This window comes from Mobula birostris, chromosome 30 (genome assembly GCF_030028105.1).
Source record: "Mobula birostris isolate sMobBir1 chromosome 30, sMobBir1.hap1, whole genome shotgun sequence".
NCBI classification, from domain to species: Eukaryota; Metazoa; Chordata; class Chondrichthyes; order Myliobatiformes; family Myliobatidae; genus Mobula; species Mobula birostris.
In genome coordinates this window covers 9,339,217-9,457,511 of record NC_092399.1, presented here as the reverse complement: position 1 = coordinate 9,457,511, position 118,295 = coordinate 9,339,217, and the positions used below count along the sequence as shown (strand labels likewise).

General features: G+C 43.0%; 1 protein-coding gene across 1 annotated transcript; it reads right to left on the bottom strand.

The window, feature by feature from the left end:
- Positions 1-36,744: 36,744 nt before the first annotated feature.
- Positions 36,745-96,055, bottom strand: fndc5a (fibronectin type III domain containing 5a). The gene is made up of 7 exons (XM_072247081.1): positions 96,033-96,055; positions 86,161-86,240; positions 76,658-76,773; positions 69,878-70,070; positions 47,591-47,683; positions 41,139-41,272; positions 36,745-36,753 (listed from the first exon to the last, which is right to left on the bottom strand). The coding sequence occupies exons 1-7, from the start codon at positions 96,053-96,055 to the stop codon at positions 36,745-36,747; spliced, it is 648 nt and encodes a 215-aa protein (XP_072103182.1).
- Between the last annotated feature and the right edge of the window lie 22,240 nt (positions 96,056-118,295).

Genomic DNA, 118,295 nt, shown 5'->3' with positions numbered 1-118,295 from the left:
GGGCAAGATCTTTAACAGTGTTGTTGAGCAGAGAGATCTTGGGATTCAAGTTCATAGCTCCTTGAAAGTGGCTACGCAGGTTGATAAGGTGGTGAAGAAGACTTATGGAACGCTTGCTTTTATTACTCGAGGCGTTGAGTTCAAAAGTCAGGAGGTTATATTGCAACTTTATAAAGCTCTGGGTAGGCTACATCTGGAGTATTGTGTTTGGTTCTGGTCACCCCCCATATAGGAAGGATGTTGAGGCTTTGGAGAGGGTGCAGAAGAGGTTTAGCTGGATCAGACGGTATGTGCTATCATGGGAGGCTGGATACTCCTGGTTTGTTTTCTTTGGAGTGCCCGTGGTTGAGGGGCGGTCTGATGGAGGTTTGTGAGATTATGAGAGGTTTAGATAGAGTGGACGGGGGTATCTGTTGCCCAGGGTTGAAATTTCTAATACCAGAGGGCATGCATTGAAGTTGAGAGGGGCTAGTTTCAAGAGGTAAGATTTTTTACTCAGAGAGTTGTGGATGTCTGGAATGCTCTGTCTGATATGGTGGTAGAGGCAAATACATTAGAGGTTTTTAAGAGACATGAATGTGAATAAGATGGAGGGACATGGATATGCTGTAGGTAGGGGGGATTAGTGTTTGGGTGCTTTTGATTTGCTTTCTAGCAGTTTGGCACATTATGGGCTGAATGGCCTGCTCCTGTGCTGTACTGGTCTACGTCAACACACACTTGTATCTTGTAGTGGTCACAAACAAGAGAAGATCTGTATATGCTCGTAGCGGTTACTTCAGAACAGTAAATGCTTAATTATGTCACCCACAAACAATAAAAATATTTTTTAATTGATACTTTTTTTAATCACTGACCATGTATCAATTTTGTGTTTCTTTCATGCTCAGCCGCCTGCTTGGCGCACATTATTAATTTTTCTTTTGAAAATCATTATAGGTTCCTCTGTCCATTGTCTTCTCACATACGAGGACTTGTCAATTTGTTGGATGAATAAGTAGGTCTGAGTTTAAAATTTATTCATTTTGGTTGTTTAAATGTACATAAAGATATTGGAATGGATCTTGCTCTGAAATGCTGCCAACAGTAGGAGCTTGTAACTCCTCCAGAGTTGTCATACGTCTCTTGGTGGCCTCCCTCACTAGTCCCCTTCTTGCACGGTCACTCAGTTTTTGAGGATGGTCCAGGCAGATCTACAGCTGTGCCATTTTCTTTCCATTTCTTGAAGATTGACTTAACTATACTCTAAGGGATTTTCAGTGACTTGGAAATTTTCTTGTATCCATCTCCCATGTATTTTTACTTGTAAGGGAGTTTTGTCTTTTATGTTACTGTGTAGGCTAATTTAAAATGGCTTCTTTGTTATGTTATACTTGGGAATGCTTCTTTGTTATGTTAAATGCTGAGTAAGTTTTGCGCTAGCAGCTTGTTGTGGGTTAGGGGGTGATAAGAGGATGTTACGAACCAATTGGGATAGTTGTTAGGACTTTGGTGTATCTGGAAGATTTATATGCGTGGGGTTTTGAGGCAGAAGGCGGGAGAGAGAGAGACAGAGAATGGACCAGATGCTGTGAGTCCGCTACTGGGGTCGGACCCTGAGCAGTGAGGAGAGGAGATGGAGACGGACTCATGGGGAGCATCTGGTCAACCACCGTTGTTGGTCCCAGGCGGCTGGTCGAGGTGATCCGAGGGGTCACAGGGTGAAGAAGAAGGGTCCTGAGCTCCAACTGCTTGTGGACGAAGAGATTGAACTTGGATAAGTGTGGCACCTTTTATTTTCCTTTTATATTTTATTCTCTATTGATTATACAGTTCTATAAACTGTAAATCATTTAATCGTATCTGGTGTATTGTCTATTATTTGGGTGGGGTGTGGTACATCACACAGCATCCACACAAACTAATTACCCAGTTTGGCGTGGCCGAGGGCTGTTTCCCTGTTTCGACAGCGAGTCGAGTGACCCTGAGGCTGGCCAGGGGGGCTACATACTACAATCAATTGAAACCCTTTGACTGCACACAAGTGATCTCCATTTAACTAAATATGTGACTTCTAAAACTAACCAGCTGCACCAGTGACGATGTGATGTGTTATATTAAAGAGGGTGAATACTTAAGCAATCAATTATTTTGTGTTTTATATTTGTAATTAATTTAGATCATTTTGTAGAGGTCTGTTTCACTTTGACATGAAAGGGTCTTTTTCTGTTGATCAGTGTCAAAAAAAAGCCAAATTAAATCCACTGTGATTCAATGTTGTAAGATAATAAAACATGAAAACTTCCATGGAGGGAAGGGTGAATACTTTTTATAGGAGCTGTATGCCTTGTGCCTTTGACATCCAATCTATACTTTCTTCCAATTGCCTTAAATTTATGCCCCTTCTTATTAGCCATTTCCACCTCTGGGGAAAAAGCCACTGGCTGTCCATTCTACCTATGCCTCTGATCAACTCATACACCTTTATCAAGTCACCTTTCATCCTTCTTTGCACTAAAAAAAAAGCCCCAGCTTGCTCAACCTTTTTATCATCAGACATGCTCTTTAATCCAGGCAGCATCTAGGTTAATTTGTCTGCACCCTCTCTAAAGCTTCCATACACTTCCTATAATGAGACAACAAGCACTGAACACAAAACTCCCAAGTGTGGTCTAATCAGGGTTTTGATGAACTGTAGCATTATCTTGTGGTTCTTGAACTCAAGGGTTCATGTTTATAGTCTGTTGAAAATGGTTATTGTGTTACTTTCATAATTTTCCAAAAGCAATGCTTGGATCTCCCCCTCCCCCTCCCACTTTCAAACCTCTTACTAGCTCTACTAGCTCTTCTTTCAGTTAGTCCTGACGAAGGGTTCGGCCCGAAACGTCGACCCTACCTCTTCCTAGAGATGCTGTGTTCACCAGCAACTTTTAAGTGTGTTGCTATGTTTTTTTTTTGCCACGATGAGGCCACCCTCAGGGTGGAGGAGCAACACCTCTTACTCTCTCTAGGGTCACCTCCAACCTGATGGTACGAACATTAATTTTGTCTCCCCCTTCCCTCCCGTTCTATTCCCCACCCTGGCTTCCTATCTCTTCTCCTCACCTGCCTATCACCTCCCCCTGGGGCCACTCCTTCTTCCCTTCCTCCCATGGTCCAGTCTTTTCTCCTAGCGATTCCTTCCTCGCCAGCCCTTTACCTTTCCCGCCCACCTGGTTTTACCTATCACTTTCTAGCTAGTTCTCCGTCCTCTCCCCCCACCTTTTTATTTTCTCATCTTCTGCCTTACTTTCTAGCACTGAAGAAGGGTCTTGGCCTGAAACATTGACTGCTTATTCATTTCCATAGATGCTGCCTGACCTGCTGAGTTCCTCTAGTATTTTGTGTATGTTGCTGGCACAACTGTTGCATTGATGTATTATTAAAGTACCATGGGACCTGAATACAGTAACGTGGCCTGCAAATAAAATGACATACAGCACACTGTAGATCAGAAGTACAACGGGCAGTTCCACATTGCACAGATTGATCAGCGAGGCTCGTAGCTGTGGACTTGTGGATTTGAGGTTCATGTTGCATGTGTTTCTGGATTCTGGTTCCTCTTTTTTTGCTGTTTTTGAGCAGTTTAACTGGGCTGCTTTGGTGAAGATGAGCTCTGCGGCCTGCAGTCGGCTAGCAGCGCTGAACTGGACTAAACAATACCCCTAGAACAATGTTGATATTTTATGTGTCGTTTGCTCACTTTTTGCTGTTTTGCACAAATTGCTCTTTTTTTCTTAGGTTGGGTGTTTGGTGTTTTTCTTTGAATGGATTCCATGGTGTTTCTTTGTTTCATGGCTGCCTGCAGGGGGACAAACATCACAATTGTATTTTGTATACATATTTTGAACTTTAACTTTTGACTTTGATGAGGACATAAATAAAGCACAGTTTTCTAATTGTAAATTTCCGATCCTGTTGTTTGCTTAAACTCTCTCGATGTTCAGTTATACATCCATAACAGCACCAAACTATGGTGCCAATTAATTTCTTCAATGAATAACTGAATCAGAAATGCTTCTAATTTATTTCTCTGGTGTTTGTGAAGTGTCTGGGCAATTTGATTGCTGTGTTCATACATTACCACAGTGACTATATTCAAAATCCTTCAAAATTGTAAAATATTTTCACATTGACAAAACAGTTCTGTACATCACAATTAACTATTATAATAGTTAAAAAGGTTTAATTTGCAGACCTCCTATGGTCCAAAGATGTAACGCGTTCCCTGTAATTTTTTTTACAACTGCATGGACCAACCATTGCTTTGAGCAGGAAATTTTTACATGGTCTGAAAGTGGTATGGCACTTAATTTTTTTCTTTGTAATATGTTTTGACTAGATGACATTGGTGATCCACTGGCTGGAGGTTTATTAAAAATTAGCAACTGACTTCCATTCTGTGTTTATTGTTACACTTTGTAACAGTGTTGTAACTTGAAACACTGACAATGTAACTATGTTGAAACTCTAAAATGTTTCAAAGTAAATATATGTTTATTATTTAGAAAGTTTATGGATTATATTCATTAATAGATAATTACAGGGTATTTCACAAATATATTAGCATAGATTTCAAAATTATATTAACTTTATATAAAAGAAAGTTCCAACTGCATGGCTATGAAGGCTATGTCTGTGGGAGCATTTCAGCTACTGCGTGGCTGTGTACTTGCACAGCTTAGAGGGAACAGTGGTTAAGCAAGTGGGTTGCTGGGCAGTGCAGCTAGTTGGGCTAGAAGGGTCTGTTTGGCGCGTCGTCTCCTAATAAAAAATAAAATACTATACTAGCATTATGATACGCCGAAGATAAACTCATTTCATTCTGATTTCAGTTTTAATTCTGTTCAGTTATTCAATAGTAAGCAGATTGGCAATACTTGTGAAATATTGCACTGGCCACAGTTCCTCATTAATAAGCATATCTCAAAGGTTTGTTAATATGCAAGAGTTGAGAGGTAAGATTTCAGCATTTTTGAAAAGTTTTGTGGCCATGTACTTTCACTCCCACAGTATCGTCAGTTTCTGAAGCCTTAGATAAACCCAGGCATATTAAAGAAACTACAACATTTACATTTTAAGTAAACTTTTGTTAAAATGAGGTAATTGTTAAGTCCATAGAGCACCACAGCATATAAGCATGCCCTGTGGCCCATCTAGTCCACACCGAACTATCATACTGCCTAGTCCCATCGACCTGCACCTGGACCATAGCCCTCCATACCCCTTCCATCGATGTACCTATCCAAATTTCTCTTAAATGTCGATATCAAACGCACATCCACTGGTAGTTCATTCCACACTTTCACCACCCTCTGAGTGAAGATATTCCCCTCAAATATTTCATCTTTCACCCTTAACCCATGACCCCTAGTTCTAGTCTCACCCACCCTCAGTGGAAAAAGCCTGCTTGCATTTACCCTGTCTGTACCTCTTAAGATTTTGTATACCCCAATTCTCCCCTTATTCTCCTACGCTCCAGGGAATAAATTCCTAACCCATTCAAGCTTTCCCTACAACTCAGATCTTCAAGTCCCAGCAACAGCCTTGTAAACTTTCTCTGCACTCTTATCAACTTATTGATACCTTTCCTGTAGGTAGGTGACAAGAACTGCACACAATACTCCAAATTAGGCTTTACCAATATCCTATATAACTTCAACATAACATCCCATCTCCTGTACTCAATACATTAATTTAAGAAGGTCAATGTACCACTGTCTGGTATAGGAGGAGGTGCTACCTCACAGGATCAAAGTTAAGCTGCAGAGAGTTGTAAACTCAGTCAGCTCCATCATGAGCACTAACCTCTATAATATCCAGATAACCTTCAAGGAGCGATGCCTCAAAAAGGCGGTGTCCATCATTAAGGACCCCATTACCAAGGACATGCCCTGTTCTCGTTGCTACCATCAGGAAGGAGCCTGAAGGCACACACTCAACGATTCAGGAACAGCTTCTTCCTCCTCTGCCGTCTGATTTCTGAATGGACATTGAACCCATGAACACTACCTCAATACTTTTTTTATTTTTGCACCACTTATTTAATTTAACTATTTTTTATATATACATACACGCTTACTGTCATTCATTTTGTTTCCCTATTATCATGTATTGCACTGTTGCCACAAAGACAACAAATTTCATGACATATGCTGGTGATATTAAACCTGATTCTGATTCTATTAATCAATAGAATAATTAATAGATTGTCACCAAAAGACATTTGAAATTATCTTTAACATGTATATTGAGGAAAAATAGACAAAACACAAGTATATAGTACAGTTTTTATTTTGAAAATATGCCTCATACATTTTTTATCATCTTACAATTTGTAAAGTCATTGGTAAAAATGTAAAATCCTCTAATTTATATACAGCAGTAAGTAATCATGCTAGCCCTCTTAATAGTTAATAATATTTAACATATTTGCAAAATACAAAACTCTCAATATGCCTAATTTTTGTTTAGTCACCATGCCAATTATTTTCTCAACAAAAAATAATTCAGATATCCGAATGAAAGAAGTTCAACAAATGGCAGGTACATTAGAGTTTGAATAAATTGATTAACAATTACAGGAATGGAAAGCAAGTGTTGGGCATTTAAGTAGAGAAGGTCATTCTTGTTACTCAAGAGATTCAAAGTATCAACTTCAATCACATCCTCCTGCTTTGTTCCTTGTGCTATTCAGCTTCATGTAATGTTTCTGCTTAATAGTCAAGACATTAATTGTTTTCATCAATCATTTGTAGTGATGTAGTATTGTAATCAGCCATTAGATGATTTTTTAAAACCAGTTTCTCCCCCCTTATAATTAGTGCAATGTTAACCACACTTTAATGTTAACCACTGTTTAATGCGTTTGAACACTTCTATCTGCATCCCCGTTGGCAGTGTAGGGCTGCTGTGTGCTCCAGATACAAGGACCAATGTTCCTTAACACAATCCTGTAATATGATCATAATTACATTGTGCAATGCATCATATTTTGATTCATATGTAGTCTTAAGTTAACTTTGTTGATAATTAAAGATGGTATGGTTCATTGGCCCCTCTGGGAGAGAGATCGGGGCTGGCAAGAGTTCACCTTGAACAAGAATAAGTACAGAGATATTATTGTATTTTCTTGTAGATAGCTTTTTGTAAATATTGGCATTTTCACTATTTTCACTCATTTTGACACACCCTTGCATTAAAGTGCTAAGTGACTCCAGCCATTTTCCCTTTGGTAAAATTAAAGGTCATACCCATGTGTTTTTTTTTAACATGACCCATGTTTTTTCACTTTGAAGAATCAAGGGAAGATTTGACATCTTTGGACCTTTTCCTCCATCTGCCTGATCATCTCTCCCCCCATGACCCTGCTAGAGATAGTAAATCACAAACATGACAAAATCTGCAGATGCTTGAAATCCAAAGCAACACACACAAAATGCGGGCGGCCCAAAACGTCGCTTGTTCACTCTTTTCCATAGATGCTGCCTGGCCTCCTGAGTTCCTCCAGCACATTGTGTGTCCTGCTAGAGATAGGGTGGCTCTTTTGGAAGTCCACCATTGGACATGTGAAAGATGTGGCCTGCCCAACAGAGCCAACCTTGAATTAATGGACAACTGAGTCCCCAGTTGGAAAGTGAATTCCAGTGATCCACTACACTCTGTGTGAAGAAACTTCTTCTTGTCTCCATGGTGACAAAATTTTATTTGAGATTATGACACTTAATGCAGTGTGAAGGTCAGCTCTACATTTCCCTTGAGATTTTATGTCATCTCTGTCCTAAACCACCATTTGCTTTGGCTGCCATACTCTTTTTTCTGTACTAAAATGAAATTGGGTGTTTTGTAGTTAGCCAGCTAATCCCTTTATCATTTCGTTGTTTTTGGAGATGAGTAAAGCATTTGCCACTCTCAACAACTTTGACATGATCTGTGTTTTGAAAGCCTCTTAGAAAGTTATTCCAGGGATGTAAGCACTCTTTAGAACAAAATTATCAGACATGGTCGACCCTTCAATGTTACTGCTCGCGACATAATTTTCTGAAGATTCATTTCAAGTTCTAATTGTGAATAAAAGCTTACATGGTATCTTTTACCTATTGGCATCATTCCTTAGATATTTCATGCTTTGATTTATATGTAAAAGTTTTCCATTTTGAGTTTCATATAGAGTCTCTGTCTTCAGCCATATGTGTCTTAATTTCTCTGCCCTTTATATGGGTGTCTGTTTTTATTTGTAACCTTAATGTCATTCAATCTCATTTATACAGTACATACCTCTCTGGGCATTCGTACATCACCATTGTACCTGAAAATATCCTCACCTTTGCCAATTTCACTCTGCACCAGATTATTACCATGGACCTGCATTCTGGGGGGGGGGGGGGGGGCGGCGCGGGGAGGAGAGGGGAGATCTGAATGCATTCATTGAGAGGTTTAGCATTAGTAACTTGGTATCCAAACCACAGGCATAAGAACTTTTTTTTAAAAGGCAGAGTATATGGCATTTTGTTTTTTTTAAACTATGAGAGCAATGTAAAACTACAAAGAGCTAAAGCAGGGAATTGTGCCCCTTTGCAGTAATTGAAAACCTCCTCAGAATTGTTCTCTATCTGCTAGTGGATGTGCACTAGGACATGGGGTTAACTTTCAGGCAGCTCCGAAGAAATTCTTCCATGTTGCACACTGAAAGCTGGTGCTGTCAACCATCTGAAAGACAATAACGGATCACACTGACCCATTATCTGAACTGACCCATTTTGGTCCTTTCTGATGCTGTCAACTATCTGAAGGGCTTTGATGGATCATACACCAGAACCTGAACTGACCCAAGCCCAACTCCTCAGAGTGAGGGTATACTAAAAATTAGAATTTGATACCCAAATAGCTCCTGGGTACTCTAAGAAATGCTTCCACTCTGAATGTTTCAAGTATTTGGCCACAGAAGAGCTGGAAATAGGCAATCATGATAAATCCCTTTCAAGATAAATTGTACTATCAGCACCTTAAGTGAATGGTAAATTAAATGCAATGTTTCCAAGATAATGCAATTTTTTAACACAAGTATTTTTGCAATGCACTTGACTCTAAGTGCATGTTGTAATATTGATACCGCAGGGATCAGAACGAATTAGAATTAGCTGGTCCACCTCCACCCCCCTGCAAAAAAAATAGCTGACATTTTAATGCCATGGGTCATAAGAAATAGAAAGGAAGATCATGGTTGGAAACGGTTGGTCCTTCATGAGAAGGATTTCATGTATTCCTTTCACCCTGTCAGTCTAAGTAAAGTGTAGTCCACCCTTCTTCTGAACCAAGAGTTCCCAACCCTCTTTATGCCATGGGGTCCATGGACTCCATGTTGGGAACCTCTGATCTAGACTGAAAGATCTCCTTTTCAGTCCAAAACACTGACTGTCTCTTTCCCTCCACAGATGCTGCCTGACCAGCTGAGTTCCTCCAGATGTTCATTTTTCAATCGTTCAAAGTAAATTTATTATCAAAGTACATACATGTTGCCATCGACTACCTTGAGATTCATTTTCTTGCAGGCATTTACAGTGAGAATTTTACAAGGAACTATACATAAGCAAACAACCAACATGCAATAGAAAGCAAACTGTGTAAATAAAAATAATTCTGAGAACATGAGGTGTGAAGAGTCTTTGAAAGTGAGTCTATGGGTCATAGAATCGTGTAGCAGTGAGGGGTGAAGTTACTCATGCTGGTTCAAGAGCCTGATGGTTGTATGATAATACTGTACCTGGACCTGGCGGTGGGGTGGCACCTAAGGCTCCTGTATCCGATGGTTGGCGTGGGAGGAGGGCTGGGATATTTGAAGATGGATGCTGCTTTCTTGCGGCAGTGCTGCAAATAAATGCACTCAATGCCAATTACTTTCCATTCCTGACCACTTCCATTCCTGTGGATTGGTGTTTCCATACCAGGCCCTGATACACCAAGCTAGGATGCTCACCACTGTGTAGTTACAAAGTTCGCCAAAGTTTTTGATGACGGTATGGAAACGCCAATGCCCTTGAATGGAAGATCCCAGAAAAAGTAGTGGATACGGCTCAGTCCATCGCAGGTAAAGCCCTCCCACCACTGAGCATACCTACACGAAGCATTGACGCAGGAAAGCAGCATCTATTATCAGGGACCCTCACCACACAGGACACGCTCCCTTCTTGCCGCTGCCATCAGGACAAAGGTAGAGGAGCCTCAGGACTCACACCACCATGTTCAGGAACAGTTACGACCCCTCAACCATCAGGCTCTTAAACCAAAAGGGATAACTTCACTCGCCCCATCATTGAAATGTTCCCACAATCTATGGACTCACTTTCAAGCACTCATCATCATCTGTTCTTGATATTTATTGCATATTTATTTATCATTATTACTTCTTTCTTTTTGTATTTGCACTGTTTGTTGTCTCTTGTGCACTGGTTGAACGTCCAAGTTGGTGTGGTCTTTCATTGATTCTATTATGGTTATTATTCTATTATGGATTTACTGGATATGCCATGTATAAAAAGGAGTCTCAGGGTTGTATATGGTGACATATATGTACTTTGATAATAAATTTACTTTGAACTTTGATATGCTGAATACATGCAAACATCTAGCATCTGCAGTCTCTTGTGTCTCCATGTAGACTAAAGCAAATTTATAGTCTTAATATCTACTTTTGAAGACTGTGAAGATTTGTTTCTATACTCATTAAAGTTTATCTGTAATTATTTGATGATAGATTGTAGGATAGCAATGTGAAAATTGGTTTCCACATTTCCCCAACAGTGATTACGCTCCACAGGTACATTATGGTCTGTAAAAGGTTCTTTTTAAAAATTTCCACAGATGTACTGTGGAGAGCATTCTAATTGGCTTCATCGCAATCTGGTATGGGGTGTGGGATGGGGGCGACTGCACAGGATCGAAGTGAGCTGCAGAGAGTTGTAAACTTAGTCAGGCTCCATCATGGGCACTGGCCTCCCCAGCATCCAAGTTATGCCTCAGAAAGGCAGCGTCCATCAGTAAGGATGACCGTCACCCAGGTCAAGCCTTGTTCTCATTGTCACCATCAGGAAGGAGGTACAGAAGACCATAAGGCAAAGGAGCAGAAGCCAGCCATTTGGCCCATCGAGTCTGCTCCGCCATTTTATCATGAGCTGATCCATTCTCCCATTTAGTCTCACTCCCCCGCCTTCTCACCATAACCTTTGATGCCCTGGCTACTCAGATACCTATCAATCTCTGCCTTAAACACACCCAATGACTTGGCCTCCACTGCCACCCACCCCTGGCAACAAATTTACTTTGCCTGAAGGCACATGCTCAACAATTCAGGAACAGCTTCTTCTCTTCTGCCATCAGATTTCTGAATGGATATTGAATCCATGGGCACTACCTCACTACATTTTCATTTCTATTTTTGCACTACTTATTTAACGATTATATATATATATTTATTGTAATACGCAGCTTTTTCCCCTCTATTATTATGTATTACACTGCACTGTTGCCGCAAGGACAGCAAATTTCACAACGTACGCCGGTAATATCAAACCTGATTCTGATTCTGAAAACATTTTCCACGGATATTCCCTGAAAATAGTGATTAGAAAAAGGAATCTTGACAAGTATTGATAGTATACACCACAGAATGACTACAATATTAAAGAATTGTATTAATGTAGATGAAGCTGTCTTGTATAATAAATTATGAATCCAGCTAACATTGTTGAAACTAATAGCACTGGCAGAATTCATTCCCCATCATTTACATAGCCCAGAAGCAGTCTGTGATCAACAGTTTAACACACCACACTCAGATGAAATATGGTCATTTTGAAGACTTTTACAAGGTTCATGAAAAAAAAATGCAGAACTGTCCTCCAGTATATAGATTATGTCCTTCACTAGGTCTTTCCAAATGGTCAGTATATCACTATAGTAATATATTTTTTTGATAAACTTATCAGATTTCATATATATTTCAGGATATATTTATCTTATAAAGATGGCATGGAAGAGTAGATAGGTCTACAAACACCCAAACACTGGAGGAACTCAGCAGGTCAGGTCGCATCTATGGAAATGAATAAACATTTGATGTTTTGGGCTGAGACCCCTCATCAGGACTAGAATGGAAGATTGGTCTTTTTTCAATTTCACCGCTCTAATGAGTCTCCTAGTGATAAGATGCCACGTGCTGCATCTTCTGATTAGTCAAAGAACGGTTTCTGAAACTGAGTCAAGTATCTAGAGCGATGGCTATCCTCAGTATTAGCCCCTCCATGGATCTTTTTATTACTCATAGAACTCAACCAGATTTTACCATTGGAGCCAGGTTAAACCATGTGGTCCTTCTCTGGAAGGCAAACAATAGCTATAAACCCATAGTAAAAGTTGTGTCTTGTGCACTTACGGATTTTAAGATTTGATCCATCAACAATCTATCTGTGACAATACAGTACCACGCAACTTGAAACTTGAAGGGGAACATTGGTCACAATTTTCGATTCACTGATGTACACAAATGCGGAAAAAGCAATGGGGTGGCACGGTAGCCGTAGTGGTTGGCACAACGCCTTACAGTACCGGTGACACGGGTTCAATTTCCGTTGCTGCCAGTAAGGAGTGTGTACGTTCTCCCCGTGACCGCATGGGTTTCCTCCGGGTGCTCCAATTTCCTCCCACAGTCCAAAGATGTGCCAGTTGGTAGGTTAATTGGTCATTGTAAATTGTCCCGTAATTAGGCTACAGTTAAATAGCGGGGTTGCAGCTCAAAGGGTCAGAACAGTCTATTCCACACTGTATCTAAACAAACAAACAAACAAGTAAATAAATATTAAAACTCTTAAAGAAACAGAATTTATATCAAATGATTTTGTTCTGGTTTAATCTCTCGCAAACTAAAATCTATTGATTGAAGAAGGCTTGTGGAGCGAGTCATGGGTGAGCACTGACTGCTATGGTAGTTGTGGTGAATTGGTCATTCATACCCTCTATGAGTCACCATAAGGAAAACAATGTTGTTGCAAGGAACTTAGATTGAAGAGAAGTAACAGAAATGACGTTGTTACAGTCCTAATTTTTTTTTCATAGTGGCAAATTTTCTCATGATCTCAGTTACATGGTTCACGTTAAGTATTTTATAGAATAAAAGTGATCTGCAATTATATTTATGTAACATTGTAACAATATAAAGATAAACAGGAGATTCTGCAGATACTGGAAATCTTGAGAAACAGACACAAAATGCTGGAGGAACTCAGCAGGTCAGGCAGCGTCTATGGCGGGGAATAAACAGTCGGTGTTTCAGGCCAAGACCCTTCATCAGGACCCTGAGTTCCAGCACAACAAGTCGACTGTATATTCTCTTCCGTAGATGCTGCCTGATTTGCTGAGTTTCTCCAACAATGTAAACATCAGAAGTTTCTTTAACTCAATTTCGAAGTTATTAATGTTTGACTGATGCTATGAAACTTGAAGTAGTTCTGTTCCAAAGAGCTCACTCACGCAAAATATTTATTGAGATACAGCGTGGAACAGCTCTCCTGGCCCTTAGAGTTCCGCGATGCAGCAGTGCCCTGATTTAACCCTAGCCTAATCGCAGGGCCATTTACAATGACCAATTAACCTACCAGCCGGTATGCCTTTGGACTGTGGGAGGAAACCGGAGCACCCGGAGGAAACCCACACGGTCACGGGGAGAACGTACAAACTCCTTACAGGCAGCGGCGGGAATTGAACCCGGGTCACTGGTACTGTGAACGGCTCTGTTAACCACTATGCTACCCTGCCGCCCTATTTTATCCCGTACATGTTCAGCTTGCAATGAGATATTCAGTGCCTAACAGCAAGACTATAAGGAAAATGATCTGTGAATAAAGTAAGAATTTGGAGTGTAATACTATAAGAAGCTGGTATATATTGGTTAAGGTTGAAATCCAAGCTATCTCAAATCTGGAATTTTGATGATTATGATCAAGCTTTGAGCTATTCTCAATGAAAGAACATTGCTTTAGAGAAATTAGATTTGAAAAATGAACATATTTTATAAAAAGAAGTATATTTGGAAACATATAAATAATTTATGCACGATTTTCTAAAGGTCAGTTTAAATCAATCTCAAACAACAATATAGTTCTCCTTCAGGGAGAATTGTAGGGAGTAATATGACTTTCTAGGACAAATCAGTGAGTATGTGGAAAAAATAAGAAGTCAAACTTCATCCAAACTCTCGCTCTGGACTAGGGTATGGCGAGCCGTGTCTAATGGAGGCATGTGTGAGCAACCGTTGTGTAGGATCAGTAAGGGTAGGACTGTAAGACATCTTGGATACAGCCAGCTCACTTTTTATAAAAGTAATGCTCATTGTATATGGATGATGCAAATCATTGGCAGTTTACTCATACTCCTGGTCAGCTTCACCATTAAGGAAGAACTGAGATTTAAAAAAATGGGCTGACATCCCACTGTGATTTTGCTCAATCTAAAAAACATGGAACCCTTGTACTGGTTTAACACAGAGTGACAATTATGCACACAAAGCGTTATATAATCATTTTCCAGGAAATGTCTATCTATTTCAGGGGTTTCCCAACCTTTATTATGCCATGGACACCTACGTTTAACCATCAGGTTAGGAACCCCTGATCTATTTATAAAGGCACATCATTTATACAAGTTTATTTCTGCTTTAAACTTTTGTTTCACTGTAATCCACTGCAGAGATGCTGTGCATTCTCATTACCCCCACATCAAGATGATCTGAATTCCAATTCACAGTTCTACTGGAGTACAAATAGGGAAAGTGACTTGGGGGGGGGAGGGGGTGATTTCCTCACTGTTGTGTCTGGCAAGCTTCATGGACAACATGAGGAAAGAAAACATCCAAGTTCCTATCAGCAGTAAATATCCGAATCCCCCCTTGATTTCCCTGGTATTACTATGAAGGGTAGCATGGACTCAGATTGAGTAATGGGCTTAACTGGAATATTGAAAGGAAGAGGGGAAACCCAGCTTCCTAATTTTTTCCTTTCAGCCACCAACCACACTTTCCAAACCCAAACGTGGCTCGGCATCACTGTGCAGTAAAAATCTGTGATAATCTAGTATCCAGCCATATGGTTTGGGTAGCGGGGTAGAGCTATAAAGCGCTCCTTCCCTTCGCTAGCCTGCAGTTCACCCTTGGGGTCATAGCACCTGAAGTGGATGGTCATATGAGCAGCTGGTGTACATCACAAGTCCTGGCAACCACTGATGCCAGGCAGACAGTCTCTGAGGAGTATTGATAATGGCTGGGGTCACTCACCCATCTTGCAAAGACACTGCCCAGAAGAAAGCAACGGTAAACCACTTCTGTAGAAATATTTGCCAAGAACAATCATGGTCACGGATAGAGGAATACCATGATCATAAATGTCATGCAGCACAGCACATACAGTAATTATGATGGTAAAATAACTACTGGGTTGCCCCATGTGTATCTGTGTAGGTGTGTGGGTGGATGATGCTTGAACCACTTGTGGTAGGTAACCTTTGAAGATCAATTCAGATTTTAATTTTTTTGGCTAAAGTTCTTTGCACCATTCAAGGAGATCTTAACAAATTTGCCCAGCTTTGGCCACGTACCTCATTATTCCACTATCCTAAAGAAAGGCTTCGGCCAAAAATTCAGTCATAGACTTGAGGAAAACAAAGCACCGAAAAAATGTGAATTTGCTCTTTAAAATACTTCTAGTGATCAACTCTCCACAACCCTCTAGGGTATAGAATTTCAGATATTTTTCACCCTCTGCAAGGAAAAGTTACTACACACATTTGGTTTTAAGTGAATGGCTACTCCATTGTAACTATGACCACTCTTTTGAGACCCACAAATGGAAACATCTTAACATCCACCACATCTTGAGCACTTAAGATCTTGTATGATTTGAAAAAATTACCCTTCATTCTTCTAACTCAAAAGAGATGTTTTAAAAAAAAGTTTAGTATCAGGTTAAGTATTTTTGTACAAGTTGAGTACACCTTATCCAAAATTCCAAAATCCAAAAACCTCCGAAATCCAAAATTTTTTGAACGCTGAGATGACGTCAAAGTTTCACAAGGCACTGGGGAGGTTCTCATGAGATGTGCAGGTCTCTACACACCACAGAAATTCTGAGAAGTCACCTCACATATGCAATGAACAGAAGTTAATGAAAAATAGAAAAACACTACATAAAGTGAAAAATGAAGATTGCGACTGAAGGAGTGGATTTGTCAGTGTTGCAGTGAACGTATGTCACTTACTGGCATGCAGGTCATGAAACAAGCAAATATTTATCATGACAAACTGAAATTGAAGGTAATTGTGAACATTCAGCAGGCTGGTTGCAGAAATTTAAGAAAAGGCATCGCATTAAATTTTTAAAGCTTCTGCTGATCACATAGCAGCAGAGAAATTCATTGAGTTTGCCGAGATTGTTGCTCACGAAAATGTAACAATGTTGATTGTTTTTATACCTTACATAAAACCTAAAAAAAAGTAAAATCAAATACAGTGTACTGTAACCTTTTAATCGAAACAAGGCATCGTAGGTGGAGACTGAAAGCCTGTCGTTGTTTGTTGTTTAACAGCTGATTCAGGTATTCTCCTGATGCTACTGTGCTGTTTTTGTTACCCTGCACACAGTATATTTTCATTATGTTAATAGCATGTAGTAATTCTTACTGCTAAGTACGAATATGTGATGAGCAATTGTAAGACAAAGACTACTTACCGAAAGCACATAAATTCAGAGTTGGAAATGATGGCGATCCCAAGATAAATTCAAAATTCCGAAAAAAATCAGGAATCTGAAACTCTTCCAGTCCCAATCATTTCGGATAAGGAGTACTCAACCTGTGCCTACATTTATAATATGATAATCTAATCTACACTTCAGGTTTAGTATTTTCTGATTAAGGATTATTGCTCCACAACTACGTAAGTTTCAGACAGAATGGTGGGCATCACAAAATCATCACAATTCACTTATACTGGTAAATGCAGTAACATACTATGGACTGCACCACAAAAAAAAAGCCAACGTCAGGACAGGCCTGCAATAGTTTTAAAGCACAATTCTGTTGAAAGATTCCTCTAATTAATTAAATACCAAACTGCCTCTTAATTATTTATTGTGTTACATGTGTTGGGATTTCAGCCTGCCTGATCCCAGATGAGATATCCCATCTGTCCCAGTCGGCCCGCAATTTATTCTCTCCCACGTGCTCATCAATTCACCTGTTTAGAATTAAAGAAAAAGAAAAATCACTGGATCCTTTTTCAAAGAAAAATGTGTATGTATTTCGAGATCAATCTGTACATTAGAGACGTGGTGTAAAAGCAAATAGGTTCTATAGCCTTAGTCGTTTTAATCCCACTCTAAATTGTGACCACAATTTTTATCATAGATAGAGTTCAGAATGCTTTTATCAAGTCTTCACTGCTTCTAAGTTTGATACAGCTTCAGCTACGATGAAAAAGTTAAAAGAACATTCTCAATTTGCCTATTATTTTGTAATTAAGAGTTTGGTCATCTCTATTTTTAAAGGCGCCCTGCTGGATAAATTTTTGAAAAATAGTGAAAGTGTTTTGTGCTGTTTGGTGTTAACGGTTCATGGGCAAACAAATGGTTGGAAAGATAAGAAAGTGCTACTTCTTTGTAGATTAATTTCATATTACAGGCCATATGCTATAGGAAATATCCAGCTTGCAAGTCAAAAAAAAACATTCATGAGCAAAACGGAGATTTAATATAATTGATTATGGAAATAGAAATATAATAATCTTTGCAATAAAGGGACATCAAAAGTTGCTCTGCCATTCTCCTTGTAGAGAAGCTGCCCTTCATTATACTTAGATCATGAAGTGATATCACCTTAGTAATTATCGTCAAAATTACCTTCCTCGTTGTACCTTTAAAGATGCTAAATATCTCCTTTAAGGTCTGCATGTCATCGGTATGTCGCATTTCCACAACCGCTCTTGTCAATAGTTAATATTTCGTCCAATGAACTGTCAGTGAGTGAACTTCGAAGCTACACCGGTAATTCTAAATGTTTGTTTCCGTAGCAGAGTCTCCTTTCACGGGAAGGTAGAGGTGAAATGTTGGTTAAATTACCTTTAGTTGCAGAGTACAAAGTGATCAGGACCTTTGGGTCTTTTCCACAGTTGAGGAATTAAAGTGTGTCGTGTCCTTGTTGAAGATGATCTTCTTTTAGGAGATCTTGCTTAATGTGTGCTTTTAATTCTGTTTATGAAGCAGGGTGTTCGGAGCATTCCGACGCTGGCTACTTCCTCCCAAGGGAAAGTTAGAGTGGGTTATTTGGAGCATCCTCTTGGCCGCAGAGCATCAGGCTTCAATGATATTTACAGAAGGCTTGTTCTTCGGAAACTGAGCAAAAGGATGAAATTGTTATTTAAAACAGCATTTTATTAACACAAGTATCGTCATGACTCACTCTATAAACGCAAGTGATCTGTGCGATGCTTAGCCATTGGAGAATTCTTATAGATTTAACGCTCGAGTTAGTTTATGAAGAGTAAAGGAATGTTTTATTTGTTTGGAGATTCATTCAGTGATCATAACTTACACAGTGCTGCAGTGGGACGGCACAGTGGAGTAGTGATTAGCACAGCACTTTATAGTACCGGCGACCTGGGGTCAATTCGCACCTCTGTCTGTAAGGAGCTTCTACGTGGGTTTCCTCCGGGTGCTCCGGTTTCCTCCCACAGTCCAAAAACCTACGGGTTGGTAGATTAACTGACCATTGCAACTTATCCCATGATCAGGCTAGGTTTAAATCGGGGGGGGGGGTGCTGCTGGTGGCGCGGCTCGGAGGAATGAAAGGGCCGGTTCCGTGCTGAAGCTCAACCTAAAATAGAACAATCAGGAGGCATCCTGTCCACAGTATTTGTGCTGGACGGAACCAGAGTCTGGTTAGCCCCATTCCAGTCATTCCCTTTCACAATTTTAGCTGAACTGAAAATTATAAAAAGGTAATAGGAGAGGAAGGAAGCCATTCAGCCCTTCCAGCCTGCCCTACCATTCAATATGATTCAATCTGCATTCAATATGGTTGGTTGATTTGTCCAAATCTTCTTTGATGCCCTCAACTCCCTGAACTTGCAAAACAGAACTACATCCTTGAAATGCCCCCCAAAACCTAGCCTTTACAATCAAAGATTTCAGGCTTTCTAACTAAAAGCAATGCTTGTTAAAGTCCTAATTAACTCTCCCTTTGGGTCTGTATGGACAATGCACAATTTTTTTGGAAGGTTAGACAACTTAGAACTGTTCTAAGATTATCCGGGATGATAGTTACATCTGAATATCAGGATCTGGCAAAAAATCATTAAGGAATCTTCTTGCAGCTAGCTATGTATTTCGGGAAACAATTTGGCTGCACAAGTCGTGCATGCAAGCTCGATTTCAATGCTTAAGAGAAGTTTGGATAAATACAATGGATGGCAGGGGTATAGATGGCTATGGTCCTGATGGGAGAAGACAGTTTAAATGGTGTGGCATGGATTAGATGGGCTGAAGGGCCTGTTTCTGTGCTGTACTTTTCCGCGACTCTACGGCTATGATTTTCAGATCTAGGGCAGATCAATACAACCAGCTGGAAAGTGAAATCAAATTTCCTGAGTGTCAAATAGTAAGCAGAAGCCACAGTGCCTGAAAGAGCTATTTTTAATTATTCTTTTTACTATCAATTGTACCAGATGGCAGCTTTAGCCATTTTGTTTTGACGCTTAACTAAGCAGAGCACAACGCTCACCTAATTTTCAGACTGGCATAACAATTATGATTCATGTGCAACCAAGGCACACGCAATAAAAGCCTCCAGTGTTTACACACATTCTTCATCTGTTTGCTGACAAAGAGACTGAATCAGTGATAGCAAGACTACTATTATGGCCACCATTGGTATTGAGGTGTGAGAATCGAGAGCTCCAAGTTCCTAGGTGTGGACATCACCAATGTTCTGGTCCAATCACATTGATGTCATGGTCAAGAAAGATCAGCAATGCCTCTACTTCCTCAGGAGGCTAAAGAAATTTTCCATGTACCTGTCAACCATTAAAAAAGTACCTACTTTTATCGATGCGCCAAAGAAAGAATTCTGACTGGATGCATCTCGGCCTGGTATGTTAACTGCAGGAAACTGCAGGGAGTTGTGGGCACAGCTTAGCACGTCACAGAAACCTATCTCCCCGCCATGAACTATAGGAAGGACATTGAGGCTTTGGAGAGAGTGTAGAAGAGGTTTACCAGGATGCTGCCTGGTTTAGAGGGCATGTGAGTGGCTGGATAAACTTGGGTTGTTTTCTCTGGAGTGTCGGAGGCTGAGGGGAGATCTGATAGAGGCTTACAAGGTTATGAGAGGCACAGATAGAGCTTCCCAGGATTGAAATGTCTAATACCAGAGGGCATTGATGGTGAGAGGGGATAGATTCAAGGTGGACGTGAGGGGTAAAGTTTTTACCCAGAGAGTCTATACTCTAAGTCAGCCTACGTAATCATAGACCCCTACCCAACCCAGACACTACCACTTCTCCCCTCTCCCACTGGATAGAAGATACAAAAGTCTAAAAGCACGTTCCCACCAGGCTCAAGGACAGCTTCTATCCCACTGTTGTCAGACTCCGGAATGGACACCTTGTACAATAGGATGGTCTATTGGCCTCGCAATCTATCTCGTTATGATCTTACACTTTATCATTTACCTGCACTGCACTTTTTTGACAGCTTTTACTCTTTGTTCTGCATAGTTACCTATTTCTAACTCAATGCACTGTGGAGTTATTCAATCTGAACAAACAGTATACTAGATAAGCTTATCACCGTATCTCGGTACTTGTGACAACCAAAGCCAAAAACAAAAATTATTAACAATATTAACACAACAAGCATACTTTTTGTATGTATTGGGACTAAGCCCCTCTCTTCAAATTTGCAAATGGTTTTAACAAGTTATTTATGCTATGCTGTATAATTTAGTACAATCCATAGTCCACTCAGCTTATTATATAAGAAAAGCTGTCCTAAGCCTACATTTTATTGCATTTTGTCACGCACTATACCTTTAAGTTTCCCCAGAGGGTGGTGGGGACCAAGTTACTCAGTGTATTTAAGGCAGAAATTGATAGATTCTTGATTAGTAAAGGAGATTAGGATTGTGCAGAGAAGGTAGGACAAAGGGGTCAAAACAGTTCAGATAGACTTATTATCAATGAATGTATAAATTTACAACCTTGAGATTTGTCTGCTTACAGGCAGCCACAAACCAAGAAATCCGAAAGAACCCAATTTTAAAAAAAGACCAATGCCCACTGTGCAGAGAGTGGGGAAAAAAAATCAATCATGCAAACAATAATAATAGGGTTATCAGCATTCAGAACAAAATTGAGTCCGTAGGCCCGAAGCCTGGAACAGCCAGAGCTGGCCTATAGCCTCAGTCTCAGTTCATCGCACGGGAGGGAGAATTGCCGCGAAGCTCACAGGCACAAAGACTGGAGCAGCCAGAGTAAGCCACAGGCTCAGCCTCAGCGCCCAGGAGAGTGGAGTAAAACGTCACAGGACAAAACCGGCTTGACCCACGCCTCTGGCCCTGACACCCTGCCTTTTCAGGCCACCTAGGCCGATCCCCTGCACAAGGACCCGGGCCCTGCCGCGGCGATATGCTCTGGGCAGGCCCATACTCAACATTTCCAAGATGGCCGATGCTTAGATTGGTCCAACCTCACTCCCAGGTGGGCAGGCTCTGAAACGACTTCTTTCCTCTCCACTCTCTCCAACTCTGACTTCGTCTTGAACATGCCTCGACCACGCTCCAGCCACTTGAACACGCTTCGGCCATGCTCCGACTCCGTCTCACACCCGCATGCCACGACCCTTGGAACAGCCCTTGCTTTCGCTCACCTCTTCATTGCTTATGGTGATTGTTTACAACTATTTTCCACAGAAAAAGTCTCATTCAGCCATGATTAAGCAGCACATATTATTGTACTGACTTCAAAGTTGTGGGGAATTAATTCTAAAATTTTATTTGCTTATGTCAAGATTTTAATACTGTTTTTTAATACTTTAGACTTGAATCTTTCAATGTTTGAAAGCTTATTACTGTGGAAAAGAACAGTGACAGTCTGATGCTTGATCGAGAGCTTTTGTTACTTTAGTGAGAGGGAAGTCTAAGGTCTGCACAAGCCAACAAGCCATGTCTACGTAAATGGGCAAGCATGCCATTCCTTTTTGGATTCCTGCCATTCTGCAAGTGGTCATCAAGAAGTAATGTGTTGGTCAAAATATTGGGGGTGGAGGGAGAGGGGGAAGATGATCACCAATAAAGACCAGGAATTGGGAAGAGGTTACCAGTGGGACAGGATTTATCATCATCATTATGCACTGAGTTGTATGCCTTGGGCGATCATGGTCTCATAACCTTAATAGATTCTGGCAAATTTTCATATAGAAGTGGTTTGCCATTGCTTTCTGGGCAGTGTCTTTACAAGACGTGTGACCCCAGCCGTTATCAATACTCTTCAGAGTTTGCTTGGCATCAGTGATCACATAACCTGAACTTGTAATATGTGCCAGATGCTCATACGATCATCCACCATCAGTTCCTATGGCTTCACGTGACCCTGATCAGGGGTGGGGGGTGGAATTGGAGGCTAAGCAGGCGTTACACGTTGCTCAAAGGTGACTGGCAGGCTAGTGGAGGGAGGGAGTGTCTTACTGTAACAATGAGAACCCATCTTGTTTGCACGTTTACAGGATTTATTATAGGTCTGTCATTCTGGCCCCTGCATGTGGAGAGGGATCTAATGAAGTGGTGGAATACTCAGATCAGCTGCACCGCGGAGAAAGGACTAGACTTAACATTTACCTGAAGTTTTCAGGACTTGTCTAACTCCTTTGAGAATTTTCATCATTTTCTGGTTTCAAGTCAGATTTTTCATTCTCACTGAATTTTGCTTTTGAAGCAAGGAAATGGAGAAGTGTTTCACTGAATGCCCGAATTCAAAGTCTGTGAGCCAAGAAGAATCTATCTCTAATTAGAGATGGAGGTGGCTTTTAATTCATCTCGTTCACCAGAAGGAGGAAATTACTGCATCTGATTGTGTCCAATTCCTCATACGCGTTGTGCTATGTTACACAAGCCTACGTGCGGATTGGAATTGTAGCATAGGGTAGCTGCGCAGTGATACACAACACAAACACAGCATTAAATGATTCCAGTTTTATCTCCATATAGAAACAGGAGATACATTGCAAATACCTGCTACTCTTCTGCATAAGGTAATTGTCTAGGATTTGCTCCACCTCAGCTTGGGCCCAAGTCTCTGATCTCCTGCTATAAATTTATTCTGAAGCAATACATTGGCTTTCAAAGCATTTCTAAGAATATAAATCAATGATGCCAGTTTAATAATGTGTTAATGTTTTAATCAATTTTCTCAAAAATCATAAGCCAAGTCTGTCATCATTTTTCTCTCACTGTGCCTATTAACTAGGGTGTGCTATGCCAGGGAATGTGCACATTTCATTTTGTCTAAGTGGATGATTATATTGTAATTTGCACTGAAGTACATAGCCAGAGGACACTACTGATTTAGATTGCAAGCTCTCAGTTGTTACTTTAATAGTTACACATGTACACCTGATCGTTAAAGCAAATATCACTCAGCCAATCATGTGCCAGCAACTCAATGCATAAAAGCATGCAGACATGGTCAAGAGGCTCAGTTGTTCAGACCAAATATCAGAATGCGGAAGAAACATGATCTAAATGACTTTGACCGTGGAATGTCTATTGGTGCCAGACAGGGTGGTTTCAGTATCTCCTGGGACCTGGGATCCTGAGGGCTGATCTCCTGGGATTTTCACGCACAACATTCTCCAAAGAATGGTGTGAGAAATTAAAAAAAAAGTCCAGTGAGCGGCAGTTATGTGGGCGAAAATGCCTTGTTAATGAGCGAGGTTAGAGGAGAATGGCCAGACTGGTTCTCAAGCTGGCAGGAAGGCGACAGTAACTCAAATAACAACACATTGCAACGGTGGCATGCAGAAGAGCATCTCTGAACATACAACATGCTGAAACTTGAAGTGGAGGGGCTACAGCAGCAGAGGACCACGAACATACACCCAATGGGCACTTCATTAGCCTCAAGAGGTGACCAATAAAGTGGGCAGAGTGTGTAACTGTCCAGTGGAACTGAATGCTGTGATTCCCGTAGGGATCACTTTCCAAATGACCTCCAACGTCTTGTCCTGTTGAACAATGAATGGATTCACTCCACTGTACTGCATGTTTTCTCTGTAAACTCTGTAAGCTCGGATTTGTACTGTACTATTAGCAGAATAAAATCTCTATCGTTCTATGGCTCCATCAAGTGCCTTTAAAACGGGGATGAAGAGGCATCTCTTCAACTGAAAGGTGGTGAATCTGCACAATTCATTGCCACAGACAGCTGTGGAGGCCAAGTCACTGGTTATATTTAAAGTGAAAGTTGATAAGGTTCTTGATTAGTCAGGTGTCAAAGGTAACAGGGAGAAGGCCAGAGAATGGGGTTGAGAAAGAGAATGGAACTGGGGAGGCACAATAGTGTCATGGTTAGCACAATGCTTTACAGTACAGGTGACCCAGGTTCAATTCCCGCTGGAAATGAATAAACAGTTGACTTTTCGGGCCGAAACCCCTCATCAGGACTGGAAAGGAAAGGGGGGGAGGTGGGGAAGGTGCCAGAGTAAAAAGGTGGGGGGAGGGGAAGGAGGACTAGCTAGAAGGCGCTGTCGGTAAGGAGTTTGTACATTCTCCACATCACTGTGTGGGTTTCCTCCAGGTGCTTCACTTTCCTCTCACAGTCCAAAGATGTACCGCTTGGCAATTTAATTGTTGATTGTAAATTGTCCCGTGATAAGGCACAGATTAAACTGGGATTTGCTGGGCGATGAGGCTCAAGGGGCCAGACGGGCCTGTTCCATTCTGTACCTCAATAAAGGAAAATAAATTAGCCATGATTGAATAGTGGAGCAGACTCGATGGGTCGAATGGCCTAATTCTTCTCTGTCTTATGGTCTACATGGTAGAACCAAGACATGCTGGAGATCATTCAGGGAAGTGGAATTAAGGCAAAATTGGCTGTGATGTAAAGTACTTATTTCTGCCTTTAACTAGCTTTTGCAATTCACCAAAATGGCAAAATAACATCTTAAATGTGTGAATGAGGCTTTCGTGAGCTAAATCTTCTCTGTTTGCCATGGCTTGTAAATATTGCTTCCTTCTGGCGTGATCTAGCTCTCTTCCTTACTGGGATCAGTCCTCGCACGGGCTGTTGTGGCAGATACAAGCCTCACCAAGACAGCAGTTATTTGTCAGAATGTCACAACATTTCAAACTGAGTTAAGAGCTAGCTATATGTCTTTTCCACATTGCTGCCTGCTGTTGCTTCTATCAGGAGGGAGGTCCCTGCTGAGATTCTCGGCAATCTTTACTTAATTTATTTTTTAGTTTGAGATAAAGCACGGAAAAGGCCCTTCGGGCCCTTTAAGCCGTGTCGCCCAGCCATCCCCCTGACAACCCCGATTTAACCCTAACCTGGTCACAGGACTATTTACAATGACCAATTAACCTGCTAATTGGTATGTCTTTGGACTGTGGGAGGAAACCAGAGCACCCGGACGAAACCCACACATTCCACAGAGAGGACGTACAGAATGTCCTTATGTTGGGATTGAACTCTGAACTCTGATGCCCCGAGCTGTATTAGCGTTGCGTCAACCTATTACTCAGCATAAGGAGTGATAATAATGAAATCGTTCCTTATGCTGGGCATTTTAAGTATCACCCCCTAAACAGCGTCTTAAAATTTAACATTTGCCAAGGACCTTTCGTCTGCTGGAGTTTCATTAGATAGCCCCAGAAAAAAAGACACAGCGTTCGCAATGTGTAAATAAACCATGCTGAGTCAAACCGGTAAAAGCAATCTATAAATTTGTACTGTCTGCTTATCAGTGTGATTGTAATTGTACTGTTATGTTGGCTGGAGCCTCAGGAAGGGAGTCTAATTCAGAGAGCAGCAACATTGGTTTCTTCTTAATCTTATCATCCCTACTGGGGCATAAGCCACTGACAACAGCTTCCTTTGTCTCAGGCCGGAGGTTGTTCATGGCTTTCACTTGCACCACACAACTTCATGCATCTGCTAGGCGAGGATCCTTCCTCCCCCAGGGATCAGACCTTTGGAGCTTCTGTTGGTGTTGCTGTAGCTCAGGATAGCAGACATCCCACCTCTCCCGGAAGTTCCGGGAGTCTCCTGCATATTAATAGTGGCTCCCTGATGCCCGTAAATTATATACAATGTCCTGGAAATCAATTTTTTTGAGAGCGACAGCGCGAGACAGACCACGAGAGAGAGAGAGAGAGAGAGAGAGAGAGTGAGGGAGCGAGCGCGAGAGAGAGCGCACGCCATAGGAGAGTGTTCCAAAAAACGAAAATATAAAATGCACGTCACCCCAGACTACCCTAACGTATACCCCTGCCTAATAGGGGTCAAAAATAATGACAGTGTTGCTCGCTGCACTGTTTGCAACAGTGACTTTTCTATTGCCCATGGTGGGTTAAGACTGTAAAAGACATGTTGAGGTGAGTTTAACAGGTGTCATTCGTTCATTAGCATAGCTAATGTTATTTAAACTAGCTGGCCAGCTGCTAAGGAGCGACTCTATTGCAGACATCCCACCTCTCCCAGAAGTTCCGGGAGTGTCCCGCAAATTGATGGTGCTACCACCCTGAAATGAGTCTTTGCAGGGTGGGATGTCTGAGACAGGGTTTTTACTGGAGAGGGTTGCTAGCTCCATGCCCAACCCTCCTCCCTCCGCAACCAGGCTTGAGGCCATCCACGGCGGAGTTGAGTAGCAACGTTGGTTGAGATGGTTCCGTACTGGTGAAAAGCTGACTCCTTCGTATGAAGGCGAGAGGTGGTGTAGTTTCAGATACTGCTGAGTGGGAGGGCAGCCACACCTGGGCCATGGCAGGCCCTGCACTTGCCTGCAGCTGAAACTGAATGCTCAGTGAAGCAGATGACAAGGACTAGATGTGCAGGTTACCAATGGTGGAGAGGGGGTGGGGAATGGGGAGGGGCAAGGGGCTCAGGAATGAGAGGGGCAAGGGAATCAAGAATGGGGAGGGGCAAGGGACTCAGGAATGGGAGGGGCAAGGGAATCAAGAATGGGGAGGGGCAGGGGCTCAGGAATGGGAGGGGCAAGGGGTTCAGGAATGGGGAGGGGCAAGGGGTTCAGGAATGCGGAGGGGCAATGGGTTCAGGAATGGGAGGGGCAATGGGCTCAGGAATGGGAGGCGCAAGGGAATCAAGCTCCTCCAGGGGCACACAGTGAGCACAGTGGAAGATGGTAGCTCAGCATAAGACGCTCTGGAGTTGTGACGAAGACTTAGATGCAGTTTTATCAACATCTGGTTCAGACAGATGATTAAGGTCACTTTCAAATACCACTCCACCACTAGCTTCTGTGTTCAACCACTTGACCACCCTCACAATCAAGCAATGCCTGTTAATCAGGAATGATACTTAACACTATTACGGTATATATGAGAGCAAACACCCCAGAACACAATGGTCCACAAGATTCATTCTCACATTTCAGTATCCGTGCACACTGCAGTACACCCCATCAAGCAGCAGGCACTAGAACACTTCCCTCTCGTTGGGAAGACAGGGTAGGACAATCTCTGGCAGTGGCAGCTGGTGAAAGGGGGCAGACATGGCTGTATCACATAACCATTTTTATCCCATGAATACCACAAGGGTAAGGCTGTGGCACAGTTGGAGTGGCACGTTACAGGGGCTCCGACCGATGAGAATGCTGGAACTTACGGAGACAATGAGATCATTTTTCTAATCCTCCTCCTCACATCCAGCTTCCTCCATATGACATAGTACCTGCTGATTTATGAATAAAGGTAAAATCCTGATTAGACCACAATAGGGCTGTTGTGTTCATTTCTGGTCGCCTCATTATAGGAAGGTTGGAGAAGATTTAGAGAGAGTGCAGAGGAGATTTACCAGGATGCTGCCTGGATTGGAGAGCATTTCTTATAAGAATAGGTTGAGCAAGCTTGGGCTTTTCTCTTTGGACTGAAGGAGAATGAGAGGCGACTTGATAGAGGTGTACAAGATGTTTGTTTGTTTTGTGCCATGTTGTATGATATGGGCAATTATGGTCTTTCCATGACCGTGATTGTTCTTGGCAAATTTTTCTACAGAAATGGTTTGCCATTGCCTTCTTCTGGGCAGTATCCTTACAAGACGGGTGACCCCAGCCATTATCAATGCTCTTCAGAGATTGTCTGCCTGACTTCAATGGTCGCATAACCGGAACTTGTGATATTCACCAGCCGCTCATATGACCATCTATCACCTACTCCCATGGCTTCAGGTGCTAAGTAGGTGCTACACCTTGCCCAAGGGTGACCTGCAGGCTAGCAGAGGGAAGGAGCACCTTACACCTCCTTTGGCAGAGACGTATCTCCACCCCGCCACCCAGTACAAGATGATAACCAGCATAGATCAAGTGGATAGCCAAAGACTTTTTCCCAGGGTGTAAATGACTAATACCAGGGTGCATAATATTAAGGTGACTGGAAGAAAGTGTAGGGGGGATGCCAAAGGTAACGTCTTTACACAGACAGCATTGAGTGCATGAACGTCCTGCCAGATGTGGTGGTAGAGGCAGACAGAGGCAGAAAAGGGCATTTAAAAAATTCCTAGATAGGCACGTTTATTTTATTTTATTTATTTATTGAGACACAGCGTGGAGCAGGGTCTTCTGGTACTTTGAGCCGGGCTGCCCAGCAACCCTCTGATTTAACTCCAGCCTAATCACGATACAATTTACAATGACCAATTAACCTGGACTGCGGGAGGAAACCAGAGCACCCAGAGGAAACCCACGTAGTCACGGGGAGAGCGTACAACTCCTTACAGGCAGCGGCGGGTATTGACTCTGGGTCACTGGTAATGTAAAGTGTTGTGCTAACCACTCACACTACCATGCTGTCCTACCGTGGATGATAGAAAAATGGATGGCTATGTAGGAAGGAAGGATTCGATCAATCTTAGAGCAGGTTAAAACTTCAGGACCAAATTGTGGGCCAAAGAGCTTGTACTGTGCATAGTGATCTATGTTCTATGTTTCAGTGTAAGGATCTACCCATTTATCTGATCGTCCCATCTTACAGAGTAAAGGTCAGATATGATACTACTTGGCTTTAGAAATTTCAGTGTATCAGTCTTTCTTATTGACATTTTTATACAACGCAGTCTTTAGTTTTCCGGTCGGTCTGCAGCTAATACTTCCTTTAAAGGCTTCTACAAAACAATAAATCGTGTTGAGCGCACCTGAGCTGGTGCAATAAAAGCAGAAAGGGCATAAGAAATTCATCTGAAGATCTTCCCACTTGCTGCATCGGAGGAGGAGGTGCAAGAGAATAAGCCCATCCTAGGGCACTCTCAAACGTAATTTCAGTTGCTCTTCCTGTCTGTGGCCGTATTGGGACTGAGCAGCTCGGTGGGAGACAGCAAAGGCATTGTGGTAAGCATTCTGCTTCCCATCGATAAAGTATCAGCAGCTGATGAATGACAGGAACCAGGGCAAGTGAATACATAAAGGTTTTAGAAATCTACGTAAATACCATGGGCACCACGGTAACGTAGCGGTGAGCACGATGCTATTACAGCTTGGGGCATCAAAGTTCAGAGTTCAATCCCAGCATCCTTTGTAAGACGTTTGTACATCCTTCCTGTGGAATGCATGCGTTTTCTCCGGGTGCCCCAGTTGCCCCCCACAGTCCAAAGACATACTGGGTAGGGTTAATTGGTCATCGTAAATTGTCCTGTGATTAGGTTATGTTTAAATCGGGGTTGTTGGGGATTGCTGGGTGGTGCAGCCCAAAGGATCAGAAGGGACTACTCTACACTGTATCTCTATGTAAAGTAAATAAGTAAACAAACAAAATATATACTTATAAGTGTGGCACCGTGGAATAGCAGTTTTAGTAACGCTATTACAGCTGTAGGATCTGGGTTTGATTCCTACTGCTGTCTATAAGGCGTTTGTATGTTCCCTCTGTGACCCCATGCGTTTCTTCCAGTAGCTCCAGTTTCCTCCCACGTTCCAAGGACATAGTTAGGGTTTGTAAGACATGGGCATGTTAAGCTAGCGCAGCAAGCTTGGCAAACTTTGTGGGCTGCCCTTCGCAATCCTTGCTGATTTGATTTGACGCAAACAACACACTTCACTGTATGTTTCGGTGTACATGTGACAAATAAAGCTGATCTTTATATATAAACTGTCCAGGTAATTGGTAAAAGTATTCATAGCCATAGGGGGAAAAAATAGATTGCATGCCAAGTTTTCATAATCTGCTGAAAATGTGTAGGGAGATGACTTGTTGGTTCTCTCAAAAGGAACTTGCTTGAAAGGGAAGAGAATGCGGGATAATTTGGCAAGAGCAAGGGACTGGATAACTTCACCAGAACGGGTATGATAGGGTAAAGTCTCTTTCTGTGTCATGATGCAGTTATAGTCTTTTGTCAACTTAAATGGGGAAGATGTGAAGAGCACAAATTTCCCAGGTGAAACAAACCACGCTAAGGCAACAAGATCAGTTATACCTCAAGCAGCAGCACACTCATCTCTGATGCAGAAGGTTATTAGTCCAAGTCCTACCCTTGAGTGCAAATAAAACAGGCCGAGGCTTCACTGCGTTGCTGAAAGATTGCTGCATTGTGAACCGTACTGGATTTGGATGTCTTGTTTGAAACTTTCAAATCTACCAAATACAGAATCAAAGTTCAAAGTACATTTATTATCAAAATATGTACACTTTATACAACCTTGAGATACATCTCCTTACAGGCAGCCACGAAACAAAGAAACACAATAGAACCCATTTAAACAAAAGAAACCACCCCCTCCAAACACCCAATGTGCAGAGAGAAAAAAGACAAATTGTGCAAACAATAAAAGTAAGTAAATAGTAACCAGAACTGAAGTTCACGAAAGTGAGTCACTTGCAGGCCAAAGCTGCAGTTCAGTGCGGAGATGAGTAATATCTGCTGGATATTGTACTTCAATTCCAAAACATGGTTCCAAAAACTACAGGCTACACAGCATAGAGCAATTTTGATTTGCCTATTATATTGAGAGATATTTCAAGGGCCTAAGGAATTTGAGAGATCATATGGTACTATGTGAAGGACAGGAGAACCACCCTCAGTATCTCTCAACATCAAATAAAACAGATCAATTGATTTTAATTGCACTGATAGGGAAATTTTGTACACAGCCTACAGCATTTTGCGCATCGAGGGAGAGAGGAAGAGGAGAGCCATCCGCAGTACCACCGATGCGGCAGAGAGGGCCTCAAGATGGCTGTGGCTCAAAAGAGGGGAGCCATGGAGTCATAAGTAGCTAGCCATCTGGACACAAGCTGGGGTCTGATCAGCCCCGGCTGGGTCACCTGGAGGAGGTTGTATGATGTTGAAAGACCCGAAACACCCGACGATTCCAGGAACATCACTGAAGATGTGTCCAGAGGCATCAGTAGATGTGTGTACACAGCAAAGATTCAAAGATTCACAGTAGATTAATTATCAAAGTATGTTTGCACTAAACCACCCTGAGATTCGCCTTGCCCACAGACAGCCACAAAACAAAGAAAATCACGGAAACTGTTCAAAGGATAAACATCAACCCCACCTCTTGTGTGCAAAAAAAAACAAAACAAATTGCGTAAATGGCAACAGCAAAAGAAATTAGCAAGAAACACAGAATACAAAACACAGAATTGAAAGAGCCCAGGCATATTCAGTTCAGCTCAGTGTTCATTATCTTCAGGCTGGCCCGATTCAAAATCGCCCAAAATAGCGACAAAAAGTCGGGAGGAGAAGATGGCAGCGCGCCGCGCGTGCGCAGCCCTCTGGTGAAAAATGATATCGTATCTGTTAAATAGGGGCCATGGACAATTCTGATTTGATGGAGAATGGACGTGAAACCACAGAGGAACATCTGGGGAAATTTCTGAAATGCCCGTCCGCTGCTGTCGTTACTGTGTGGTCGGGAATCTTTCGGAGGGAAGCCCTCAAAATCCCCGGCCTTGCCTGCTTTTGGCGACCAAGAAAGAGGTTGAATCACTTGGACAGAAATGGCGCTCAGTACTCGGTGTCGGAGAGCTGCTCAGAGCTTGAAGTTTTCGGATGACTCAGAGTCGGATTGTGGTCGGCATGGCAGGCAGAGTTTTTCTTCCCTCTCCCGACTGCGTGAGATGTGGGACATTTGAGAAACTTTGAACTTCACTGTGCTCACGGACTTTCTTCATCAAGTTATGGTATTGTGCACTGTTGTAACTATATGTATAATTATGTGGTTTTGTCAGTTTTTTCAGTCTTGGTTTGTCCTGTGTTTTTGTGATATCACACCGGAGGAAATAATGTATCATTTCTTAATGCATGCATTACTAAATGACAATAAAAGGGGACTACGTGTCTTCATATCTAAAAAAAGGAGCAAAGTGCTTCCTACAAAGTTCCTTCTATGAATGACCTGTTTTGTAGTGTATATGTTTTTAAAAAAAAGTACTCAAAGAATATTTTAAAATTTCAGGTGTCATAACATGTTAAAATAAATATATTTTTGACCTTTACATAATTTCTACAACTTAAGAAATAGTTCCCTGGTTGATAACAGCACATCACCAAGCAAAACTGAGATTCCTTTTCTCAACGTGCTATAGATTTTTGACCTTTACATAATTTCTACAACTTAAGAAATAATTCCCTGGTTGATAACAGCACATCACCAAGCAAAACTGAGATTCCTTTTCTCAACATGCTGTAGAATGTCTACCCTTTCTTTTTAATGATGCCAGTGATTAGTGCATCCCAGAAACAGATATTGGAATTCAAAACCCCAGGGCTGTTACTGACATACTCTCAAGTTTGTTGCTGGTATTTCTTTTCACAAGAAAAAGAAACCTTTTCTGCAATGTGTGAAATGTTTTGTTGATTATTTATTGTTATGTTGAGATATATCGCAGAACAGACCCTTCTGGGCCATCGAGCCGTGCCGGCCATCAGCCCTCGATTTAACCCTGGCCTAATCACGGGACAATTACCAATTAACCTACCAACAGGTACGTCTTTGGACTGTGGGAGGAAATCGGAGCACCCGGAGGAAAGCCAAGCGGTATTGGGGAGAATGTATAAACTCCTTAGAGGTAGCAGCAGGAGATGAACTGAGGTCACCTGTACTGTAATGTGCTACGCTACCGTGTTTAAGAAATCAGAGTCAGGGTCTCAGGTGAAGGGTAAGGAGAGGCTTGACAATCTGTAAAGTGAAGCCATGAAAGTTTTAGGATTGATATTATTCTTCAGCAATAACACAGAATTCTCTCGTGGAGCAGTGTCATTTAAGTCCAACTGATACACCACTAAAGATTATTTTGATTACTATTATTGCTCCTGCCAGTAGGAAAAACTAGAAACGGTCTTTAACAGAGTTGTCAAGGCTACTAAAATAATTAAAACCAAGGCCATCTTATCCCCAGGCCAGTGTAAATTAGAGCTTCATCATTAGTCTGGGCTGGAGTTCTTAACCCATTCAGTAAAGTGCCCAATCTTCCTAACTTTTAATTTGTGGAACAACGATCATCATATTGTTATGTTTGGAATATTTATGGAAAAGGACAAGGCGAAAGCATAAAAATACTAAAGATCATAATGATCCACGGGGCTCATTTTTGTGAGTTGAAAACGAACCTTAGCCAAGTTATCAAGAACCTGAAACTGGTAGGAAGGATAGTAATTGGATAATTGAAGTACTCCAGAGATGAAATGTTTCATGTGCAGAGTAGACAGCAAGCTATCAGGGTGAAAGTAAGGCCACCTAAAGGATATCTATCGAGATGACAGTATTTAGTGGTGGGAGTTGTCTTTGATTACTTTTATTAATATCTCAAGATTAGCAGCTGACAGTTGTCCTTGCCTGCCGCACTTTAAGCCAAATCTGGGGTGAAGTCTCTGGATTTGCTTTCACTGTATTTGCCATCATTCCAGTGCCAAAGAAAGTGACAGTAACCTACCTAAGTGACTATTGTCTGGTGGCATTAACATTGCCCATTATGAAATACTTTGAGCGGCTGGTCGTGGAGCACATTAAAGCCCTTCTCCTGGCTACACTGGACCTTTTCCAGTTCACCTATCGCTCAATTTGATCCACTGATAATGCAATAGCCTCTGCCCTCCACTCTGTCCTGTCCCACTGGAAAATGGGGTCTTGTATGCCAGACTGGTGTTTATAGACTTCAGTTCAGCGTTCAACACCATCACACCCCAGAAACTGGTGGGGTAACTATCCTTGCTGGGTCTCAACACCTCCCTCTGCAACTGGTTACTGGACTTCTTAACAGTAAGGCCACAGTCAGTCTGTGTGGACAGCAACGTCTCTTGTCCCATTACGCTGAGCACGGGGTTCCCCAGAGCTGTGTGTTCATCCCACCGCTGACGCACGACTGTGTCGCAGGATCCAGCTCAAACCATGTCATCCAGTTTGCAGATGACACAACAGCGGTTGGCCTTATCAAGAACGATGACAAGACGGAGTATAGAGAGGAAGTGGAGCGGCTCGTGGATTGGTGTGAGAAGAACAACCTAAGCCCAAATGGGGAGAAGACAAAGGAAATCACTGTGGACTTCAGGAAGGTGCAAACAAACCATCCCCCTCTGTGAATACGTGGCTCCTCCATAGAGAGAGTTAGGTGCACCAAGTTCCTGGGAGCTCACATCACGGATGACCTTAATATCACCTCCCTGAACAAGAAGGTACAGCAGTGCCTCCACTTCCTGAGAAGATTGAAGCAAGCAAGGCTCCCACCTTCCGCCACCCCTCATCTTAACTACATTTTACTGGAGCACCATTGAGAGCATCCTGACAAGTGACATCTCCATCTAGAATGGGAGTAGCTGAGCATTAGACCGGAGGACCCTACTAAGGACTGTGAGAACAGCTGAGAGGATCATAGGGGTCTCCCTACCATCCACCGGGGACATTTATCAGGAGCGCTGCATACACAGGGCCCTTAGTATTATTAAGGACCCCACCCATCCATCCAGCATCCTCTTTGACTTTCTACCATCAGGCAGGAGACTCTGATGCATAAAGACAAGAACAGTCAGGATGAGAAACAGTTTCTTCCCCCAGGCCATTAGGTTTCACCTCCCGGCTGTATTGTGTTCGCAAGTGTCGCTGGTTATTCTGTTCTGTGTCTTACAATATTTAATATTAATGCACTTTAGTTTGTTGTTTATGCATGATTCATCTGTAGATTTCATTCCTTACCTTCATAAGTCATTGTGTGTTATGTGTACTACTGTGCTTTACGTGCTGGTTTAGAGAAACGTTGTCTTATTTCTATATACATTATACGAGGGGTGATTGATAAGTTTGTGGCCTAAGGTAGAAGGTGTCAATTTTAGAAAACCTAGCACATTTATTTTTCAACATAGTCCCCTCCTACATTTACACACTTATCAGGGGTGATTGATAAGTTCGTGGCCTAAGGTAGAAGGAGATGAGTTATTAACTTCAAACTTTCTGCATAATCACTCAAAGAGTTGAACTGCATGTGTTGTAACGAGAGCTGTATAACTCACCTCCTTCTACCTTAGGCCACGAACTTATCAATCACCCCTGCTGTGGGCACTTTCTGGAGGTCCATGACCGCTCTACAGTCGCTGGACTAAGTGTGTAAATGTAGGAGGGGACTATGTTGAAAAATAAATGTGCTAGGTTTTCCAGGATTGTCTCCTTCAACCCTAGGCCACAAACTTATCAATCACCCCTCATATATGTTATATACGTGTATGTAATTAAATGACAATAAACCTGACTTGAAAAGAGAATATTACCAGTGTAGATTATTGGACGGGACAGGGGGGAATATTGACATCAATAAAAATAACTAAACAGGAGGTATATAAAAGGCTAAAGAAACTAGTACCATTCATCCTTGAGCTGAAAGAAATGATGGCTGAAATTCTGCAGAGTCTGCACACAATCTTGCAAATCTGCTTGAAAGCACAGGAGGTCCCAAGTGCTTTCTGGATAATAATTACTACACCTGATTGAAAAAGAAGGGAGGATAAACCAATGACCCATTACCTCCTGAGGAGAAATTTCTCATTTCCCGTTGCCTCGCACTTACTCTCCACCTCCCTTTTGCTCTGAACTTCTTCCTGAAAATGCTGAACTGCTTCACTACAGATCATTTCCTCTAGTGATGCTCTTTGCAGACTTCCAATACTAGTCGTTAATTCAACATCTTATGTAAAATTATATTTTGTATTTTTACTGCATACATCTGTCACTTGTCAATGACAAGTTTATTGTCATTTAATTACATACATGTATATAACATATATGAGGGGTGATTGATAAGTTCGTGGCCTAAGGAGGGAGGAGAAGATGGCGGCGTGACGCAGTGTGCGCGGCCGTTCCGAATGATATCGATATGTGTTAACTAGGGGGCCGTGCACAATCCTGATTTGACGGAGACAGCCGTGAGAAGCACAGAGGAACACCTGGAGAAACTTCTGAAATGCCCGCTTCACTGCCGCTGCGAAGAGGAAAGGAACTTTAACAAAGATGAAGGTCTCGCTCTAAGTAAGAACAAGAATTAGATTGTAAACAAGGTGGGACAGGGTAAACCTGATTGGATGAGGACTAACCAATCAGGAGGGACGGACGGTGGGCGTATAAATACCACCAGATTAGGCATGCCCAGGCATTATCTCTGATGAAGATGACAGAGTTTGTCATCCAAACGTCAGTTATAATCGATACCTGAAAGCCCGAGAGGAGTTTATTCATAATGATATAACTGTCAAACAGACCAAGAAATGACAAACTTCAGTTATGCAGTACGACCAAGAAACTTAGAAAGATAAGCATTGTTCTAAATTGTAAACAGTTGTGTTAAGGGTAAATGAGGTAAATGTGTATTGAACTGTGCAGGGATTGGAGTAATTAGTGGATCCAGCGACACAATGAATTACAGACAGAAGAAAATCTGCAGATGCTAGAAATCCGAGCAACACACACAAAATGCTGGAGGGACTCAGCAGGTCAGGCAGTATGTATAGACACAATGAATTGATCTGATCTGCAGCATTCTCCCTGAAAACAGTTTCAATAGTTACCTTCTGAGGGGGATTCGAGAAATAATAAAAGGAAAGCATACATAACTTTGTGTTGGGACTTCTCTGTTTTAATACTTGGTCGCTCTTAATTCGATTGTCGCAGAAAAGCAGCATTCATCATCAGCGACCCCCACCATCCAGGACACGCACTCTTCTCATTGCTGCCATCAGGAAGAAGGTCCAAGAGCCTCAGAACTCACAGCACCAGGTTCAAGAGCAGCTACTATCCCTCAACCATCAGGCTCTTGAACCAAAAGGGATAACTTCACTCAACTTCACTTGCTCCATCATTGAAATGTGTCCCACAACCTCCCTTCGTCTCATATTCTCGATATTTATTGATTATCTATTTTTTTTTTGCACTCTGGTTGAACGGTCTTTGATTCTGTTATGATTATTATTCAATAGATTTACTGAGTATGCCCACAAGAAAATGAATTGCAGGGTTGTATAGAATGATATATATATATATATATATATATATATATATATATATATATATATATATATACACATATAGACACACTTTGATAATAAATTTACTTTGAACTTTGAACTATTTATTTATTGGTCACAGCAAGGAATTGGCTCTTCTGGCCATTTGAGTAGCAGTGTCCAGCAATCCCACAATTTACCTAGCCTGATCACAGGCCAATTTACAATGACCAGTTAACCTAATCTCCAACCAGTACGTCTTTGGACTGTGGGAGGAAACTGGAGCACCCAGAGGAAACCCACACGATCTCGGTGAGAACGTGCAAACTCCTTAGAGACAGCGGCGGGAATTGAACCCAGGTCGCTGGTACTGTAAAGTGTTGTGCTCACCACTACGCTACCATGCCACCCCAAATTAACTTGTCAATACTTAATGAGTGACCGTTAGATTGACAACTCATCTCAAATGGAGGTTAAAATTTCTGTGGGTTGGAACAGTATTTCTGGCAAATAGTTTTTACTCTTCACTGGATAACAACTAATTTTCAGTTCTTTTCTGCATAAAGTAAATTCCAAAAAATCATTTGAAATAGACACAGAAAACTGTGATTATTTTAATCACATGACAAGCTCCAGTGTTTTTGATGGATCTAAGAATTGGGATTACTAAGCAATACAAGTTGCTTGTCAATACTTCTTTATACATTTAATGACACTTTATTAGGTCCATCTGCTCAAATCGGCCAATCATGTGGCAGCAACTCAATGCATAAAAGCACACAGACGCAGTCAAGGCACAGTTGTTGGTCAGACGAGCTTTGGAATGGTGAAGAAATGTAACTTTGACTGTTGAATGATTTTTGGTGCCAGACACGGTGGTTTGAGTATCTCTGAACGGCTGGGATCTCCTGGGATTTTCATGCACTACAGTCTCTAGAGTTTACGGAGAATGGTGCGAAAAACCAAAAATAAAACCCACTGAGCAACTGTTCTGTGGGCGAAAATGCCTCGGTAATGAGAGAGGTCAGAGGAGAAAGGTCAGACTGGATCAAGCTGACAGAGAGGCAACAGTAACTCAGATAATCAGGCATTACAATAATGATGTGCAGGATAGCATTTCTAAACGCACAGCATGTTGAACCTCGAAATGGATGGGCTTTTCTCCATAGGATGAGCTCACTTCCGGTCACCTCACTACAGGAAGGATGCGAACACTATAGAAAGGGTGTAGAGAAGATTTACAAGGATGTTGCCTGGATTGGGGAGCATGCCTTATGAGAATAGGTTGAGTGAACTCGGCCTTTTCTCTTTGGAGTGGTGGAGGATGAGAGGTGACCTGATAGAGGTGTATAAGATGATGAGAGGCATTGATCGTGTGGATAGTCAGAGGCTGAAATGGCTAACACAAGAGGGCAGAATCTTAAGGTGCCTGGAAGTAGGTACAGAGGAGATGTCAAGGGTAAGTTTCTTTACGCAGAGAGTGGTGAGTGTGTGGCATGGGCTGCCGGTGACGGTGGTGGAGGTGGATACAATAGGGTCTTTAAAGAGGACATGAAGCTTAGAAAAATAGAGGGCTATGGGCAACCCGTGGTAATTTCTAAAGTAAGTACATGTTTGGCACAGCATTGTGGGCTGAAGGGCCAGTATTGTGTTGTAGGTTTTCTATGTTTCTATGCTTCTATTGCAGCAGCAGAAGACCATACCGTATTCCACTTCTGTACTTAACAGATTGGCCACTCAGTGTATATTATAACTACACATTAAAATGATAAATGTTACTAGCTATTGTGGTTACATGATTTGTTTCACAGCTGTACTATTGGTTTAAAAGTTATATTGCTACATACAGTGCAGGCACTTAAGGAGGGAAGTGATGGCAGCAAATACAAGAGATTCTCCAGTTGCTGGAAATCATGCACAAAATGCTGAGGGCACTCGGCAGGTCAGGCAGCCTCTGTGGAAGTGAATAAACTGTTGACCTTACGGACCAAGACCCCTCATCAGGACTGGAAAGGAAGGGGGAAGATGCCAGAATGAAAAGGTGTGGGGAGTGAGGGAGGACTACCTAGAAGGTGCTGTCTGTAAGGAGTTTGTATGTTCTCCCCGTGATTGTGCGGGTTTCTTCCGGGTGCTCCAGTTTCCTCCCACAGTCCAAAAGATTGGTAGGTTAATTGTTGGGTTAAGAACTTTATTGACATTTATTCCTTTAGCTTTTTTTCTCTGAATCCATTGAGTGTTTTGTGTCTTCGGTAGAAAAATAGTGCACCCTGCCATACTGCTTGTTGTGATCCTCGAGGCATTTTTATTGAGCATACAAGTGGGCTTGATGCCAAAGAGATTCGTGTTCTGGTTTTATACACGCCTATCCAAGAGTAGGAGCTGAATAGCATGTCTGCTTTTCCTGCAGCCTCCACTCTTGGCAACGAAACATCAGGTTTCTTTTAGAAAACATCATGTGGAGCCAAGAAGAGTTTGAATCCTCTCCTGACTCTGGTCACTGTATCGAGCGGTTGGCAAAGACAAACACATACTTTTGGTTTACAAAAATAAATTGACTAAAACTGGTACTTTAACAACAGAAGTGTCTTTCTAAAAGTTGAAGTTATGATGCAGTTAAATCCAAGATACTTCCAACTCAACAATTATAAGACTATAAGCCATAGGAGCAGAATTAGGCCATTCAGCCCATCAAGTCTGCTCTGCCGTTCGATTGTGGCTGAATTATTTTCCCCATTCTCCTGTCTTCGCTGTAAACTTTGATACCCTTACTAATCCAGGACCTCTCACCCTCCACTTTAAATGAACCCAATGCCTTATTCTCAAAGGCCTCGATAGAGAGGGTGTGGAGAGGCTGTTTCCCATGGTGGGAGAGTCAAGGTCCAGAGGGCATGGCCTCGGAATAGAGGGGCGTCCTTTTAGAACAGAGATGAGGAGGAATTTCTTTAGCCAGAGAGCGGTCAGTCTGTGGAATTTGTTGCCACAGGCAGCTGTGGTTTTATGTATATTTATGGCAGAGCTTGATAGATTCTTGTTTGGTCAGGACGTGAAGGGATACAGGGAGAACACAAGAGATTGGTGCTGATAGGAAAAATGAATCAGCAATGATGAAATGGGAGAGCAGATTTGATGGGACAAATAGCCTAATTCTGCTCCTATATCTTATGGTTTTATGGGTTTAAGTATACCCAAAAGCTTCTTGACTCATCAGTCAATGAGTGGCTACACGCGCAAATCGTTACAATTTTATCTTTTGGCTTCTTCCCTATACATTTATTTAATCCTATTATATACTAACATGGTTTGATTTGTTTCAATGTAAACCAGGATTTAAATATAAACACTTAAAATGGCAGCCACTTCCTCCTACCTTGCTGCGTAACAGCCCTCCCGTCGGGTGCTCTGGAGTGCTGTATTCTGAAGAACTCTTGGCTTTGTCCTTATTGTTGTTAGGTTCGTTGTCTTTGATGATATCATATTGCCTACAAAACAGAGCTATGACACCTGGCAAAATAGAAGAGAAGAGTCAATTGTCAATCTGAACTTAGGATATAGAAAGAAGGAAGAGCACACAAAGGAAACACTATCTCACAACAATTGCATTCCGTCAGCGGAATTCTTTAGCATCTACGAACACAGAGTCAGTCGTTCTGATCGCTCTTTGGTACCCAGAGGAGAGGGCGCTTATGGATTAATAGATTTTATTGATTCGAAGAATTCAGATTCAGATTTCTATATGGGCATTGAACCCATGAACACTACCTCTCTACTTTTTTGCACTCTGTTTGATCTTTCATTGATCCTCTTATGCTAACTATTCTATAGATTCGTTGAGTATGCCCAACAGAAAAAATAAATCTCAGGATTGTATGTGCTGACATATAAACACAGAACATAGAAAATAGAAATCTACAGCACGTTACAGGCCTTCGGCCCACAATGTTGAGCCAACCCTGTAACCTACTCTAGAAACTGTCTAGAATTTCCCTAGCACATAGCCCTCTATCTTTCTAAGCTCTTAAAAGACCCTATTGTACCTATGTACTTTCATAATAAAATTGACTTTGAACTTTGAACTTTATATATACACACTTCTTACTGTAATTCAGTTTTTATCACTGTGTACAACAACAAATTTCACGACATATGCCGGCGATATTAAACCTGATTCTGATATTAGTACCATATGAGAAAGAGCTGTCTGGCCTGTAGAGTGTGGAGACGTTATGATTCAGGAGTCAAGAATGAGGTGCAAGTGTTGTTATTGGATGTTCATCAACGTGGATATAGCAGCAACCAACTCAACCTACTGTAAAGAAGAAAGAAAGCGAAGGGAGAGAACAAAGAAAGAGCAAAGAACAAAGAAATTGTGGCCGTCTTATACTAGCTCGAGGTAGAGTCATTCTGTTGATAAGAAGCAAACTGTGAGGTGGCTGGATTCCATGGTGTGACCCAGGCTGCAGAGAAACTACAGGAAGCATGAAGAAAGCACAGCAGTGCCTCTACTTCCTTAGGAGTTGTCAAAGGTTCAGCATGACATCTAACAGACTTTGACAAACTTCTATAGATGTGTGATGGAGAGTATATGGACCGGCTGCATCACAGCCTGGTATGCAAACACCAATGCCCTTGAATGGGAAATCCTACAAAGTGTAGGGGATGTGGCCCAGTCCGTCATGGGTAAAGCCCTCCCCACCACTGAGGACGCTGTCACAGCAAGGCAGCATCCATCATCAGGGACCCCTACCACCTAGGATGTGCTCTCTTCTCGCTGCTGCCATTAGGAAGAAGGCACAGGAGCTTCAGAACTCATACCACCAGATTCAGGAACAGTTACTACCCCTCAACCATCAGGCTCTTGAACCAAAGGGGATAACTTCACTCAACCTCACTTGCCCCATCACTGAGATGTTCCCACAATCAATGGACTCACTTTTAAGGACTCTTCATCTCATGTCCTCGATACTAATTGCTTATTTATATATTATTATTATTTCTTTCATTTTGTATTTGCACTGTTTGTTGTCTTTTCACGCCAGTTGAACTCCCAAGTTGGGCAGTCTTTCACTGATTCTTTTATGGCTATTATTCTATAGATTTATTGAGTATGCCCACAAGAAAATGAATCACAGGGCTGTATATGGTGACACGTGTACTTTGATAATAAATTTACTTTGAACTTTGTAGAAATATGGAAACAGCTGAACTACTCTTACAGAAAATTTACTGAACAAGCACAGACAAACAGGTAATGATATAAACCTATAAGCAAGCATTAAAAAAACTAACAATTCAGGCTCTATCTGACAGGGGGGGCCCACAGTAGTGTAGCAGTTAGCGCGATGCTATTGTAGCTCAGGGCATCGGCATTCAGAGTTCAATTCTGGTGTCGTCTGTAAGGAGTTTGTATGTTCTCCCTGTGGAATATGTGGGCTTTCTCCGGGTGCTCCAGTTTCCTCCGACAGTCCAAAGACGTACAGGTCAGTAGGTTATTTGGTCATTGTAAATTGTCCTATGGTTCGGCTAAAGATAAGTAGGCGTGTTGCTGGACGGTGTGGCTCATTGGCCCAGAAGGGTCTGACCGCACAGTATCTATAAATAAAAGACTCCAAAATAAAGTCCAAGTCCTCTTCTTAGCTTATCCTTTTGCAGGTTTTGGCAGGGTTAGTGCTCATTCAAGTGCCTGCTAAATGCAGAAATCTTTCTGCGTCCAACCTCCCTTAAGCATCGATTTCAGACTTCCTCGCCTTTTGGATAAAAAAATACTCAACATCCCCTGCCATTACTTTCTTTAAATCTAAGCAGCCTTGATTTTGGCCTCACCATTAAGGCAAATAAAATTAATCCTATTCACTCTATTTTAACCCCTCATAATTTTATACACTTCAATTAAACCTTCCCTCAGCCTCCTCAGTTCTTAAAAACAATTGCCTTTTGCAATTTTCTTCTTGATAGCTGAAATTCTCCTGTCCAAGTAGCAATCTTAGTACCTTTCATTGCCCCTTTCCTCGACTAATCATCAGTGTTGCCTCTCATTTGGTTTTTGCAACTGCGCAGACCAACCCTTGCCCTGAGCAGGAAATTTTTGGGTTTTATGTGAAGGTTGAGGTGTGCTAATTGTTTGGCAGACTTCCCACTTTATAAAAATGTAACAGTAAGTAAGGTATTTAATTGGCCTTTTGGAGATCTTGAGATCATGAAAGTGGGTGACTAATGAACGCCCTGATCAAACGAAAAATTGCTTTGGCATGATCATATAAAAGATTCAGAAATGTTTCGTTCAGCTTTCATTCTGTTGTGATGTTAATCTTGTCTGGGTCGTACATTTTTATTATTTAAACAACAAATGTGACAACAAGGTTTTACTCCCAGATGAGCTCAAAAGTCCTTTATATTCATCTTGATCGTCAAAATGTGGAAGCACTTTCACAAAGTCCCACAGTCCCCGATGACCCTGTGATGTGAGTCTCTGAGGCCGACATGCGATCATCCTTTAGGAGGGTGAACTCATGCGAAGCATCCAGCCCAGAGAGGGTACCTACCGAGTATTAAAGACCACGCTCTTCAACTGGCTTGTGCTTCACTGATATCTATAACCTAGTGAATGTTGAAAGGCCTCGATAGAGTGGATGCAGAGAGGATGTTTCCTATGGTGGGGGAATCTAAGACAAAAAGACACAGCCTCAGATTAGAGGGGTCTCCTTTTAGAACGGAGATGAGGAGGAATTTCTTTAGCCAGAGAGTGGTGAATCTGCGGCATTCATTGCCACAGGTGGCTGTGGAGGCCAAGTCATTGAGTAGATTTAAGACAGTTGATAGAGTTTTGATTAGTGAAGGCATGAAGGGATACAGGGAGAAGGCAGGAGTTTGGGGGTGAGGGGGAAAATGGATCAGCCATGATGAAATGGCAGAGCAGACTTGATGGGCCAAATGGCCTAATTCTGCTCCTATATCTTATGGGCTTATGGTCTAACTCCATGGCTCTCTCTGTGACTGTGACATGACACAGTTGGTCACCTGAGTCAGGTCTTTCAGAAATGGGACAATAACTCATTCTGATAGGGGCAGATAGTCGGACAGTGTATACATATCTTGCAAACCCTTCAGTAGTTGCACAGACACCTGAAGAGCAGACTATCTGTTGGATGGAACTGACCAACAACTCTGATAGAGGCAGATGTCGAGTTTTTAAGCTCACCAGTGGGAGGTGGTGCTTTAGCACTGCTGGCCCACCACCTCGAGGGAGTCTTGATCATAACCGGGCCGAAACTCTTGAAGACAGGTGGCAGATCAACTGATGATCCCACTGGTGATAGCACAGGACAGTTAACATCTTAGTCCACGTGTATTTTTTAACTGTAAATCCATTCAAACCCGTTAAATCATTGGCAGAAAAGCATCTGGCCTGAGATAATTACTTAGTAAATTCAGCAGCTGTGACACCAACTCCTGCCCAAGGGTGTTGTGCTATACTGCAACGAAAAGCATTACTGTACTATACTTATTGAACAAAACACTGAAGTACTGGATCGATACTGGGATGGTGTTTGTGCAGAGCAATTTACTGCTGGGCATCTAGCAGATCAACTTTATTGAGAGGCAATAAGTTAAAATCTACACCTGAGCCATTAACTTCTGGAAAGGAACTGAAGAATTGGCTGAAACTCTCTAGTCTGACATCCTGTTGTTTTGATCTGTATTAAGTACTGATTCTAACCAAGATCTAAAATCGACTAGGATTAGTGGAGCTACAGTGGTATAGCGGTTAGCAGGATGCTAATACAGCTCAGAGCGTCAGAGTTTAGCGTTCAAATCTGGCACCATCTGCAAGAGTTTTATGCGTCCTTCCCGTGGGTGTGTGGGTTTCCTCCAGATGCTCCGGTTTCCTCCCACATTCCAAAGATGTACTGGTTCCTAAGTTCAAATCACAAACAGGAGAAAATCTGCAGATGCTGGAAATCCAGAGCAACACACACAAAACACTGGAGGGACTCAACAGGCCAGGCATCATCTACGGAAAAAAGTACAGTCAACGTTTTGACCTGAAACATCGACTACTTTTTTCCATAAATGATGCCTGAGTTCCTCCAGCATTTTGTGTCTGTTGCTCTGTTTTGTAGGTTAATTGGTCATTGTAAATTGTCCTGTGATTAGGCTAGGATTAAATAGGGTTGCTGGGCAGTGCGACTTGTTGAGACAGGAGGGCCTGTTCCACACTGTACCTCTTAATAAAATAAAATTTAAAAATCTGTACTAGTTTGTAGCTAATTATCTTTCCACTGTAATTTTTGCAATTTCAGCCCACAACGACCTCAGCCACATGTGTTTCTGACGTGGAATCTTCAGGTTGTGGATAGTTCTCGTAACCCTTATGTAACTTGGTAGCCAGTTCTCTGGCTCGGAGGAAGCTAATGGGGGGCAATTTCCATGGTCCAGATTTTCCATGGTATAGCACCGGACAGGTCCCAAGGGTGCTGGACTAGAGGGAGTCAACCTGTATTCAGATTGTCAAAATCGACAGGGCAACTGAAACATCTCATTATGACCCAGTGCAATTAAAGATGTGGATTGGGCAGTTGCCGAATTAGTAGAGGCACTATTAGGCTTAGCCTAGGTACTGTAAAAGCTTCTGAAACTGGGGAGACTAGTAGGAACAGGGACGAGTTTAATGAGAAAGATACAGAAAGCAAAGAGCTGAACATCTTAGCATTCTCTTTTTGTTTGGATTTTGGAGAGGAGAATTCACTGGCTACAACCTTGTTGTGGTTTGGAGGCTTGTGTGCCTCAATGACATGGAGAGCTATGCTGGCTGGAGTCAGGGCTTTCTGCTTTGTCTCTTGGTAGGGTCACCCATGCCAAACAGGTCAAAGGGTAGAGGCCAGACTAAGAGTGGTCCACCGGTTCTCCAGGTTCGGGGGTTCAGCTCAGACCTAACAACCCTGACTGGTCAAACAAAACTGTTACAGAACCAGCAATGAAGAATCCGTCTGCATGTGTGTGTGACGGTATTCCTGAGTCTCCACCAGGGACTTGCATGACTGGCAGTAAACCGAGAGGAGGCTACTGACACAGTGAAGGAAGCCGTGGACACCGCCAAAGATGGAGGATCTTCATTGCTGCCCTAAATGGCAGCTGCACAAAATCACTGCGGGTGGCGGAGGTCTGAGAGATGCTGGACTGATTCCAGTGTAAAATAACAATTTTAATCTGGATTGCTTGAGGAGCCTGAAGGATGAAGTCTGGGTTGGTGCGGAAAATAAGAAGAGGAAGTTGATTACGACATGGGAGCTTGGTAATGACAACTTATAAAAAGTAAAATGTAGAAGTGATTAATTAATAAATCAGTTTTGGCAAAAGGAAGGCGGCAGGAATGAGAGAGAGAGAGGGATGGAGGGCATGTGGAACTGTGTACATTAATAAAAGAAATGTACTGGGTAGGATTACAAGTGAGATCTAAGTGGTGTAATTGACTTCATATAAACGATTAGCAAACTGATAAATCTGTGAGGTTCATTCACAGCTGGCAACAGGTTGGAAGCCCATGATCCAGACACACTCATATCCAATAATATTTTGGAACGGGGTAATAAATATATTAAACGTTGAATAAATTGGCTGTAAAATTGATTGCTGTATTCTTTAAGTACAAATAAAACGTTTCTGCATTTGAGATGTAAAGTGCCAACACTCTCACAGTGCCAGACTGAACAGCAGGCAATGCAAGTACAACGCAGTACCTGGCAGTACAACGCAGTAGCTTGTGGTACAACACACGTACTTCCCTGAGAGCCAAGAGCACAGCAAGTGTGTAACATCACTCACCTGCCCACATGACCAGAACCACCACAATGATGATCATCTCGCCGGTCCGTAATTGTGTATATCGTCTCTGTAGCATCTTCGTTGTCACTTCATCTGCAAGACAGAGGTCAAACAACAAAACTGAGAGAGGCACAAGGTTACTTGTGTGAATCGACCACATGCCATAGAATGACTAGAGATTTTGTTCATACCACTGCAAATCTCCATGAAAAAGTATTGCATAATAATAGCAGTATTCTTCTCAAAATCTGAATATACAGAGTGTATTCTCTGAGTATACAGAGATCTAAGATAGATTGAAGATTGTGACAGACAATTATAGACTGTTTCAGCTATAGAAAGAACTTTTAAATACTGCATTTGCTATAAAATATACAATAAACTTCATGGTTTTGATGAATTTAGCAAATTCAGTATGTTTCCCCTTTCGCTAATATAATATTTGATTCATTTCCTAATTTCTTCTGCCCCTGCCTTTTTCCCCTTTGTCCCTCACCATCTGTTTCTGTGCCTTTGGCAACATCCGTTTCCAGGTTTGGCTGCACCCCACCCACAGAGAGGACTGAGGAGATGCTAGGGGGACTAAGTTGGCCAAATTTAGAAATGTTGATTTGAATTTCAGAGAGAGTGTGAGAGAGTGTGTGTGAGTGTGTGTGTGTGTGTGTGTGTGTGTGTGTGTGTGTGTGTGTGTGTGTGTGTGTGTGTGTGTGTGTATGTGAGAGAGAGAGAGAGAGGGAGGTAGAGAGAGAGGGAGAGGGATAGAGTGTGACAGGGAGAGGGAGAGAGAGAGAAGGGAAGAGACAGCGAGAGAGAGAATGAGAGAGAGGGACAATGAAAGAGAGGGAGGGAGAAGGAGGGAGGGAGAGTAGGAAAATGCTGAGAATTTCAAAAAGGTATAATGGAGTTCGAACTTAAAGCTATATCTTTTACTGCCTGATATTTTAATTTGAATGTACGTGCATGAGATCAGGGATGAAGTACATGCCAGAAGGTTATTGTCCTTTTAATATTGCTCTGAGAATTGTTTTATTCCAAAAGAACCTGTAAAATTAATAAGACAAGGAAATAAACAGATGTTATTAAGAGGCAATCAGGAGAGAACTAGTTTAAAAGGGAATCGTTCCTGTCATCAGGGCTTAGTTGCTTCTTGTTTACTCCAGTGCAGTGCCAGGAGGAGCAGATGTCACACTGATGGCTGCTATCACAACTGCCCTTCTCCACCTACAGCCTGAGGCATAGCCCAACATCACTGCCAGCAGCTTAGAAACATAGAAAACATAGAAAAAACCTACAGCACAATACAGGCCCTGTGGCCCACAAAGCCGGGCCGAACATGTACTTACTTTAGAAATTACCTAGGGTTACGCATAACCCTCTATTTTTCTAAGCTCCATGTACCTATCCAGGAGCCTCTTAAAAGACCCTATCGTATCTGTCTCCACCACTGTTGCCGGCAGCCCATTCCACGCACTCACCACCCTCTGCGTAAAAAACATGCCCCTGACATCTCCTCTGTACCTACTTCCAAGCACCTTAAAACTGTGCCCTCCCCTGTTAGCCATTCCAGTCCTGGGAAAAAGCCTCTGACTATCCACATGATCAATTCCTCTCATCATCGTATACACCTCTATCAGGTCACCTCTCATCCTCCGTCGCTCCAAGGAGAAAAGGCCGAGTTCACTCACTCTACTCTCATGAGGCATGCTCCCCAATCCAGGCAACATCCTTGTAAATCTCCTCTGCACCTTTTCTATAGTTTTCACATCCTTCCTATAGTGAGGTGTATGGGGTGTCAGGGAGTGGTAGCACCTCTGGTGGGGGAACATGTTGCATCCTTTTCAAGGCGGTTTGTCCACCTTTGGTCCCCACCTGGCACTCAGCTCTCACCTGTGGCTCCCCGTAGCTGTTTGCATGCGACAGCGGCCACACCCCGGGCAATGGCTTCGACAAGCCGGCTAAACCAGGTGGGGGTAGCCGACGGGTCTCAAACCCTTGGTGAGATAGGGAGTTGTCTATCCCAGCATGTGAAGACAGACTCCGGCGGATTAAGCAGATGAGACCAGTGGAAGGTCCAATGGTCAAGAAGGCGGTCTCTGCAAGCGTCGTGGAACATGTCGAGCAGGACAAGACACAGAAGATGTCCTGGTCATCCACTGCGCCTAGTCCCATCTCCAGCCGTCTTGACTCTGTCTTGCCACTGGATACAGATGGGAATTGGGAAGAGAGAGTGAGGCTGACGCTGCGCAACTCTCCCTCACTTAAATCCAAGTCACGCGTTAGTCTTGACACCATCATTATGGTGTCAAGGTCCTCATCGACGTTGATGATGGACGAACACATAGTGAGGTGACCAGAACTGAGCACTCAGTACTCCGAGTGGGGTCTGAGCAATGTCCTATAAAGCTGTAACATTACCTCTCAGCTCTTAAACTCAATCCCACAATTGATGAAGGCCAATGTACCATATTCCTTCTTAACCACACTGTTAACTTGCACAACAGCTTTGAGTGTCCTATGGACTCGGACCCCAAGATCCCTCTGATTCTTCACACTGCCAAGAGTCTTATCATTAATACTATATTCTGTCATCATATTTGACCTACCAAAATGAACCACTTCACACTTATCTGGGTTGAACTCCATCTGCCACTTCTCAGCCCAGCTTTGCATCCTATCGATGTCCTGCTGTAACCTCTGACAGTCCACCACAGTATCCACAACACCCCCAACCTTTGTGTCATTGGCAAATTTACTAACCCATCCCTCCACTTCCTCATCCAGATCATTTTAAAAATGAAAAGAGAAGGGGTCCCAGAACAGACCCCTGAGGCGTACCACTGGTCACCGACCTCCATGTAGAATATGACCCATCTACAACCACACTTTGCCTTCTGTGGGCAAGCCTATTCTGGATATGCAAAGCAAGGTCCCCTTGGATCCCATGCCTCCTTACTTTCTCAATAAGCCTTGCATGGGTACCTTATCAAATGCCTTGCTGAAATCCATATACACTACATCTACTGCTCTACCTTCATCAACATGTTTAGTCAAAAAATTCAGGCTCGTAAGGCACGACCTGCCTTTGACAAAGCCATGCTGACTATCTCTACTCATATTATGCCTCTCCAAATGTTCATAAATCCTGCCTCTCAGAATCTTCTCCATCAACTTACCAACCACTGAAGTAAGGCTCACAGGTCCATATTTTTCTGGGCTATCTCTACTCCCTTTCTTGAAAGGGAACAACATCCGCAACCCTCCAATCCTCCGGAACCTCTCCTGTCCCCATTGATGATGCAAAGATCATCGCCAGAGACTCAGCAATCCGCTCCCTCGCCTCGCACAGTAGCCTGGGGTACATCTCGTCCGGTCCCGGTGACTTATCCAACTTGATGCTTTCCAAAAGCTCCAGCACATCCTCTTTCTTAATATCTACATGCCCAAGCTTTTCAGTCTGCTGTAACTCATCCCTACAATCACCAAGGTCCTTTTCCATAGTGAATACTGAAGCAAAGTATTCATTAAGTACCTCCGCTATCTCCTCCAGTTCCATACACACTTTTCCACTGTCACATTTGATTGGTCCTATTCTCTCACGTCTTATCCTCCTGCTCTTCACATAATTGTAGAATGCCTTGGGGTTTTCCTTTATCCTGCTTGCCAAGACCTTCACATGGCCCCTTCTGGCTCTCCTAATTTCATTCTTAAGCTCCTTCCTGCTAGCCTTATAACTTTATAGATCTGTATCATTACCTAGTTTTTTGAACCTTTCGTAAGCTTTTCTTTTCTTCTTGACTAAATTTTTAACAGCCTTTGTACACCACGATTCCTGTACCCTACCATCCTTTCCCTGTTTCATTGGAAGAACGTCATGCAAAATATCCCCTGAACATTTGCGATATTTCTGCTGTACGTTTCCCTGAGAACATCTGTTCCCAACTTATACTTCCAAGTTCCTGCCTGATAGCTTCATATTTCCTCTTACTCCAATTAGACGCTTTCCTAACTTGTCTGTTCCTATCCCTCTCCAATGCTATGGTAAAGGAGATAGAATTATGATCACTATCTCCAAAATGCTCTCCCACTGAGAGACCTGACTCCTGACTAGGTTCATTTCCCAATACCAAATGAAGTACAGCCTCTCCTCTTGTAGGCTTACCCACATATTGTGTCAGGAAACCTTCCTGAGCACACCCAACAAACTCCACCCCATCTAAACTGTTTGCTCTAGGGAGATGCCAATCAATATTTGGGAAATTAAAATCTCGCACCATGACAACCTTGCTATTATTATACCTTTCCAGAATCTGTCTCCCTATCTGCTCCTTGATGTCCCTGTTACTATTAGAAGTCTATAAAAAAACACCTTGAAGAGTTATTGACCCACTCTTGTTCCTAACTTCCACCCACAGAGACTTAGTAGACAACCCCTCCATGACTTCCTCCTTTTCTGCAGCCGTGACACTGTCTCTGATCAACAGTGCCATGCCCCCACCTCTTATGCCTCCCTCCCTGTCCTTTCTGAAACATCTCAAGCCTGGCACTCTAAGTCACCATTCCTGCCCCTGAGCCATCCAAGACTCTGTAATGACCACAACATCACAGGTCCAGGTACTGATCCAGGCTCTAAGCTCATCCATTTTGTTCATGACGCTTCTGAGGCCTCAACGAATCCACCCACCATGACTTCAGATGAGGATCAGGTTATAAGGTATGGTGGATTCATCTTTGGCCTCTTGTTCAGGCTGTGTTGACTATCTGCTCCAGAACCTGGTGTACAGCCAGCCACACTTCCTTGGCTTTCACAATGCTGCAAAGCCAGGGAGAATGGTTAGGATATTAAAGAAAGCTTACAGCTATAAATTTGTGTTCGCTAGAGTTTTAGGTGTTCCTTTAACTATGGCATATTTGTAAGTAAATAAGACACCAGTTCTTGAATCAAGCCTCACAACCCTAATCCCACCTCAGCAATGGAACATTACAGACCACCTCTTACTCCACCATGGACTTGTGTCTTTTTTGTGTCAATTATTTTCCCCAAGCAGTAAGGGTGATCAACCCCTCCACCCACTAACCCACCCCTCCAATCACCATTACTTTATCATTTCCCGTCAGTCACCTTATCTACAGACACTCCTGTGCCTAGCGTCACTTTATGGACATACAGTTAATCTATGTATGTAACCTATCTTACGTATTTATATTTATTGTGTTTTTAATTATTACTGTGTTCTTTATCTTATTGTGTTGTTTTTGTGTTGCATCAGATCCAGAGTAACAATTATTTAATTCTTCTTTACACTTGTGTATTGGAATTTACATTAAACAACCTTGAATCCAAATCAGAATCAGGTTTAGTATCACCGGCATAGGTAGTGAAACTTTTTGACTTTGCGGCAGCAGTACAACACAATACATAATAATAGAGAAAAAACCGAATTACAGTAAGTATATATATACATAAAATAGTTACAATAAGTAAGTAGTGAAAAATGGAAATAAAAAATAGTGAGGCAGTATTTATGGGTTCAAAATCCATTCAGAAATTGAATGGCAGAGAGGAAGAAGCTGTTCCTGATCTTCAGTGTGTTCCTTGAATCTTGAAACTTTTTTTTTGCAGTAATGGCTTGCTTCTGCATCGTCTTTTTTCCCTTTCTTTTCACAATCTCGTATAATATATCGGTGTAATTTATATTCTGTGTTATCTGTGCTAGTGTGCTTGTGAAGAGGCATGCAAGCCTCTCGTCAAGCAACAAAGACCCTGCTGGAGGAATTCAGTAGTTCAAGCAGCCTCTGTGGGAGGAAAAGAAGTGCTGACATTTTGGGTCAAAACCTTGCAGCGTATTTCCCTCTCACAGATGCCGCTCAATCCAGTCGTTCATCTGGCAGAATACTTGTTGCTCCAGCTCTCCCTTGTATCTTATTGTACCTGTATTTCACTGCTCTTATCTACATTCAGTAGCCACTTTTTTAGTACACTTGCTCATTAATGCAAATATCTAATGAGCCAATCACATGGCTACAACTCGATAAATAAAACCATGCAGTCATGGTCAAGAGTTTCAGCTGCTGTTTAGACCAAACATCAAAATGGGGAAGAAATGAGATCGAAGTGACTTTGACCGTGGAATGATTGTTGGTGCCAGATGGGGTGGCCTGAGTATCTCAGAAACTGCTGATCACCTGGGATTTTCACACACGACCAACTCTAGAGCTCATAGAGAATGGTGCAAAGGACAAAAAGGCATCTATTGGGCAGCAGTTCTGTGGGAGAAAATGCTTTGTTGGTGAGAGAGGTCAGAGGAGAATGGCCAGTCAAGCTGACAGGAAGGTGACAGTAACTCAAATTACCACACATTACAACAGTGGTGTGCAGAATAGCATCTGTGAACGCACAACACATTGAACAAGAGGTACCTAATAACATGGCCACTGATTGAATATGACAAAATCCCAATATGCATGCTGGTATCAGAATGATTTCACATGTAAGAATATAAAAAAACAAGGTTTGATGATGATAGGATTTGAAAAGGATGTAATTCTGAGTCTTTATAAGGTACCGGTGAGGCCTCATTTGGAGTACTGTGAGCAGTTTTGGGCCCCCTTATCTAAGAAAGAATGTGCTGACATTGGAGAAGGTTCAAAGAAGGTTCACAAAAATGATTCAAAAGAAAGGTTTATCATATGAGGAGTGTCTGATAGCTCTGAGCTTGTACTTGCTGGAATTTAGAAGAATGAGGAGTAATTTCATTGAAACCTATCAAATGTTGAAAGGTCTAGATAAAATGACTGCGTAGAGGATGTCTCCTACAGCGGGGGAGTCTAAGACCAGAGGGCACAACCTCAGAATAGATAGACGTCCATTTAGAACTTTAGCCAGTGGATGGCGAACCTGTGGATTTCGTTGCCACAGGCAGCTGTGGAGAGCAGGTCATTGGGTATATTTAAGGCAGAGGTTGATAGATTCTTGATTAGTCAGGGCATGAAGGGATACAGGGAGAAGGTAGGAGTATGGGCTTGGGAGGGAAATGGATGAGCCATAATGAAATAGTGGAGCAGACTCAATGGGCTGAATGGCCTAATTCTGCTCCTATGTTTTATGGTCTTGGGTATCTACTCATTAGCTTTCATCAGCCTATTATAAAGAGCACATCCTTCTTCCAAAACCTCCTGGTACCTAGAGATGCTTATAATTAGAATTGACAAGCACAAGACTGGCACACAGACCACCTGCTAATACACAATTGGTATCAAGGACTGTCAACACATATCTGCTCAGAAAGAAAAGATATTTTTGCTGCAACTGCTGATGGTTGGCTGTGTCCACAGGCCTTTAGGATTCTGTTTCCAACATTTTCCTGGGTGCAAAAGGGAGTAAATAAATTTACGTGGACAGTTGCAATTAAACACAAAAAAAAATCAAAGACCAGGGTCATGTGTAACCTAAACGTATGAAATATACTCATTACAGCACAAAATTTTCACTGTATCTTGGGACATGTGCCAATACTAAACTAATTTCATATCCAATTCCCCTCCAAGAGGACTACAACCTTGTGGTTAGGCTTGGAGGCTTGCGTTCCTCAATGATGCAGAGAGCTATGTTGGCTGGGGTCAGGGTTTTATATCTTGGCTCTTGGTAGGGTCACCCATGCCAAACAGGTCAAGGGTAGAGGCCAGACTAAGAGTGGTCCACCAGTCCTCCAGGTTCGGGGTTAAACTCGGGGCTAACAACCCTGACTGGTCAAACAAAACTGTTACAGAAACAGCAATGAAGAATCCTTCTAGATCTGAGTGTGACGATATTCCTGAGTCTCCACCCGGGACTTGTATGACTTGTAGTAAAAACTGAGAGGACGCTACCAATATAATGAAGGAAGCCTTGAACTCTACCAGAGATGGAGGACTTTAATTGCTGCCCTAAATGCTGGTGGCGTTACTGGTAGTAAAAAAAATCCAATCCCAATAAACAAACAATAAGGGCAATAGTGTTTTTGTTCAGGCAGCAAGGATCTTTCTAGATAGGTGAAGATATCCGATTGATTATGAAACACCCTCACCTTATGTGGAAGGGTTGGAATAGTTCTTTATGAGGGACAATAATCTTGAAGCTCAGAAGAAGCAATGCAACAGACTTTTAACATCGTAAATCAGCGAGTTGTTTGTTATGTCTCCCCTCTTGCTGTGAAACAGAGATACCACTTTCTCCCTTATTAGGGAGAGAGAGAGCCTGTGGTATGTCGAATTACTGGGTGAATAAGTAGTCTTTGGGTTACTGCAAGTCTGTGTCTTTATTGATGCTTTGCTGCACGCTTGAGTTCTCAGAGGGGGGCGCTGATGCTTTTTTTGCTGGTGGGGGGGTCATTGCTTTGCTACTCCTTATGCGTTGGGGGGGAGCTGGGGGGTACTTTGGGGTTCTAACATTTAACTGTCATTCATTCTTTGGGGCACTCCTCTGTTTTCATGGATGTTTGCGAAGAAAAAGAATTTCAGGATGTATATTGTATACATTTCTCTGACATTAAACGTACCTTTGAAACCTTTGAAGTACAGGATAGTATTGAGAACCTGTAGGCATGGAATACTGCAATAAGAGGCCATAAAATGTAGATTATTTGGCTCTGAGACCTTTCACAAGCTTAAAAAAATGGAAGCTTTATAGAGAACTAAAACTCTTCTCTTCAGACAGATTGGAAGAATATTTTAATTCAGAGCAATTATAGATAGCAGAGAGCTATAACTTAGGCACAAGGAATTAAAGAACTGAAGAGACAGTTTGTGCCTATGTCACCATAAATTATTATGCGCTGGGTTGTATGACTTGGCAACTTGCCACCTATATGTATTTGTGCTGAACAGGTTCTTGGGTTATTGAAACTTTGGAAATTTTTAAAAAGCAGGTTCGCAATGGACCCCTATCATTAACCAAGGAATCCATGGATCTCGGGTTGGGAACCCCTGCACTAAAGGATAGATTTGCAGTTTAAATGATGAACGGAATCAGTTAAAAACGATCTAGTGCTTTCCTGGCATATTTGATAAATAAAATCTTCTCGGGCTTCCAGCTGGGTACAGGTATCAATATAACCAACATTTCAATAACAAACTCTGCCATCTTCATCAGGAATGATGCCCGGGCACGTCTAGTTATACCCCCATCGTCCATCCCTCCTGATTGGTTAGTCCTCATCCAATCGGGTTTCCGCTGTCCAACCTTGTTTATAATTCCAGTTCTTACTTAAAGTGAGACCTTCATCTTTGTTTACATTTTTTCCCTCTAGTTTTATCACAATGGCTTCCTTTACCAGGTAGCCTCAAAAGCCATTGGCGCAGCACAGTAGTTTTGTGCCATCAAAGTCAATCCTATGGCCGTTGCAAACACAATATTCTGCTACCGCTGATTTCTCCAGGTAAACCAAAGAGATACACTTCCTGTGCTCTTTGATGCGGGTTTTCATCACGTGTTTTGCCTGGCTGATATACGCTGCCCCGCATTCGCTCAGGCCAACCTGAGTCCAAGCTCAATGTTTGACTCACATAAGCTGTGATTTGAGCTTCCTTATGGGTTTATGGATGGTGTTAATCTGGTATTTCTGCAGGATCCTGGTGATCCTTCCATGAATAGTGGAAATATAGGGAAGACAGGTGGCAGCAACAGGTTCCTCCTCATGGTGTTTCTTGGTTTTCTCGTCGGCCATTTTAAGGGCCCAAATGATTTCCTTCACCTTGTAGCCATTCTGTAAGAACATCGTGCGTAATGGTCTTACTTCCTCGGGGAGACTCTCCGGGTCCGAAGTAGTTTTCACACTGTTAATCAAACCCTGTGAAAACTGGGATTCAGGTCGGCTTGCATTTATGGGATTCCCTGTGAATGCGGAGAAGTGTATATCAGCCAGACGGGATGCACGGTGGAAACTCGCATCAAGGAGCACAGGAGGTGTATCCATTTGGGTTACCCGGAGAAATCGGCAGTGCAGAACACTGCATTCGCAATGGCCATAAGATTGACTTCGATGGCATAAAACTACTGTGCTATGCTAGTGGCTTTTGGGACCACTTAGGAAAAGAAGCCTTTGTAATAAAACTAGAGGAAAAGAATTTTAACAAAGACAAAGGTCTCGCTCTAAGTAAGAACTGGAATTCAATTGTAAACAAGGTGGGTGAGTGGGAACCAAATTGGATGAGGACTAACCAATCAGGAGGGATGGGCGATGGGGGTATAAATACCACCAGACTAGAAATGCCCAGGCATAATCCCTGATGAAGATGGCAGAGTTTGTCATCGAAACACCTGTTATAATTGATACCCGTACCTGGCTGGAAGCCAGAGAAGAGTTTATTCAGATCCAGATAAATTTGTAAAACTGTAAGAGTCTCATGTTTGATGTGGCTTGAAAAGCTGTAACCTTGAACAAACAGCAACGAAAGATGCCAAGGAATATCGTCATCACGAGGCACAAGTGTGTCACAGTGAACCTGATATTTGGACGATGATTTAGGAGCCGGGCCAGGTTGAAAAGGTCAGGAGGTCGGCGCCGATTCAAGTGACAGGCAGGCTCAGCCTGCTGCTGTGCTCTGCGCTGAACTATGGGTTTGGGGATGGACTTTACTCGTGGACTTCAGTCCAGGACGATATTTGCTTGCATTTATTGTTTGCATGATTTGTTTTTTTTTCTGCACGTTGTGTGCTTGACCATCTTCTTCTTTTTAATGTGTTCTTTTGGGTTTCTTTGTTTCATGGCGTCCTGTAAGGAGACAAATCCTAAGGTTGTATAATGTATACATACTTCAATAATAAATGTACTTTGAACCTTGAAATGTGAACTCTTATCGTCAGCAGGCAGTAGTGAAAGCCCCCACCCTAAAAGTGGTATAATGGACGTCAGTGCCATGTTCTCAGTAAGGTGGTACCATATGATATGATCTGCAGTCAGGCCACAATGACATTCTCCCCACATACTACACATTGATTAATGGCCCTTCTACAAGTATTATGATCTTTAGCCCAAGAAACTTCAGTAAAACAGCAAAAACTTGCTCATGTTTATACTATTTGTTGAAACACAACACCATGATACTGGACTGTTACCAATAAAACTCAGAATGGCAATAAATATCGATTATGCCGGCAAAGCTCCGATTCTGTGAAAACAGAACAAAGAAAGTTCTTCTTGTGTGAAGCCAGACAGTGATTACAACATCAATCTGAATCTTACCAGGAGTTTGCATGTCATGATTTTCAATGGTGTTCTTCTGACAATGATCAGGAGTAGACACAGTGACAAGTTATTCACTCTCTATGGCCTGGGAGCATTGATGTCGATGCGCTGGGACACATCATCCGTGATGTGACCTGGGTCACTGGGTCTTTCAACATCTGGTCTCCCAGTCAGGATAGTGCTAGTGAACAACACTACTTGGGGTGATGTTTTCCAGACAGCCCACAAAACTTTCTCTTTCGCTTCTTTTTCTTTAAAAGTGTGTTTCTGGCACCATTGGAGTCTGTGATCTACAGTTTAAAGGCGAATTTTCGGGCTGATTGAGTGATCCGGCGCTTTGCTGTCTCTGAGAAGATTCCAGGAGCTGAGCGACATCGAGGCCAAGAAACTTGGAGACATCAAGCGAAGTGGTGAGCAAGCCCATGATCAACTCCATTTCTCACCAATCTCGCAGATTAAAGCATTGAGGAAGATTGAAAGCATCGAGGCGAGTGAGTGTTCAGTGCTGTCTAACAGCTTCTCGTTCGCTGCTGCTGAAGAAAGGTGTCTGTGTGTGACAGTCACGTTCTCCCTTTTGCTCACTGCTCCCGAGAGAAGGCCCCTACGTTCCAGTGGTCTTTCTCTCTCCCCTCCAGTGCCACTGGAGGGTGGTGCCAAAGTTCTGGGTCTGCAGCTTATGGGTTGCATTGGAGTTTGTTTGTATTTCAGTTCGACTCTTCTGATTTTTATGTTTCTATGCACTATGTTTTTGCACGTCGTTTCTTGCTGCCACTTGCACGATTTGTCTGCTTTTTGCACGTGGGGGGAGTTGATGTTTTTGTCATTTGCACGATTTGTCTGCTTTTTGCGCGTGGGGGGAGTTGATGTTTTTGTCATATGCACGATTTGTTTGCTTTTTGCACGTGGGGGAGTTGATGTTTTTGTCATTTGCATGATTTGTTTGCTTTTTGCACGTGGGGGGTTGATGTTTTTGTCATTTGCACGATTTGTTTGCTTTTTGCACGTGGGGGAGTTGATGTTTTTTGTCACTTGCACGATTTGTTTGCTTTTTGCACGTGGGGGGTTTGATGTTTTTGTCATTTGCACGATTTGTTTGCTTTTTGCACGTGGGGGGAGTTGATGTTTTTGTCATTTGCACGATTTGTTTGCTTTTTGCACGTGGGGGGAGTTGATGTTTTTGTCATTTGCACGATTTGTTTGCTTTTTGCACGTGGGGGGGAGTTGATGTTTTTGTCATTTGCACGATCTGTTTGCTTTTTGCACGTGGGGAGGTTGATGTTCTTATCATTTGCACAATTTGTCTGCTTTTTGCATGTGGGGGGGGAGTTAATGTTCTTGTTGCAGTTTGTGCAATTTGTTTTTTGCACCGGGCGGGGGTGGGGTTTGATGTTTTCCTTTGAACAACCTCCATGGCTTTCTTTGTTTTGTGGTTGTCTGGAGCAGACGAATGTGAGAGTTGTATACCGCATACGTACTTTGAAAGTAAATGTACCTTGAACCTTAAACATCAGACACCCTTTTCTGGGTGACCCAGCCAGGGTTGATGAAGCTCTGGCTTGCGTCCCAGTGGCATTGGTCCACAGGTCACACCTCTTCATCTATAGTCACCTGGTGGCTCATTCAGCAGCCTCTGGGACAGTCCTGATGGCTTCTCTCTTTGCAGCCCCTGTAATGCCAAGGAGAGCGTTCTGCACAGCAAGCAGGCAGCAAAACCTCTACAACCCACCTCTAAAGGTTCACATCGTGCTCTCCACCTCTGTTTTTGGCACTGCTCTACCAGCTCCTGGTATTTGGCTTTTTTATACTCAAACGCCTCCTCAATCCGGTTCTCCCAAGGAACTGTCAGTCCTAGCATGACCAGCTGCTTCGAGATTTCTGACAGAATGACCATGTCAGGCCTCAGGGGTGATGATGCGATGAAGTCAGGGAATTTTAATTGCTTGTTAAGATCAATTTTCAATTGGCAGTCAGACGCCATGGTGAGCAAACCTGCTAGTGATCTGGGCTGAGGCTGTGGTTGGTCCCCAGCTTTGACAATGATGTGATCAAGTCAAGGAACTTTAATTACTTGCCATGATCGACTTGCAGTGGGCAGTCAGATGGCGTGGTGAGCAAACCTGCTGGTGATCTGGACCGAGGCTGTGGTTGGTCCCCAGCTTTGACAATTAATTATAGTGTCCTCAGATTTTTTCTCCTGCGTTCACCCCAGTATCAGAACTGAATCAAGTAATGATGCAGAGCATGAAGCTAGCTGTTACCACTTAGTGCAAGAACAACTAAGTAAGAGCATTAACCCTGAATCAGTAACACATTTACATGCTGACAACACTCTTGTACGAGTCAGAATGCTGGAGAGTGGCAGAGAACGGCGTTGCCAAGCTGTCGTCATTCCATACCATGAACCGCCGGACGATCCTCCCTATCTCGTGGCCAAGAAAGATCTCCGACCACATCCTACTCCCTCAGTGTCTCCAAGAGGGCATGGCCACAATCATCACGAGGAAACATTGAAGATGGATTGTACATGTGATGGGAAGAGAGGCCATCTCCATTATCAAGGCAGCACTCCATTGGTCTTCTGAAGAGAAGAGGAAATGTGGGAGGCCAAGGACAACTTGGCGCCGAACTGCAGAGGCAGAAATGAGGACACTGAACCACATCTGGGGCACCATAGAGAAGACAGCCTCGACAGAGATGGAGGACTTCCAATGGCTTTCCTAAGGACCGACAGAGTAATGGGCAGTAAGTAAATAAATAAAATTTGTATTTACCTCGGGGGAGGGAGGGAACATCGACTCAGACCATGAGAGGCCTGCGTCGGGCATTTTCATGCCTTACAAGGCGCAGATTGGAAGTCTGTGTGGGGCGCCACTCCTCGCATAGACACTAGAGCAATGTGTGGTTAAGTGACTTGCCCAAGGACACAAACACGCTGCCACAGCTGAGGCTCGAACTAACGACCTTCAGATCACTAGACGAACGCCATAACCACTTGGCCACGTGCCCAACACATTTACCTCAGATAGTGTAGAATTATACTGACTCTCAATCAATTTGCAAATCTCAAGAATATAAGCTCATGGGGTGGTTTAAGAATTGGTGCCTCTTAGGTTGTCTGCAGTGCTGACCTACAGTACCAGAGGAATGACTGAGGAGTGAGACTGTGTTTATTTGTTCTACAGACATCCCACCCTGCAAAAACTCATTTCAGGGAGGTAGCACCATCAATTTGCAGGAGACTTCCGGGAGAGGTGGGATGTCTGCAATAGAGTAGCTCCTTATCAGCCAGCCAGCTAGTTTAAATAACGTTTGCTATGCTGATGAATGAATGACACCTGTTAAACTCACCTCAACATGTCTTTTACAGTCTTAACCCACCATGGGCAATAGAAAAGTCACTGTTGCAAACAGTGCAGCGAGCAACACTGCCATTATTTTGACCCCTATTAGGCAGGGGTACACTTTAGTATAGTCTGGGGTGACGTACGTTTTATATTTTCTTTTTTTGGAACACTCTTGCTCTTGCTCTCTCTCTCATGCTCTCTCTCTCTCTCGTGGTCGCTCTCCAGTGCTCTCTCTCTCTCTCGCTCTCTCTCTTGCTTTCTCTCTCTCGCTCTCAAAAAATTGATTTCCGTGACATTGTATATAATTTGCGGGCATCAGGGAGCCACTATTTATATGCAGGAGACTCCCGGAACTTCCGGGAGAGGTGGGATGTCCTATGTACTGTATATTCCATTGTTATAAAGTGCGGGATGCTAATGTATGAGCAACAAGTGTAGATGTCTGAAATTCTTTCATTTATTATATTAGGTTGTTTAAAATTACTAGAAAGCTGAATGTCACAAGAGGACTCAATGAGTTGTAGAGGCAATCAAAGCAACGTGCAGACAAAATGCTGGAGGAGCCCAGCAGGTCAAGCAGGGTCCACGGAAATGAATAAAAAATTGACATTTCAGGCCAAGACCCTCCTTCAGGACTGAGAAGGAAGGAAGAAGACATCAGAATAAAAAGGTGGCGGAAGAGGATGAAGGCCAGCCGGAGGTAATAGGTGAAGACAAGTGGGTTGGAAAGATAAAGGGCTGGAGAAGGAATCTGTGAGGTGAGGAGAATGGGACATAGGAGAAAAGGAAGGAGGAATGGACCCAGGGGGAGGTAATAGGCAGGTGAGAAGAGATAAGAGGTCAGAGTAGGGAATAGAAGAAGAGGGGAGTGGGAGGGAATTTTTTAAAAATTGATATTCATCCCTTCAGGTTGGAGGCAATGTTCCCTCTAATTTGTAACGATCAGTGTGCGCAAAAATCTTGTGCTGTGCAATCTTTTTTGTCCAGTGACAATAATATGTGCGCATTGAATAATTTCTTCAATAAAAACAGTATAAATAGGCCTGTTCTAAAATCTGCAGAGAAACCATTGCAAACTCCTCATTGTCAACACCATGCGCATCAGAAACTGGAAAAGGGAGTGTGCTTGTGTACGATGGTGAGATATACTTAACGTGCCGACGAGGCAGAGGGTGACAACCTTTTGTGCACAGTTCTAACTCCTTTGTGCGCTAGTGACAAAAGATGTGTGTGCGCGTACAGACGCATGCACCTTAAAGGGAACGATGGTTGGAGGCTACCCAGATGGAGGGGCTCCTCCACCCTGAGGGTGGCCTCATCATGGCACAAGAGGAGGCCATGGATTGGCATTTTGGAACAGGTATGGGAATCGGAATTTGTACAATAACGTGCCACAAACAATTTCAAGACTTATTTCTTCATGCGGGTTACTTATATTGAAAGTTAAAGATTCCCTCTACCTCAGTAGTTTTACTAATTGATAAATATACAAAATCTCAGTGCATTAAGAGATTGCTCTTCAATGAAGTAGTCCAGAGCATTACCTGGGACAATACATCAATGATAGATCAGGAAGCTAGGTAGACATTGTTACGTACCCCGTAACTGGGTTGCCAAACCAGCAGAAATGGATCACTCAGTTGGAGTCTGGATTACTAGAACTAAGAAAGTTTTATTAAAGAAACAAGCAACACAGTAATCGAAAGGATAATAAATGCAACAGTTCAGCAATGATAAACACACATGTGTACAGAATTAAGATAACAGCATCAATCAAGCTCTATCGTTGTCTAGGGGTAAATGACCAATTTCAAAGTGACACAAAGTTCAGTCCAATTTAGCTCAGTTCGCAGTAATCGTTGCCATGGCGATGGACAACGTGGGGGGGGGAGGGAGAGAGAGAACAAGAACGACTGATCATTCAGAACAGCTTCCACTCACAGACCGGCGATATTGCTCACAAGCAGCTTTCGGGCGAGTCCTTTGTGATGTCACCTGAGGTCACCGACTGTGACCCCTCCTCCAGATGCGGTCGATCCTCTGCAGTGAACCCGGCACCCAAGCGAGGGTGGACACACACCGGGTCCCCGCTGATCGTACCTTTCCACCCTGTGCGTTTATGGCCCGGTACTTCCCACCGACTTGTGAGAGGCGCACCGTTTCCAGGGTCTCGTTACCTCGGGTGTCGTGTGTGTTCTGCCTTAGCGAACCTGTCCCTTTTTATCCCCCTGCTGGGGTATCGCCTGTCCATCACTTCAAACAGTTCAGGGTTCAAAGGGGGAGCTGCTCTAGACAGCTCTCTCTCCCATCCCTTCATTACACATCTCCAGATCGCCTGTCCATCACTTCAAACAGTTCAGGGTTCAAAGGGGGAGCCGATCTTGACAATACCCAGACTGATGGCTCCTTCATTAACACCTCCAAGTGCTGCTTCATTGTGTTCCTTATCTCTCCCTCCCCTGAGGACAGGTGGCAGACCAACTGCTGATGCCACTGATGCTAGCCCAGGCCAGCAAACATCTTAATTTATGTGTATTCTTGTCACAACATACACTCCCATTATTACAATTTGCACATTAAATATTCTAATTGGTGATTAATTACATTTACTCAAAGAAACAAACAATTATGCATGATAAGTAAACTGAAATTAATTCTACACATGAAAGATACTATTGGTAAGTCATTGTAAGTTTCATTTCATCTATGCATTTTGTCGGTCCAATTGATTGTTGTACAATTTCAGCTGAAGCCCAACATTTGCACTACATTTTTTCATTGCCTCGATGCCAGCTCTTCGATTTATTACAGGCAGCAGACAGACTGCGGATGCTGGAAATCCAAGACGACTCGCGCAAAACACTGGAGGAACTCAGCAGGACAGGCAGCATCTATAGAAATGAATAAACAGTTGACGTTTTTGGGCCGAGACCCTTCATCAGGACTCAGACTGTTTATTCATTAGCATAGATGCTGCCTGATCTGCTGAGTTCCTCTGGCTTTTTGTGTGTGTGTGTGTGTTGCTTTGATTTATTATTCAGAAGTAATAGAAAATGCTCACAAGATTTCTAAAATAGATTTGTAACAGGATTCAGTGATTCAGGAACAGCTTCTTCCCCTCTGACATCTGGTTTCTGAATGGACATTGAACCCATGAACACAACCTCACTACTTTTTTCCCCTCTTTTTGCACTAATTATTTAACTTTTCAAAAATATATGTATATTTCTTAGTGTAATTTACAGTTTTTATTATCATGTATTGTAATGTACTTCTGCCACATAACAATACATTTAATGACATACCATACACCAGTGATAACAAACCTGATTCTGATTCTGAACAGAAGTAATTCAATTTAACAGCTTTTTTTCTTTTGGTCTGCTTGTCAGAGGATTTATATTATTACAACGATTACCTCTTGAGTAATGGTTTCCTCCTTTATAAGATTTCCAAGGTCATGCATATATTTTAGGTACAATTGCACTGCAGGGCATATTATAATGTGAAACATGCACTATAAAGAACTTGGATGGCAAGGAAATGAAAACATACATCACTGGATATAATATTGGATACTATCTAAGAAAGGATGTGCTGACATTGGAGCCTCGCTTGGAGTATTGTGAGCAGATGGGTCCCCTTACCTAAGAAAGGGTGTGCTGATGTTGGGGAGGGTTCAAAGGAGGTTCATGAAAATGATTCCAGGATTGAAAGGCCTGTCATATGATGTGAGTTTGCTGGTCTGGACTTGTATTCACTAGTGTTCAGAAAAATGAAGGGGGATCTCATTGAAACCTATCGAATGTGATGGCCTCAATAGAATGGACATGGAGAGGATGTTTCCAATGGTGGGAGAGTCTAAGACCAGAGGACACAGTTTCAAAATTGAGTGTTGTCCATTTAGAATGGAGGTAAGGAGGAATTTATTTAGCCAGAGAGTGATGAATCTGTGCCACAGATGGCTGTGGAGGCCAAGGCATATTTAAGGCAGACGATAAGAGGTTCTTGATTTGTCAGGGTATGAAGGGATATGGGGAAGAGGCAGGAGAATGGGGCTGAGAGGAAAATGGATCAGCCATGATGAAATGGCAGAGCAGACCCAATGGTCCAAATAGCCTAATTCTGCTCCTATATCTTATATTAAAAACAAGGCAGAAAAAATTAATGATCACAGCTTAAATGTTCTACAAGCAATTTTCCTTTGTTAAACTAACTGCTTTCAAATTATTATTATTATTATTATTATTACTTTTGTATATTGCTTGCACATTATTGCAGCAGGATCTAGAGGAACATTGTAACCTAGTGTAGACTAAACACAATCACAGAAGTATTGGAAGCTACTGTTTTTTTTAAAATAATGCTTTTTATAAGATCTGTACTTTTTAACAAACTCATGAATTTTTCACAGTCACTTGCAGAAAGCGGTACGGCAGCTAAACTAACGGTTTATCACCTTTCCCATTTTTCATTGGTTAAGAATTAGCACATTGCCCACGTGATGTAATTGTTTTAGTTATGTAGCCTATTAACTAGTTTAATCCTATCTAAGGAATTTCCATTATCTTATCCATAAAAGTGGTAGATTTTTCAGAAGTGCCATTTTTATTTCTTTCTCTGACATCCCTAAGCATTAATACCCATCTTAGCATCATTTCTCAGCTCTTTATTAACTTTGCTTAGTATTTGTATGTTTGTTTGTACTCTAAAATAAACTGAAATCTCAGAAATATGACTGGTCACCATTTTTGACTCCTGGAAGAACCCTAAGGATCAGAAATTAAACATTGATCCAACAGAAGCAAAACTTACTCGACAACAAGCTGTCTCTCCATGATGGGATGTGGCATAAAGGATGTCAATAGACTGCCTGAGCCAAAGTCAACATTTAACTTAAGTACTACTTACTAACTGACCCGGCTGGTGCTGTAGTGGCATCAGTGCCGGACAGTGCATGCTTTCCCTCCGTGCTGGGTTACGAGCTGGTGATCTCTTTGGAAACTCACCCGGCAGAAGGCAATGGCCAACCACTGCTGTAACTTGCCTCGTACACGGTTCCGCAAAATCGTCCGCTAACCAGAGAAACTCTGGATGCGACGTACCTTTCCTGTACTACTTACTAAAGGTTATAATCATTTTGCTTAAACTGTCAATTTACATGAATTTACAGTAAAAACATTTGAAACCTTATTTTCATCCAATGAAATAGGTGAATTATACTTTCATTTTGCTGACTTTTGTATCTCCCTCAAGCCTTCTCTTCTCTAGCCTTCCCTCACCACATTTTATCCAATATCACTGCCTTAGACCAGGGGTTCCCAACCTTTTTAATGCCATGGACCAATACCATTCAGCAAGGGATCTGTGGACACCAGGTTGGGAACCTCAGCAATAGACAGACCAACTTCCCACTCCTTTAATGTGATTCTTACTAATTTTGCGACCACCCAGTTTCCGTTTCTGACACCTACAACAGCTGACTTAAAGCAGTATCTCACATTCGGTATTGTTGGGGGCTCCTTTTAAAACAGTCTTAATTAAAAATAATCACCACCAGCTCCTTTGCCCTTGTAAGATCCCTACTAATCTTCAATGGATATTTTACTTCCAAGTGGATCTCTTCCAAATCAACTCCAACTTTTCAAAAACTCATATTTGGATCTCACCAATTTGATTTCCCAATTCTTGACACTGCAACAAAACAATTTCAATTAAAGCAACACGTTAACATCCAGGGACTACTTTCATCACATCTTCAATATATTGAATTTTCTCCATTTTTGACATCACCTTCCTTCAACTCTTCTCCACTGGTTCGTTTTTCATTTGGTTTTCATTTCACCCACCTGATGGGAACCAGATTGCAAACTCGGATTGAATCAGCCTGTTTGCCTTATCATATCCACATGCAAGCTCTGCCCATGGTCTCCTTTTCAATATTGTACAGGCCCCTTACACCTTACCTGCTTCTAAAATCCACACTTATAACATTGTCACTTCCTTTCCCAACTGTGTCTTTCCTAGTCTTCATTCCTTTGTTTTCCAAGATTGCTTCTGCCAAATTCTCTTCCCATTCAGACAGACAAATGAGCAGAGGGGGAATGCATGTCAGGCAGTTGGGTTAGTGCACAGGGGCATCGTGGTTAGCACAAACATGATGCGCCCAAGGCTCTGCGTCTATGCTCTGCTGTTTTATGTGAGTTGCAAAGGTGGGTGGGGGCAAAGCCCCTTCTGTGCTTAGACACAGGACATTCTCCTTCACTCTGCCTTCTCCAGAAGACCCCAATCCCTCTTTGAGGGACCATAGCAGAAAGTGTGCTATTGCCTGCTGTTGTTTGCACCTCAAACCATCATTGGAAATTTGTGTAGCTTAGCCCATCTATACCACCAGTAAGGATGAATCTAACCACAGGACCCTGGTCAGACCCTACATGGAGTACTGTGCTCAGTTCTGGTCGCCTCACTACAGGAAGGATGTGGAAACTATAGAGGAGACTTACAAGGATGTTGCCTGAATTGGGGAGCATGCCTCGGCCTTTTCTCCTTGGAGCGATGGAGGATGAGAGGTGATCTGATAGAGGTGTACAAGATGATGACAGGCATTGATCGTGTGGATAGTCAGAGGCTTTTTCCCAGGGCTGAAATGGCTAACATGAGAGGGCACAGTTTTAAGGTGCTTGGAAGTAGGTACAGAGGAGATGTCAGGGGTAAGGAATGCGTGGAATGGGCTGCCGGCAACGGTGGTGGAGGTGGATACGATAGGGTCTTTATGAGACTCCTGGATAGGCACATGGAGCTTAGAAAAATAGAGGGCTATGGGTAACCCTAGGTAATTTCTAAAGTAAGTACATGTTCGACACAGCTTTGTGGGCTCTAGGGCCTGTATTGTGCTGTAGGTTTTCTATGTTTCTAAACAATTCTTGAATGCCACACCTACAGGTTTCTAATTTAGCATCCCCAGGTAAATCCACGTCATGTTAATCAAATGTTAGGAGCTAAGTTCAGATTTTCAAACCAATGAGATTGAGACCCCTCAGTAGCTTAAGGTTCGTGCGACGCTATGACAACAAGGGGAATTCTGGAGTTAGGAATTCGGTTCTGGCACTGTTCCGTAAGTAGTCTCTGTATGTGGAATGTGTGGGTTTTCTCCAGATCCCGATGAGTCAGGGCGTGAAATGTTATGGGGAAAAGGCAGGAGAATGGAGATAAGAGGGAAATAGATCAACCATGATGAAATAGCAGAGAGGACGTGATGGGCTGAGTGGCCTAATTCTGTTTCCTATGTCTTTGAGTCTTATGGTTTCCTCCCACAGTCCAAAGACATACCTGATGGGTAAATTAGCCTGAGATTAGGGTTAATTGTGTTTATCAGGGGTTGCTGGGGGGATGTGACTCGAAAGGCCGGAAGGGGCTACTCCACACCCAACCTCAATAAGTATATTAAAAAAATTAGAACTGCATCCATTTTGTGTCAACTTTCATTCACTGCCAAAATAAAACCTTTTATATTTTCAGTAAAGAGATTATTAATGAATCTGCTGCCAAATTAATACAACAGACACTTATTTGAAGTAGCTTGCTCATATATACAGAGTTAAGCATGATAACAAATCCCTGAAATTAATTTGAAATGTTCTAATTTTGCAGAATACAGCTGGTAATCAGACTGAACTCCCATCATTAAATGGTTCTATTAAAGGGTACAGATCTACTGTTACCTTTCAAGGCCAATTTCTCGGCTTCCTTTGGGGTCCGGAAGGAGATGGGCTCACTGGCCGGGCTAACGCCTGTCAGGCTGATGGACTGAATGTGGACGGTGTACTCAGTGTCCTCCTCTAGGTCCCACAGTATGCAGGATCGCGTTGTGGTATTCACTTCCTGGATAAGGCGTAGCATTCGCACATCCTTCCTCTAGAAATAAAGAGTAAACTTTTAACACTGGAACAGAATTAAACTGACCCTTTGAACATTCTCGGGGAAACAACTGAGCTGGAAAAGAATATGAAATCCGGACACAGCTGCTTTGTGCCAGTACGTGCTCTTTATGTTCTGCAATTAATTCCCTAATAGCTGTCAGATTAGTGAAGTAAGGCCATTAATTTTGGAGCTGTAAGGAGACTATGGGAGGCAGTGTGGAGACACGACTCTGCCAAAGGAGGAGTAAAGCACTCCTTCCCTCCGCTAGCCTGCAGGTCACCCTTGGGCAAGGTGGAACACCTGCTTAGCTCCCCGATCAGGGAGATGCGAAGCCATGAGAGCAGGTGGTGGATGGTCATATGAGCAGCCGGTGCAGATCACAAGTCCTGGTTATGTGACCACTGACATCAGGCAGACAATCTCTGAAAAGTATTGATGATGGCTGGGATCACCCGTCTTGCAAAGACACTGCCCAGAAGGCAGTGGCAAACCATCTCTGCAGGAAAATTTGCCAGAAACAAACACGGCTATGGAAAAACCACAATCACCCTCATCATACAACACGGCACGTAATGATGATGATGATAAAGGTTACCAAATGGTGACCATGTGGGTTTCCTCCGGGTGCTCCGGTTTCCTCCCACCGTCCAAAGACGTACCAGTTGGTGGGTTAATTGGTCATTGTAAATTGTCCTGTGATTAGGTTAGGATTAAATCGGGGAATTGATGGGTGGTATGGCCTATTCTACACTCTATCTCAATAAATAAATAAAGAAATGCATTACCCCTTTCAACCCAATTCTCCTGCCTTCTCCTAAGTACAGTTGACACCCTTACTAATTAGGAACCAATCTACCCCTGCTTTAAATATACCCAGTGACTTGCCCTTCACAGCATCTGTGGCAAAGATTCACCACTCTGTGGCTAAAGAAATTCCTCCTCATCTAATAGTGTGTTTTCGATAGACTAGAGTTAAAGGCACAAGGCTTCTAGTATGTAACGTTTTCACGGTATAAATTAAACAGTACATAAATTATTTCCACAGAAGTGAACACACTTCTGACATAAATATATGTAAAGGTAATAGGAATAAGAAAAAATTTAAGGCTTTCTTCCAGGAAAATATTGAAATTATGTTTGAGAATTGCCTCAGGAAAGCCTAAGGGCATAATTCAAATTTCAACTTTCTGGATAAATTATACAAACTTCCAAGAGCTACTTCATTCTATGTGCTGATTTCATTATCAAAAGAAGTGCCGTAATTATTTCAGGGATTGAAAGTAATTCTGAGGAAATGCATGCTGAGTTTCTCCCTCTGCTGCCTGCGCTTATTAAATTCTTATCTGAGTTTACTGCCCTCCCAGCAGGCAGTCACTTTAAATCTTAATTCCTCAATTTTGTGCTGTTTATTATTGCAGTCCATCATTTGGCCTGACTCCACAGCATCCTCTCTCGATTAAGTGAGGTGGATAATGTGGGGTATCAACTAATCTGTGTTTTTGCCACTTCAGTGCCCAACCTGAGTTTCACAGAAATGCCTGCTGGAGGATTCCTGATTTACACTTTATACTTTATACTTTATTGTCGTCCAACAACTGATACTAGAACGTACAATCATCACAGCAATATTTGATTCTGCGCTTCCCACTCCCTGGATTACAAATATTAAATATTAAAAATAGTAAAAGTTAGTAAATATTAAAAATTTAAATTATAAATCATAAATAGAAAATAGAAAAATGGAAAGTAAGGTAGTGCAAAAAAACCGAGAGGCAGGTCCAGATATTTGGAGGATATTGCCCAGATCCGGGTCAGGATCCATTCAGCAGACTTATCACAGTTGGAAAGAAGCTGTTCCCAAATCTGGCCGTACGAGTCTTCAAGCTCCTGAGCCTTCTCCCGGAGGGAAGAGGGATGAAAAGTGTGTTGGCTGGGTGGGTCGGGTCCTTGATTATCCTGGCAGCACTGCTCCGACAGCGTGCGGTGTAAGGTGAGTCCAAGGACGGAAGATTGGTTTGTGTGATGTGCTGTGCCGTGTTCAAGATCTTCTGCAGCTTCTTTCGGTCTTGGACAGGACAGCTTCCATACCAGGTTGTGATGCACCCTAGAAGAATGCTTTCTACGGTGCATCTATAAAAATTAGTGAGGGTTTTAGGGGACAGGCCAAATTTCTTCAGTTTTCTCAGGAAGTAAAGGTGCTGGTGGGCCTTCTTGGCAGTGAACTCTGCTTGGTTGGACCAAGTCAGGTCACTTTCTCTTCTGCTTTCAATAACAGTGCTTCAGTAACTTATAGTCTGTTCACTCTCCGTAAAATTCATCCAGAGAGAATGGTATGGTGGGATATTAGGTAAGGCTTGAAGTAAAAATTTTCCAGGAGGACCACAATTGTGTTGTGATTTGGAGACTTGCCTGCCTCAATGACACAGAGAGCTACGTTGGCTGGAGTCAGGGCTTTATGAATTAGCTTTTCGTCGGGTCACCCATGCCAAACAGGTCAAAGGGTAGAGGCCAGACTAAGTGTGGTCCAACGTTCCTTCAGGTTCAGGGCTAACAACTCTGACTGTTACGGAAGCAACAGTGAAGAATCCACTGTGATTCCAATAGTGCCAGGCTTCACCTTGGAAGCGGTGAAGTTTCAAGCTGACTGAGCAAGCAACACACAAAGCACTGGAGAACTCAACAGATCAGCGGCAAAGAATTCAATGCCATTAAAATGATCTTTAGATTTCTGTTTTCAATGGCGTCAATTACTGGAGCTGTAGCCCTCTGGAGTTCAGAATTCCAAAGGTTCACCATCCACCAAGTGAAGAAATTTTTCCCCATTTCAGTTCTAAAAGCCTATGAGACTGTAACTCTGTACTTCAAGACTTCTTGGCCGAGGGAAACATTTTCCCCTTCTCTACCCTGTCAAGCGCGCAAAGTCTTTTGCGTTCAGATTTATTTATCACATGTACGTTGAAACATACAGTGAGACGCGTCGTTTGCGTTAACAACCAGCATACTCCTAGGTCCCACTGAACGTCAACCAACAATGCAGAGGAGAGTATACTGACTGGCTGAATCAATGCAAAAGACTTTGCGGGCTTCACGGGGTAGAGATGGGAATGCTCTTGAATGGAAAATACTACAAAAAAGTAGTGGATACGGCCCAGACCATCATGGCTAAAGTCCTCCTCACCATTGAGTACATCTACTTGAAATGTTGCTGCAGGAAACCGGCATCCATCATCACAACCCCCACCACCCAGGTCATGCTCTCTTCTCACTGCTGCCATTAGAAAGAAGGTACCGGAACCTCAGGACTCACACAGATAGCTTCAGGAACAGTTATTACCTCACAACAATCAGGCTTTTGAACCAGAGGGGATAGCTTCACTCAACTTCACTTGCCTCATCTTTGAGATGTTCCCACAACCAATGGTCTCATTTTCATGGACTTTTCATCTCATGTTCTTGATATTTATTGCTTACTTATTTATTACTAGTATTTCTTTCTTTTTGTAATGGCACAGTTTGTTGTCTTTTCACACTGGTTGAGCACCCAAGTTGGTGTGTCTTTCATTGATTCTATTATGGTTATCATTCTATAATGAATTTATCGAGTATGCCCACAAGAAAATGAATCGCAGGGTTGTACATAGTGACACATATGTAGTTGGATAATAAATTTACTTCAAACTTAAAAAAAAATTAGTCTGTCTCCCACTCAGTATCAAATATACTCAGTCCCTTTTACTTTATTCTCCAGTGTAAACAATCTCATATTTTTTACACATCACGTTCAGCTATACTGTTGTACATGCAGTCAGCTTGTGTGTGTCCCTTAGAAGCCTTTGTGAATCCTCTTCACAACCCAAAATCACATTTCATGTTGCCAGAAGCGATCAGATGCCAATCAAGTGCTCCTATCTATCTTCATGACCTGTGCTATCAGTACACAATGATTGCTGCATGTGTCATCTGGAAGATGTGTGTAGGCTACTCATCTCCCAAACTACTAATTCTATTACCAAGGAGGACAAGGGCAGCAGGCACAGGGAAACCCCACCACCCTCAGAATCCCCTCCAACTCAAATAACACGCTGACTTGGAATTAAATCACCTTTCCTCCATGGCTACTGAAAATCCTGACCATTGTGGGTATATCTTCAGCAGAGAGATTGCAGTGTTTAGGAACTGGCTCAGCACCTATTCAAGGAGAATTAAGCAGTAGCAATAAATGCTGGCCTCATCAGAGATGTTCACATCCTCAAAATTGGCCTGTTTTTCATTTTCTCTGTATGCTTTTTTGACTCTGGTGGCAAATGTTTAATTTACTCTTATAACACCCTGGATAAGATTTTTATTGCTGTGCTGTAGGTATTTCATTTAGCAGATCTGTAACAGCGGTCTGTTCTGCTTTCAGCCTGTTTGGCTTTGAGCTGCAATAAGCAGTTTTGTTGTTCAACTCAGGGATGTGCTGAGAGCCGGTCAGGACAGTGGTATTGGGAGAAGGTTCTGGAGAATGCTGGGCGGAAGGTCTTGGTTGGCGGGAGTTGGGAGAAGATGGGAGGAAAGTCGGCTGAGGGTGCCGTCCCTGTTGCACAAGGTGTTTAGTGCGGGTGAATGGCTCCAAGCAGGAAGGACGGTCCAATACTCCCGTGGGAGACCAGTTTGTTCAAGATGGATTTCGAGCGATGTTCGGCAGGTGGCGTGTGCTTTCACACAGAGCATGAGTGCATGAGTGACAGGCAAGTTCAAGATGAGCTCCAACTTAAGTGCACATTTGACTGTTTAAGAGTAATGGGTCCTTTTTGCTTTTTTTTTCTTTCTTTCATTTAATAACTGTCTGCTTAACTCAACACTCTCAAATGTTCTCCTTTGTAATGGTACGCAGTGTACAATCTGTAATTTCTTGCCGGGGGCAGTAGAGCACACAGCGTTCACATAAACTTGGTTCTGGGTGGGCGAGACAACCCAATCTCATGGATTTGCCGGGACAGAGGTCGCAGACACCCTGGACGTACGAAGCCTGAGAAAGGTGGGAATCGAGTGGCTGTTCGCAAGGGGCGCCCAGTAAAAGGGGGTTTCACTTTGTACGGGGCCCTCCTTTGGTCAGGGTCAACCATGGATACTTTGTCCCAGCTGTCTACACGGTATGCAAGCCAGGACAGTATGAAACGGCGAGCAAGCTGTTGCCCATGCAGTCAGCTCTCTCTCTCTCCAGACAGCTGATGAATGCAAAGGAACGGCAGAGACTGGTACAGTTTGTCACCAGCGGTGTTACAGGAGGTTTCAGTCAGAGTTCAACTCAATGTAACACTGCCTTAGGGACTCCGGCTCCGTACTTTTCCTTGGGGTTCACTCCCGAAGCCTTCCCCATGAGTGGACTTTTCCTTGGGGTTCACTCCCGAAGCCTTCCCCATGAGTGGACTTTTCCTTGGGGTTCACTCCCGAAGCCTTCCCCATGAGTGGACTTTTCCTTGGGGTTCACTCCCGAAGCCTTCCCCATGAGTGGGTATCGCCACAAGGCAGCAGAAGTTTGAGATCAGAGTTTTCCTTCTCCTAGTTGTGCTGCCAACCGCGGCGAACTGGCCCTCTCTGCCTGAGGCGACTGGTCTTAAAGTGCCAGTAACCCGCCTTTGCCCATTCTCCTGTCAGAAGAACAGTTCCACAGGGTTTAGTTGTTAAGCCACACATGGAGGCCAGGTGATGGACTTGGTTGTAAGAAGCTATTTGAGACACACATCATTTGGAGCATTTAATAGGCAGTGGCAGCTTATCCCCACTACCATCCCCGCTATAACAGCCTTAAGAAACCAATTTACTCTACGCTCATCAAAACATTCTGTTTTGTAATAATTTTGCTGTATTAAGACAACTTTGTCTCCACGCACACAAGAGACAGAGTAAACTCGTCAAATTTTAATATTTAGCAGCTTGATTAATATTTAAGAACCTAAGAATGCCTAATTATTTAGCATTTTGTTTCCATTCACAATTCCCAGAGCAAACACAGGCAATATCTGAAATAGTAATTCTGAATCCATTTACTGCTTTAGTGTCACCTGCCTAGGGTTCTACCCAAAAGACTAGCAGTCCTTACTTAAATAGCAATTGAATTGCAAAGAAAATAATCTACTTTTGCTAGATTTGAATCTTCAAAAAAAGTTCTTATTTCTTGTTACACACATAAAAGTTGCTGGTGAACGCAGCAGGCCAGGCAGCATCTCTAGGAAGAGGTACAGTCGATGTTTCAGGCCGAGACCCTTCGTCAGGACTAACTGAAAGAAGAACTAGTAAGAGATTTGAAAGTGCCCACTTTCAAATCTCTTACTAGCGCTTCTTTCAGTTAGTCCTGACGAAGGGTCTCAGCCCAAAACGTCGACTGTACCTCTTCCTATAGATGCTGCCTGGCCTGCTGCGTTCACCAGCAACTTTTATGTGTGTTGCTTGAAATTCCAGCATCTGCAGATTTCCTCATGTTTGCGTCCTATTTCTTGTTTCCTTCTCACAGTTCATGGAACATATAAGGCACAAACACAAAATCAGGTAGGCGGAATTTGTATCAAAAAGTTCCAAAAAAGTAAATACAATAATACCTGTTGTGATATAGCATAGCCAATAACTGCATCGCCATTAGGAACTTCCCACGATACCACCGCCGAGTTGGCTTGCAGATGTCGCACCGTGACATTGACAGGGGCTGCTAATATGTCTACAAACAAAGAAAATAATCTCATTAAAACAAATCTCTTCAATTTCTTTAAAATATACTGATCAGTGAGTGAACTTGGACTTTCCTCCTTGGAGCGACAGAGGATGAGACGCGGCCTGATAGAGGTGTATAAGATGGTGGGATGGTATTGATCGTGTGGCTTTTTCCCTGGGCTGAAATGGCTAACATGAGGGGGCATAGTTTTAAGGTGTTTGGAAGTAGGTACAAGGGGATGTCAAAGGTAAATTTTTCACACAGAGAGTGATGAGTGCATGGAATGCACTGCCAGCGAAGGTGGTAGAGGCAGATCAATAGGGTCTTTTAAGAGACTCTTAGATAGGTACATCTTAATTAATTAATAGGTATCCGTTTGTCTCATGAGACCATGGATTTGCGCCTTGGAAGGTTTCCAGGGTGCAGGCCTGGGCAAGGTTGTATGGAAGACCGGCAGTTGCCCATGCTGCAAGTCTCCCCTCCCCACACCACCGATGTTGTCCAAGGCATTAAGACCCATACAGCTTGGCACCAGTGTCGTCGCAGAGCAATGTGTGGTTAAGTGCCTTGCTCAAGGACAGACAAGCTGCCTCAGCCAAAGCTCGAACTAGCGACCTTCAAATTACTAGACAAACGCCTTAACCACTTGGCCACACGCCAATATGGAGCTTAGGAAAATAGAGGGCTATGCAGTAGGGAAATTCTAGGCAGCTTCTAGAGTAGGTTACATGGTTGGTACAACATTGTGGGCCAAAAGGCCTGTAATGTGCTGTAGATTTCTATGTTTCTGTGTTTCTAATACTTGAAAAGTGCTTTTTCACTTGAAGTTGCATAATATTTACCCGAATTCAAAGGAATCAAAATACATTTATTATCAAAGTGTGTATGCACTATACAAGCCTGAGATTCAATTTCCTCACCGACTGCCTCGAAACAAAGAACCATGGAACCTACCCATTCAATAAAAACATCAACCCCCTCCCCACATGCAAAAAAACAAATTGCACAAACAGCAACAAAAAATGAGCAAAAATACAGAATCTGAAAGCACAAAATCAAAAGGCACATTTCAGTGTTCATTATCTGCAGGCCACCCTGCTTCCAAAACCACTCAAAAATAGCAACAAAGGGGCAACAAGAACTAGAGCACATCATAAAGTGATATACAAAGTCCAATCCACAAACTGCATTGATTAAAACCAAATTATATTGTTCTCAGTTTTACTATTTCTATTCTTACTGTTATGAGGCATGACTGCCCATGAGAAATAAGTCAGGTAATAGATGGCTTTGTGGCTAAGTTTGCTGACGATACGAAGATAGGTGGAGGGGCCGGTAGTGCTGAGGAAACGGAGAGTCTGCAGAGAGACTTGGATAGATTGGAAGAATGGGCAGAGAAGTGGCAAATGAAGTACAATGTTGGAAAGTGTATGGTTATGCACTTTGGCAGAAAAAATAAACGGGCAGACTATTATTTAAATGGGGAAAGAATTCAAAGTTCTGAGATTCAACGGGACTTGGGAGTCCTCGTACAGGATTCCCTTAAAGTTAACCTCCAGGTTGAGTTGGTAGTGAAGAAGGCGAATGCAATGTTGGCATTCATTTCTAGAGGAATAGAGTATAGAAGCAGGGATGTGAGGTTGAGGCTCTATAAGGCACTGGTGAGACCTCACTTGGAGTACTGTGGGCAGTTTTGGTCTCCTTATTTAAGAAAGGATGTGCTGGTGTTGGAGAGGATACAGAGAAGATTCACTAGAATGATTCCAGGAATGAGAGGGTTAACATATGAGGAACGTTTGTCCGCTCTTGGACTGTATTCCTTGAAGTTTAGAAGAATGAGGGGAGACCTCATAGAAACACTTCGAATGTTAAAAGGCATGGACAGAGTGGATGTGGCAAAGTTATTTCCCATGATGGGGGAGTCTAGTATGAGAGGGCATGACTTCAGGATTGAAGGGCGCCCATTCAGAACAGAAATGCGAAGACATTTTTTCAGCCAGAGGGTGGGGAATCTATGGAATTTGTTGCCACGGGCAGCAGCGGAGGCCAAGTCATTGAGTATATTTAAGGCAGAGATTGATAGGTATCTGAGTAGCCAGGGCATCAAAAGTTATGGTGAGAAGGCGGGGCAGTGGGACTAAATAGGATAAAATGGATCAGCTCATGATAAAATGGCGGAGCAGACTCGATGGGCCGAATGGCCTATTTCTCCTTTGTCTTATGGTCTTATGGTCTTATGGTCTAAAATGAAACACAATGTATCACACTATCTCCATTGTACACAGAGTGCAATTCAAAGTAGAACTGATATGTCAACGGCATCTTATAGTGTATTTATCAGGTATTAAACTCTCCCAAGAAGGTGTAATTTATCTCTGAAATGAATATCGACCCTAATATTTTGTATTTTATTTTCTGTGATTTCGCTCATTCTTTCCATTCTTTCTTGTTGCTGTTTGTGCGATTTGTTTTGTTTGGCACGTGGGGGAGGGCTGATGCTCTTCAAAATCAGGTTTAATATCACCAGCATGTGTTGTGAAATTTGTTAACTTTGTTGGCAGCATGAGAGCTGCTCTCTCGACTTGCCTTTTCATGGGGCCCCGGATGTTCCTGGTTACAACATGTATCTTTAGCACGTGGGGAGGTTTTTGCAAGGGTTCCATGGTTTTCATTGTTTTCCAGTGGAAGATGAATCCCAGGGTTGTATACAGCATACGTACATTGATAATATTTTGAATTCTTTGAATCCTTTATTAACAGGGAGGTGTTGTAAGTTGCTCACTTTTTTAGGTTTCTTCTCAGCTGAGCCTTCTAGTTACCATTTGATCAGTAATTCAGAGGATAAGTCCTGAAACTTTTACTTCGTTTGCAATTAAACAAAGGAAGAACTTACAAGGACTCTTCATTTTCAATATTTATTATTTTTTTATTATTATTTTTTTCTCTTTATTGCATCATTATCTGCTGTGTCATATGATGTAGCTGATCATGGTTCCAAGCCCATGACTGTTCTTGCAAATTTTTCTGCAGAAGTGGTTTGCCATTGCTGCCTTCCGGGAAGTGCCTTCACAAGATGTGACCCCTGCCATTATCAATACTCTTCGTAGATTGTCTGCCTGGTGTCAGTGGTCGCATAACCAGGACTTGTGATGTGCACCGGCTGCTCATACGACCATCCACATCCTGTTCCCATGGCTTCATGTGACCCTGATCCCGGGGTGGGGAAGGGCTGAGCAGGGGCTACACCTTGCCCAAGGGTGACCTGCAGGCTAGCGAAGGGAAGGAGCATCTTACACCTCCTTTGGTAGAGACGCATCTCCACAGCGCCTCCCCTTTCTCTTTACAGTATTTACTGTAAATGCTCGCAAGAAGATGAATCTCAGGGTTGTATATGGTCATGTACATGTACTTCAATAACAAAATTTACTTTGAACTTTGCAATATTTTTGCCGTTGCTCTAAGTTGTATGAAGTGTGGCCATCAATTTTTAAACTTAACAAGGATTTGCCAGCCAGGTAAATGACAGTACTCACACCATGTCCCACGCCTGAATTTGGACACTGTAAATGTTAACACACACGTGTTCCTAACCCTAATGATCACTGAGTTCCTCTACAAGGAACCAGCCCTTTTGGTCCTCACCAACTATCACATATTCATTTACTTTAATACCATTTTATCTTTCCAACATTGCCATTATCTCATAGAAGGTTCGCCACTCACCTACATGTTAGAAGCAAAATACACTGGGCACTTAACCTAATGCACACTGCATGTCATTGGAACATGAGAGGAATTCCTGCCCGCCCAAGGGAAATGCACACCGCCTTATGTACATAGAACGGTAAAGCACAAGAGAGGGGGGTCCCAAGTCAGAACCCCTGCCAAAGGCCATTGGTCACCACCCTTTAGGCAGAATATGCTCCATTGTACAAACCTTACACAGGCATGCAGACTCCGCACAGAATCTGATCAAACCCAGTTCAATGGAGCCATGAGGCAATGGATCTTGCCACTGCACCACTAATGGGACAGGTCTTCTGCTACACTGGGTTCACCAGCCTCCTGCACACTGGAACACTTTGTATCTTCCAGCACGGTCACTGACACAATCTTCCTTGAGGAACCCATGTCCCGCTGCATCAGCAAATGCCAGAGCAGTGGAGGGCCTTGCCAGAGTACTGTCATTTACTTGAGCTGGTTGCACTGGCAGCAACATCTACACTCCACCATGCTCCCACCACAGCTCACAATCTGCCACAACTGTCAATTAAGCTGAACGTTCAAAGTATACGATTCTGAAATTCTTCAGTTCTCCAGGTAGCCATGAAACCAAGAAAGAAAATGTAGCCCCCCCGGTAAGCCTCAGGCTCGCTCAGCTCGCTTCCGTCTAGGGGGAGCCCCGTCAACCTGGGTAATCAAGCTGTGTGTTGTGTCCCCTGTGTAACATCAGTACCCCTAAATAACATTCAGTCCACAATGTGCGGTTAAACGATTAAGATTTTATATTTAAGTATGGGGTTAGTAGAGAAACAAAAGAAAGGAAAACGAATAAAAGGCGCCAATAATCTCATAAACATGTCCAGTGCACAAACGTTGGAGCTCACGGATTCCCTTTCGCTGATCCTCCTTTGCTCGTCGTGATCCCTGGGCTCCCGCCCCGAGCCCAGGCCCAGCGGGTCCGGCAACCGTCTCCCCAAGCTACCTCTTCCCTCTTCATCCTCTTTGCGCCTTCTCCCCTGAAGCCCGCGCAAACTAACAGCTTTCACACAGACAGAAAGAATAACATCTATCTCAATTGGTTAACAAATGAATAAAAGTCCCACTATCACTAATTATAATCCAAACATACTGCTATAGAGAACCACTGTCTCAGCAGTTAACAGTACAGAGAAGCCATTTTATTCACCTTAGTAGTAACGTAAAAGAAGAAACCCTTACAAAAAGAGAGGCCCCAAATCCCCTCTCCCCGCAAAAAAAAATGAACTAAAACGGAACAGGCACATTGACCCCCATATACCTCCTCCCACACAAAAATCAAGCAAAGCAGATCGGATACATCGACAAGGTTGAGGAACTGGAGATGGTGCTGGATGCACTCAGGGCCATCCGGGAGGCTGAAAGCCTCATAAATGAGTTTACTGAGGTGGTCACACTCAAAATGCAGGATTCAGATTGTAGATGGGTGACCGCCAGGAGAAGTAAGGGGAATGAGCTGTCAGTACAGGGCTCCCCTGTGGCTGTCCTCCTCGTATTCCTTCGGATACTGCTGGGCAGGATGACCTAAAAGAGTGATGTCTCTGAGACTCAGCAGGGAAAGGTAAAGTCAAATAGGGCAGTAGTGAAAGGAGACTCATTAGTTAGGAGGATGGACAGGAGTTTCTGTGCATATGAAAGAGAAGCCAGGGTGGTGTGCTGCCTCCCAGATGATAGGGTCCAGGATGTCTCAGAGCCGCTGCAGAAGATTCTCAAGAGGGAGGGTGAGCAACCAGGGGCCGTGGTGGACATTGGCACCAATGACATAGGTAGAAAGAGGGAAGAAGTCCTGTGCAGTGTGTGTAAGGAGTTAGAGAGAAGGCTGAAGAACAGAACTTCCAAGGTAGTAACCTCTGGATTACATGCAGTGCCACCTGATAGTGACGGCAGGAATGGGATGATAGTGCAGATGAATGAGTGGCTGAGGAACTGGTGCAGTGGGCAGGGTTTCAGATTTCTGCATCACTGGCATTTCTTCTCGGGAAGCATGACCTGTCCAAAAGAATTCTACGTTCTAAAACTTTGATTTTCAGCACCTGCAGATTTTCTCTTGTTTTAGGTTACACCTGAACCGAGGGGACTAATATCCTTGCGGGTAGGTTTGCTGGAACTGTTGGGGAGGGTTTGGCAGGGAGGATGGGAACCAGAGTGATAGGGCTGAGGATGGGGCAGCTGGTATACGAGTCGATGCAGTGTGTAGTGAGACTGTGAGGATGGACAGGCTGATGATGGGGCAAAATTGCAGTCAGTGGGAACTGAAGTCCTGAGAGCTTCTCAAACCACAGCATGGACCAAGCAGCTGAATTGGAGAAGACAAAAGGTGGGAGCCTGTGTTTCATAATAAACTCCTGTGGTGCTCAGCTGTGGCAGGTTTTGTCGTACTCTTGTTCCCCTGACCTACAACATCTCATGAATAATTGTTGACCGTTCTACCAACCAAGAGGGTTCTCCTTCATGATCCTGACTGCAGTTTACATACCGCCAAAACCTGATGTTAATCAGGCAATCAAGATATTGAATGCTGCCGTCACCAAACAAGAAACAGCTCACCCCAACACATTCCAAATTATAGATGGGGTCTTCAATCAGGCTTGTTTGAGGAAATCTCTGCCCATTTATCATGAACGTAGAACCTATAGCACCAGGAGTCCCATCACACTCGACCATTGCTATACGATGATGAGGAATGACTACTGTTTCATGCCTAGACTGCACTTTGGGAAATCTGATCACCTGGCTGTCCTTCTCCTCCCTGAGTACAGGCAGAGGCTAAAGAGCAGGACTCTAAAGACAACAAAGAGGCGGCCGCAGGAGGCAGAGGAGTGGCTGCGGATTTGCTTCGAGTCAGTGGACTGGGACGTTTTCAAGGGCTCATCAGAGGATCTGAATGAACGCACCACGGTTGTCATGGACTTCATAAAAACAATCATAGACAAGTGTGTCCCCATCAACTCACTCAGAGTCTTTCCCAACCAGAAGCTCTGGATGAACCATGAGATCTGAAACCTGCTGAGGGTCAGATTAGTGCCATTCAGGTCTGGCGACCAAGTAAGGTGCAAGAGATCCAGGTATGATCTCTGGAAAGCCACCTCAGGTGAAAAGTGGCAATTCCAGACTAAACGTCAATCATCAAAGGATGCTTGCCAGCTGTGACAGGGCTTGAATTTTACTAACTCTTACGAAGTGAAACTAAGCGACATAGGTGATAACAAGTCTTCGCTCCCAGATGACTTAAGTGTCTTTTATGCTTGCTTTGACCATCAAAACGTGGAGGAACCTTCACAAACTTCCACAGCCCCTAGTGACCCTGTGATTTCAGTCTCTCAGGCTGAGGTGAGAGCATCCTTCAAGAGAGTGAACTCACGGAAAGCTTCCGGACCAGATGGGGTACCTGGCCAAGGACTAAAGATCTGTGCTGATCAACTGACAAGAGTGCTCACCAATTACATTTAACTTCTCGCTTCTGTAGTCTGGGGTACTCACCTGCTTCAAGCAGGCTTCAGTTATACCAGTGCCCAAGAAGAGCACGGTGACCTGCCTCAATGACGATCATCCAGCAGCACTTACATCCACTATGCTTTGAGAGGTTGGTAATGGAACATATCAACTCCTGTCTGAGGAGCAACTTGGATCCCTTCCAATTTTCTGACTGGCACGACAGGTCCACAGCAGATGCTCTTCACTCAACCCTGGAACATCTGGACGGCAAAGATGCATACGTATATCAGGATGCTCTTTATCAACTACAGCTCAGCATTCAATGCCATGATCCCCTCAAAACTAGTCAATAAGCTTCAAGACCTTGGCCTCAATACCTCCTCGATGTCCTTACTTGCAGACCCCAGTCAGTTCAGATTGGTAACAACATCTCCTCCACAATCTCCATCAGCACCGGTGCACCGCAAGGCTGTGCGTTTAGCCTCCTGCTCTACTTGACCGTGAGGCTAAGCACAGCTTCAATGCTGTTTATAAGTTTGCTGACGACTCCACTGTCATTGATCGAATCAGAAGTGGTAACAAGTCAGGATATAGGAAGGAGATTGAAAATCTGGCTGAATGGTGCCAGAACATCAACCTCTTACTCTATGTCAGCAAGACAAAGGAGCTGATTATTGACTTCAGGAGGAGAAAACCAGAGGTCTATGAGCCAGTCCTCGTTGGGATTCGGAGGTGGAGCAAGTCAGCAACTTTAAATTCCTCGTTTCAGAGGACCTGTCCTGGGCCCAGTATGTAAGTGCTTTTACAAAAAAAAAACAAGGCAGCACCTCTACTTTCTTACAAATTTGCAATGATTTGGCATGACATCTACAACTCTGACCATCTTCTATAGATATGCGGTGGGGAGTATATTGATTGGTTGCATCATCGTCTGATATGGAAACACCAATGTCCTTTAATGGTAAATCCTACAAAAAGCAGTGAGTTCAGCCCAGTCCATCACAGGTAAAGCCCTCCCCACCATTGAGCACATCTATACGGAGCGCTGTTGCAGGAGAATAGCATCCAACATCGGGGACCCCCACCGTGCAGGCCACGCTCACCTCCCACTGCTATCATTAGGATGAAGGTACAGGAGCCTCAGGACTCCTCACTGAACTGTTCCCACAATCAATGGACTCAATTTCAAGGACTCTTCATCTCATGTTATCAATATTTATTGTTTATTTGTTTGTTACTTATTTATGCATTTATTTATTTATATGTATTTGCACAGCTTGCTGTCTTTTGCACTTCGGTTGTCTGTTATGTTGGGTATGGTCTATCGTTGATTCTATCATGTTTCTTGGAATTACTGTGTATGCCCACAAGAAAATGAACCTCAGGACTGTATACGGAGACATATATGTGCTTTGGTAATAAATTTACTTTGAACTTTGTACACAAGATTGGCTCGTTGACAAGAAGCAGAGTTGGAATAAAGGAGGCCTCTTCTGATTGGCTGCCAGTGAGCTGTGTTGGGACCACTACTTTGTATGTTATATGTCAATGATTTGGATGATGTAATCGATGTCTGTGTGGCCAAGTTTTTAGATGATACAAACATAGGTAGAGTGGTAGTATTGAGGAAGCAGGAGACCGCTGAAGGATTCAGACAGATTGAGACAATGGGCAAAGAAATGGCCACTGGAATATAGTGTAAGGAAGTGTATGGTCATGCTAGAAAGAATGAAGTCACAGACTTTTCTAAATGAGGAGAACATTCAAAATTCAGATTATAAAGGGATTTGGGAATCCTCGTGCAGGAGCCCCTAAAGGTTAACTTGCAGGTTGAGTCAGTGGTGAGGAAAGCAAAGGCAATGTTGGCATTCACTTCAAGAGGACTAGAATATAAAAACAAGAACGTAATGCTGGGGCTTTATAAGCTACTGGTGACGTCTCACTTGAAGTATTGTGAGCAGTTTTGGGTCCCTTATGTAAGAAAGAATGTGCTGACGTTGGAGAGGGTTCAAAGAAGGTTCATGAAAACGATTCTGGGATTGAAAGTCTTATCATATGATGGCGTTTGATGGCTCTAGGCCTCTACTCACTGGAATTTAGAAGTATGAGTGGGTTCTCACTGAAACCTGTCAAATGTTGAAAGACTTGGATAGAGTGGATGTGGAGAGGATGTTTCTTAGAGTGGGGGGATTTCAAGACCAGGGCACAACCTCAGAAGAGAGAGATGTCCACTTAGAATGGAGATGAGGAGGAATTTCTTTAGCCAGAGGGTGATGAATCTAAGGAATTTTTTACCACAGGTGCCTGTGGAGGCCAGGTCTTTGAGTGTATTTAAGGCAGAAGTTGATAGATTCTTGATCAGTCTGGGTGTGAAAGGTAATGGGGAGAAAGCGGGAGAATGGAGTAGAGAGGGAAATGGATCAGCCATGATCAAATAGCAGAGCAAATTTGATGGGACAAACGGCCTAATTCTATGCCAATGACCTATGGTTTTATGTAAAGTGTTAATGTACAGCACTGTGGAAAAGTTTTAGCACGTATATCTAGCTAGGGTGCACAAGTCTTTTGCACAGTAATGTAGCAATTTTATGTATTCTACTGTACTGCTGCCCCCAAAAATAACAAATTTCATGACGTATGTGAGTGATGATAAATGTGATTCTGATATGCAGCTTTATTGTGGGCTGTGAGTGGGAGGGGGGCAGGGAGAGGGGAATCACGGTTGGGAAAAGGGGAAGAGAGAGGGGAGGGAGTGGGAAGCATAAGAGAGACATTCCGTAACGATCAATAAACCAATCATTTGGAATTAACCTTGCCTGGTGCCTCAGGGCTGCGTGTATCAGCACACGCACCACTCTACGCCCCGGCCTTTCTTCGCTGACACCTGTACCACACCCCTCACATAGCACTCCACCCTCACCATTCCCAGCATCCTTTGCTCCAGTCAGATCTACAAACTCCCCATCCGCTCCACATTGACAAATACAGTCTTAGGCACCCTAGCTATATATATGTGCCTGAGACTATTACACAGTACTGTATAAGGAGTGCTTGATTGCTCTAGGCCTGAACTTGCTAGAGTACAGAATGGTGCAGTGGGGTGGGGGGAAATCTCATTGAATAGAATAGAAAGGCCCAGACAGAGTAGATGTGGAGAGGACGTTCGACTCATGGGTGAAAACTCACGGCGAAAACCAGCAGGCACAGCCTCAGAATGGAGGGGCGTCCATTTAGAATAGAAATGAGAAGGAATTTCTTTAGCTAGAGGGTGGTGAATCTGTGGAATTCAGTGCCACGGCCGGCTGTGTAAGCCAAGTCACTGAGTATATTTCAGGCTGAGGTTGATAGATTCTTGGTTAGTCAGGGTATAATAGGTTATGGGGAGAAGGTGGGAGAATGGATTTGAAAAGGATAATAAATCAGCCATGATTTTATTTATTGAGATACAGTGCAGAATAGGCCACTCCAGTTCTTAGAGCCGTGCCACCCAGCAACCCCCCTCCCCACCCCCAATTTAACCCTTGCCCCGAACCCCCGAACCTGGAGGACCGGTGGAACACCCTTAGTCTGGCCTCTACCCTTTGACCTATTTGGCGTGGGTGACCCTACCAAGAGCCAAAGCATAAGGCCCTGACTCCAGCCAACATAGCTCTCCGGGTCATTGAGGCACGCAAGCCTCCAAACCCTACGGCAAGGTTGTGGTCTTCTAGGAGGACATAACTTTGTGAATTAGGAATAAACTGGAGAGTTTGGAGAAAAACCATGAGCTCATAGAGAGAGAATGTGCAAACTCATTAAGATAGAGGTCAGGGTGCAAACCCAGTCACAGGTGCCACTAATCTATTCTAATTGACATATTTTGGACCAGTTTGATTCAGATAAAACTTTCTTCCGGGATACATATTTTAAAACTAAAAGTGTAACAGCAATTCAAAAATAAGCTGACATGGAAGAACCTCCAAGAGGATCACCATCTTGCCGTAGGGTTTGGAAGCTTGTGAGAGACTAAGTTCTGTACATTGATAAGGAAATTGACTACTATACCTGCAAAGAGCCTGTTCCTACCCTAGGTAACTGTAGCTGTTTTGTATCTTAGCAACTTAATGGATTAGGGAGTCTCAGCAACAGTGGTTCCACTCTCTAATAATGGCTTTATTCAGTATAAGTTTTGTTTCACATTTCTATGGCCCTAACGTTGCAATGGTTATATCAGATTTTGATTGCACTTATTAAAGTGTGCCCTAAAAATTGGAGCAGATTGGTACCCCCAAAGAACTAAGCAGTGATGAAAGAATCTGATTACACTGCACAGCAATATTTATTATAATTGCCTGAGTTCAATTTTATTAACCATAGAACCATAGAAACTACAGCACAGAAACAGGCCCTTTGGCCCTTCTTGGCTGTGCCAAACCATTTTCTGCCTAGTCCTACTGACCTGCAAACGGACCATATCCCTCCATACACCTCCCATAATAAATAAAGTGAAATACATTTCTCACAATAGAAGCATCTATTCCCAGCTTGCTCTTATCTAACTCTGTGGGGGATGCTCCAGATTCCACAACTTCAAAGAACAGTTCAGTTCAGAATTGAACTCAGCTAGTGGGTTATCCATATCTGGAATCCTTTCAAAGCAATGAAGTTGCAATTCCAACAAATTTGTGAAGCAATCAGTTGCTGTACTTCAAGCTTCTTCAAGCTGCCTCTACTGAGGAGGGGAAGAAAGGATCAGCCATGTCTGAATGGCGGGGCGGACTCGATGGGCCTAATTCCTTTGGTCTTCTATTTTTATGATTTCCATTATACCATTAATATATCCACATCCAACAATGGAGTACCTCAATTAAACTGCTTATTTGCTCTGCACATGAAATGCCCTCTATTGGTCTCGGCAGTCCAGGAGAGAGTAAAATCATGTTAGTCCATTCTGTACAGAGTAAATTTGCAGTCACTTTCTTAAATCAATTTAAAGATTCGGAGGAGCAAAAATAATATTGGTATTTTTTTCAGGATCAGAATCAGTTTTATTACCACTGATATATATTGTGAAATCTGTTGTTTTTTTCTGCAGCAGCACAGTGCAATACATAAAAAATTAGTATATGTTATACTAAGAAATATAAAAATGAATTAGTAGTGCAAAATGTGAGGTAATGTTCGTTTATTTATTTATTTATTTATTTATTGAGATACAGTGTGGTATAGTCCCTAACAGCCCTTCAAGACATTCCATCCAGTCATCCCCCAATTTAATCCCAGCCTAATCACAGGACAATTTATGACCAATTAACCTAGCAACCGATAAGTCATTGGACTGTGGGAGGAAACCGGAGCACCCGGAGGAAACCCACGCAGTCACAGGCAGAACGTACAAACTTTCAGGCAGCGATGGGAATTGAACCCCGATCGCCTGTACTGTAAAGCGTGGTGCTACCCACCACGCCAGCAGGCCACCTGCGTTCATGGGCTCACGGTTCACTCAGAAGTTTAATGGCGGAGGAGGAGAAGCTGGTCCTAAAATGTTGAATATGTGCCTTCAGGCTCCCGTACCTCCCTCCCTGATCGTACCAGTGAGAAGAGGGAATGGCCTGGATGGTAAGGTTCCTTAATGGTCGATGGCACCTTCATGGTGCATTGCCTTTTGAAGAAAACTTTGATGGTGGGAGGCTAGTGCCCATAAGGGAGCTTCTTCTCAATGCTACCATCATCAGGGAGGAGGTTCGAACGGTATAATAGTCACAGAATTTACAAATTACACCATGCAAATGCCCAATTCTACATTCCCTTATCCGCTGCTGTTAGCAGCTTCTTTCAGAGTTCTTCTCTACAAAACTTTCTTTGGATGAACTATGTACATTTACTCTTGTTTCTTAGCAAACTGTGTAGTTTCAGGGTGGGTTGAGCTGTAACCATTGAATATACTGCATGAGTTACAAAAACCCATGAAATTGAATGTCTTTTTGTCTAGCTTTTTATACCACAGCTGTTGCCTGTTGAAAAACACTCCTGTCACAGTGTAACAGTTTTGGTTCTAAGTGCACTTTGGAATTTCATTTAATGACTATATGAAGTGATGACAGGCAGTAGTGGTAGGTCAATATTGTGACTTAAAATTGTTTTTCCCATTAGAATCACACCTAATCACACAGCAGAATGCAGCTTCATGTGTAACACTTTACACTGTAATGTTTACGCAACCATAGAGGGCTATGAAGGAAATGTTAAGTATATTTAAAGCACAGGTTGATAGGTTCTTGATTAGTCAGGATGTCAAAGGTTGCAGGGAGAAGGCTGGGCAATGGGATTGAGAGGGATAGCAAATCAGCCATGATGGAATGGGTCAACAGACTTGATGGGCTGAATGGCCTTATTCTATTCCTCTATCTGTGTCCATGTCTGGGTGGATACATCTGTAGCAAAGGAGGTGTGAGATGCTCCTTCCATCCACCAGCCTGCAGGTCACCCTTGGGTGAAATGTAGCACCTGCTTAGCCCCTACACCCCCCAATCAGGGTCACGTGAATCCATGGGAGCAGGTGGTGGATGGTCGTATGAGCAGCTGGTGCATATCTGTGGTAAACCATATATATATATATATATGTTGTAACTGGGTTACCTGTCTGGACATGCCCCCCCCTGCTGACTGCTCCTGTGGCTCCTCCCACAGACCCCTGAATAAAGGCAATTGTGCCACTGCTCCTCCCTCAGTCCAGGGGCAGATACGCAACATGGTGGAGGTCACATTTTACTTCGAATAAAAGCCTTTCAGTATTTACTCTACTTCCAGTCTTTTGGAGTAAATGATAGTGCATCAATATCGCAAGGCCTGGTTATGCCACCACCGACACCAGGCAGTCAATCTCTGAAGAGTACTGCTAAAGGCTGGGGTCAACGTCTTGTAAAGACACTACCCTGAAGAAGGAAATGATAAACCATTTCTGCACAAAAATTTGCCAAGAACAATCGTGGTCATGGAAAGACCATGATCGCCTACGTCTAACGACACGGCACATAACAAACGAACAATATCTTATGGTCAACTGATTTAAAAAGAGCATCTACACTACTCAGGCTTTTGTTTCAATATGTGCATGTACTTTGGTTGAAAAAAAACTAATCAGATAGAAAACTTAAAATACTTCAGTTTTTGAAGGGAAAAGCTTTGTTATTAATGCTTGAATTTGACTCGTGGATATTGAGAAATGCTTGGTGATATCTGTTGTGAATTTAATATTTCAATAATATTTGAGTAATTTTGTATATGTATTGTTTAACTAAGCATTCTTGTTCATTTAAATAACTCATTATGGTTCTATGTAAAATTACATCATTATGCTGTCACATGATAAGTGTATAGCCTACTTAAAGTAAACACAAAGTTAGACTCATGTTTCAGACTCGCGTCTCTTCTCTTGAATTAGTGTAATGTTTTCAAGTTACAAAGCATTACAATAGCCCAGGGGGGAAAAGTTTCCAAATATTTGACAGTATTCAATACCAAATTCTTTTTCCAACAATCCAGGACATTTTCCAAGTATTGATCAGTTTTCTGGCCGTTAGTCATCTTCTGGCTCACTCTTCAAAAGTTCTCCAGTTCCCGCCAGTTTGCAGAGCCTTTCATGTTGATAATGACTTCATCTCATCTCACAAGCACCCTGTGACCCACTCAGATTCCAGCATTTCCCACGAGCTCATCAATTTTTAAGCTCCAACTATACAGATAATCAATACCCTGTGTTGTTGAGGACTAGACCTAGGAATGCTCACCAGGGTAGGGGTTCATCGATGGGGAGTCAGTGGTGCAAGCATTAACCCACTGGATCTTGGCGTTAGGAGCCAGATTGTTGGGAAACATACAAATAATATCTAATAAAATTCAAAAAGAACTTCCTCATTCTGAAGAAGTATGATGGATGCAAAACACTAACTTGATTTCTCTTTGCCCAGATGCTGCCAGACCAGCTGAGTGATTCCGACACTTTCTGCTTTGAGTTCAATATTTAATGACAATTATCAGTTATAGTCAGTTTGATTTTATATTGACATCGCCCTCAATAGTGGTAGCTCGATATGGATCGCTTTATAAAGAATAACTACCAGAATTGTCCTGATAGTGTCAAGTAATGTAGAGGAGGCTTAACCCAAACACAGAGCTGTGAGTGAACATTTTAATAATAAACTGCAAAAATAACTAATGATGAGGGGCCACAAAATGAGAGAGGGACACAGATACTTAACACAATAAGACAACAAGCCAGCTGAAGGCTAGGAGCCACTGGTTGAGGCTGGCTTGATCCAGGGCTGGACAAGGACTGCGAACGAGAGCTGGGTTTAAATAGGATGCAGGTGACGAACTAGAAACGACTGGCAGATGATTCCTGTTAGCTGGGTGGAGACTGGGAGGTGCGTGACTGTGCAGGCCTGAAAGGTAGTTCTTCGATATGATGATAGAGTTTTAGAAGGAAGAGTTTTGCACAGAATTTCCTGGGCAGTATTGACTTGGCTGACTTCGTGGCAAAATATCATTATTCTGGACAGAAGAAGTAATGGTTACGAATCCTAGAGTCAATTACAATCTCAACCTGTAATTTCACTTTATTGTCTATCGCAATGGAGGTGACACCTTTTTTTTATTCATTTAGTGATACACCACGGAGTAGGGCCTTCCACCCCTTCGAGTCACAGTACGACAGCAAACCCTGACAAACCCAATTAACCCAAATCTAATCACGGGACAATTTACAATGACCAATTAACCTGCGCAGTATGTCTCTAGACTGTGGGAGGGAACTGGAGCACCCAGGGACACCCCACGCATTCCAAAGGAAGGACATAAAGAGACTCCTTACAGAACAGCCCCAGGATTGAACTCTGATCTCCGGAATGTCCCGAGCTGTCGTAGCGTCACATGAATCACTACTCTACTGTGGTGCAATGAAATGATTGGCAAATAATTATTAAAAATAAGACGCAGAAGAGGACTTTTGGCCTATGGTATCTGAGTCAGGTGATAGAGTCTAGCTAAACTTATCCCTCTGTGCAGCACGAGGTCCACAGCCCTACGAGTCACATCTCTTCAAAAGGTATACACATATCACGTGGTAGCGTGCGGACATATGCGATTTGCCTATATTTATCTATTACCATAATGAATTGTTTACATGAACAAGAATGAGTATTCTGCTCCTATATCTTACGGTCTATTATGGTGACTGTGTAGGCACGTGGCCAAGTGGTTAAGGCATTGGACTAGCTACCTGAAGGTCGTGAGTTCGAGCCCCAGCCGAGGGAATGTGTTGTGTCCTTGAGCAAGTCACTTAATCACACATTGCTCTGTGATGACACTGATGCCAAGCTGTATGGGTCCTAATGCCCTTCCCTTGGATAACATTGGTGTCGTGGAGAGGGGAGACTTGCAGCATGGGCAACTGCTGGTCTTCCATACAACCTTGCCCAGGCCTGCGCCCTGGAGAGTGAAGACTTTCCAGGCTCAGATCCATGGTCTCACAAGACTAACGGATGCCTTTATTAATATTATTATTATGGTGACATATACAGCACGTACCTTGATAATAAATTTACTTTAAACTTTGTTCATCATAGTAGGCTACAAAAAAGAATCATTCATCATTTACAAAAGTTCTCTTACAGCCACAAACATTTCCCCATAATCTTACCCTTGCACTTACGATCAATCAATAGTGCCTGTCACTATTCAGGGAGATGCTGCAAGCCCATCAGCACCAGGACTGCACGTCATCTCCGAAGCTTCTTTCCTGAAGCCATCCAGCTTCCCAACAAAGCTCACTCAGGTGTAACACACTAACTATCCCTACTCAACATCCGTTTAATCAAGGGTTCCCAACCTGGCATCCATGGACCCCTCAGTTAATGGTAAGAGCCCATGGCATTAAAAAAGATTGGGAACCTCTGCATTAAATGGTCTTTCCTGCTATCCTTGTTCTGCTGAAAGTTATTGAGCCTGTTCACATGATCACGTTTATCGACCGTTCTGCACATGTGACTGTTCTGCTAATTTTTGATTACTCAGGGCTGTTTGCACTGTTGTCTTATAATATTGTGTTGTCTGTTATGGTATAGCCTTGTGCTTTGTGCTCGGCACCAAACCACAATCATTTCTAGTACGTAAAGTGATTCTGATTCCAATACAGGTAGATCATTTTACACATGTTAAACTGGTATCAGGTGTCTGGACAGTGATTTTTCAATGTGCCTCTGAGGAACCTTGTATGTAAGGTGGAGGTTGATAGGTTCTTGAGTTTACCAGGGCAAGAAAGGTTACGGGGAAGGAGAATGGAGACCATGATGAAATGGTGGAGCAGATTCAATGGGCCAAACAGCCCAATTTTGCTCCTATCTCTTATGTTCTAAATCCTGTATAATGTTCCACCTCACAATTTTGGTAAAGCATCGAGTCATTCAGCCTATTGAGACCGTTCCAACTCGTTAATGAGTAAATCTCTTTATTCCTATCACCTATCAAAGAGAGGAGGAGATGGCGGCGCAATGCAGCTCGCAGCGGCCACTCCCGGTGGTGATATCTGTTATTTGTCAACTAGGGTGCTGTGCACAATCCTGATTTGATGGAGATGGACGTGAGAGCACGGAGGAACATCTGGTGAAACTTCTGAAATGCCTGCTTCGCTGCTGCTGCTTCTACGGTGAGGAAGGGCCCAAGTCCTCGGCTTTGCTTGTTGCTCGGCGGCCAGGGCGGGGTCGAAGCGCTGGGTAGAGGATGGTGCTCGGAGAGGCTGTGTCGGAGGGGCTGGTCGGAGGCTCGAAGTTTTCGGACGGACTCAGGGTCCGCTGCGGTTGGGTGCTTCCAATGGTGCTGCATCGGCAAGTTGGCGGCGCTTGGAGGTTCATGGCAGGGAGAGTTTCTCCCTTCTACCATCTGCGTGAGATGATGAGGCTATCTGGACTTTGAGACTTTTTTTTACCGTGCCCATGGTCTGCTCTTTATCAAATTATGGTATTGCTTTGCACTGTTGTAACTATATGTTATAATTATGTGGTTTTGTCAGTTCTAGTCTTGGTTTGTCCTGTGTTTTCTTGCGAGATCATTCTGGAGGAACGTTGAATCATTTTTTAATGCATGCATTTCTAAATGACAATAAACGAGGACTGAGTGTCCTCATAATCTAATCTAATCTAATCTAGCCTGCTGCTTATTTGTGGTGAAATAAATTTATCTTTTCCAGAAAGGATCTTTATCAGCACAGGCTGACGGGTTACAGTGACCTGGTCACTGAGGCTGTGGGCCCTATGCGGTCACACCAGCATATTTTATTCCAGGTATTTTTCGCCCAGTAGTCTTAGTGACTGTGTCGCAAAAGAATTGTTGCTTTAATAATTTTTCTATGTCAAGAAACACTGCTGCAGGACCGTACACAAATTAAAATCGATGAAACGCAGCAGAGAGTCCTGAGAGATGAACATTCATCTTAAGAGCTGGTTACTGATTATAAATCATTCCAGACTTCAGCAGGAATTTCCAAATACATTTAAATACAGGACAATGATAAAGTAGTGTTAAACGAAGGAACGGTGTAATCTATTGGCCATTTTTATATGTTTGTCATGTATCTGGCAAGACCTTGCCTTCTCGACTTGATATCTCATCTTGGCACATATAATTCATTATGGTTTGGTGTGCTGTTGTAAATGGGAAGTCTGACTTGAGAGGGGTATGAGCGTTTCTGACAACAAGTTCAAAATTCAACATTCATTTATCATCGAAGTAGGTATGCAGTATACCACCCTGCGATTCACCTTCCCACAGACAGCCACGAAACAAGGAAATGTCATGGAACCCATTCAAGACAAATATCAAGCACCCAACGCACAAATAAAAGAAAAAAATCGTGAAAATGGCAGAAAACGAGCGAAAAACATACAAACTGTTAAACATCAAACCGCAGAGTCCTTGAAACATTTGAAATACTTGTTAGGTTGAGTTGTTCTTTGACCTTAGCAACTTACTTGCAAGCGTTTCATCAGTGCGCTGTAGATTGTGGTGTGTCCTCCAAATGTTTGGCCTTTACATACTTTTCAATCAGCTGGCTGGCCATCATTTCAGAAACTCACTCGTGATGTGGGGAGGAAATCTGATCGGCTGTGCGGCAAACTTTGTGTGTCGTAGTCTGGAATTTTGCCCACATCGGTCCTTAAATAGGATCAAGGTCTACGTGTTTGCTTAAGAATTGTTCGCAGAAAATCACATCTGTAAAGCGTTTGTACATTCTCCCCATGACCGTGTGCGGTTCCCTCTGGACGCTCCAGTTTCTACCCACAGTCCAAAGACGTACTGATAGTAGGTTAATTGGTCATTGTAAACTCTCCTGTGATTAGGCTAGGGTTAAATTGGGGGATTGCTGGGCAGCAGGGCTTGAAAGATAGGAAGGGCCTATTCTACATTGTATCTTTAAATAACATAAAAATATAAAAATCCTATGAACTGAGAGAGTTTTGGATTGAAGAGGATCACAGTCTGCTCCTGTCAACTGCGATCAGACTGTAATTACCAGAGCAGGTGTCGGGGGGGGGGGGGGGGGGGAGATGTTTGAACTGTTACACAGCAACAACAGTTTTCCTTCCTGTTTGCCAACAGGGAATGTGCAAATATATTCAGGATCTTTATGGTACTTACTTCCCACAGTTGAAGGTGTTAGAAAAACACCAGAGAGGCCCGCAGTGTCAGAAGGGGAGCTGATCTATTGAGAACAGCAATGTAACTATATTTGACAAGCACAGGAGATTCTGCAGATGCTGGAAAACTCAGGTCAGACACACAAAACACTGCAGGAGCTCAGTAGATAAGGCAGCATCTATTGAAATGAATAAACAGTCAACCATAGTCCGGTCTCCTCTCCTAACAGATTCCTCTTCTTCAGCCCTTCATATTTTGCACCTATCACTTCCCAGCTTCTCACTTCACTCCCTCCTTCACCACCCACTTACCTTCCCCTTCCACCACCTTTTCACTCTGGTTTCTACCCCCCCCCACCCCCCGGACCTGATGAAGGGTCTCAGCCTGAAACATCAACTGTCTATTCCTCTCCATAGGTGCTTCCAGACCTGCTGAGTTCCTACAGCATTTTGTGTGCGTTTACTATAATATCACTTCCACCGTGGATGGTTCCAAGCCCTGCTGCGAAAGGAGAAAGGTCGGCCATGGGGCTTGCAACCCCATCCTGAAAAAAACCCCAGTGCTACAGAGACGCCAACAAAAGCTCTAAAGACCTCATCCCTGGGAGAGGAAGGATCCACCAAGAAGATGGGCTACACCAGGGGAAACATGAAAGAATGGCCCGGGACTAAGAACTCTGGTGACTCTGGAGACAGTAGACTCAGGTGATCTACTGTCAGCAGCTTATGTCCCATTGGGGTGATGGGACTTACGCTCCAGTAGGGGTGATGGGATTTACGCCCGTAGGGGTGACGGGACTTGTGCCCCAGTAGGGGTGATGGGAGTTACGCCCCAGTAGGGGTGATGGGAGTTATGCTCCAGTAGGGGTGATGGGACTTACGCCCCAGTAGGGGTGATGGGATTTACACCCGTAGGGGTGATGGGAGTTACGTCCCAGTAGGGGTGATGGGAGTTACGCCCCAGTAGGGGTGATGGGACTGGAGGACCTGAGTTATAAGGAAAGATTGAAAAGGTTAGGACTTTATTCCTTGGAACGTAGAAGATTGAGAGGATAATTGATGGATGTATACAAAATTATGAGGGGTATAGGTAGGATAAATGCAAGCAGATTTTTTTCCACTGAGGTTGGGTGGGACTACAACCAGAGGTCATGGGCTGAGGATGAAAGGTGATAAGATTAAGGGGAACATGAGGGGAAACTTCTTCACTCAGAGGGTGATGAGTGAGGAATGAGCTGCCAGCACAAGTGGTGCATGCTTGATTTTGATGTTTAAGAGAAGTTTGGACAGGTACATGGATGGTAGGGGTATGGAGGACTATGGTCCAGGTGCAGGTCAATAGGAGTAGGCAGCTTAAATTGTTAGATGGGCTGAAGGGCCTGTTTCTGTGCTGTATTTTTCAATGGCTGACTCAATTCACACAGACAATGCTGAAGGGGCCAGGCAAGTCAGACAGCATTTATGGAGAGAAATAAAGAGTTGACATTTTGGGCCAAGATTCTTCATCAGGACTGGAAAGCAATGGGTTTCCTCTTCCTCATTTCCCCCCACTTGGCCCCGCCTTACCCCTTCTCTTCACTTGGCTATCACCCCCCCCCCGGTGTCCCTCCTCTTCCCTTTCTCTCCTCTCCTTTTAGATTTCTTCTTCCCTTCTCTTGCGCTTTATCTTTCCCACCTATCACCTGCAAGCTTCTTTCTTCACCTACCCCTCTCCCTCCACCTGTCTCCTTCTAGTTTGTACTCCACCGGCTCCCCCCACCTTCTTATTCTGACACCTTCCCCTTCCTTCCCAGTCCTGATGAGGGGTCTCGGCCCAAAACGTCGACTGTTTATTCCTCTCCATGGATGTTACCTGACCTGCTGAGTTCCTCCAGCATTTTGTGTGTAGATTAATTAGTAATCTTGCATAAGGCATTTCAATTGATGAAAAACTATACACAAAGACAAACAACCACCGTGCAAAAGAAGCCAGACTGTGTAAATACAAAATAAAAATTAATAAATAAATAAACAAGCAAACAAATAAATAAATAAAACTAAGAGCACAAGTTTTAGAGTCCTTGAAAGTGAGACCATAGGTTGTGGAATCAGTGAAGATATCTACACAAGACTTTCTGTTTTGTTGTGCGAAGGGAGCGGGGTTGGGGGGTTAATGTTCTCATTGCGTTCTGTTAGTTTTTTGTGGGGGGAGAGGGGGGTTTGGGGATTGATTTTCTTGTTCCCTTTTGTGTGTGTATGGGGGGGAAGGGGGATATGGGGGTTGCTGATCAGAATGGTGTTTTTTTGTGGGGGCAAGGGGGATATAGGGGTTGCCGATTGGGATGCTGTTTTTTTTGTGGGGGGCTGGGTTTGCTGTTTCTCTCTGAACGACTTCCACGTACATTCTTTGTTTCGTGGCTATCTGGAGAAGGCGAATCTCAAAGTTGTATATGGATACATACTTTGATAATGACTTTTGAGCCTTTGAAAGTAGATGTGCTGTCATGCCTTCTTTGTAATGGCACTTCTGTGCTGATCCCAGGATGGAGCCACCAATATGATCATGCCAAGGAATTTAAAGTTACTGACCTACAGTAACTTAACTGATGTAAAGTAACTTGGCCTCAAATGCAAAAGGGTAAAGATATCTCACTGACATAGCTGACTTCGTGAATACTGTGTCTCTAAGTACATGTGAAAGATACAGAATAACAACATTCACCAGCTTGATCCCTTATATAGGGTGACTGATCTGGAAGGAGAGATTAAACCACGTGCATGATAATCTCACAGTTCTGAAAAACCTCTCAATTAAATACTTATTGCCAGCAAAGTGCATGTTAACCACTGAGGGAAAAAAGAGTAAATCTTCTGTAGTTCACTAGCTGGATTAACACGTTCGTCTCTGCTGGGTGAATCTCATCTGTCCTTCACTGAGATGCCACGCGATAAGCTGGCAAGGAACTTGAACCTGGCAAAGATGAGAAATTAGGAGCCTGGCTCATTTTATATAAATTAAATCGGTGCTAAGCACTGGCTTCAAACAGACTTACAAAAGCTTAAAGGCTTCTGTCCACTAAGGATTACTTAATTCTGATTATAAATAATGAAGTGTTCACCAGAGAGGTGAGAGACACCTTTCTATCCACTAGGCAGGGTAGTTCTGGCCAGTGTCAATCCTTCAGTCAAGATCACTGATAAAGATTTGCTGATTATATTCTTATGCTGTTTGTAGGGCCCCACTGTGAGAGCAGTAGTTGCCTCGTTTGTAATCCTGCTAAGCATCTCAGGGTCACACAGTAGATATGAGGGGTACTGCATACAGTATAAATGCATGTGCTTTTGTTGCTGAAACAGTACTTAATAACACTGGACAACAAAGATTTTGCTTCCAGAATATGTTTGGGTGTGTGTTGTGTCTAATAAAGGCACGCACTCAGAGAAGAAGTTAACTTGTGTATTCACTTTGCAGAGAGAGCAAAAAATAAATGTGTATGTGTAAATTAGTGCTAAGGGGAATATCAATAACTGTGGCGCTTCTCTTCCTGACGAACTTAACGTATTCTACGCAAGATTTGAACAGAAGAGAAGCGTCTCGCCCCCTCCGGATGAACCGGACCTGGTGGCATCGAGATTCATCGTCACTGAGGAGGACGTTAGAAGGGTCCTCCTGAAGATAAATCCAAGGAAGGCGACGGGACCAGATGGCGTCCTGGGACGGGTTCTCCGGGCCTGTTCAAGCGAGCTAGCTGGAGTGTTTGCTGACATCTTCAACTGTTCCTTGCTTCAGTCTAAGATCTCGTGTTTTAAGAAGGCAACGATAATCCCAGTACCGAAGAAGAGCAAGGTGGCATGCCTGAATAACTATCGACCTGTGGCTCTGACATCAATTGCTATGAAGTGCTTCGAGAGATTGGTTATGGCACACATCAACCACAGCCTACCGGTCAACCTCGATGCTTTGCAATTCGCCTACCGGAGCAACAGGGCAACAGCAGATGCCATCTCTCTGGCCCTACATTTCTCCTTAGAACACCTGGAGAATAAAGACGCATATGTAAGGCTCCTTTTCATTGACTACAGCTCTGCCTTTAATACCATCATTCCAAATAAACTGATTCCTAAGCTCCGGAACCTGGGCCTTAGCACTCAGATCTGCAGCTGGATCTTCAACTTCCTCACAGACAGGACCCAGGCTGTAAAAATAGGGGACAAGCTTGTGTAGCCAAGTTTCCATCGAACTCAATATATAAGTTTCCTGATGATACTACAGTTGTAGGCCGTATCTCAAGTAATGATGAGTTTGAGTACAGAGAGGAAATTAAGAACCTGGTGGCATGGTGCAAAGAAAATAACTTATCCCTCAACGCCAGCAAGATGAAGGAATTGGTTGTTGACTTCAGAAGGAGTAGCAGACCGCACAACCCCATTTACATCGGAGGTGCGCAAGTGGAACAGGTCAAAAGCTTTAAGTTCCTCGGGGTCAATATCACAAATGACCTGACTTGGTCCAACCAGGCAGAGCTCACTGCCAAGAAGGCCCACCAGTGCCTTTACTTCCTGAGAAAGCTAAAGAAATTTGGCCTGTCCCCTAAAACCCTGACTAATTTTTATAGATGCACCGTAGAAAGCATTCTTCTGGGGTGCATCACAACCTGGTATGGAAGTTGTCCTGTTCAAAACCGGAAGAAGCTGCAGAAGATCGTGAACATAGCCCAGCACATCACACAAACCAATCTTCCGTCCTTGGACTCACTTTACACCGCACGCGGTCGGAGCAGTGCTGCCAGGATAATCAAGGACACGATCCACCCACCCAACACACTTTTCATCCCTCTTCCCTCCGGGAGAAGGCTCAGGAGCTTGAAGACTCGTACGGCCAGATTTGGGAACAGCTTCTTTCCAACTGTGATAAGACTGCTGAATGGATCCTGACCCGGATCTGGGCCGTACCCTCCAAATACCCAGACCTGCTTCTTGGTTTTTTTGCACTACCTTACTTTCCCTTTTCTATTTTCTATTTATGATTTATAATTAAAATTTTTAATATTTACTATCGATTTGTACTCCAGGAAGCGCGAAGCGCAGAATCAAATATCGCTGTGATGATTGTACGCTCTTGTATCAATTGTTTGGTGACAATAAAGTAAAGTGAAGTAAAGGGGAGTCATTGTACTAAGAGAAATAGATCCATATACTACAATTCCTCCCCCTTTGGATTAGTGTAACATTAAACTGTATACGTAACAAAACATTCAATTTCCCTTTAACAACGCACATTCAAATAAACACACTTTCACAATAACATCCATAACTAACTTCACTACACTAAAGAGTCAGTCCTTTGGGTGGTGCTCTGTTTCTTTCAGGATAGTGCCTTTGGACCTGTGAAGAGGCATCAGGTTTGGCAGGTGTCTTATTAAAGAGGAAAGTTTCTCAGTTGCCAGTGCCACGTTGCAGTCAGTGACATGATTATCACTGAGAGGTAAGTCTGGTGGCTGTAATGCGTCCGTCTTGTTGGATGCAGTTGACACAGGTGTGTTCTTTAGCTGAACATCTAGCATCTGGTCTACATGATCTCCAACATCCACAGTGTACATTAGTGGTCCGGTTCTTGTCGCTATCCTACTGGGTGTCCACTTGTCTTAGTAATCGGGCGCTAGGACTTCCTGTCCAACCTTGAAGTTCCTTGCTGATCTACTTGGCAACTGGCTGAACTGTTTATTCTGCACTTCCCTCCATAAATCTGGTTTCAGAAGATCTATGCGAGATCTCAGATTCCTGCTCACGAGCAGCGTTGCAGGTGTTTGGTTTCTCATCGCATGAACAGAGTTCCGATACACAAAAAGGAAACTGACCACCTGGAGAGAAACGTTCTCTTTGTCCATCACTTTAATGGTCTTCTTGATGGTTTGGATAAACCTTTCAGCTCACCCATTTGTTGCTGGGTGGTGAGGAGCTGACTTGAAATGTTTGATACCATTTTTCTCCATGAATTGTCTGAACTCTTCTGATGTGTATTGTGGTCCGTTGTCACTCACAGTTTGTTCTGGTAAGCCCTTTCTGGGTAAGATAGTCCTCAGAGTGGAAACAGTCTTTTTTGATGTGGTTGATTTCATTGGTGTGACTTCAGGCTATTTCGAAGGAGCATCCACAGCAATCAGAAACATGGGATTCATGAATGGCCCAGCGAAGTTAATATGCACTCTTTGCCATAGTGAAGACAGCCACTTCCATGGGTGTAATGGTGCCTGTGGGGGTGCATTATGAACTTTGTGGCATCCCAATCAGCTTTTGGTCAAGACTTCAATCTGTCTATCTATTCCCAGCCACCATACATAGCTCCGGGCGAGAGTCTTCATCTTGACTGTACCCAGATGTCCTTCATGTAGATGTTCTAACACTCTGGTGCACAACTTAGAGGGAACCACAACACAAGATCCACACATCAGCATCCTTTGACATACAGTTGGTCCCGTCTCACTGAGAACTTGGAATCACAGGAATATCATGAGCTGGCCATCATTGCATGGTGATGTCATGGAATTTTGACAATGTCGGGTTATTCCTTGTTTCTATTTGAATCTCAGAATTTGTTACTGGCAGCTGGTCCACCAATGCTGTGTAGAACACCTCTTTTGGGTCACAGAATGAAGACTTTTCTTCTTCCGTTGCCAACAGTGGAAGATGCGACAAGCCATCAGTGTTGCTGTGTTGTTTGGTACCCTTGAACTCTGTGTCATAAGAGCGGCTCCTAGGAAAAGCACCCAACATTGCAACTGGGTAGCAGACATCACTGGGATTCCCTTCCTGGGATTCAAAATGGACACAAGGGCTTGGTGGTCTATCACTTAAGTAGAATCTTGTCCATAGAGATGATGGTAGTACTCCTCATACTAGGTTAAGGGCCTGTCGGTCGATCTGTGCGTAGTTGCATTCTGCGTACATCAGTGATCTTAAAGCAAATGCAATCGGACATTCAGATCCATCTTTCACAGGTGTGACAAACTGACACCAAAACCATAAGAGGACATGCCGCACACAAATCTGATGGGCAGAGGTGGGTCATAATGGGTGGGCAGTTCATCGGACATCTTAAGTCTCTGTTTCCTTGAGTGCTTTTTCACATCTTTCTGACCATTCCCACATTGCTCCTGTCCGTAACAGTGCGTTCAATGGGTGCTGCACTGCAGCAAGATTTGGAAGAAACTAGTAGCAGTAGTTTACAAGGCCCAAGTATGACTTTAATTTTTGACACATTTTCCAGTTTGGGTGCCTGTGTAATGCTCAGCTATATTGGCTCGTATTTATCTAGGGGAAACCCCGTCTGCTGCCCACCTGATCTCCCGGTTACGTTGGTAGCTGTACAAATGTCACCTGATTTGGCTTCAAACATCAGTCATCAGCCAGCACACACTGTACGTTTTACCAACTACACTTTATAGATATTACTAGATCTATCAGATTAATAGAAGTACAACACAAAAAGGAATGGAAAAGTCGCCAGACTTATCAAAGTTCAATTTCTTCATGCACACGTTGGAGCTCATGTCCTCCTTTCTTCCCTCTGCGATCCACTCCGACCCCTTCGACTCGCAGCTCGGGACCACCCGGAGTGTTGGACCAGAGTATTCCCCGTACGTCTGTTGTCCTCACAGTCTCTCCTCCAACTCCCCGCCAAAACCCCCTGGTTCCCAGCCGTATGAGACAGCGTATCACCCCAAGAAAGAATAACATGGACTCTCATTGGTTCATTTACACTGTTATCTATATTATAACCCAAGCAAAGTGCTAGCTAGAGACCTTATCAGCATTTAGCATAACAAAGAAGCCATTTAAATTAACATACGCAGTAACATAAAAGAAGAAACCCCTTACACCTGCAACACTGATTCAATCTTTTCTTGTGACTTATGTAAGCCACGCTTGTCAATGAAATGTCTACAATATGAGATTTCATCCTTGAAAAACTCACATTTGTCTCTCTCCGTGCACAGACCATACTCACTCAGCCCGGTCAGCACTTTACCGAGGTTCTTGCCAATCACAATGATGTCATCAAGGTAACATTGTGTTCCTGGGATATCTTGGAGCACTTAGTCAATTGCTCTTTGCCAAATTGCTGGAGCTGATACGACGCCAAAAACAAGACAATTATACTGGAACAGTCCCTTGTGAGTGTTGATTGTGAGGAGTTTCCTGCTTGACTCCTCAATCTCCATTTGCAGATAGGCTTGTGACAAGTCATTCTTTGAAAACATCTCCCCACCTGCTAAAGATACAAAGATGTCTTCTACTTGTGGCAGGGAATACTGCACAGTTGATTCTGACTGTGATGTCCCTGTGTAAGTGAACAGCTCCAGCCTTCCCTCTCTTGATCACTGAGACAATGGGCATGGCCCAGTTGTTCAACTCAACCTTGGAGAGAATGCCAGATGCCTCCAATCTCTGAAGTTCAGCATCCACTTTAGGATGTAGAGTGTAAAGCACTGGATGCACTTTATGGAATCTCCGTGTTGCTGCTTCGTCCAGTTTAATTCTGACCTTCATGCCTTTGAGTTTACCAATACCCTGCTCAAACACGTTCTCATTGGCATTAAGCAGCTGTGCCAGTCTCTGGTTAGTGCTGCCATTTGGGCTGCAGTTGCCTGTTGATGACACATTGAGGGCTTTGATTGTGTGCCAGCCTAGTTTGATTTTTCTCAACTATTCACATCCAAAAATTGCTGGCCACCATTTTTCAATGCATAAAGCTCTAATTGCTGTATTTGGCCTCCGTACATCACATTCACTTTCAGTTTACTTTTGGGAGACACTTTTTCACCTGTGTTGGTCTTTAGTATCATGAGGTCTTTTCTAAAGGTAGATTAGAAAACAGTGTGTTGTAGTCAGCTGCTGAAATTATAGACAAAGCTGACCCTGTAATCAGCTCCATTTTCAGTTTTACACCAGACACATCTGTTGTGATCCATATGATTTCACGATCTGCTTCAGTAATGCTATACAGTTCTAGGCATGACAGCGCACTTTTGTCAGACTCTGTGTTATCTGGTTCAGTTTCACATTTAGTTACTTTATGCATTTGTTTAGCTTGGTGTTTAAAACTTTTCACTATGTGTGTTTTTTTTTCTCTTTGGTTGTGCCTTTTGTCCGACCTGCACACTCTCTCAACGTGGCCTTGTCTGTGACACCTTCTGTAAATTTTTTCTTTGACCCAACGATCATTTGCTTTATGGGAGGAGTTGCCACATCAATAACATTTTTAGCTTTTTGCACCATTTAGGGACTGCTTGTGCGTTTTACATTCTAAACTCTTTTTCTGTAGTTCTGGTGCATCCTTTGCTTCGGTCTCTAATGATATTGCAATAGTTAATGCCCGTTCTAAGGTTAGGTCTCTTTCTGGCAGTACCTCTCTTGAGAGCTTTAACTATACATGCCACAAACAAGCCTGTATCTTATTGCATCAGAAAGTCCATCCCTAAAGTCACAATGTTGGAAAAGTTTGCACAGTTCTACAATGTATTCAGAAATGCTTTCATCCTTTGGTTCCTTTTGTGAAAACTAAATCTCTCAGCTATTACCAGTGGTTTTGGGCTCAAGTGATTTTGAAAAATTGCAACAATTCTGTCAAACGTCTTGCTTGCTGGCTTTTCAGGAGTTACTAAGTTGCATAAGCGACTGACGTTCTAGCACCCATTAAGCTAAGAAGTGTGGAGACTCTCTTTACCTCATCCACATTGTTACTGTTACAATACAGTTCAACCCTCTCAATATACGATTCCCAGTCCTCACTATCAAATTCACCAACTTTTCCACCTAGGGCCACCGTAACGTTATTTTTATTTTAGCTTTGCTAGTTGTGCTTTTTTCACTGTGTACTCTGCACTGTGACTCACACATCTAGCATCTATTACCATCTTCTCCGTATTGGTTCCCTCTTCACTTTCACTGTCCCCCTTCCTCCGAATTCTGTCATCTCCTAACTATTGGTACAGTTGGTGATATTCACTTATGTTCAGATTCATACTCATTGCCAATTTGTTGCATATGTACAACAACATATCAAATTAATATAGGCACACACTCGGAGAAGAAGTTAACGTGTATATTCACTTTGCTGACAGAGCAACAAATCAAAGTGCATGTGCAAGTTGAGTCAATAATTAGTGATAAGGGCCCTAAAAGAAATAGATCCATGCATTACTGTGTATCTTATGGATTTTGGGCTGCTGATCATGAAAGTCACCATGAAATTCCCCCATCACGCACCATTTTTTTGAAATCACCTATATTTGTTATTTCAATTCATAACTGAAGTCAGCATAACTGATGCCAAGATTAAGGAAGACATTTTTGTTGGTCCACAAATCAAACAGGTCACCAAAGACAGGAAATTTGAAAAGCATCTAGTAGGACTGGAAAAAATCGTATGGAAGGCATTCAAGGATGTTGTTGAAAATCTTCTTGACAACTACAGAGCACCAGACTACATCCAGCTGGTTGCTAACATGCATCAAGCATAAAAAAACACGATGTGCCACATGTCACTAATGATTAATTTTCTGCAATCCCATTTAGAATTCTTCCCTGCAAATCTTGGTGCTGTCAGTGACGAGCATGGTGAAAGGTTTCACCAGGACATTGCATTTATGGAGAAACGGTACCAGGGCAACTGGAATCCATCAATGCTGGCTGATTATTGTTGGACACATAAGTGAGAAGCCTTAGACACTGAGTACAAATGAAAATCGTCAATAAAACATTTTTAGCTTAGTTGAACTATTGCAAAGCATCAGCACCATTATGCAATTAATTGCATTATATTCAATAAAAGTTAAATTCTTGTTTCTCCAAATCCCTACATGATACTAAGAGTCTGAAATTATATTTGTATTCAGCATCAAGCAGTCTATCATAAACAAAAACAAATTCTGAGGAAGGAACACTTTTGAAAAAATGTGTTGTCTAGTGTAATCTATGGAGATTATGGAGGATTTTAAAGGTTTCTCCCAACTTGGTTTTCTTTCTCCCTAGGCGTCCTGTCCCATGATCCTCTCATATCCCTTTTGCCAATCACCTGTCCAGCTCTTGGCTCCATCCCTTCCCCTCCTGTCTTCTCCTATCATTTCAGATCTCCCCTCCCCCTCCCACTTTCAAATCTCTTACTAGCTCTTCTTTCAGTTAGTCCTGACAAAGGGTCTCGGCCCAAAACGTTGACTGTACCTCTTCCTAGCCTGCTGCGTTCACCAGCAACTTTTATGTGTTTTGGTTTAACAAAATTAGTTTTCCTAAGACATAACAGGAATCATTAGAGGATCCCACAACCCAACTGCAAATTAAGATAAAGATATGGTTTGCCACATACTGTATACATTGACAGGTGGTGAGGTGGAGATACAACTCTACCAAAGGAAGTGCAAGGCACTCCCACCCTCTGCTAGCCTGCAGATCATCCTTGGGCAAGGAGTAGCACCTGCTTAGCCCCATGGATCAGGGTCACATGAAGCCATGGGAGCAGGTGGTGGATGGTCATATGGTGTGTATCACAAGTCCTGGTTACGTGACCACTGACGCCAGGCAGACAATCTCTGAAGAGTATCGATAATGGCTGGGGTCACCCATCTTGTAAAGGCACTGCCCGGAAGAAGGCAATGGCAAACCACCAGTAGAAAAATTTGCTAGGAACAATCACGGTCATGGAAAGACCACGATCACCCACGTTATATGACACAGCACATAATGATGATGATGTATACATTGAAACATGGAGCGAAACACGTCATTTACATCAACAAATAATGCAGTCCGAATATCAGGCAGGGACAGCCAAAGTATCAGCATTCTTCTGGTGCCCACAACTTACTAACCCTGACCCTTGAATTTTGGGAGGAAACCAGAGGAAACCCATGCGGTCACGGCCAGAACATACAAACTACTTACAGGCAGCGACGGGAATTGACTGCTGGAGCTGTAATACTGTTATGCTAATCCCTATGCTACTGTGCTGTTCCACTAACAATAAAAAGATTAAGGTTTAAATTTCAAAGCATATTTATTATCAAAGGATGTATACATTACACAACGTTAAGATTCGTCTCCTAACAGGCAGCCACAAAACAAAGAAGCCCAAAGGAGCCCATTAAAATAAAGGCCGTCAAGCTCCCATAAAACAAGCCATGCAAACAATAAGAGTAAGTAAATGGTGTTCTGAACCGAAGCCCACAAAGAGAGACCCTTAGAGAGCTGAGTCGTTGTCATGGAGAAGCGAGCAGAACTGGCCCAACGCTCACGCTGGGCCCTGACAACCTGACCCGGCACCTGGAGCATCATCCAAACGTCAGGTTCAGTCACTTCAATATGCTCTGGCTCCTGGACCCCGCCACCTCAATTTGGCCTGCACCCAATCTTTCCAACTCGGCCCGCTGCGTAAATCATCGTCCAGACATCAGGTTTGGTTGCCTCCATACGCTTTGGTGCCTGGGTCCTGCTGAGGGACTGCACAGAAAATTAAATCTCCTGTGCATCACAAACTCCAGTCCTCAATTTTATTTTTGATGTCCACCATTGCAAATACTTATTGCCTTTGCTTAATATATGGTTTTACGAAGTACAGAATGCGTCAATAACAAGTTTATTTCTCAGAAGAAAATAAAGGAAGGCGAAAGCATACTTCTTGTGTACAATGGATCTTGGTTATTAAATATGATAAACACCAGATTTTCTGCAGATACTGGAAATCCAGAGCAATACAAACAAAATGTTGAAGGAACGCAGCAGGTCAGGCAGCGTCTATGGTGTAACAGTTACTTGAAAACAAACTAAAGCCGCTTAGAGTACTAAAGAAATCCAGCACAGAAACTGGCTCTTTGATCCATCTAGTTGATGCTGAATGATTTAAACTGCCTACACCCATTGGCCTGCCCCGGGACCAGAGCCCTCTGTACACCTACCATCAATGTACCGATCCAAAATTTGCTTAAACATTGAAATTGAGCTTGCATGCCCCACTTATGCTGGCAACTCATTCCACACTCTTACGACCCTCCAAGTGAAGAAGTTTCCCCTCATGTTCCCCTTAAACTTTACTCCTTTTACCCATAACCCATGACATCTAGTTGTAGCCCCTGTGGAAAAAGCTGCTTGCATTACCCTATCTATACCCCTCATTACTTTGTATATCTCTATCAAATTTCTTCTCAGTCTTCTACGTTCGAATGAATAAAGTCCTAACCTATTCAATCTTTCCTTACAAATCAGGCCCTCCAGACCTGGCAACAACCTTGTAAATTTTCTCTGTACTCTTTCAACCTTATTTACCTCTTTAACATCATAAACTAGTGAGCTGTTTGTTATGCCTCCCCTCTCGCTGTGAAACTGGGACCCTCTTTCTCCCTTATTAGGGAGAGAGAGAGAGCCTGTGGTATGTCGAATACCGGGTGAAGTAGTAGTCTTTGGAGTAACTGCATGTCTGTGTCTTTGCTGTTGCTTTGCTCATGTTTGAGTGCTCGGCGCCGATGCTTTTTTTTGCCGGTGGGGGGAGGGGAAATGGGGGAATCGATAGTTGCTGCCGCTTATGCGCGGGAGGGAGGGGAACGGGGGGAGGACTTTGGGGTTCTAACATTTAGCTGTCATTCATTCTTTGGGGTCACTCCTCTGTTTTCGCGGATGGTTGCGAAGAGAAAGCATTTCAGTCTGTATATTGTATACATTTCTCTGACATTAAACCTATAAGCATGGTTGGGGAGCGATGCGGTTGATCTTGCACGATATGCTATCCACCAAATAACTAAGTTCCAAAATCGAAGAATACTTTTGATCATTTAAGAAACTAGCAAACCAAACAATCTTAAAACAAAAAAACTAAAGAAAGTAAAACTAGCAATGTAACAAAATTAACAGTGTTTAAACATACGTAAGCCTATTTAAGCAAATTCGCAAGTGTATTCAAGCATATTTAGGCATATTAAAGTGTACTAAAAAAAGTTATCACCCTGACCCACTCTCCAGCTCCACCCAATCTAGACTGGTGTAAAGACAAAGCATCACTACGTAATTAAACTCTTCTCTTGGACCGGGCCTCAACTCGTGTCACTAACTACTCATGATGAACACACAACACAAAATACAATATAGATACATATCTCCTACATATGGAAAGAAACAAATAGCCAACTCTTCGGTCCAAGACCCTTCTTCAGAACTGGAAAGGAAGGAGGAAGAAGCCAGAATGAAAAAGTCGGTGGATGGAAAGGAGGACTAGTTGGACGGTGAGAGGTGAAGCAAGGTGGGTAGGAAAGGGAAAGTGCTGGAGAAGAAGGAATCTGATAGGACAGGAGAGTAGACGATAAGAGAAAGGGAAGGAGATGAAGACCGAGGGGGAGGTGATAGGCAGATGAGAAGAGGTAGGAGGCCACCGTGGGGAGAGGGAAAAAAAATTTACCGGAAGGAGAAATTGATGTTCATGCCATCAGGTTGGATGCTGCCCAGATGCAGTATGAGGTGTTGCTCCTCCAGCCTGATATTAAATGTGATGATACTTAATAGCATATTAAAACGACAGTTAGACTATATATAAAAGTAAGGGAGAAGTTCATTGAGAAGTTAATAGCTGAATATGCCATAATTCAGAGAAAGTGAAATTCATGCAGCAAAAACTCGTAATGTCTTGGAAGAATGCCAACAGTTGTGGGAGGAATTAAAATAAACATTGTGGAAATTAAATAAGGAGACGTCGCTGTAGAATCAGGAATGCGGCCAAGTTAAAGCTGGAGAGGTGGAAGTGGCACTGAGGAAACGAGCCTTTGAATCAATGGTTGAAGTAACCTGGGCTAGTCAGGTAATAAAAAAAAAGAAAACAATAGAAATGAAGTTGCTGTTTAAACTTCTACAAATAGTGCTTCAATCATACTTATTAAAAGATAACTATTACACCATCTTTACAGATTGTAATCTGTAAAGATGGTGTAATGGTTATCTTTTAATAAGTATGAGATATTTTTTCTCTGCATTTCTTGTGCCATTGTTCAAAAAAGGAACCAGGGATGATCCTGGAAACTATAGACCGGTGAGTCTGATGTCAGTGGTACGGAAGTTTCTGGGAAGGCTTCTTAGGGGTAGGATTTATGAGCATTTGGAGAACCATGGCCTAATTAGGGAGAGCCAGCATGGCTTTGTTCAGGGTAAGTCATTTTTTACTAACATGATTGGGGTTGTCCACATTTCCGAGGATCTCACCTAGTCCCTGAACTCTTCCATCCTCATCAAAAGGAGCAACAGCGGCTTTATTTCCTGCGGAGCATGAAGAAAGCTCACTTCTGTCCCAGGATACTGATAGACTTTTACCGCTGTACCATTGAGAGCATACTCACCAACTGCATCTCAGTGTGGTATGGCAATTGTCCCGTATCAAACCGCAAAGCACTCTAGTGTGTGGTGAAAGCTGCCCAGCGGATTATCGGCACCCAGTTGCCCACCATTGAGAACATCTACCATAAACGCTGCCTGGGCAGGGTGAAAAGCATTATCGGGGATGCATCTCACCCTAACCATGGACTTTTTACTCTCCTCCCATCCGGTAGGTGCTACAGGAGCCTCCACTCCCGAACCAGCAGGCAAACTTCCCCGAGGCTGTGACCCTGCTGAACCTCACATCACAGCGCTAAGCAGTATTGCACCCATATTGTACTGTCTCAGTACTTTTGTATTTGTGTGCTGTAGCACTTTTTTTATTCGCAGTTATTTTGTAAACAACACTATTCTTTGCATTTCTGGTCAGATGCTAAGTGCATTTCATTGGCTTTGTATCTGGACTTGGCACAATGACAATAAAGTTGAACCTAATCTAATCTAAAATTTTGATGAGGTGACGAGGGTGGTTGATGAAGGTAGAGCTGTGAATGTTCTCTCTGTGGATTTTAGTATGGCATTTAACCATGTCGCTCATCGGAGGCTCAACCAGAGGATTAAGATGAACGGGATTGGCTGTTGGGATTCTGAACCGGCTTGTCCATAGAAGGCGTAGGGTGGCGGATGAAGGGACTTATTCTAGCTGGAGGTCTGTGAATGGTGGTGTTCTGCAGGGATCTGTACTGGGACTTCTGCTGTTTGTGATTTATATAAATAATCTGGATGAAAATGAAGATGAGTGGGTTGCAGATGATACAAATATTGGTGGTGTTGTGGATAGTCCAGGTGACCGGCAAAGAATCCGGCGGGATATAGATCAGTTGCAAATATGGGTGGAGAAATGGCCGATGGAATTTAACCCGGCCATATGTAAAGTGTTGTACCTTGGTAGGTCAAACGCAAAGAGACAGGATCCTTGAGTCCAAGCTCTTAGCTCACTGAAAGTGGCTGCACAGGTTAATAGGGTATTTAAGAAGGCATATGGCATGCCTGCCTTTTATTAGTTGAGGTATTAAGTTCCAAAGTTAGGAAGTGATGTTGCAACTTTATAAAACTCAAGAAGCAGTAAAGCCGTGCCAATTTAGTGAACTACTCTCTTTGAAAATGTCGACTAAATATCATTCCACCGGGATTAAGTAATTGGACACAAATTCCATTTCACACGAGAACGTAGCAGGACGATTACAGAAGCAGAGGTAAAAAATGCACCCCCACTGTTAAAGAGGCATCGGGATGGACTGCTGGAGGAGATTAATAGGGACTGACAGTCCATCACAGAGTTCCAAGGATTCACACAGGCGTACCATTAATCACACTAAAGATGTCCTTTCATTTGTGAACTTCCACCATTGCCAAGCTTTCAGAGGTAGTGAGCTTGACGCAGGGAAGGAGACATTTTCAGGGATCAGCAAATTTTGGATGTATGACAGGGAATGGAGTTAATTGGTGTGATGATAATTACTCAAAAGAGGAAGAGAACTGCAGACTGGAAGAGGACCTGCTAACGAAGCTAGTGAGTGGTCAGTGATGTGGAGTTGGGGGTAACAATCAGATAAACCATTTGTAAGGCCAATGATGTTGTGGGGATGGAACTGGACTCTCTCACGGTGGTGTCTGAAAAGAGGATGCTGTCCAAGTTCCATGCCATCTTGGTCAATGTCTCCCATCCACTACATAATGGACTGGTTGGGCACAGGAGCACATTCAGCCAGGGACTCATTCCACCGAGATGCAACACAGAGCGTCATAGGAAGTCATTCCTGCCTGTGGCCATCAAACTTTACAACTCCTCCCTTGGAGGGTCAGACACCCTGAGCCAATAGGCTGGTCCTGGACTTATTTCCTAGCATAATTTATATATTACTATTTAATTATTTATGGTTTTATATTGCTAAGTATGACTACTATACTACTACTATAGTTAAATGCCAGAGCAGGTTTAGCAACTGGAGGGGAGGGGAAGAGGCAAGTGCCCCCCTCCCTTGGTTCCTACTTCATTAATTTACACTTTTGCAGGTTCATGTGATGTGTTTGGGATGGGGTCTGAAGAGGGAGTGTGAGGTAAGAGTGATCATTAACAGAAGGAGTTAAAGGAGATGCTACCGGGGGGGGGGGGGGAGGTGTTTGCCTCAGACTCCCTGGCACTGTCCCAGTGTGTTTGCCAATATAGTGCTCAGCTAGTCAAGGGAGACTTTTCTGTGCAAGACCAGAATCTCTCTCTCTCTCTCTCTCACACACACACACACACACACACACACACACAAAAACACTATATATAGCTAGGGGTGCCTAAGACTTTTTCACAGTACTGTAGTGATTTTACGTATTGTCTGACCTGCTGCCACAAAAAAAAGCACATGTCATGACACAGAAACATAGAAACATAGAAAATAGGTGCAGGAGTAGGCCATTCAGCCCTTCGAGCCCGCACTGCCATTCAGTAGGGCCCAATGGCCTAGTCATATATATATATGACATATACGACGGATGAAAACGCTGATGCTGATATGGGTCTCTATCGTGGGCTGAGAATGGGAAGCGGGCAGGGAGAGGGGATTCGTGGTTGGGAAAGGAAAAGGGAGGGAGTGGGAAGCACCAGAGAGACATTCTGTGTTGACCAATAAACCAATTGGCTGGAATGAAATGACCTTGCCCGGTGTTTCAGGGCTGGGTGTGTCTGCACCTGTGCCACCCCACTCCTGGCACTCCTCTTCTGCCACCTGTCCCACACCCCTCCCGCAGCATTCCACCCTTGCCATTCTCAACATCCTTTGCTCCTGCCAGATTTACAAACTTTCTCTCTGCTCCAAGCTGACAAATACAGTACTGTGCAAAATTCTTAGGCACACATATATATAGCTAGGACGTCTAAGACTTTTGCACAGCACCACAACTTTTGCCAAGTGATGGCTAAATGAGTGCTCTGCATGGTTTGATTTCACTTCAGACTTTGGGTGTTCCTCTATATTTTTATTTGGAAGATTCCAAACAAAACTCCTATCGGCTGATGAAGTGCCTGATCAAATGTAGTGAATGGCTTTCTGACAAAATTCCACCCTGTAATACATTGCCCTAAAATGGATTTTCCAATATAGTTACAGTACTTTTCCCGGGATGGCAGTGCCAAATACAATAGCATTTAGGTTTAAGGAGAGATGGGAAGGTTTCAAGGGGTTTGTGAAGCAAGTTTTTTTTTTACACAGATAGTAGATAGGTGCTTGGAACATGCTTCCTGGGCAGGTAATAGTAAGAGAAAAAATAAACAACATTTAAAAGGGATTTAGACAGACAAATGAATGCACAAGGAACAAAAGGAAACAGATCATGGAATAAACAGATACTTCCACACCGGAAGACCACAGTCTGTGTAGATTGAAAGTAACATTTCCACCTGGCTGATAATCAACACCAGTGCACCACAAGCATGTGTGCTTAGCCCACTGCTCTACTCTCTCTACACCCATGACTGTGTGGCTAGGAACAGCTCAAATGCCAACTACAAATCTGCTGATGGCACAACTATTGTTGGCAGAATTTCAGATGGTGATGAGAAGGCATACAGGAGCAAGATAGATCAGCTGCTTGAGTGGTGTGGCAGCAACAATATTGCACTCAACGTCAGTGAGACCAAAGAATTGATTGCGGACTTCAGAAAGGGTAAGAACAGGGAACACACACCAGTCCTCACAGAGGGATCAGAAGTGGAAAGGGTGAGCAATTCCAAATTCTTGGGTGTCAACATCTCTGAGGATTTATTCTGGGCCCAACGTATCAACGTGACAGAGAAGGCACGGCAGTGGCTACATTTCATTTGGAGTTTGAGGAGATTTTGTATCTCACCTAAGACACTCACAAATTTCTACAGATGTGCTGTGCAGACCATTCTAGCTGGCTGCATCACCCTCTGGCATGGTTTGGGGGGTGGAATTGATAGAAGCTGTAGAAAGTTGTAAACTCAATCAGCTCCATCATGGGCACTAGCCTCTGTGGCATCCAGGACATCTTCAAGGAGCGATGTCTCAGAAAGGTGGCATCCATCATTAAGAATCCCTGCCACCCAGGACATGCCCTCTTCTTATTGCTACCATCAGAGGGGAGGTACAGGAGCTTGAAGGCACACACTCAACGATTCAGGAACAGCTTCTTCCCCTCTGCCATCTGATTTCTGAATGGACATTGAACCCATGAACACTACCTCACTACTTTTTTTTCTCTTTTTGTACTACTTATCTAACTTTTTAAATATATATACTTTTTTCTGAAATTTACAATAGTGTTTTTATTACATATTGACACAGAACAACAGATTTCATGAGCTATGACAGTGATATTAAACCTAATTCTGATTCTGATTCTGATCATAAGCAGGCAGATGGAAGTAAACTGAAATCATGGTTGGCGCACAGGATAGGCTAAAGGGCCTTTATATGTTCTATGTTCAAGCTGTAGTCTTTTTGGATTTTCCAAAATTTTGTGTTGACAGTCGAAAGTCGGATTAAATTGGGGGACTGCTGTGCAGTGTGGCTCGAAGGGCTTGGATGGGCCTGTTTTCACGCTATATTTCTTAACAAACAAACAAATAAATAAATTATAATTTTATGTGCTATTACAACTAAAAAATTGTCAAGGGTGAGAAATAATTGGCTCTGTTAGAACTGCATTCCTAGGATAAAACATCTACTATCTGTTCTTAATTTAATTATTAGCAAAGCTAACTTGTTTGCCAGCCTCACAAACTAATACTACTTTGTAAAGGTTAGTTCTATAATTAGTTATTTCAGTACACTTGACTTTTTGTAAAACTGCTCTCTTATCTATTTGTCAAGAATAATCATGGTCAACGACCATGATCGCCCAGGTTATACAGCACAGAACTTAATGATGATGATGATGATGCACTCTCAGCTGTCTCTCGTGTCTGCTCTGCCGAGCTTCAAAATCTCTAATTTCTTTACATTTGGGATTATTCTTGTTTGCTCGTTAAATTCAGTACAACTGGGATTATAGTTGGTTATATTTACTTGTTGAATACACTGCAAGAAATATCTTACACTATTTTTAAAAACATAAAATACTGCAGCTGCTGGTAATCTGAAATTAAAACGGAACATTCTGTAAATGCTGAGGGAGTCTGACAATATCTGTGGGGAGAAAAAGAATAAGAGAGTTTAAATTTCAGGTCAGTGGCTATTTATCAAAATCTCTCTCTTCCTCTCACTCATAGAGTCATAGAGAAGCACAGCACAGAAATAGGCCCTTCAGCCCATCCAACCTATACTGAAACCATTTAAACTGCTTACTCCTAATGAACTGCAGCAGGACCATAGCCCTCCATACCCCTAACATTCATGTACCTATCCGAACTTCTCTTAAACTTTGAAATGGAGCTCGCACACACCACTTGTGTTGGCGGCTCATTCCACACTCTCACCACCCTTGGAGTGAAGAAGTTTCCCCTCATGTTCCCCTTCTTTTCACCTTTCACCTTTAACCTATGACCTCTAGTTGTAGTCCCACCCAACCCTGGTGGAAAAAGCCTGTTTGTATTTACCCTATTGATACCCCTCATAATTTTGTGTACCTCTAACAAATACCCCTTCAATCTTCTAAGCTCCAAGGAATAAAGTCCTAACCTATTCAATCTTTCCTTGTAACTTAGGTTCTCTAGACCCGGTAACATCCTCTGTACTCTTTCAACATTATTTACATCTTTGATTTTCTCCACTGATTTTTATGCTCATTCCAAATGTAATCTGCTGTAAGGATATGGTCTGTTATATGAAAAAAAATCTGATCAGATTTAATCATCTCTGAAGAGGTGAATGTAAGGTAGATTTCAGAATGAATCCTTGCACTCAGGATTCAGAGCAGAAAGTTACTCCAAAGTGGCCAGACAGTCATTCATTATTTCTCTTTGGTAATTGACACCAGAAACTCCTGACAGCTCAAATGGCCCTGGAAGCAGATGAAGTTTATGGAAAGTAAAGCATGAATAAATATACCACAAATAATGTAGAAGTAATTGCTTGGACTGTGAATTCTTGGCCAGCTTTACCAAGCATTTTGTTTTAAAGGTTAGTCAGATTAATGGAAGGGCAAGCGTAAAGCTCAGCTTTCCAAAGCAGCAACCTATCATTAGCTCCCTGCCTCAGTGCAGATAGCCCTTCACAGTATTTTATATTCATCCATGTTACTGTGATGGAGTGCAGGCTTCATTCTGTTGTTACCTTGCTGATGGTGTAGAGAAAGAGCAGTCCCACAATTGGCTTATCATCCAAG

Coding starts and splice junctions, on each gene's coding strand:
- fndc5a (XM_072247081.1), bottom strand. CDS start 96,055: ATGGCCAGCCAGCTGATTGAAAA. Junction 70,071..76,657: donor GCTATGCTATATCACAACAG/GTATTATTGTAT, acceptor CTTTATTTCTAG/AGGAAGGATGTGCGAATGCT. Junction 41,273..47,590: donor GGTTCTGGTCATGTGGGCAG/GTGAGTGATGTT, acceptor CTATTTTGCCAG/GTGTCATAGCTCTGTTTTGT.